We start from the raw sequence: 142,091 nt of genomic DNA, 5'->3' as shown, positions 1-142,091 counted from the left end.
GTCCCTTCTGTCAGCACCTCAAGCAGTATATAGTTCCCATCCTCAGAAGCCAGTAGCTCCGAGTCTGAATCCTGAAAAGTTATAATTATGTTCCCGCACTCAGACACTTGCAATGCTCCCTGCTGCTATGGAAACTGTCTTTGTGTGATCTGACTATTTCAATCCATAGACTGATGAGCTAGCAATGCACAGACACTACCACAAGAAACATTCACCAGCCTGCATATAAGGATATTCTTGCTCCATCATAGAATCATAGGACTGGAAGGGACCTCGAGAGGTCATCTAGTCTTGTCCCCTGCACTCATGGCAGGACTAAGTAATATCTATAACATCTCTGACAGGTGTTTGTCTAACCTGCTCCTAAAAATCTTCCATGATGGAGATTCCACAGCCTCTCTAAGCAATTTATTCCAGTGCTTAGTGACCCTGACAGAAAGTTTTTCCTAATGTCCAATCTAAACTGCCCTTGCTGCAGTTTAAGCCCATTGTTTCTCGTCCTGTCCTCAGAGGTTAAGGAGAATAATTTTTCTCCCTCCTCCTTCTAACAACCTTTATGTACTTGAAAACTGTTATCATGTCCCTGCTCAGTCTTCTCTTCTCCAGACTAAACAAACCCAATGTTTTCTAGAACTTTAATCATTTTTGTTGCTCTTCTATGGACTTCGTCCAATTTGTCCACATCTTTTCTAAAATGTGGCACCTAGAACTGGATAAAATACTCTAATTGAGGCCTAATCAGCATGGAGTAGATTGGAAGAATTTGTCTTAATTAAATTAGCCTCTTACAGTTGGTATGGGTACTTCAACGTTTTCATGTTCTCTGTATGTATAAATATCTTCTTACTGTATGTTCCATTCTATGCATCTGATGAAGTGGGCTGTAGCCCACGAGAGCTTATGCTCAGATAAATTGGTTAATCTCTAAGGTGCCACAAGTAGTCCTGTTCTTTTTGCTGATACAGACTAACACGGCTGCTACTCTGAAACCTATCCTAACTCTAATGATCAGGAATCCTAATTCTAGCTTTGGTATTACACATTTAATGACCAAATAGGTCATAAGATGACAGGCCACTTAAGAAGGCCTGTCATGACTCTGGGACTTATAATTTTAGGGAGTGGAGTGCATCTTCACTCCTATTAACTCAGAGGTAGGGCTTGTATTTTGAAAACATAACCATAGACAAGTTATATGCGTGAAGAATTTTTCCATTACCTTTCCAGCAGTGCCACCTCTGGAAGATGGACCATCTCCAAAGATCAACACAGCATAGTCGGTCAGTGGCTACATTGTTTGTGGCTGCAGGAAGAAGATAAATGTAGCTGTTAATTTTATTTCCCCCAGAAATCTCCCAACAGCTGTTGCTTTTTCAATAGGTTCAATACAGTTGCAACATCTATTAAAATTAGAAATGGCCATAGTGATGCTGGAGAGACAAATCCAACCTATTGTCTCCCTGTCCCTGTAACTGCAGGGTTTTATTGATGGCGGACCCTATTAGTGAGCAATAGCTAGTCATCTATCAGGAGTGATAGAAATGCAAGACATTGTGACTGTGTGCCTAAAACTATGCACATTCATATGCACATGCATTGCACTGCACACAAAGTATAATAATGATGATATTCAGGGCTGACAAGAAGATACAAAAGGGAGACAATTGTACCAGGGCCCTGAACTTAGGGCTCCCCATAAACACCAGTAACGTCCATGTAAATAAAGTGAAATGGGAGAGAAAGGGGCTCCAGCAAACGATGTACCAAGCTTCCAAATTTCTCTCAACGGGCCTGATGTTGCTCTTGGGCCTTGACAAGGTCCCTGTGTGGTCTCGAGCACTGCACAATTTGGGGCACCCTGATTTAAAGCCAGGCCCCACGCCAACTACCAGGTTCCAAAGATTAACAGAAACACTCTGTCCTTGTGAACTCACAAATTCAGACATTTCCCTCTCTGCGGGTACTAGAGCTTTCAGACACGAAAAATGCCTTATCTCCTACATCATGTCTGTATGTGCTTGTTAAATCTGCTCTGATCTGGAAAACCTATGAACTGTTTCCAAATCAAGACAAATCAAAGTAACTGAAAGACTAGTACAGACCAACCAGTGCGACAGATATCCTATGAATGGAGGCTTTCTGGCTATATTGCAAATTTCCATCTCTCCTCTCCCTATAATCACTAGATCTATCTAGCCCCCAGGTCACAGCACCATAGAGGAATATGTAGTTTGCATTTTTAATGGCAGTTGGTTCCTTACTCAGACATTAATTGGATTCCATTTGGCTTAAGATTGTAATCATTCCATTTATAAGGTGAGGCAAGAAATCACAAATTTCAATTATGGATGAAAAATTGTGGGCTGGCGAAAAGACATACAGGCTACAAAGAAAGGCCAGCTGCAGAGATCACTTTCCCTACATGCTTTGACTATACTATAAAGCCTGGTGGAAATAATCTCTAAACTGAATGACAGTAGCTGAAGAGGTATGTACTATTGTGTGGTGTCCTTAAACCCTCATGAGATTTTACCTTCAAAGCTAATTAAAGATCATTTAAATGTTAACATCACTAAGCATGGCTATTTAGGAAACAAACCACAACTGGAATTGACTTTGACTAGTTCAGTGCTGTTGGATTATCTTTGTATCTTGCCAGAAATTTTCAACAGAATGGCAATAAGCCCACTACATTGCTGCCTAACGCATCGGATACACTGGACTGCAAGCACTGCCTAGGCTAGTCCATGCACTGAAGAGTAAAAAGAATGCTATTCTGGGATAGCAACCTGCCTTTTATACAGCACCTGTCACCACTGAGGTGCACTCATATTTGAGGTGGAGCATGGCAACTAGACGTGGTCAAAAATTTCTAGAATTTGCAATTTCAGTGGAAAAATGGGTTGAAATTTAAAAAAAAAATGTTTGCAAAAATTCCATCCCAATTGTTTTCAACCAGATTTGGAGCCCACTTGAAATTTCTGATGAAGTATTTAATAGAAACTTAAATTAAAACAATAACACATACAAAATAAATAAAATGGTGTCATTGTTGTGAAAACTAGAAACTTGGATACCAAAGTTTGATGTTTAATTATAGCCCTCATTCTGCTCCTCTATAATTCTATGTGGAGAAGAGGATTGTCAGTGAATTCAAGGAAGCTGTCCTTACATGAAAGGAATTCCATTGACTTCAATGGGTTACTCACAAGTAAGGGTTGTATAACCAGGTCTTATATATTGAAGCCACTGGGACAAGTCACATGAATAAAGTTTGCAGGATCAGGCCAATTGTTTGTAATGTAAGACAGAAAGGTAAAGGGGAATAAAACCCAGAACCTTATGTCCTAGTCTTTCCTCATCACTCTCAGAAAAGGTGCTTTCCCTCCAGCCGCGTGTCTCCTACATTTAAGAACAGTGTAGTTTTGAGGAATTATGCTGATTATTATTGGTATTAAAGCAATACCTAGATTACAGAAGTGCCCAATGAGGATCAGGACTCCATTGTGCCAGACACTGTAAAGACACCAAAATGCCACCGTGAAGGAGCATCACCAAGAGGCATTGCTGCTGAAATCCCACTGAAATTTGGTGAGATTCCGGGGGTTGCGCTTCTTGACATTGCCAGTTCCTGTCAGCATTTCGGCCACTGCTTGTCCGGCAGCCAGTAGGTGGGCGCACATGAATGCTCTGGTGGGTGCATGCTACCCGCAGGCACCACGTTGGCGATCCCTGGTCGAAACCATCCCAGAGAGATGGCTATCCAGCCTCCTTTTGAAAACTTCCAGTGAAGGAGCTTCCACAACCTTCCCCTGCTGTGTGCCTATCAGTTGTCACCCTGCATTTAGAGACAGCTGCATTTTGGTGTTGTTGCTATTAGTAGCTTAATATTTCTTACTCTAAGTGCAGGAATCCAGCATGGTTACTGCAGATATGCAGGGAGGAAATGTTGAGTTTTTGCATCTCCCAGGTAGTCAGTGTGTTTGATTCTAATTGAAGTACTCTCTTTTCCCAGAAAGCTTGACATGCAGAAGTGGATTTACAATGAAACAAACCATGTGGTGGCACAAGGAACTCAACAATGGGGGGGTGGGGCGGGGCACAACATGCAGGACAAATATCTGACAACCTGCCCCTGAGTCCTGGCCAGCAGCGCAGCAGAGCTCAGGGAGGCAGGCTGCCTGCATGTCTTGGCCACTGGCCCCACGCCACTCCCTGAAGCAACTGGCTGCTGGCACATCTCTTCACGCCCCTGGCAGGGGAAGGCGACTCTGCATGCTGCCCCTGCTCCAGGCAGTGCACGGAGATCTGCTGCCCCCCTCGTCCCCAGGGGCACACAGGGACATGACAGCAGCATGGCTAAGTTGTCTCCCTGCCTCCCTCCCTCTGAGCTGCTTCGCTCCTAGCAGTGGCCAGCATGTCCCTGTGGCCCCTGGGGGTGAGGGAATGTCTCCGCATGCTGCCCCCGCCCTGAGCACCAACTCCGCAGCTTGGATTGGCCAGGAACTGCAGCCAATGGGAGCTGCAGGGGCACCGCCCATGGGCACTGGCACACAGAGACCCCCCTGCCCCCTCCCCTGCCTAGGAGCCCCTGCCAGAGGAGTGTGTGTGCCGGCTGCTTTGGGAGCCATGTTGCTCCAGGTAAGCGCCGCCTCCCTGCCCCAGTCCAGAGCCCGCACCCCACACCCAAACTTCAGCCTAGAGCCTGCACTCCTCACCATAACCTCCCGCCCCATTCAAGGTACTTCACTTTATTTTCATTTACTTCCCATTACTTATAATATAGGAGGAGGATGAAGAAAAAGAAGAATGAAAAACCAGGCAGTGGTGGTGGTGGGGGGGGGTTGGAATAAGAGAGAAAGTTCTTTTTCTTGGCTGCATCCTGAGGGGGCACCCCAAAATGAAGCTGCACACAGGCCCCCACTAACTCCTGCCACTGTTGACATGACTTGAAGGATCAGGTAGTATTTGCATTTATATGTTTATTAGCCTGAGGCCCTGTTCTCCTTCCACCACCCTGACCGTGTTGTATTCGTTCAGTAGATATTGCTACTGCTGCTGCAAATAAGAAAGGTAATTCTGTTCCCTAAGGGGGAAATCCTCCCCCCAACTCTCAGCCCATGTACCCTTATGCTAGCAATTTCCACTAAGGCAGGAGTGGGTAAAAAGGAATCTCAAGGCAAAGGCCACTACTCCAAGTCCAGCCTCAGGTCAGAAATGTTCTCTGCTGTCCTCAAAATCCCTCCTAAATTGGGTCAATACCCTCTGGCTCCAACCCCTGCCTGACCCATCCAAGAGAGCCGCTGCTGCCTGTGGACTCCTGAAATCCCTTTCCCCAGAGGAGTAGACCTGTATCAATTCCCCTGCAGGGAGGGCTCTCTGGAAGTGGAGCCTGGTCCAAAGCCCACTGAAGTCAAAAGGGATATTTCCATTGACTTTAGTTAACTTTGGACCATGCCCTTGGAGAGAAATGAAGGGTTCAAATTTGGGTCTTAGAGGCTGTTTCCTAAGCTCCACAACCTTGAATACCATAGTTAAGCTGAAATAACATTCTGTAGACATGGCTAGGTCGATGAAAGAATTCTTCCATCTACCTACCTACTGCCACTATGGGAGTGGATTGCCTACACCAGTGGTTCTCACCCAGGAATATGCTTACCCCTGGGGGTACTCCACGTCTACCAGGGAGTACATTAACTTATCCAGATCAGTATTTCTCAACCTAGGGGTCACAGGGCAGGTTTAAGGGTGTCACAAGTGCAGGACTGGCCTTAGGAGGTGGCAAGCAGTGCAACTGCCCGGGGCTCCACGCCACAGGATCCCCAGAAAAGCTAAATTATATACTGCAGCCCTGGGTGGCTGGGCTCAGGTTTCAGACTCCTGAAAGGGACACAGTAGTTGGGAAAGGTTGAGAACCATTGACCTACACTGACAGCAAAAACCCCTTTCTTTGTGTGGGAAGTGGCTACCCTAGGGTGCTGCTGCAGCACTGTAGCTGTGCCACTGTTGCACCTAGTGTAAACATGCCCTGAGTCTATCGACAGTTTAGCCCTTACCTTTACTGGCTGACTAATCACTTGTACATAAAAGGTTAGACCAGAATTCCATGAACTTTAAAATCCACAGTGAGGAAATGGAAACCCAATTCCCAGGCCTCCAAATTGTTCATCCAGTCATTTCTAATCCAAAAGTAACCAACTTTAGCCATGGAAATACAGCAATTAGTGCTACACCAAGGAGTACAATTCAGTGCTCATTAGTACTCCACATCATTGAAAGTACTTAGCTGAGAACTAATCAGAAGATATTAGTCATTTTAGCACATAAGACTGAAAGTGTAACCTGGGGCATCATAGTCAATATAACCAAAAAGAAATAAAGTTCAACTCACTTTTATTAGTGTTTACGCAGCTCCTCCAACAAGTAAATCACTTTCCTAAGTGGTTGGTCCTGCATGGCATGATATTCAGAGACGCACAGGTAGTTCTATTGACTACAATAGAGTGAAAGCTGATGATTCTGAACACCTGGGGATGGCACTGCTCCTGTGATCTAAGGCCTTGTCTGCAGTAGGGATTAGCCTTCATTTCAGCCATCAGTGTAACTGAAGCAATACAAATTGCAATTTTCCTGGACTAGGCTTGGAGCCTGCCCCAGGGTAGTTACACCACCAGGTAGAAGGAGGATTAATCCCCATCCTAAATACCTGAAATTGGCATGCAGGCTTTACTCACAGGAGCATTCTTTCCTTGTGGAACTCATGCCCTTTGGTTGAGTCTCCCTGGGCAAAAAAGTGTGTTCTTACCTTGAGGTAAAATCCTTGTGAATACAAGGCACTTTGTCATTTGTACATGAGTTAGTAACTCAAGGTAAATACTATGTGGGACCCTTGGGTTAAACTTGAGTTGCTGACTCCTGTAAAAATGGCATACTGCCTTGTCTTCACAAGGATTTCCCCTGGAGTTAAGAACTCACTTTTCCCCCCCAATGAAGACAAGACCTGGGGGAGGGGCAGCGTTAAGGGCTAAGTAAAGGTTACATCTGTGAGTAAGGGTTTACCAGATCAGACCTTCATTTTGTCAGCTCTTCAAGGCAGAGATTTTATAACTCTGCCTTTGTGTTAAGAAAATTTCACTCCTTAGATACCTTGAGTTTACATTTCTCACCTTTGCCTAACTCCAGCGTGGAACAACACTCAAGCTACACACAGTCCACTGGAGTTAAAAACATAACCGCATTCAAGTTCAGGGTTTACGAGGGTGGACAGAGCTCAAGTTAAGGGCAACACTCAAATTAACTCAGCAGTGAAGATGAGCCCAAAAGCACCAATGCACACCTACAGGTCAGCCTATGTGCAAACGCACAGGGGCAGGGAGAGCTCAAGGAACTCCCCACCCATTGTATCTTGCACAGAATATTGTTGGGAGCAAATTTCCTGATACCTCATTGATTGCTATCAATCTAAAGGCAATAGTAGAGTCTGACATTCACTTCCTCGCCACTTCTAAAGCAAGCTAACCACAGAGGAGGAGCATAATGCTGCCCCTCTTTCTAGGGGTGACAACTCCTGCTCTAGCATATGAACCCCATAAGCTTCCACCAGGAATTCTGCTGATCCAACAAGGACAGACCCTAGAAGCATCAGCCATGGTGCAGCACCAGTCACTCTTGCCCTTAAATGAATAGAAAACAAAAAACAACCCACAACACTCTCATAAGCACTGATTTATGCTGATTACCCTTTCAACGCCTCACTTTGCAATGGCTGTAACTTCATAGCTTAGCAGTAGTAGCTCCTTTAACTAATGAAGGCCTCCAACATATCCTTAGTTCAGAAAAGCAGAAGAGTTTCATATGTTCAACATACTAACTCAAAAGCAGAGCACATTGTGAGACAGCTATCAACAACCAGCAAAGAATCAGAACACTTCCAAGCAGCCCAGCTGTGCTTAACTCCTCATGATTAACAGTTGAAGAGCACACCTGATTGCAGATAGCTCGTTAAGGGGAGCTGTTTAAATGCAGGGGAGTTGAGAAAAGTCAGCAACATGAAATGACAGCAAAGTGCTATCATCTAGACACTAAAGAATAATTCCATGTTATACCTTTGGTGACAGACAGTGATTCAATAAAATATCCTTTCTATGGATACAATAGGTATATCTAAGTGAGCTCTTAAAATCAAAGCATGCTTCATTTTTGTTTGCAAACTAATATCTAAGCTCAATTCTTAAAAGCTCAAACTTTGAAGCTCTCGCTAAGTATTGATTTAAGCAAAACTCCCAGTAACTTCATTTGCAGGCTTTCTTGAATAAAACCCTTCAGGATAATTTTATGTTTTATTCTTACATTGTTGGAATTAAAGAATATATATGAATTGCCTATTTACTGAAGCCAGGGTATGTTTTCAGATTTCTGAGCAAAACATTTTTATAAAAAGCAAAGCAATGTATTTGAGACCATAGACATGATTATTAGAAAAACATTAGGGCATAAAGGCATCAACAGGATTGGGGCCTTATTGTGCTGGGCACTGTGTAAATGAAGGTAGTGTTTCCTGGAAATGGTTATGCTTGTGCATATGTAGACAGCTGCCTCTAGCTTCAATGGAGCTGTTTTCAGGCACAAAATTAAGCATGATTATACTTATGGGACGGATTTAAGGTCATAAAAATCAAAGTGTATCTCTGTTCCACTGAACTTATAGTAGGAAGACAATGTGCATGAACACAAATTCTTCTGGGCATGGAACATAGCACCAGTATTAGTACAGCATCCTGGATAATGGGATCTCATTACTGATTGGGATATCTTGCTGCTGCTAGAATATTTTAAAATAACTCATCTAACTAATGGGATAGATTTGTCCCAATGTGTTTTCTGCTGTGCCCTGCAGACCAGCAAACTTGCACTGCCAAGCCAAATGAAGTCTGTTCAACATATCCTACCCATTTTCAACTGAAAGAGAAATAGGCAACAATTCACATGCCCACATTTATGAGGCAAGCAGCATGGACTTGCAGTTAAAGCACAAGCCAGGTTTGCCTTCCTGGATCTGCCACAGAGCTCCTGTGTGACTAGGTTCTACTTTCAGAGTTGTGGAGTTCCCATAATCCCATTGTCTTTAAACAGAGTTGTGGGGTACCCAGCATTTCTGAGAAATCAGAGTTTCAACCTAAAATAGTATAGGAGCTCCCTGCCTCTAAGTAGTGTTATCACATGTAGATAAAAGTGCTTAGCAATTTTGAGCCATTTGATTTTTCAGTGCCCAACTTGAGACATTTTAAAGGCGGTTGATTTTCAAAGGGTGAGAGCTCAGCAGTTTCACATCCTCTAAAATGTCTCAAGTTGGGCATCTAAAAACCACTAGTTGTTTTTAAAAATGTTCACAGTAATTGATTTGCAAAGAGCTTTGGAATTCTTGACTGGAAAGCCCTATAGAAAGATAATATTATTATTTTTTGAGCAAGTGAGACAATATATATGGAAGGATGGGAAAGAGGTTTGGATAAAGCAAAGACTAACATGAACCTTTGGCCAGAACCTCCAGTTCAACATCTTGTTGAGGTCTAAAAAGTTTGGCTTTCCAATTTCTTTCCATTACCTTTTGTAATGTTTGCTGCCCCTCTGAAGTGTCTTCTTGTGTCCAGAGCTGAAGCAGAAGCAAGATGGGTTCTTCTTGCCTTATTTCCAACAGCAGTGGAAATGGATAGGTCCAGAAATTTCACATGCAAAAAATTACTACTTGCCTGACCTGCAGCCCAAATTTGCACAAGCCTCTAACCCCTCCACCCCACTCCACTATTCACCGAACTCATCTACCATAGCCACAGACAGACCAAAATGCAGGACTGCACTGTATATAAGAATGGAACTTCAGGTCAGCTTCTGGACCCATTGAAGATAATAAAAGACCTCCCCATTGACTCCAATGGGAAGATGATTTGGCATTTTACCAGTCACCTGATGAAAGATAACAAGGAATGTCCTGATCCAAAGCCCATCTTGATAATGAAAATACTGCAAATGATTGAGTTATTTATTTTTCCATTTGGGGAACTCAGGTCATCCAGAGTTTCTCAGTTCTATCCCTCTACCTAGCACCACATAGTCTCCATACCTCCCCAGCCACTAGTCTTGTAAAATTTCCTACACTAGAAAGAAGATGGCTTTTCAGTCCATATATCTGAGAAGCTACTAGAAAAACCACATTGTTCTGTTCATGCCAGCCTCTCCTGTGAAAGTTCTATCATGCCAGCTTGCCAGGACTAAAGCCCTGTGGAACTGCATTATAATATTCCAGACCAGGGACTGAGATGGGCCGATAACACCAGCCACCTTCTACTCTGATACCCCAAGGGTCTCAAAGTGACCTTATAGCAGGCCTCGGCCAACGTGCTCAGTTTGCTTTATTTAACACCTATTCCAAACTCATGATCTTGGAGCTGAAAGCAGAGCTAAATGCAGTCGGGGATGGGCAGCCTGTTACAACATAGAGAGAGCTACAGCAATAGTACAGGAACTGTTCTATTCAGTCACTAACGAGTCAGTTCCAAGCTGATCTTCTCTAGCTCAGAGGCTATGCCTGCCAGCCTTCCACAAACGCAGACACTCCATCCACAAATCTTTGCACTAACCCCTCCTCTGAAGCATCAATGCATCCTATGCAGATTCAAGGGCATATCTGGAAACCAGCAGGCCTGTTACAGATTACAGAGCAGAAACCGGGACAACGTCATCTGAAGGTAGCAAAGCAGCGAGATTCAGTTCTGCAAGTTTTGCATATGTATGATGCCCATTGGCTTCTCCGAATGAACTGTTTGCAGCATTAGGTCCAGATTCCAGGGATTAGGTAGGCGGAATGTACATCAGATCACAACCGTACCTATGTATTTAGGGCTGGCCCTGGCTGAAGGACAAGGGGAATACATTTGCAAATAAGAATTAAGCATTTAGATGAGCAATTTTTTATTTTCTACTCCCCAAAAGTCTCTCTCTCTCACTCTCACTGTGTGTACTGGGGCTTGTTCAGAGACCTATCTGAGACAAGTTTGGTGGGACTAAATCCCATTTGAATAGGTGCACATTGCAAAAAAACAAAACAAAATATAAAACACCATTGTAATTGACATTTACTGGCCCCTTTGGCCTCTCAGCAGAAATGGTACCAAGAATTTAACTGGGAGACAGGGCCAGGCCCACAGCCCATGGAAACATTCCCCTGGATCAGGTCTAGGCAAAGCAAAGGATGCTCTGACCTCTGACTCATTCCTAGGTCATGGTTGAGGCCACCTTGATGGAAGGAGCTTGTCTCGGCCACTACCATGGGTAAATGGAAAACTTTAGTCTCCTGGGCCACTTGAAAAAATCTGCTGGTACCAGCCTGTACCTGAGACAGGAGATGTGCTGGTACCAGCAGAGAAGGGAGGAGGGGTGGAACTGCCCGTGATGGATGGATTCATGGACAGATTGAGCCTTCTCTTCTCTGCTGGTACCAGCAGATTCTTCTGTCTTTATGCATCACACCCCCCTCCAGGCACTGACACCTCCTCTTTGGTCCCCTCCCTGTCACACAGGGCTGTTCATGCTGGGTCAGATGGGGTCAGGGCTCCAGCAGCACAAAATAACCACGCTCCTTTTGTTCTGGGGGAAGCCTTGAGTGCATAGGAGATGATAGGTGGATGAGAAATGAAACAAGGTAGCTGGGGTATGGAGAGGTAGGGAGGGGGAAAGAACAGAATTATCTTTATTTAACCCCCTTAAAAGCCTCACTTTTCCTACGAGGCCTCCACAAACTATACATATTTATTATCTATGTAAACTCCCTCCTATGGGTTCTCTACAGGCAAGCGGCAGTAAGACTCAGAGCCTGAGCTGACAGACTCTGGCTCGCACTACACTGCTACAAGCTGTGGGCTCGGGCTCTGATGCCCAGGGATGTGGGGTTGGCTTCAGAGTCCAACCCGCAACATCTACATGGCTGTTTACAGTGCCATAGCTCAAGCTCTATACACAGTCTGTCAGCCTGGGCTCTGAGACTCGCTGCCCCAGGCTGTGCACCACGTACTGCACTGTTCCTTGTTCTCCCTCAGGGCCTGGTTTCCAGAGGTGCTGGGCCCCTGATAACCCCCACTGACTTCCCTTGCAGTTCTGGGTTCTCATCCCTTCTGCCAATGAGGACCTCTCTCGCTTTCTCTGTTTGTGGCAGTAAGTTTTCTGGGTCAGGGACTGTCCTGATACATGCAAATTGAACAGGGCCTAGCATACTCAGAGTGCTTAACAACATACTAGCCAAGGTGAGAGAAAGAAATGGGGAAAGAGGAAAGAGCGTGGGAGAGAAAGGAGTGAAGTAGAGATAGTGGGAGGTAGACAAGGGAATGGAAGGCTGAGTGAGGAATGGCTGGAGCCTGAGACCAAGTAGAATGACATCAAAAGCTTTGCACATAAAACAAACTGAGTAAGTTGCAAAGAGCAGTTTTGCCAGCTATAAGCATCCAAAAATTGGGAGTCACAAAATCATGAAAGTGTCTTAAAATCACGAGAGTTAAAAAGATAATAGATATTGACTTCTCTTATTTGTTCTCTGCATTTAGGCTTCATGTTTTCTAGCTTTTCTCTGTTACCTGGAGGGTAGGAAACATTGCTTTTTTTAAAATGAAAGCTGAAATTCTCAGAATCATAATAAAATCACAAGAGCTGGCAACACTGCAAGAGTGTGAAAAATATCTGCCTGGCATAGGCCAATGAATTAGCCACAGAACAGAGCACAACTGATAAGAGAATCTGCCTTTCCATCTCCCAGAAACAAAAGTGGTGACAGAGAGTCGGTGGGAATAGGGTCAAAGTTCACAAACACCTCGTTGCACCTCTGGGTCTCCCTTTGATTATCTGCCCACTGGTCATGCTGGTCACATGGGGGAGGAAAGGGGAACCACGGACTTGGGAGTAAAGGAGAATCATGGACTTGTACTGAAGAGGAACAGACAAACTGCATAGCAAAGAACAGTTGTCTGTACAAATGCAAAAGTCAGAGCCAGGGCTGGTTTAGCTCTAGCTCTCATCTGAGCTCCTAAAGTGCAGGATTGGGGAAGTGTAGATAAATGGTTCTTATTTTGGGCCATTTTTTTTTAAAAAACAAACTACTGGCTCGATGCAGTTGTTCAAATGCAATAATGTAGACTCCTCAGCAGTTTTGGGGAGTCTTGGAGCCAGGGTTTTCATATGGGCTCATCTCTAAAACTTGACTTTGAATCTACATAAAATACACAGCTACCCCAATATAACATGACCCAATGTAAGACATGAATTTGGATATAAGGTGGTAAAGCAGCGCACTCCTGTGGATCAAAGCAAGTTCGATATAACACTGTTTTACCTATAAAGCGGTAAGGTTTTTCGGTTCCCGAGGACAGCGTTATATCGAGGTACAGGTGTAGCTCAGTGGAGGATGTCAAAGTGCTTTGCAGAGGGCACAAGTACTATTATCTCATGGTGCAGAGGAGGAACTCAGAAGCACAGCGAGGTTAAATGATTCGCCCAAAGTCACACAGCCAAGTCAGTGTCAGAGCCAGGAACAGACTGTACTCTCAACAGTAGAATAGTGTCCTGTGGATCCTCTTTGGGGTCAGATTATGGCAATATGAACTGAAGAAAGCTGAAATGGGTAACAGAGATAGCACAAAAGGGGCATGACTGTAACATTTAATAAAGAGACTCCAGTGGGTAATATACTGGATGGCACACTGTATATCCTGCTAATTGTCCTTTCTCTAGTTCGCTCACCTTTTGACCATCTATATTGTTTCCAGTAACTCTTCAGTATTCCCTCTCTTTCAAACCCTTCTCATTCTTCAAGGGAGTTTATTTCAAATACTCAAAACACGGAGTATAAAATCTAAACATGGCTGTCTACGGGGATCCTTTCACTTTTAATAATTAAATTTAATTTAAGTCAGTGACTTGATCTCTATTTCTCACTCTCTTCCTGATGCAAGAAGCTGATGTTCCAAAGGGCACTGAGAAGACTCAGCTGTCTGGTTCTGAAGGTTACCATCTTGTTGTGCAGATAAGACTTCATTGGCTCTGCTAGTGTGAAGACTGCAAACTACACCACCACATTGCATGTAGAGCCTTTCAGCTGATGAGATCAAAGCACATTACTCATAACACATGGGCCTGAAAAGTTGGAAAAGTAACTGCATCCAAAGTCCACAGCTAGGTCCCATCACTAAAAAATGGGCCAAATCAAAATCATAGATCTGAATGCTCTCAGTTTCTGCATCTGGATCCAGATTTTGCATCTTGAGGCCATGTCTACTCACTATACTCCTGTGAGGTAGGTATTTCATTTTATAGATGGAGAAGCTGAGGCACAACTGTTGAGCTACATGCCCAGAATCATGCAGCGAGTCAGTGCCAGAGCAAGGGACAGAACCCACCTGCCCTAACTTTCAGTCCCAAGCTCACATACACGACTTGCGAAGACAGGCATCCGCAAGTCAATTCAACAGCACACTGCAGTTCTTTTGAGTCTTCATTTCAGCATTCCCAGTGAAGTTGTTATGAGAAATAGTATGGTGGCTTTCTTACACAGTTCAGCATATCCTGGATTCCCTTCAGAGAGGATTTTTCAGTGATGAATTATTATTAATGTATAGGAGCCAAAGTCTTGGACACAGAGACACAGGAGAAAGTTGGTTCCTGCCCCAGAGAGCTAAGGTGTCATGGCTCATGTCTTGCATCTCTTCAGTCAAGCAATGGCTTTTCTTTCTGCTTTCACGGCACGGTTGTTCTGTAGGATATTAATATATTGTTGGCTCTAGCTATCTCTTGCTGCTATTCGGTGAAAGGGGGCTCATATTTTTAAGTGTATTTTTATCTCAATTTTCTTTTTACAGTGAAGTCTGTGGTGGCCAATATACCAGTCTATTAAGCTCCCAGGACACTGAAAACTTCTATTTATCGATTATGCAACGTGGGCAGCAGCAATGCATGACCCCTCCTGTGCTACCCAACCAATCCATGACATGAAAGGACCTATACTAGTCCCACACAAGACACAGTCAATCAGTGGAACTCAATGCCACAAGACATCATTGGAGGAAAGAACTTAGTAAAGAAAAACGGTATTGGACATTTATACAGATAGTAGATATATAGATAATGAGAATATCCAGAGTTATAATGGTAAGTATTAAAAATAAGAAAAAGTTTGGAGAGAGAAAAATGCTCATGCTTCAAGGCAGATGTTAACCTAGCAAGGGGTTAAGTGGTGCATAAATCTCGTGCTGGTCTTCTGCACAACATTGGGAAGCTCATACCCACTCTCTCTTTCAGTTGCAGAGGGAGGGCAGGCATTGATGGAATTCACTTCCTTCTCTCTTGTACATATTTTTCTACAAAGTGTTTTGTGAGCTTCTTTGTGAATCAGATCACATAAAATCTGCCATCAATGTAACTGTGATAACGGAGACAGAAGTATAAAGCAGAAAACTCCAGCAGAAGCCAGGACTGTCACAGACCTATTGCACCCCATACCAAATGTGTCTCATAATGAAGAGCTATAACAGCATTTCAGCAGGTCCAGTTCTTGTGCACAACACAAACTAATCATCATAACCCACCATCCTAGCTGGCATTCTTAGCAGGAAATCTGAAAAACATGAAGAGTGAGTTCCCATCTTTGGAAAATAGAAACTGCCAGACTGGGTCAGACCAGCATTTCACCTAGCCCAGTGTCCGGTCTCTGACAACAACCAGTACCAGCTGCTCCAGAGGACAGGATAAGAAGCACTGCAGTTATGGGATAACCTGTTTCCAGGAAAAGTTTTCTCCTAACCCTAATTACCCATTTAGCTTCAGTCCAAGGTCTCTGCCATGAAGTCTTAAATTCTTTCCCTGAACGATATCTAGGGTGCACATCAAAAAAACACAAAGGAGAATAAGTCCAAGTCAATATTTCCTTTCTGAACTTGAGCAAGAGATCAGGTTGTTATGCATGAATAGTTTTCTAGGTTGTGTTGGAGAAGTCAAAGTAACCAGTTTACAGCACAGCCTCAGTGTCTTCCTCATTCTTACATTTACCTTCAAGTGAGAAAGGATATGTAAATACAATAAAGGGAAACTGTGTAAGATAGTAAATCATTAACTGGGATTATTTGGTTACTTAAAGTACAAATAGCATCTAGAGTTTAAAACCAAACATCTAAAAATAATTTTGACCCCTGCCAGAAATCTGAGTACAAAGATCTGCTGAGCACCTGCAGGGGGAAGAGAATCAACAATTTCCTCTTGAGAATCAATAAAGAATCAACTCTGGATTTCTTGAAGACATAATACATCTCAGATTCAACTCTCAGCCAGGGAGCAAACTTTTTCAGTATTTCTCTGCAACCATGAAACTAGAAACATCCTTCTGGCCCCCAGTGGATCCTGAACTTCTGCTGTATTCACATGACTCCAGGGTTTTAAACAAATATGTCCAAAAATTTCAAGAGCTGGTAACACTGGAGTTTCCTCTGATCCCCCTGCAGCTTCAGGCCCTGCAGGTTTAGCCCTGGTCTACACAACCAAATTATGTCAGTATAACTATGTCACTCAGAGAGATGCAGTTATACCAACTGAACTCCCAGCCTTCTCCCATTGACATAGTTACCACATCTCGGGGAGGTCAAGTACCTAGGCCAACAAGAGAACCGCTCCTGTCGGTGTAGACAGCATCTTCACTAGGCGCTACAATGCTCTAAATGTAGACAAGCCCTTGGCCTTTGCTTTATACTCTCTGGGCCCAATTCATGGCTTTCCTGGGACCACTTTGCAGCAATTTGGGTGGCACAAAGTGGAAACAAAGCAGCCATCCTCTCCTACTACTGTCACCTTTTTCCAGTAGCCCAAGTAGGTGAAAGATCCTCCTCTATCCCACAGGAAGCATTCCATGACACATGGCTGGGAGATATTCCACTAGTAGGAAGCAGTGCAGCCAGGGCAGCCCTATGCCCAGACTATTCCCCAGTTAGTATGTGCTGCCCAAATGAGACCTAAATTCAAGGAGGGGAATATAAGCAACAAACTTTCATCTCTGCATTGGTGCAGTCACAAATTCCTTCCTTTGTAAGCATATAGAAAAGATACTATCTCTTCAGCAGGGTAGATAAAAAGCAATCTTTTTTAATTTAATTTTTAAAATTTAAATTAAATATGAGGTTTTTAAAATTTAAAATTAACATACATTGTTAATTTCAAAATTTAAGGCATAGGCTTATTATAATTGATTAAAAATCATTTAAATTAAGTACAGACAGTGCCATGTTTGCTGCCAAGGTTTAAACAAAGTCACCCCATTGAACTGCTAGAAGTCATTGGCAATTAGAAATTGTTGAAATGCTAAACCAGCTTTTGACAACAATAGAACATACAGATGTAGAGAGAAAATTTTATTCTTTTCAGTTTATGCAACCAGTTCAGTTCAATGATTAGTTCATTCAAAGTTAAGAAACCAGTTGGAAGTTGAAAAAGCAGGAACACTAATTTTCTTCTTTCAATCTATGAATAAAGACTAAGTGTGAGAATGAGATCTACTAGTTCTAAAATCTTGAAGGTGACCAGAAACAATCAGTTAAATTCACTAATTGCAGATAATACTTTCTCTGTTTAATAAAGTTGGTTTTAAATTCAAAGCATGTTTTGCTAAACATTTTTTCTTATGTATTCCCTACATTTAAGGCAGTTTTATTTAATAAAGTAATTAGAATGCTGTTTTTGTTTATTTTAATTGAATTTCAATTTTCATTCAAATAGAGCTGGACACAAATGAATAGGAAAAATTACTTATCTAGTAATTAAGAGATGTGTCATTCATAATTTTCTAACATAATAAAAAGTGTCACAAATTAAGAATCTGAATAAATGTAAGTGTAGCTATATAACTGCTTAAATAAATGTGTATGCATACAGTGTACTTTTCTAGTTAGCAAAAAAGCACAAAATTTAGTGTAATGGCTATATTTAGTTGCAAATCAAAATGGTTACCAACCAATGACTATCAGCCTCTCTTTAGGAAAAGAATTACAAAGTAGAAATGCAAAAGATGATGAAAATGGATATATTAACTAAACGTTTCCTGCCTGATAATTTAAATCAGGATTAAAATAGGTGATTTAAACTATCTATCCTGCTTCTTAGAGACTTCAACAACTCTTTAGCTCCAAAACTATCTAGAAAAGAAGATGGAAATGCCTGGGACATGTGTTGAGAATGAAGCCAGAACATCTACCATGGCAGGTGTACCATTGGGCAGCTGGAGGAACATAAAAAAGGGGCTGATTGAAAGACTCCCCCTGGAGAACACTAGTTAGAGAGAGAAAACTTGTGGGACTTAACAACTCAGAAGATGTACAAGCAGCAGCCCAGGGTAGACAGGGATTGCAGAACCTTGTTTGTGCCCTAAATGGCACTTGACAGCATGGGAAGGATTCAGCAAGGGACAAACATCCAACAATCCCAATTAGCTGAGATCCTCTCCCTTTCTGACAAAGCCCTTTCAAGTCCTGTATCTCAGTTCTTGGAGTTTGTTTTTTAACATTAACCCTCATATTACACAGAGAACACAGCGGTCTGGCATAGTTATGTTTAAGTTATGCAAAATTCTAGGAAGGCAGAGATAAGGAACAAGTATCCAAACTCTTTCATAACTAGCATAACAATGTAATATGTTTATATTACAAATATAATAACGTTAAACTAAATTTACACTGTCACTAATCCTACACTGCATGTTACTTCAGACTTGGCCTTGGAAAGCCTGGTTTCTATTTCAGACCCTACCACTGACCTGCTGTGTGACCGGGCAAGTCCCATCTAAAAAAAGATATATTAGGCTTGTAAAAAGTACAGAGAAGGGCAACAAAACGATTAAGGGTATGGATCAGCTTCCATATGGGGATGGGGAGAGTTTAGAGTCTGGGAATGTTCAGTTTATAAAGAGACAACTAAAGGGGGATGTGATAGAGGACTATAAAATCATGAATGGTGTAGAGAAAAAGTGCTATTTACCCCTTCACATAGCACAGGAACTGGAGAGTCACCCAATGAAATTAATAGGCAGCAGTTTTAAAACAAACGTACGGAAGTACTTCTTCACACAACACACAATCAACCTGTGGAACTAATTTCTGAGGGATGTTGTGAAGGCCAAAATTATAACTGAGTTCAGAAACAATTTAGATACGTTCACAGAGGATAGGTCCATCAATGGCTATTAGCCAAGGCAGTCAGAGATGCAATCCCATGATCTGGGTGTTCCTAAACCTTGGACTGTCAGAAGCTGCAGCTGGAAGACAGGGGATAGAAAACTCAATAATTGCCCTCTTCAGTTCATTTCCTCTGAAGTATCTGCTGCCAGACACTGTTGGAAGACAGGACACTGGGCTACACGGACCATTGGTCTGAACCTGTATGGCCATTCTTTTGTTCTCTTCAGCTACCTTCCCCATGTGCATAATGGGAATAATTTTGTTTATAAAGCACTTTGAAACTGACAGGTGGAAAGCAATAGGACTGTCATTTTGAGATGTCAGGAGTGTAACTTCAAAACAAGAGTTCCTACTAATTCCCATGAAATTCGACTCCAGGATATTGTCTGCATGCAGGAATTATTAAGAGACATTCTCTGACATGGGTTATGAATGAGGTAAAATGCAATGATCATTGTGATGAATTTGGAGCTGTTCTGTAATAAGTTATAAATACCGTGTATTGATTTGATTATTGGGGTGTTTCCTGTATGAATATAGTGGTTTAGCTCAATAGAGGCTGTGTGAAAAACGGGCAGGAAGGAAAAGAATGGCTCAATATGGTCACCTCTCTGCAAACACTTCAGAGTGGTTAAGGGAGAATGTCAGAACTGTTATTTATGTTTATTACTGTAGTGCCTAGGAGCCCAAGTCAAGGACCAGGCCCCACTATGCTAGGCACTGTACAGATCCAGACCAATTAACTTTGATGATTTTGTCTCCGCCCCAGCCAACATAGAAAACTGCTTGTGATCAGGACAGGAAAATGCCTGCCAAAACAAGAACAACAAAAGAACTGTGGGAGGATTAAAAAGGGACACTCTCAAGAGAGAGGCAATAGTCATTAAGGAGGAACCAGATGGAGACACAGGGGCCTGCTAAGGGTGTCTGAGAAGCTAGGCCTGCCTAGGCTGCCCCCAGGAAGCAGTAGAGCTCTGGGTCAGAAAGACATGTGTGTGAACTGTTTGTGATTTTGAGATCTTCTCTCTCTAAAAGTGTTGTTCCTATGGTTCAGATTAAAAATACGTTAGTTTTAAGAAGGCTGTCTAGTCTAGTCACTACATTCACCGCTGGTCGGGGGCTCTCCCTAAATCACATAACACATTAGGAGGTGGATCCTTAATTCTGAATGTTTGTTTCGGTGTTACAAGGGGCAGGTGAGTCCTGACAGTCACTAAAACATATTATGTAATTTAGGAACAGCCCACACCCCCGAGACTCCAGAAGGGAAGAACTGCAGGTGCCCGAATTCAGTCAGACTTGCAGGATAAGAATGCTTCAAACCCAGGATACTGTAGCCCAGGGAACCATCTAGGAGTGAGATAATTGCAAAATTTCCCCCTCTCTCCTGAGATAAATACAGGCATGAGCCTAAGACCGAACCAGTGGATTCCGAGAGGGGACACAGGTGCAGCAAGCCCTGTAACTGTGGCAATCACAATGGTCCCTTCTGGCCTTGAAATCTGTGAGTCAATGGCATTAGCATAGAGAATCATCAGACCTGGATATAGGTTTCAAGTTGTTCCTCTTTTTCATTAAACTGCTAGATTTGCCTTGCGTTTGACCTCTTTATCTTTTCTTTTATCCTGAAGCAATCTCACAGCTCCTTTGTCTCCTGTGAGCTCTCTGCTGTTTGGAAATCCCAGAATTCCTGCTCATGTTTCCAGAAGCAAAACATGCCCTTGTGAGTCTAAAACTATCCACGTCAGGCTGAGGGAAAGCTGACAAACAAGGAAGAACGAAAGCAACGTCCTCTGAGAGAAAGCACAGCAGATGCCTCCTCACTACAGGCTGCGCCAACTCTGTTAGCAAAATGGTAGCTGGACTCAGCACACATGGACACTCCTTAGAAACATAAAGGTGCAGGAGTCAGAAAACGGAAGACATCCCAGTTTCATAGGTACATAAACCACATTGGTTACGTGACTTGAATAAATGAATATCTGATTACTCAATATAACAACTTCTGGTGTATTTCTAGTTTTGGCTGGACTAGCTCTACCCTGTGCTTGTTGGCTATCTTAGCTCCACTCCACACTTGCCCCTCTTACCCTCTTCTGCTCCCATCCACTTCCTTTCACTTTTCTTTCCATTTAGTCATTAGTCACTCTGCTTGTGTGTTTTGCCCATTTCCCCTGCTGTCTGTTTTGTCTACATAGACTGTAAGCTCATTGGGGCAGGGACTGTCTTTTTGTCCGCTGTTTGTATAGAACCAGATTCCAGTCCCCTGCTCCAGTGTATATGTAATGATTTATACACATTGGAAAAGCTTCCTTGGGAGAGACAGAAAGCCCCACACTAGAATAGCCCATAGCCCAGTGCTTAGGACACTCATCAGGGACAGGGGAGGCCCAACTTCAAATACCGTCTCCTCATCAGGCAGAGGAGGCAACTGAAACCAGGGTCTTCCACATCCCAGCTGAATACTCTAATCACTGGGCTAAAAGTTACAAAGGTGGAAGTGGGCAGGCTGCTTCCTATGTTTTATGGAGATTTAGATGGGCTCAGAGCACACCTAATAGATCAACCCCAGGCCTCATTTGATGATCCCACTTCAGCTTCGGCCTGAAATAGGGTCCTGGGTGCCTAGATAGAGGGAGCTGTGCACATGCTCACTGGCAGAAACTGAGGCTTCTCAAGGACTTTAACCATGGAAGTTTAGACACCTAGAGAGTTGGGGGATTTGAGGATCTCAGTAGTGCTTGAATGTTGGCACCTACATTTAAAAAAAAGTATTTAGGCATTGAAATCAATGGGAGTTAGGCACCTCAATACCTGTCAAAATGTGGTCCTTTGCCTTTAGTCTTTCTGTTATTATCTGGTATATTACTTGTTTATCCATGTGCTGGAACCAGTAAAAGGTTTTACTAAAAGTAACTAAACATAATGACTTCATTTACTGTGTTTTTATTGGGGAAGAGAAGTTGTAATGAAGCCAAGGGCTAGGCGACAACTGGCTGTGGGTAAATCCTTTACTCTAAATTTGGTTCCCTCCTTTTTTCATAGAGGAAAAACTATGTTTTTATTGTTACCGCTTTGATTGTTTCATTGTGTTTTATGAGAGGTTGTTTCTGTTTGGATACAGAAAGACACCTTGAAGCAGCGAGTTCTACGTGATTATCTGAACCTTATCTACAAACGCCGATAAGCAGTTTTAATGGGCTTATACTATTCCCACTTTGGCTTCGCTAACTGGAAGACTTAACACCACACAAAGGGTCCTGGCCACGCAGAGGGTTAGGGGAGTTAATGTGGTGCAAGGCAAAGGTAAAAATGCTATAGAAATTCATTCAACAACACACCTTAGCACTGTTGGTAATGCAAGTACTGAGTTTAAAATGAACTAACAGTGGGGCTGATCATGCAAGCTGATACCTGTAAGCAGCTGCCACCCTGACAGCCAGTTTAAAGATGGGTCTCAGAGCGTCTAAGTTCCCTGCTCTGTGACAGGAGCCTGGTAGCCCACAGAGCTCTCAGGGCTTCTAAACTCTTGGGGCTGTGGTGTGGGACTCCCTGGGCTACTCCTGGCTCCAGAGACCTCCCCAGGCTGCTCCCTCTTACTTCCTGGGAACAATGCCTGGGAGTCAGGGGCAGCTGGCTGCTTTGTTTCATCTAGAAAAAAATACAACAGAAAGAATCCAATTTTCTCCTGAAATTGTGACGTTTCCTTTCCATGGGATTTTTTGAAATTTCTATGTTTTGTTCTGAACTGGCCCAAACCCTTTATTGAAATATCAAAATTTCCCACAGAATGGAAATGCCACATTTGGACCAGCTCTAGTTCTAAGATCCAAACAAACATAAGAACATAACAAAGGCCGTACTAGGTCAGACCAAAGGTCCAGCTAGCCCAGTATCCTGTCTACTGACAGCGGCCAATGCCAGGTGCCCCAGAGGGAGTGAACCTAACAGGCAATGATCAAGTGATCTCTCCTCTGCCATCCATCTCCATCCTCTGATGAACAGAGTCTAGGGACACCATTCCTTACCCATCCTGGCTAATAGCCATTTATAGTCTTAACCACCATGAATTTATCCAGTTCTCTTTTAAATGCTGTTATAGTCCCAGCCTTCACAACTTCCTCAGGTAAGGAGCTCCACAAGTTGACTGTGCGCTGGGTGAAGAAGAACTTCCGCAACCCTATTCAGAAAAGTCAATATACTTCTTATTCTAGCTGTCTCATTTATTCTGTGGAGACTTCCCTTATGTTTTAGTAAGAACGTGTTCTTGTCCATTGCTTCATTGTGCTATTTTGGAGACCTATCTAAAACATAGGGAGATTTGACTCTGTTGAGATGCTTATCAATAAGATTAGCATTTACATGACCTAGGATAGATTATTGAGTGAGGTTCTTTGGCCTGCCTTACACAAGAGGTCAGACTAGATAGTCATAATAGCCCTTCTGGCCTTTAAAAAACCTATGACTCAACAAAGGCTGCTAATTCCCACACTGAAGAACATAAGGGTGCTTACACATTAACGTGCTACCAGGGTTGAATGTGACTATTACATTAGGCCTCCTTCTACGCTAAAATATGTTTGCTTCACCCATGGATGGATCTAATTACAGTTGGGAAGTAGTTTTCTTCCCCCTACCCAAATATTTTTGTTGTTAAATTTTCAATCAATAGTTTCACTGAAAACCCAAAAGCCTGCGATGAAAGCAGAAATCGATTGTTGGGAAAAATTCTAGTGTGTTGAAAAAGCCACTTCATTTATTTATGCTTTGGGGAGAATATTTTGATTGTAATTTTTCAACCATCTCTTTCTCTTCTACATCTTGTGAAACAGGCTAAAGGGTCTGACTGGGCACCAACTATGGATACACAGGTGCAGGAGAAGCTTCTTTGAGAATCAAGGATGGGAGAAATATTCTCCTTATGGTGTTCTTGGGTGGGTGAATGACCACTTCCAAATTCACCTGCAGGCTGACTAATATGAGAATGTTGACTATCAAAGTTCCCTATAAACCTGGAGTGAAATCCTGGCCGCAAAGAAAACAATAGGAAAACCTCCCATTCCTTTCAAGAGGGGCAGAATTTCATCTCTGCTTCTTACTTGTATAATGCCAAAACAGTATGAGGTACTTGAAAGACAATAAAGAGAAAAGGCCCCTTTTATCCATATGAAGGATGGAATGCAAGAAAACACACCTATATTCAACAGTGAAGGATAGCACATCTTATTAGTTTATCGTATTAAAATCTCTTTTTAATTATGTCATCTTTTTGTTAATGTTTGCATACAGCTGAGGCACTAGTGTTTTTAGGCTACCTGGAAGAATGGTATTTTAAAAGGAGAGACTTAAAGGAGGGGGAAAAATGGCAATATCCTGGCTCAGGCCAGGATTTTCAGGTAATCATTAGCATGGTGTAGCACTTTTCACTTTCTAGGGGCTTTAGAATGGTGCATTAATTCAACCTCCCTACACCTTTGACACACAAATAATTGTTATTCTTATTTTACAGAGAGCGACACCAGGACATGTTAATGTTGTCAGAAACGTTCACTACTTTTGGGTCCAACTTGAGGCACCTGTAGTGAGAGAAGCTGACCCCAGAATTGTTTTAAGATCCTGTAATTGGTCTTATTTTTTAATTAAGGAAATTAGGATGCTGTGTATAGACATCACTCTGTTTTAAATATGAAATGCCTAGTCTACTGAAATATGTAAATATAGATGCTAGTCCTATTAAGTGAATGAGGATGGAGACGACAGGACATGTTTGTTTAAAAAAAAAAGTCAGTGGATACAGTTATTCAGTGCACAGGCAAGCAGGTCTTTTGGCAAGCAATGACCCAAAACAACCCTATTTGTACAAGAGATACAAAATAAGCACATGCAGTGACATAACCACCTCCCCTCCTCCCAAAACTCACTGTATGTATGTATTAAATTTGTGGTGAAATCTTGGCTGCACTGAAGGCAGTAGGGACAGGATTTCAACCTCGCTATATACACAGAAAATGGTCAACAAAACACCTTTCCACACACTACAAACAGTATCATTCCAGACATTTTCAAAATTACTCAGTCCCCATTTAAGGATCTAAGTATGTGGCATGCGTTTCCAGAAGCACTCAGTCTCCTATATCTGCCATTGCCATAGATTTAGGTACGTCTTAGTTACTGGATGCTGACCCCTGTTCGAAGTCTGGTCTCTAGCTGTTGAAGTCACACTAAACACAGAAGGCCTGATTTTCAGAAGTGCCAAGCATCCACCGCTTCCACTGACTTCACTCGTGTTCTTTGGAAGTTCCGCTCCTCTGAAGATCACGGCTATGTTGTGCAGACTCTGCCTATAGGTGAAGCCTCATTCCTTGATTCTCCTCTTGCAGCATGGCAGCCATCTGACAGCATCTGTGTTTCAGGGACTCCATTGTTATGCCTCAGATCACTAGGTGCTCATGCCTTTGCTAAGGTAGTTTCACCTTGACATCAGTCTCAGTCCATCTTGCCTCACTCACACTAAACCCAGGAACATTTTTTTTCAGAGGTGCTTTAACATTAGCGACAACGTGGTCTGGTGATCAGATTGCAGGAATAGGAGGGCTGCCTCTATTCTGCTACTGAGCTGCTCTGAAACCTTAGGTAAGTCACTTAACCTATCTGTGCAACCTAAGTCTCTTCATCTGGAAAATGGGGATAACATGCCACCTAAGCAACGTATTTGAGATCCTAGAATAAAAATCTACTATGACCATCTGGACTGGTCTAGTCTGGATTCAATACCAAGGTAAATGAGAACTGAATCTGATCCTTGATCCACACAGTAGAGGTTTGCTTGGGCCTAAACTGTTAGCCCAACCCAGACCTGAATTGGGCCCACACCCCATCCCAGCAGGCCAAGTAGTTTTCCCACCCAACCCTGACCTTTCCCCTAAACCAGAGTCAGCACAACTGCTGTCCTGGGGTTGGTGCAGCCACAGATGCATGAGCTAGTGGCTGCCTGTCCTGCTCTCATGCTGTGCGATGAGATACACTGCAACCCCTGGGCATGCTCACTGTTCAGCACAGTGGCAGCAGCTAGCAGGAGTAGGGCATGCAGGCACAGCCACCGACCTTATGGGCAGGAGGAGTAGAGCTGACCTGACCCAAGCCTCAGAGGATTGTGTACTTTTCCGACCAGACCCACCCCAAACATGATATTTGTAGCTGGGTCCTGGTGAGCTACAGGCTCTACCATGGAGCAACCTTCACAAGACTGAGGGACATGGGGCAGATTGTGTTGTTGGTTGCTCTGCTATAAAAGCAGAGTAACTCCAAAGAAACCTACTATTTCAATTCAGCAGCAGCTGTCTTAGTCTGTATTAGTATAATAAATAAATTTGTTAATCTCCAAGGTGCCACAAGTACTCCTGGTTTTTTCTACTATTTAATGTTTCTTTCTCTGTAAGGAAGACACGCATGAAAGCCCTTCAACATAAACAGCCCTAATGGTCCACTGACACACCAAGGGGTGAATTACATATCAAAGCAAAGGTTACATGAATCAGAAGGAGCAAAGTAGAATTCTGAATCACAGAGAAAGTAGCCCAGCAGCAAAAGAACCTCCAACTGGTACCCATAAAGCTGGTTACACATTAACCATGACATCAGTCCAAGTTGTATTTTATAGTTTACATCCAATAATCTAGTCATCTTATAGGGCCTGAACATGTGGTCCTTACTCAGGCTTGAGTGAATATTTTGCCTGCATAAACTCACCTGATCAGGTAGCTATAATCCTCCTAGAGTTTTCGCTTTTGCAGCAGTGCCAAGAAGGGCACCAGGCGAGGCTAATGTTCTGAGCCCTTCCATCTGAATCATCCACAGGAGGAGCCAAGGACCAAAGATACATGACTCAGGCCTTACAAAAGGAAGGTCAGCCAATTTCCATGCTAGCACTCTAGTATGTTTCACATAAAGTGATGTTTCAATGTAGTGAATTAACCATTACAATCTCTGTTCAGCAAGGTACGTAACCATGTGAATAATCCCGCTGAAGCAGTAGCTCAGTGAGATTAGTTACCAGCTAAAAAGAGTTTTAGCTGGACTGTAAATTCCTTGGGGTTTGGAGCTGTGACTTTAAATGGGTCTGTCAAGCACCACATGCACCTTTTCTGCTGAATTAACAGTAAATCAGTGGTCCAGTGTAGCAGGGCTCAATAAAGGGATCACAGCTCAGGAGGTCTCCCCTTTCTATGCCCATACTGAGATCATTATTTCATGGTACTCCCTCTGGAGATGCAGCTTTCATTTTTCTGTGAGCCATCACGAAGGAAGCAGTTCTCATTTCCTTTCAAATTGGCCAGCAGAGAATGGAAGTGTTTTTCCACAGTAAATCTGGGGTCATTCAGAATGAAAGGCAATACATGCAAGTAACATTCCTAGTGTTGCAGACTCCTGGACACAACCCATCCATAGATGCTTCACCAAGGAACTAGCCAGCAAACATGAAACATTATCAAATGGCAGCAGGAAAGGAGAGGTCCTCCAACAGCTCAGCACCAACCATCCCTTGGGATTTGCCACTATCAGGGTCTCCTGGATTCTTTCGGAGAGGAAACCATAGTTTTAGTCCTGTTGCCCTGGGGCGATGGACTCCTTTTGCCTGCAGCAGAAACACACAACGCTCATGGGTGGGTGCTGGAAATCTAAAGGGAACATAACAGGATTAAACCCTATTGTCTCTTCATTAGGTTTCAGAGACTCACCTTCTGCAGATGGAACCTCTAAGAGCACAGTTGGTTTTTTGCCAGCCTTTTTGGATTTCACTCTGGTAGAAGAGACCTTGGAATCTTCCCAGTTCCCCAGTTTAGCTTCATAGAGAGGAGAAAAGCATTCTGATTTGGAAAGGTCGGAAACTTCAACACTTGTATCTCCATGGCACTCGCTATTTGATTTCACCGACTGTAGCACTAATTCTTCTATTAATATCAGAAATAAAAAGTTCAAAAACCCCTCTAAAATTCAAAGATTAAGGAGCCTAGTATAGTTATTCTAAGAAGAGACCAGGAGTCAGGTCTCTTGGATTCTATTGCCAGCTCTGGAAACTTAGCTAAGTGATTACAGAAGGTGATGGTGCAACAAGAACTCCTGGGTTCTATTGCCAACTCTGCCACTGACTCACTGGGTGACTTTGTGCAAGTCATTTATCTGCTCTGCGCTTCAGTAAAGAGAGGATAATACTATTTACCAATCAGAAATACTGGGAGGAGAGTTGTGGCTCAATTACTTAACATTTGCAAAGTGCCTAGAGCTCTTCAGATAAAATATTCCATATAATAACAAAATATAATCAACTACTCAGGCTCTGAAGGTGAGTTTATGCAGAATAAATAAATCATCTCAGACACTGATTGACATTATAATGGATTATTATGTTGACTACCTCTCTTGATCTGATCCAGCCATTGGATCAAGAGCTCCATAGGGCCACAACACTACTGGGTAACTGGTTTAGGCCACTGCAAAACCCACATGGTCAATCAGTAAGATTGGTCCCCAGACAAGTTCTTCCTGCTCTTTGCAACCCTCTCTATGGGTTGTGATGCATTAGATAAAACATGTAACACTCCCAGGAAATGCTGGGCTAGTTTAACTGTAAACTAAAACAAAGAGCACACTCTTTCCCAGGATAGAGATGTGTCATCTGCAGCATGCAAGTCGGCTTCTGTCTAAAACACCAATATACCACCCCAAATGGAAGGAAATTCAGAGGCACTTTGGATATAAATACCTGTAGAAATGGCACCATTGCTTCCCAAGCACCCCCTTGAAGCTGAGCATGGATCTAGCAAAGACTCATCTACCCTAGGTCTCCAGGGTTTAGGAACCTCTTCTCTAAAATTCCCTGACTGGGATAGGTATGGAAACCCAGGCCCACCCACTCCCTGGGTTCCAGTTCAGGGCCTACATTTGAAAGGGCTAGAACCAGTCCTTCTCCATCCCTTGTCATCCTCTAAGGTATTTCCTCCCTCTCTAGCCTTTCTTTCCCAGCCTCCTAACCTGTTTCTCCCTCTTTGGGGTGTTGGTGTTTGTTTCTCACTAGTCTACTGGAAAGAGTCCATCTATACAATCCTTCAGTCTCACTGGCAGCAGCAGCTTTTCTGCTCAGAAGTTGCCTCTCTAATTGAGATCCTTAACCTTGTATCACACTCAGGTGCTTCCCTGCCTAATTGACTACCTCCCAGTTACTCAGTGAATTAACTCCTCCCAGGTGAATCTGAGCTGTCTCATCCCCACCAAGATAGGCCTGCTGCTCTCTCACAATGCCAATTTGGCTCCAAGAAACTGCAAAGAAATACTTCTGACTGCAAGTTTAAATCTTTCTCTCTTGGCTTGGGCTTTGATCCCTTCCCGAGCAATACAGCTGAGATGGTATCTTCTTTTATCTTGGAAATAAACCCAACATCCTAATAAGCTTCATGGATCAGTCTCATAAGACCATCTAGCTCAGTAGCACTACTTACCAAGGAATTTAGGGTTAATAATTCCTTCATCTTTCAGTAGTGGTGTAAATACTACCTCTGAAGAACCTTCACCACCTGCAAGAGACAAAGGAATTTTGCAAAGAGAGAAACATTTATCCTGAGGATGCACTATCTAGTGGCCAGAATTGGGGGACTAGGCACCAGGAAATCTTAATCTGACAGTTACTCACTGTGTCGCTTTGGCCTAGTCATTCAGGCCAAATTTTTCAGAAGTGGCCTCTGATTGGAGGTGCACAACTTTAGACACATTGGACTTGATATTCAGAAAGTGCTGAGCACCTGCAGCTCCCATTGACTTTGACTGCCGTTATAGGTGCTCAGCATCTCTGAGAACATAAGAACAGCTATAGTGGGTCAGACCAAAGGTCCATCTAGCCCAGTATCCTGTCTTCCAACAGTGGTCAATGCCAGGTGCCCCCAGAGGGAATGAACAGAACAAGTAATCATCAAGTGATCCATCCCCTGTCATTTATTCCCAGCCTCTGGTTAACGGAGGCTAGGGACATCATCCCTTCCCATCCTGGCTAATAGCCATTGATGAACCTATTCTCCATGAGTTTATCTAGTTCTTTTTTGAACCCTGTTATAGTCTTGGCCTTCACAACATCCCCTGGCAAGGAGTTCCACAGGTTGACTGTGCATTGTGTGAAGAAATGCATCCTTTTGTTTGTTTGAAACCTGATGCCTATTAAGAAATGCATAGCTTGGGTTGGGATACCCCCAGATTAATCCTTATTGAACATTTCAACCATAAGCTCTCCTTACCTCTGTTTCCCCATGTGAAAAAAGAGGAGAGATAATACCTGCTTTGCAAAGGGCTGTAAGATCTGCAGATGAAAGGTGCTGTATAACCTGAAACTGTAAAATCTTTTTTTCTTCTCTGAAGAGGCTACAGAAGGGACTGATCAGGATAAGTCACTTTGGTCTTGAACGGAAACCTCTCATAATGCTGGGGAATGTTCATGAACATGCTCGAAGCATAGACAGCACCTGTGAATAAGTCTGGGAAGTGCTCTGCAACTCCAGGACCCTTGTTGTAGGCTAGAGGTGTGACGGTGCCTATCCCAAAGGAGAATTGTCACCATGCCCTGTACCACATCTTGAGTGGCAAAGCATTAGAGGATTAGGGTGACTAGAGAGCAAATGTGAAAAATTGGGATGGAGTGGGGTGTAATAGGAGCCTATATAAGAAAAAGACCTCAAAATTGGGACTGTCTCTATAAAATCAGGATATCTGGTCACCCTATAGAGGATATAGGAGATCTCACCACTCCCATTTGGAATGCTAGGGAGAGCTGTCACCATGCCATCCAAGTGCTGCATTCCTTTACAAGCCCCTCATTTATTTTGCTAGTCATCAAAACGTCAGTGGCCAAAAGGCAGAGGCATTTTCTTCTCGCAGGACTGACAATGCTGTACCTACGTGTGACACTGAGGAGTACACAGGTCTCTCTCTCGCTCAGAAGTTCTGAGGCATAGCAATGTTGGTTCTGAAGCAAATTCTTCACCTGGCCACTCACGTCTGCCAGCTCGATTTCACCTGCAAAGCATGGCGCAGATAAGGGCTGAAGACCAGCGAGCAAATGAAGTCTCGGAGCAGGAGGAGTATGATCAGGCCCATCTCTAAAATGAAAATCTTTCTTGTTCTGAGCATAAAAATCGGCACAGGACCAGCTAGAATCCATAACCAGTAACTAGAAACATGCATCTTATTAGCTTATTTCATGTGATTTAACAAGCTCATGGGGCCTCCTTAGAGACATTGGCTTCCTGTTGTGTCACACTGAGACCATGGTAACTTGGAGCTTTTGTACGCAACTATACATGAGATCACATGCAAGAGCACCAGAGGTTGGTGCCTGTGGCCTGATTTGAACTGGAATATCAGCAGAGCCACATGGGACTTGATAGTTACAATCTGCAGGTAGTTAGCGTGAACATTCTCTCAGACTTCAACCATGTAAGGTTTGATGATGCCCCCACCCTGAAAGTGAAAGTCGACAGAAACCCCGTCTAGTGTCAAACTGCATGGTCAAGCACAGCTGTAACAAGACGGGGCCCCTGGAAAGGCACAGTGACTCACCCTACCTTCATTCTCATAGCCACAGCAGTGTTTGATGCTCTCCAGGAGAAGCTGGACTTTGCAGTGAATGTTAAAAAGGGTCTTTTCGTTTTCTGTTGAGAAAGACATAACTCATGGAGCAAAATTTAAACTAGTTAGGGCCGCTGGGAACAGGCTCATCAAGAGAAATATAGGGCTCTGGTACATCATGTTCACTGAGTCCCCACCCCTACCATTTTGCCCCCATTATACCCCAGTTACAGATATTAAGCTTGGAGCCTCAGTACAACTGTCTCCCTTTCCCTGCATCTTGTCAGCCTGGCTGGGAGCTTGGCACAAAAGCTAAAGCTTTCTCTCTAAGCTATTCCGGCTTAGCCTCTCCCAGCAGGAGTCACTTTAGGGGATGGTTGAATTCTGGATGAGGGGGGCAAAAGACAGTTACCTTTTCTGTAACTGGTGTTCTTCAAGATGTGTTGCTCATGTGCATTCCATATTAGGTGCGTGTGCTTGTCACATGCACCAGTGCCAGAAGTTTTTCCCTTCGCAGTATCTGTAGGCGCTGTGCCTCGACTCCAACCTATCCAATCAGGATGAGTTCCTCCCGCGGGACCCCGGGGATCTTTGGCATTTGGCGTATCTGTGTCAGTAGACCAGCGATCTATGACTCATGCTGCTTGACCTGTACCGGGATCTAGAGCAGGACCACAAGTTGGAGCAGGCCGGTTGTCGGTAGAATATCCCTGATAGAGGGGATTTGCATCTTGGTGACAGGTGCGTGCAGGCAGGTGACCGGTGACCCCATTCCTCTGATTGGTTGCAGGACTGGTGATGAGACATTGGAGATACAATGGGTCGGTCTCGACGCAAATGCCGGGGGCATGATACTCCACAGGTCTGCGTCAGGTTACTGGCGAGCCTCAAATCCCGCTGTCAGTGCCCAGGGTCCAGAAGCTGAAGAGGGCTTCTCTGAGCCTGCTCCCAAAGTCCAAGGCATGACGGCTCCATGCGGGCAAGTGCTGGTGGGATGCCCTCGCCTCCTCCCTCCCCTCCCCCCGCTGAGGTGAAGACGCTCGGAATGATCCCAAGGAGGGTTTACCCCTGGGCTTGGGTACCGCTGGAGCTGGTGTGGGTGGCACCAGTAACGTCAGAATCTCCTGCGCTGCCTGCAGGGCCTCGGGCGTCGACGGGACTTTAAGTTGACAGAGGCCCTCGTCAATGTCTGGTGTGGCAAGCTTAGTAAGGGAGGGGCTCGACCACTCAACATGAGTTGGGGCCCAACTCCCTGATGGAAGTGTTGAGCTGCCCATTATGGGTTTTGGCTCTCCTCTGCTTCTCTCCTTTCCCTTATGGGATGTGGGAGATCTTCCCCTTGCAGACATCTTGGGCTTCTTGGCCGGGGTCAGGGCTGCGGAGGGAAAGTGGTTCTGGCTAGTAGATGGCACCAGCGGGGCACTCTGTATTGATGCTGCACTGCTCAGGGCCGAGTCAGACCTGTGCTCTGGTGCCAGAGTCAGCAACGACTCCATCAGGAGTGCCCTGAGACAGATGTCTCCTTTTTCGTTCTGGGTTTGAATGACATACAGAAGCGACACTTGTCTACAGTGGGGATTAAACCAACCTAACAGCAGAGCACAGGGTGTGAATTTTTCACAGTTCTAGGGTGACCTATATTTTAGGTTATGACCAAGCTCCTTCAGGCCCTTAGGGCCAGATTTTTAAAGGTATTTAGGCACTGCAGCACTCAGCTTTGCAATGACTTACTGATTAAGGAGTCTAAATGTAATTTTAAAATGTGATTAAACACATAGGATCCTAAATCTCATCAACTCTCAAGGGGATTTTGGCTCTTAATGGCCTAAATACCTTTTAAAAATCTGGGCCTAAATCACTTTTGAAAATGCAATTTAGGCTCCCAAGTCACTTAGGCATTTTTGAAAATTTCACCCAGGAAACTGTTCACTTACCTTCTCCTAAAATTAGAGCTGGTAGGAAATTTTGAAAAAGAAAATCACTTTCTATGCAATATTTTATTTTTTTCCCTGCCAAAAGCAGTATACCAAGGGGGGACAGCAATGCTAGCTTTATTGCTTCTTTTGTCCTGAGTGACTAAGTTCCTTATGGACATGTAGGAGGCAACAGAAATCCAAGGCTGGCAAGTCACTTACCTCCATGAAGGACCGTTACAAACATTTCTACCAATAACCTAAAAAAAAAGAAGGCAAGAGACTAGTGACAACTCTCCCACTATCATACACTGACACAGAAAAGCAATCCCAGAGCTTGGCCTAAGTCCCTCCGACAACAGCTCTGAGTTAGGTGTTTGCTCTTAGCCAAGTTGTTCCATAGCCTCCTCCAGCCCTGTCCTTTGCTAGAAGCTCCTCCAGGGTGCTGATAAGTGGCTATGTTCCCCCAAGACAGAGCTGTAATGGTAACCAGACACCATGTTCCAAGTTTGCCTGTGCAGGCCAAGGAAAGTCAGAACCAACACAGAACGAGTGAGGGAAACAACATCTAAGAGGGGTAGGTACCTGAACAACATCCCCCAGGGGGAAGGACCCTGAAATTCCTTTACATCTGACCAGGCAGCCACCTCGTAAAAGCCAAACTGAGCACGTCCGTCCCGGCTGCCAGGTGCCAGCGTGCCCTGTTTCTCTCACTGATGACCACTTGTAGATATGCCATGCAGAAGTGCCCTGTAAACATTTGCTTGTGCTTAGGAACCTGCAGGGCTCAAAAGCCTCTTCCTGAGGCGACAACTGAATAAATATCGTTTCTATCAATTAAAGGGGCCTGGTTGAGGCTGCTCGAATCTACTAGCAGGCAACTGCCTGTGTGGGTTGCCAAGGTGTTATGCTGGCTCCCAGCCAGGCAGCTTTACCTTACTATACCTTACCTGGAAGAGATCTGAAGACACCTGGGCAGAAAGGGAGGGAGGAGGCTGCAGTCCACACTGCAGAAGTCAGACACATTTCTGCTTGAGTTAATGTTCTTAAGCTATTAAAATTCAGACCAGATAGGATGAAAGCACTTTTTTTTCCAGGAAAACAAATAACCTTAAGGGTGGAGCCTGCATGAGATGCACATAATTTATTTTGCTGAGGGGCAGGGATTTCCTACAATGTATGTGAGGAGTCTAATTTCCTACTCTCTTTTTGTCTTATTGATTGAGAGTGGTACATTCAGAACACCGATATAAGTTAAGAACATTGATATTTTCAACACTGCACAATTATGGATGATTAACAGTGAGTACGAATACATTTGAGTCTACGCCTTCACAGCTGTAAAGAGTATATATATGTAGGAACTACAGCATGCTTCTATCAGTGTACATGCGAACATCTATGTTCATGAACATATGTATTTGTATCAAACTGTATCCATTAGTGTCTTTGTTTCTGTGCATATATTTATCGCCAATATGTGCCCATATAACCCACATGATGCTACATAACCCACAGGTTGTGTAGCCTCACATATGTACCAGCATGTCACTGTGTGTATGTACATGTATGAATGTCCCATGGAAAATAGGCGCCTATGTTTTCACAGGTCTGTTCAACACAGCAATGATGGAACATCATCAGTTGGATGCTTTTAGCTTGTACGAAAGGATTGCTGGACTCCTTCAGGAGATGAGCTGGTGTCTGCTGTGGTTTGCAGAAGATGAAAGAGCTCAGATTCTGTGTCTTTAATTCTCTGAGCAACACAGCTCTTCTTAATTTCCAGCAACTGGGCCTGGTCTCTCTTTGCAGCCCAGGATTCCAGTTGCTCTGTGAAGTGTTGTGCTTCCTCCTCATGAATCCTGCCCAGCATCTGCCATAAAAATGTAAAATAAAACAGCACACTCCCATGGAGTCAGACAGCAGCAACTAGCAGCTACATCTTTCCTGAGGCAGCCTGGCTTAGGGCTAGAACGTAGCACTTAGAACCAGGAGACCTGGGTTCTAGTGATCTTGAGCAAGTGAAAAACTGTCAATCCCATGTCTGTACAATACCCACTTTTATAAAGCACAGCAAGATCAAGGGTTCAAAAATGCTATTGACTTTCAACTATTATCATCCTTCACTTATAGGGAATCAATCCTAAGACCCAGATTCGGTGGGTAAGTCTACAATTGCAATCAGAGGTGTGATTGCAGAATGTACATAGAAGTACCTGAGCTAGCTTTCACCTAGTTAGCATGGGCACTGATAGCAGTGAAGATGTGGCAGCACTGAAGTCTGTGCAGTTGCTTTTTGAGTTAATTGGATCAAAACTAGCTCAGATATGTCTATATGTCCTATATAAAACTGGTCATCATCTATTAAAGATTCACCACCATCTTCAGGAATATATTCCATGTAGAAGCCATTCCCCTTATATCCATATTTTTGTCCTTTCGTTTACTGAAAGGGACATATTTGCATAAAGAGAACCAGGATCTTCATTCTCCTGCTGGTTAATCCCCACTGCAAGTCACAAACATTGGTTGCTTCATAATCCATCTCCACAGCAACTATTTGTGATGATACAAACAGAAAGCTCTAACAGATGAGCTCTTAGGAAACAGAAATCCTGTATACATGCAACTGCTCACTGTGACAAGACATCAAGGAAAAGAACACCAAGAAATGAGAGACAGGAGTAGGACTAGTTCTCAACTGAATGTTTTCCCAAGTTTTCTACAGAGGGCTCTGGAAAGCTGCAATTTCATCTGGACTCTGCAGCTCCATGCAATGTTTGGACTGTAATTAATTATACCTTTTGATACTTCTATAGCAAAATAAAAGTGTGCAAAGTGTTTTTCATGTTCCAATGAATTAAATTTCACAACTGCTGTGAAAGTATCACTTATAGCCCATTTTATGGATGCAGAAACTGAGGGACAGAGAAGTAAAGTGATTTGTTCAAGATCATACATGGAACCAGGCAAAGATCTGGGAATAGAACTGAAGAGTCCTGGTGCTGTTCCCTGCTCTAACCACTAGTATACACAGCCTTACTGTTCTAGCAAAAGCTTATATTATGGAGACCCACATACATGTTACAAAGTTATCCAACTTCTAGATCACAGCATGCCCTGCTAGAGGCCTAGAGAAGCTTAGGTTCTGTTAACAACCACAAAGTTCAGTAAGTTTGCAGAATCCAAGACCAGCTTTCTTCTCCTTTTCCCTGTGTTTCAGAAGATATCTTGTTTGGCTGGATCTGCATAGGTAAATTTCTGACCTTCTGTTGCCACCTATATTCTGGGGCTAGATTTCTGGAGCACAGGGTTGTCAGCCTGCATGCCGCATGATGCTATGTCATTTGTGTCACAACAGAAGACTAAGTGATGGGAACACAACCATACAAGGCAACCTGCATGACAAAAGACTTTATACTGGAGGAAAATCTTTCCCCTTCTCTGATGAACTGAACTAATGATACTGGAGTTAATGGGTCTGCAGGAAAGGAGACAACTGGTTCAGGGATGTCTGAACTGTTCACTTAGCCTGGCTCTTCACCCTCATCATTTGCAACACAGGAGGCAAAATCATTAGGGGCTGCACCAAGTTGAAGGTGAGCTGTTGTGGACACCTCTGTGAAGTTTGGTAAATGCGCCAAGTCCATGAAAAGTGGTTCATACCGCAAATGATTCCTCCTGGATTCTGAGCTTCTGGTCCAGTAGTTCCTCCTCCTTCTGTATTGTCAAGGCCTGCACTGTGAGCTGGAAGAACTCCTCATTCAGACCATCCAGCATCTTCTCTAGCTTCGCAACCTTCCACAAGAAAATACAGGCTATTGAAACCCTTCAGTCAAAGAGCCCTCCAATGTGCAACCAAGTCAATTGACACTCAAAGGAACTGAATCCCTGATCCTTTCCACATGGAAATACACAGCGCTTGGATGCAGAGGTGGAATATATTTAAATAAATAGTGTTGGCGAGCTCACACTACCTAATTGCAGCCTTTCCCAGCAGGAGTCCCTGCTGGAGACAGAGGTGAAAGCCATGCAGGAGGTCACAGATGCTGTAATGCCATCAAGAAGAAAGAGTAACAGAGCAATGGCTGTGAGGAGAGTCCCCAGGCTCTCTTACCAAAAGTGACAATCGAGAGTGGTGAAGCAGTGGCACTGGGGGGGATCACCTATTCTCTTCTAAGAGTTGGCTGGTCTGTAAATCTGTCTGTCATACTAACAAAGCTTTTAAAATTTACTAGAAATTTTGGGTGCCCATCTTTCAAGGGGCCTGATTTCCAGAGTGCAGCTGCTTGGCACTTTCAGAATGTCACACCCTTTTAGGAGGTGTTAAACTGGGCACCTCAAAACTGAGGCACCCGAACGCCCTGGTGGCTATCAGTACGGTGGAAATGTTAAAATAAATGACTGAAAAATGAAGAGAAAATGTCATAAATTCAACTTCTATATATAAGGATCTAATTCTCCTCTCTCTTATGCTGCTGAAAAATCAGGAGTAATTCCACCTACACTGATGGAATAACATCAGGGAAGAACTGAATGAGCTGAAGTAGAATCAGATTGTCACACGTTGGCTAGAACCTGTGAATGAAGTAGGTACAGCCCTCTTGCACCACAATTGAAGCTACTGGTTTGGCCACTTAAGAGGCTGAGTAGCACCAGAGGCTATAAAAGGTCAGGGAAAGACCCAGTGAGTGTCATTTAAGAAAAGTCCTGAAACTGGAGGGGGGTCTCTGGGGAAAGCTGCAGAGAGCAGAATGTTCTCAGCATACCCTCTCTGGAAAGAGGGAGGAATTATCAGGGAGCCAGTGGAGGGTCTAGCCTGCTGTTCTTCCTGAACCTCAGACAATCAAGGCCAGAGAAGGCTGGAGGCTGAGAGCAGCAGAGGAAGATGTTTTCTGGCTCTTGGAACTAGAGAGCTGAAGCCAGCGGGCCAAAGAGGCTGCTCTGAAGAGCTGGGGCATGGTAAGGGATGCTGGAGCAGGGTCGGAAAGCCTGGTCATGGTGAGGGACACTGGGACTGGGCCTGAGAGCTGGGGCATGGCGAGGGACACCAAGACATGATGAGGGACACCAGGGCTGGGCCAGAGAACTGGGGCATGGAACACTGGAGCAATATTTGATGTATTGCCTGGATTACAGTGTTGGTATTTGTAATGTGCATGACTTTTTCTTCTGTAGTAAATTATCCCCACAAGGGCCATTTGTACTCAAGGACACTTTGGACTGTTTCTGAGGACTCTGAATGACAGAAAGTAAAATGGGTGGGCCTGTCATGTCACAGCTGCAGGACAGCATGCCACGTGGGGTCACCCTATGATACAGGCACACAGCCTATGAGCGACTGACCTGAATGCCAGAGGAATCTGCATTTCTCTTATCCCCCTCACCACTCCACTTCATTGCTCCTTTTCTCCTTGAACTTTCCATCATATCCTGAATCTCTGCCTGAAGCTGAAAATGTTGGTAATGTTGCAACCTAGACACAGAAAACACAACATGCACTTCTAGTATGACTCTTCTGATCACCCTCCAGAGTCTCCATTTTAATTCCTTCTTCACCTGCAATAGACGGGAAGGGAGTTGGGGAAACAGGATGAAAGAGTGAACTGATTCACTTGCAATCTCATAGCAAGCCTGGAAGCAAGTTTGGTAGGGTATGTCTACACAGCCGAGCTCTATAGATTTGAACTAGCAGGGCTTGGGCTAGTGCTGTAAAAACAGCTGTGTAGACAGTGCTTTGAAGTTGTGGCTCGGCCTCTGAATCCACCCCTAGGGTCCACATAGCTTCAGTAGAGCAAGGTCTGACTACTTCATAGTTTTCTTTGTCCAGAAAAAAATTACTACAACTAACAAAGTTACTCAATATCCTGCATGTTCCAACTCTCCCTTGACTCTGGGTGGGTTTGACATATTTTGGGCATCTTTTGCAGGTCCATGCAGCATATTTGTCCTATAGAGAACATTCATGTAGCATAAGGGGTGGAACCAAAAGCAAGCAAAGAGATTTTGCCATTTTTTTTTTTGAGAAGACAGTCTAATAATGCCAACTGTTGGGAATTTCCCCTTGCTATTCAGCTTAAATATTCCTTAGCTCAGTCTCATCTTTTTATTCTTTCAATGGTCCATCCTATCGCAATCCTCCTCCCCCCATTGCTATTAGAAGCTTCATGTACCTGTAGATAGTTGTCACGTCACCCTCAAGCTATGCTGCCCATTTTCAGTGGTAGCTCTTTTAATATATCATTGCAGAAAGCCTGCAGTGTTATTTGGCTCACAGAACTCTTCCTGGCAGACTGAAGAAGGAACTGCTACATCTTTCATTCTCATTACAACTTTAAAGTACATTACAAATATTAATTAAATACATCTCATAACCCCCGGTGTGAAATAAATAAGTCATATTAGTCCCATTTTTGCAAATGGGGAAAATGAGACTCAACTGGGGGAGGGTAAGTCACTGGCTTGATTATTAGAATCCTAGAGTGTGCAGACCACTAGACCACACCTTTCTCACTGCATACAAAGCATTCTCTAGGCTCGTTTCCAGGGCTCATAGTCAGAAACTCAGCTTAGATGCAATATCAGTGGCAACAGCTGCACCCATGGCTTTGATCTGTATCCAAATGTAACTTTGAAAGCAGAAGCAAAGTAGTCTAACACAAGAGTAGGAGGTATATATGCCATTTATCTATTTAGGCAAAAACTCACTATAGGAATGTACAGCAATTTTGCTCTGTAATTCCATATGGAGCAATTAATAGTTTCACAGATTCCAAGGCCAGAAGAGATCACTGCAATCATCTAGTCTGACCTCCGGTATAATACAGGCCAGAGAACTTCCTCAAAATAATTCCTAGAGCAGATCTTTTAGAGAAACACCCTATCTTGATGTAAAAATTGTCAGTGACAGAGAACCTTTGTTCCAATGATTAATTCTTCTCACTGTTAAAAATGTATGCCTGATTTCCAGTCTGAATTTGTCTAGCTTCAACTTCCAGCCATTGGATTCTGTTATTTCTTGCTCTGCTAGACCAAAGATTCCGTTATTAAATATTTATTTATAATATAGGTACTTCTATACTGTGATCTAGTCAGCAGTGCCACCCCTTAACCTTCTCTTTGCTAAACTAAGTAGAGTGAGCTCCTTGATTCTATTACTATAAGGCAGGTTTTCTAATCCTTTAATCATTCTTGTGGCTCTTCTCTGAACCCGCTCCAATTCATCAACTGCCTTCTTGAATTGTGGACACCACAGCAGGACACTCTATTCCAGCAGTGGTTGCACCAATGCCAAATACAGAGGTAAAATAACGTCTCTGCTCCTAATTGAGATTCTCCTGTGTATGACTCCAAGGATTACATTAGTCCTTATGGCCATAGTATTGCACTGGGAGCTCATGTTCTGCTAATTATCCACTACGACCCCCATATCTTTTTCAGAGTGTCTGCTTCCCAGCATAGAGTCCCCCATCTTGTAGGTATGGTCTATGTTCTTTGTTCCTAGAGGTATACATTTATGTTTAGCTATATTAAAATTCATATTGTTTGCTTGCAGCCAATTTACCAAGCGATCCAGATTGCTCTGTATCAATGATCTGCGTTCTACACTATTTACCACTGCCCAAATTTTGTGCCATCTGCAAACTTTATCAATGATATTCTTTCTTTTCTTCCAGGTCATTATAAATATTAAACAGAGTAGGGTCAAGAACAGGTCCCTGTGGGACACCATTAGAAACACCTGCTCAATGATCATTGCCCATTGAAAATTATACTTTGAGACCTATCATTTAGCTAGTTTAATCTGTTTGATGTGGGCCATATTAATTTTATATTGTTCTAGTTTTTTAAAATCAAGCTGTCATTTGGTACCAAGTCCAATGCCTTTCAGAAGTCTAAGTATGTTGCATCAACACTACAACGTTTTATCAACCAAACTTGTAATTTCATCAAAAAAGATATCAGGTTAGCTTGACAGGATCTATTTTCCATAAATCCATGTTGGCTGGCATTAAAATATTACCCTTCATTAATTCTTTATTAATTGAGTCTCTGATCAGCTACTCCATTATCTTGCCTGGGATCAGTGTCAGACTGTCAGGATTATAATTACCGGGCCATCTCATTTACCCTTTTTAAATAGTGGCACATTAGCTTTCTTCCAGTTTCTGGAACTTCCCCAGTGTCCCAAGAATTATTGAAAATCAACATTAATGTTGTCCACTGCCAGCTCTTTTAAAATTCTTGGATGCAACTTATCTTGACTGACTGATTTAAACATGTCTACCTTTAGTATCTCTAGTTTGACATCATCCTGAGATATTAGTGGAATGGAAAAAGTGTTATCATACAGTGAGATTACTTCCACTGTCTTTTCTCAAATACAGAACAGAAATATTTATTGAACAATTCTGCCTTTTCTGATTATTATTGATAATTCTAGTATTTCCATCTGATAATGGATCAATTCCACTGACAGGATTCTTTTTGTTCCTCATATACTTTAAAAAAACCACCCAAACCTCTTCATATTGTCCTTAGCTCTACTGGCCATAGATTTCTCCTTGTGTCCCTTTCCTTAATTTTTTTTTCTACAATTCCCAATTTCTGATTTATGTTCACTATTATAAGTTTTCCCTTTTTTCAATTATCTGTATCTATATCTAGCTAGCTAGCTGCCTTTACTTCCCCTCTAAACTAGGTTGGTTTTTAACCAATACAGCCTTCTTCCTTGACTGTGGAATTGTGTCTTTTGCGACATCTAGTAAAGTGTTCTTAAAGAGCTCCTGATTATCATCCACATTTTTCTGACTCAATTCTTCCTCCCAGTTGATATGGCTCATAATTGTTTTTAACTGTGTATTGATCTCCAGTACCTTTCATGTTGGGATTTCTCAAGGAATTGGGGATCTGGCGACATTCGGATGCTCAGAAGTTCTTCAAATATTGTCTGGGAGTCAAAGCAAGTAGATCGTTTATCTTCTGCAGGATCCTAAAATGAGCAACAAGAGAAAGGAAACAACCCATGAAGGTCACAATTCCAGAGGCTTATATCCAGAGATGCTGAATACCTGCACTCTTCCACTGATTTCAGCAGGAACTGTGGGTATTCAGCACATCTGAAAAAATCAGACACACAGACTCTCAATCAAGGTGTGAACACCAGAGGGTCAATCAAAAGAGCAACGTTTCCTCTCTGATCACACCGGATACTGCAAAAGTCCTGCAGGGAAATTAACTAATGAACCTGAGGAGGATTGGCTGCCTCTCACTGCAGAATTATTGCCATTCATGCTTCCTGGGCCATGTTTTACTTTTGGGTGTTAAAAGTGAAACTCATCAGTACCTCCAAGCTTGGTGCTGATACCATGTAAAGCTGCTAAAGTGTAATGACTTCAAGTCAAAACCATAAGTCAGCCCCAGGTATGCTTAGACGGTTCTTTAATGCATCAACAAACCTTGCATGAAGTCTGAATGTTCAACAAACCCAGTTAAACCAGGCAAATTTTGGGTGGATTGGAGCACATTTCACACTGCTCTAATCCACTGTCTCCTTGATCTGCATGTGTGATTGTCACTGCGGCTAATGGAAGTCACATAATCTCAACTACCTTCTCTACTGCTCCCCAGGAACACTGGAAAAAGGCATTGGCTAGAGCTGTGATGCCTTTGTTGAGTTCCACCTGAAAGCAAGAATGAGCAGTAGCAGCTGCTGTAGATCCTGGAGAAAGACAAAAGTAGTCAGAATCACACTCCATTCACACCACTCATCTTTAGCGATCACAGTCCTTTTAATACAATAGTATAACCTCTTTAGCCACTCCACTGAGCACACATGATAGCAGAAAAAAGAGTAGCAAAGGCAAAAGTAACCAAAGCATTTGTCCAGCAGAAATAGTTTTAGAAATAATGGAAGATGACAGTAAGAGACATAGGGTCTCGATACACACTAAGCAAGTTTCTCCAAACACTGCAGTTGGGTTTTACAACTAGTTTTCATGAACCAGGTTTAAAAGCAGTACACATTTTTAGAGACACATCCCCACAGTACACAGGCCAATCGTGTCAAAGGGATTGGGGCCAGCGGACAACTACAGCTAGAAACAATAACTCCTTTCTCCTTTACTAATGCTAATTAGAAAGAGATTAAACAGATAAAGAGAGAGTGAGAGAGATAAATAAACAAAAATCCACGCCTCATTGCAAACAGAGAATTACACATTGTAATGATATAGGATGAAGTTGGTTGATCTGACTGTATAATGTTCAAAATGCCACAGTAACATCATACATGTATGTAATACATTGTGTTCCTATGGAACTCAAAGTATGTCCTACACTCTATGGGTCTGATTTTCAGGGATGCTGAGCACCTGCAGTTGTGGTGGTAGGTACCCATCACCACTGAAAATCTAGCCCTATATGTGTAACTGCCTTCCAGTGATGCAAGGGAGTAATCAACAAACCGAAGACAAGCTGTAGTTGTGGGAGTACGATATTCACCAAGGACATTGAGGCAAACCCCTATTCTTACAAAAAGTGCCATGAGATCTTTAGGGCCTGCTTCTACTCTCACAAAAGAGAAGCAAGTCCTTGATGTCCACATCAGGAAGATGGGACCTTGTTTTTTTAAGGCAAACTCCATGTTGGTCAGAAGGATGAAGGGCTGAACTGAGCTTAATGGTATTTGAACCTATAGTTCCAGTCATTTCAAACCTGATACTCAGAGTCCCAAGACAACCCCTCTGGCTGGTATATAGAAACAACAACAACATGTTTCTTTATGGGGAATGTCCAACTTGGATTCATTTTGATGCTATCCTAAAGTTAATTAAAGGAATCAGCCTGGATACTCAGCAGCCTGCCAACCCAGCTAGCATATGTATGCTACCTTCACTATCCCTGGACATGTACAGCCCATCTAGCATACACTGGTCCTATTTTCTACATATATATATAGAGAGATATAATGTAAAGCTTAATTAAGTTCAGTGACCAGAGGAGGGGAATCTTGAAATTGGGGATGACCTAGGAGCTTTGGGATTCACCTCCATTGATTTCAGATCAGTAGCCCAACAGCAACATAGAGGCTGCTAATACTCATTAGCTGAAGTTACAGAAAGTGGTTCTGAAGCGTCACTGAATTCCAAAGCTCTGCATGTGATGGTCTGACATTTCCTTGATGTGTGATTTGCATGGTAAGTACAGGGTAGGTGCATGCTCTCTTTCTCTTGCCAATGATTCACTGTGAAGCACAAACACCACTAGCTGCTTTCTGCAGTGATGTAATGATAGTTAGCAGTTGGAGCAATGGAAAAAGTTGTGCAAACACCTTTAAAGAACAAACCAGTTCGCTTATCAGCTCTGAGGCTTGCAAAGGGATAGAAAATAAGAGTGAAATCCAGGCTAAATCCTCAGCTGGTGAAAATCAGCATAGCTCCATTGACTTCAAGATTTATTTAGATTGTAGGGTTTTGGGGGCTGGGACTATCATGTAGAATTTGTGCAGCACCTTGCACAGTGGGATTCTGGTCCATGACTGGGCACCATGTTAATACAAATTATAATAATAATTTTAACAGCTGGAGACCTGGCTCTCAAAGAATTCAAACATTCAATGAAAGCCTCCCTTGTATTGGCCTGTGATACTACTGCTGGAGGCAGTAGGCCCAGGGCCTTTGAAGTTTGAGCCTCAGTATCAGGGTCAGAAAGGGCTCGAAGCATCTGGGGAAGGGAATAATGTGAGTGGTGTCACGTAGAGCAGCCCTGCAGGACTCTAGATAGAGCTGTGTCCAGGAGAAAAGAAAACCAAACTTTGCCCAGACAGCAAACTCAAGCAACAAAGAAATTATTGGGGCTATGAAGACATCCCTATAAAAGAACCTGTTCCTCACTGCTGAGTCACAGATAGAATATAAATAGCAGACACCCTGCTCCCATCGATTGCTGCCACTCATACCTGCTTTGATCCATGCCATAGCATTCAGCAGGATGGATATAAATTCCCCAGCATTCTCCAGGCGTGCTGAACATATATACAGGAACCTGTTGGTGGCATCATAGTAGGAATCTCCAGGGCTTTGGAGACCCTCTTGGACGCCTTCTGGGCTTTGGTCTGGGACTGTCTGAGCCAACATGAGTACCACAGCCGGGTGGGAGCAGGCCCTGCTTAGCAGGCGAATCACAGTGCAGCCGAAGTGGTAAACCACAAACTGGCGAGGGGACAAGCTGGCCAGATCTGTGGTGACCAGTGAATTCCTGGTGGACCTCAGAGAACTGTCTCTCAAATATGCCTCTGGAAAAGAAAAGACATAGCAATTCAGGTAAGCAATCTAGCATCATTCCCTGCTCCTTGGAGCTGTCTTCTTCCCTCTGTCAACCAATACCATTTCCTGCTCCCTGGAGCAGTCTTCTTCCCTCTGTCAACCAATACCATTTCCTGCTCCCTGGGGATGTCCTCCACCTGTGAACTAGCACCATTCCCCTACTATCCACAGCTCTCCTCCTACCTCTGTGAAATTCTCCACAATAAGCTAAAATTCTGCAAGCTATTTCCTTCCCATTATCCCAGGCTTCCAGAAAGATACTTCCTAGGGATGCACAGAGCATAGGTGTAATGGCACCCTGCACAGAGGGTTATGCCATTATAAACTGCTGGGTTCTTTAAAGAAGGCTGGGGCAAATGAGTCCAGTGTCTGCTGCCAAGACACGCTTTTGTGGGCTCCATATACAAACTGTTACATGGTACTTCCCATTCCCACCCACCGAGCCATGACTGAAAGCTCCCTGTAGCTTCAGGTTTAGCAGCTTGCCTCAGACATGTCCAATCCCCAGAGGAGAGATATCCTCAATCTCCCCTAAGCACTGTTGCTCTTACTGTCATTTTCAAGAGGTGAATGGGCCCCAGAGACTGACTTTTCCTCTAATCTTTCCCGGCCAGGATTGAGGCACACTGCCAGGGAAGCTTGCCCTTTTAATACTTATGCTGTATCTGTGGATCAACAGAGGACTTCATTCTCCAGGGAGGTCAATCCACCAGCTATGACTCATGTTAAACTAGTTAATGAACTGCAGAGATATTTTATGTATAAGACTATGTAAGAGTCACTCATCTGGGTGCAAATGTAGAGTGGACTTTGTAATTAATTATTCTTCCTCCCGACAGCAATTGTGTATGTTTGCATTCTGCACCTCAAGGGGCACAGGCTTCAGGACACGCAAGAGGAATTTTGCTTCATTACCTGCAGCAGAAGCAATAGGACACTGCTGCTGCTTCTCCAAAGCCTGCCTGATCTCACGCAGGGTCCTGGCAAGGGGGGAAGTTGCCATCAGACTCTCCACCTCAAGCTCAGTCAGACAGGCCAGCATGGCCCTCCCAGGCTGAGGACCTAGACCTGGGAAACACAGACATGGCATGTCAGCTAGAGGAACACCTCCAGGCCTGGAGAAAGGAGGTGGCTTCATGAAGATGGCTGGACAGGTGGGTAATTACTGTGTAACACATTGCCACAAGCAAGAACTGTAGTGCCTAGAAAGAATGCTTCTCCTGAGCCCTAGGTGGTAAGAGAATCACGGATCTGATGCTCCTTCATATCTAGATGGTGTTTGGTTCTCCAGACAGCCTCCACCTAGTGACTGATCAATGGAGTGGCACCCAACATCTTTCACAGGAGGTGGTTGCTGAGTTAATGGCTGCAAAATGGCTAGGGCTCCTGTGGATTTCTCCCCACCACAATATCGTTGTATGCACTGGGAGCGAGGGTCCATGTGCTGTAGGGCCTTTCTTGGACTGGTGTACAATGAGAGCTTACTGGGCAATGCTCTTTCACTTTACCACCATTTTAAAAAGACCTCTCCGTAAATACTAATTATAAAATGTCCAAAGAAAATTTAAAAAAGAAAAAGTGTCGCTACCCATACACTCTGGTGATTATTTTAACCAAGTATCTATCTAAGCAGCCTCCACAGCACCTCCTGAATTGTTACCGTGTCCACAGCTGAACCATGGCTCTTACCTTGTTCTTCGCAGGTGACAAAGGGGCCTTTCTTATTGGAGCATCCGTAGTGCTGGAGCCCGCCAGGATCCTGTATGACAAACAAGGCCCAAGTATATAGACATGGACAGAGACACAAGCCATTGGGAATAATACAGAGGTCCATTTTGGGTAGGCTGTTCTTCACCTGCCCTCCCTCCGCTCCTGCTTTCCTTTGACTGGCCAGGCTGGATTCTGCCGTCCTATCCTGTCCCTGTATGTGCTGTGATGGCTCTTGCTTCACAATTGTCTTCTCATAATGGACTTTACCAAGTAGGATTTTCAGAGCTTTCATTAACTCTGTTGCCTCTCGCCACTCAGCACCTAATGAATTCAGCAACAGCAATAATCAAAGATTGTTCCACATATTTATAAAGCCCTGCTCATTCCCAAGTGCTTTAAAACCTATATGCAAGTCTCATTTATCCACCACTGACATGCAGCCAATGTGGTCTTGGTTTACAAGTGTATGGTATTTTAGGACAGGAAGCTAAGAATGCTGTACTTACACTACTGGGAGAACGTACAGAAGCTCTGCGGAGTTAATGGAGCTGGGATGTGACTGGGGCACTTAGATTGGGACTAACAATCTTAGTGGAGCCTCAGTTTTACATCTCATTTGAAAGGGAGCTCAGAAGGCAGCCCAGTTCCAGGCTTGACTCAAGCTTTATGAATTCAGACCACTGCTGACGGTAATAGGTTCATGGAGGATAGGTCCATCAATGGCTTTTAACCAAGATAGTCAGAGGTATGGATCACTCGCTAATTGCCCTGTTCTGTTCATTCCTGAAGTGTCTGGCACTGGTCACCATCAGAAGACAGGACACTGGGCTAGATGGACCTTTGCTCTGACCCAGTGCGGCCGTTCTTATGTACTTAATACCTGTCTGTAACACTGTGCAACCAGTGTATTTCATCTCCAGCCCTTGTGGAAGAGTCCTATAAATTAGAATTTAATAGGGTTAATATCTACAGGGCTCTCAAAATTAGAACTCTGTGGAATTGGATGGAGAATTATGACTTATCTTATGCCATTCCATAGAATTTAATAGAGAATTATAGGTCTGCTATGGAATCCTATAGGTTGGGTCCAATAAAGCCAATGGAAAAAGATGATAATGCCCTATTGAATTTCTTAAGGTTTACAGCAAGGTCTACAGATTTCACCCTGTTTGATAGGCCTCTTCCTCAAAGGAACTTACTTAAGGAGCTGCCATCAATTCCTATGGGAATTGTGACTTGCAGTGACATGGAAAACTGAGACATTGAGTTGTCTCTTCTCTCCATTTACATGAACCATGTCTTTCCTAACCATGCTGTGGATGGCTCATGGAGCACCTGCCATCTAATCCCTACTGCTCTCTTCCCTCCATTCTGGTTCTCTCACCTGTGTGGCCCATTGCTTGAAAGTCTCTGCTGGTCAATTCGTCATTTCGCCCAATGCCCATGGCCGCCTGGGTGCTCCCCTGGGTTCTATGCACTGAGATGCTTTGCCTGGAGAGGCCTTTCAGCCCTTCAGAGTCCAGAGTTTGCACCATGTCCTAGTTACAGAGAACAGCATCATCATGTTTTACCGCTCTTGTGTTCACTCCTCCCTTTCCCAGCCTCTCCAACTAAGCACACAGACACGATGGGCTAAATGCCACCTTCACATGCACGTCCCATGCTGGCATCCCAGGGCAGAATTTGACTCTAGATCACGTGCATTTGTAAGGACACTATAGTATCAGGTGAACTTTGTGTGGCTTAGAGTAAGAGTCTAAGAGTATTCTATATGCCAAATGACAGGTGCAGCAGTGGGTGTGAATCTCCTTAACACTGGGAAACTCCTGAAAGGATTCCAGGAGCCCCATGGCTCTGCCTAACTGCTCTGTAGAGCCCCCAGGGAGCAAATGCACTGCAGCCCCTTGCAAAACTAGAGCTGCCAGCCCATGCTTCTGTCTGTACAGTGCAAATAAATCCAGCACCTCTCTCCTGGACCAGGCAGTAGAATGAGACTCAGAGCAAGGAGCCATGCTTTCAGCAAAAATGTAGCCGGTACCAGGAACATTTGTGGCTATGGAAACCACACTAGGCATTTAAAATGAGTTGCACTTCTGGTACCTGTGACCCAGGGCAGCTGAGTTCCAAAGTGCTACTTGACAGGTCACTCCTGAAAGGAATGTTGCATTATGGGATTGCAGCCAGAGGACCACTTATACCAGTATAGTCATGTGTGCATCCATACTGCCATTGTGATAACAACTGTACTGGAGGAGGCTCATGTCTCTCCCCAAAAGGAGCGAAAATACCCCAAAAAGAAGAGGGTTTTGTTGTTCAGGGACAAAAGTAAGGGTGGATAATCATGAGGCCGTGCATGAGGTGATAAACTTTCTAGTGCAGACCAGGCCTAACACACATTGAAAATCTGGCTAATAGGCTAAGTACCAGGGATCCAGAGCCCACAGGTAGCAAAAACCTGGAGCAAAGAGTTTCATCCAATACTGCACTACTATATAGCCACGACCAGAGTCAGAGGTATTTCCACTGGGAGCAAATTCCAGAAGTGAAAACCGGGAAATGCCTTTTGGCTGGTTGTCATGCGTGTCACCCCGGGGACAAGGTGTAGAAGCACTCCAGCTACATGCAAGGGACTGGGCACTAGGGGAAGCTGTTGGCTGAGAGAGGTGGGCTCTGGCACTTCCAGGCTCTGTAGTGATTATCTCCCTGATCTTCACCCAGAAGTGGACTGGTAGCCAGTGAGGAATGATATGTTCCTGCTGGTCTGCCTTGCTCAGAGAGCGGACAACTGTATGCTGCACCTGCTAGCCTTTCAAGGGTAGCTCCAAGTAGAGTGTGCTGTTGTAGTCTAGCCTATATATATAGAGCTAATGAAGGCATTGCTAACCACAATGAGGTGAGAGTAGAAGGATGGAATCTCTTGCCTAGCTGCACATCTCTCTGGCCATTGCTGCTATTGGGAATCCTCAGGCACAGCAGCTATACTGAGTCAATTCCTACCCAGTAAACTATCTATGCTACAAGGTCCAAGGTTCCAAGATCCCCTTCCTTAAGCTCCTCTCCATACTGACCATCAGACCCTGGATCCTCTGGCTGATCGCCCTGTAAAAGGCCAACACATCCACCCTGTGTTTTGCCATCTGAGAAGCCAGGTGAAGGTTTTGGTCCTCCAGTTTATCATATAGGGTTCGGACGCTGAAATCTTCCAGGTCCCTCAGTGCGGGCTGCTCGCCTGAAACACAAAGTACCTCTCATTTCCCATTGCTGACTGGAAGGCCTGAAGATATTTCTCTCCTTGAGAGTCACCAGCTGAATCTCCAAATGGCTATGATCTCATGATACACCTTTTCATTCTGGACCTTTAATACCAATCTACATCCCAGCATGCTTCACAGAGTGCAATAAACGGTAATGGGAGAGAGAGATGTATGGTGTGAAGGAGGAAAGGAGAGTTGAGTCGATGAGACAGGAGATACAGGGAGGCTGTTGCACATGGCTGGAGCTGCAAGTGGCTGCAGAACAGAAGGCCTTTACCCAACAATGGCAAGATTGTGAGGGTCAGAACCAATGCTAGATACCTGGAGGGAATGGAATAGAGCAAGATAAAGCCCACCGTGACGGTAGCTGGATAAAGTGCTTTGAGGGTTCTAATAAATAAGAACTGTTCATAGATCTGTCTTCTGAAATGAAAAGGGAGACCCAATGGATCTGTGGATAAGGGTGATGTAGTCAGATATTTTTATATGTGAAAAGAGAGCTGTGGTGTTCCTATGAATTGCACAGTTATTTAAAAAAGCTCATTGGATTCAGCCCCACTGGCCTTTCCTTGTTTGGAGAACAGAAACCCAGTCTCAGCGGGAGTGCAGAAGGAATGCATAAAGGGCCAGCTACAGTATTTTCATAACTCAGCCCTACACTTCTTGTGTGTCCTTAAGTCACATCTCCTGCATGGGTCTTATTCTGCTGATCTCTCCCACAAGGAGAAAGAGACCAGCCTTTGTAATGTGCTTTGAGATCTGTGTCTGAAAAGTGCCAGTTAAGTGCTAAGTGTCATTCATTCTCTGATATTACCATTGGGGTTGTGTCGTTTACACCACAGCAGCTTTTGCATATTAGTATGTTCTGACTGTTGGTGCAGTGCCTAACTGGAATCACAATAACAATATATTTATTATTGTTTTTCTAGGAGATGCGAAAGAACAAACACCTGGATCCAAGGACCTGTCTGGCAGTGGAAATGAAAAAGCCATCCTGTCTCTCTTAGAGCAGGGGCCAGTAAAAAGACAGCCACAGAGCACAGATACCAAGTGCTGTTTTTTCAGAACTTCACGGAACTTTGCTGAACAGAGCAAAGAATCTTCTCCTTGGAAGTTCCAGGCCCCACAGCCCCAGCCCACTATGTCCAGTTCGGCTCTTAGGTTTAGCTTTTTACAGCACAGCAGTTCCCAAAGACACTAGATGGTGCCACCTGCTGGGTCCTGAATTTATTGCATTAGCATGAACCACACCTTGAGCCCATCACCTCTGAGATGTTGTCACTGAAGGAGGGGAAGACAGACTGTAGGTTGCTGAGCACTTAGAGAACATAAGAGCCAACAGCAGAATACAGGGCCCTCATTTTCCAGGAGGTTGGCTTTGCTCTTTAATGTTGTGCATCTCTCCCTCACCTCAGATATCCTGAGGGTGGTTACCCTCCTCACTACAAGGTGTGTATTCGGGAGGGACTCTTAAACCCATTACACAGCTGGCAGGCTCCTGTCCCACACTGAGGAAAGAGAAAGTGTTTGAATGGAAGGAGGAGCCTATCAGATGTTTGTGTCTCTGAGTGACATGGCAGCCTGAGTGAGTGTGTGACCACAAATGTATGGGCATCGGCATGAGTTTCCAAGTGTGCAGGCACTGGGATACTATGGTATAGGTGTGGTACATGAATGAGAACAGAACAGAGTTGGTGGGAATGAATCTGAGCAAGTCAAAAGGAGAAAGTCTAGCCTTTGACAAAGTGCTTTACCTGGACCATGGATAACTCCTTTCTCTCCAACATCAGCTCCTCTTCCAGAACCCCGGGGACCAAGGGCTTCATAGAACTGAAGGCTGGAGAGAGAAAAAGACAGTGTGATGCACATCCATGAGTGGAGCAGTACACGCATGCTCCATGCACCCACTCACAGGCCAGTGCAAGCTCCCAGCAGCAGCAGCAGCAGCTGCAGTGTAACCAGTCCAGTTCAGACACTAGATTAATATTTTCCTTGTTGATTCTGGAGTAAGAGGGGTAAGGAGCAGAGAACCAGGCAAAGTGATTCATGCAAAAAGAGTGAGATGATGGCACCATGCAGAGGATGCCGGTGGAGATGCGAATGGGAGGGCCCTGGAGTGCAACAGAGGAAACCATCACTCTGTGGGGAAGCAGAGAAGCTTCATCTCTGTGCAGTTGAGGACCCATCACACTGTGATGTTGGATAGGAGTGCAGTGCCAAAGGCCAACAGGGATCAGTACCCCACCTGGACTGTGCAGTAAGAAGCCCGTTTCCTTTATTGCTCTTGCACTCTATCCTGGAGGCCTCTATTTGTAAGCCCCAGAGCCAGCAGTGTCCCAGCATGCAGACAGACTCACCTGTCTTTAATGAGGATGTACTCAGGTGGGATGTGTGGCTCACCCAGGCTCCTCCACTGTGGCTTCCAGTTGTTCATGGGACTGGGGCTAAAAATGGGGGGCCTCAGCATGATAGCCAGGGTCATCAGCACAACCATCAAGAAGCCCAGGACAAAGAGCACTGCTAGAAAGACCAGGCGAGATGGCCAGGTGAGGGAGCTATGTGTCAACATCAGTGACTGAGTGCCGCCATGGTACCTGGGATGGTACCATGGTGCAGAATGGTTGGAGCCTGGGCTACCCTTTTATCTAGTGTATCATTAGGGGAATCATGGAAAGGATATCACCTAGTGATGGACTGGCCTTGCACATCCAACAAGAGAAACCCTAAAGGCCGCCTGCAAACGGAATCAACATCATCTCATTGACTTCCTCCATTGGTGCTGATGCCTCCAGCATCTAAAGCAGGAGGGGAACTCACCATTTCTGATGCAATCACCACTGACGTGCTTCAGAGGGGCACTGCCTTCTCCATACCCAATAACAGGGACATCTAGCAACCTCCATCACCTTGGCTAAGCACTCCCCTTCTCCTTAGCCCCAACCTAGCCCAAAGGAACATTTAGCCACCCCACCTTCACTAATCACACTCAGGTAAGGAGGGCTGTGGAATGGTCCCTGTAGGCCTGGCATGCGTGTGGATGGAAGGGAAGTTCAGCACTGATAGCTGAAGCCGGTGATGGAAGCTGGTGCTCTTGCTTGCAGGCTGCTCTTTCAGGCATATTTCTGCTCTCTCTCTTGACTAGTTGAAGGATAACGGAGCCAGGCATCTGAGAGCCCCCTCCAGAGCCGTGCTCCTGGAATCAGACCTTCCCAAATGTTTTTACAATAAATTTATTTCCTTCCAGTTTATCAGGAAACACTAACAACTGGCAGTCTGGTGCTGAGGAGAAGGTAGCCATTGATTACCTGCATTCATTCCATGAGAACTCGGGGGGGAAAGGCAGCCCCTTTAACTCCTGCCTCAGGCCTATTGCTAGCTAGGGACAACAGGAAGCCTTAGAAGGGTTGGCTCCAGGAGGGAAGGGTACTGATGAGAACAGGAAAAGGCCAGGGGCTTGATGCTATTTCCAGAGAGGCAGACTGGTTTAAGCATTTATAACTGTTGCCTGATGGGCTTAAGCACCCTCTGATGCATCTGAGGATGGACTGGGGAGTGAATGAGAAGGAAGACTCTGCCTTTGGCGCAAGAGGAAAGTTATGGGGACCCATTACTTAAAATATAAACAAGTTCCCCTGCATGGGCAGGGGCTTAGCACTGAAGGGCTATGAAGTGCATGGTGCCTTTCCATCCCTAGCACAGCCCCTTAATGGCCATAGTTCTATGAGCACCTCCTCACTGTCAATGAACTTCTGCCCCAGTGGGACCCAAAAGCCCCTATTGTGGCTGGTCCAGCTACAATTCGGGCCTTCTGGAAGCTTGTAGAATGTAGCTCACCATTCACACACACAGACGATATTAATCTAACAATGCGGCTGTCTCTCTGCAGGATGAGGGTACTGAGAGATGCTCCCCATGAATTACAGCAGCTGACCCTGCAGGCAGGGGCGGCTCTATGTACTTTGCCACCCAAAGCATGGCAGTCAGGTGGCTTTCAGCGGCATGCCTGGGGAGGTCCGCCAGTCCCATGCCTTTGGTGTACCCACTGCCGAATTGCTACCGAAGCCGTGGGATCGGCAGACCTCCTGCAGACATGCCACCAAGGGCAGCCTGACTGCTGCCCTCATGGCAACCAGCAGGCTGTCCCCCGTGGCTTGCCGCCCCAGGCACGTGCTTGCTGTGCTGGTGCCTGGAGCCGCTCCTGCCTGCAGGAGGGACATGAATAGATTGGGACAGCCAAATTAACCCTTGGAGCAAGCTCACTCATGTCAAGGGGTTTACACCAGGGATAGAATTGGCCCATCAGTGCATGATGCCTATAAAAGTGCTTCTTTCTGGTTAGTGGAAAGAGAATCCTATTAAAAGGGTATGTAACAAATGGGAGTTCATTCCTACACTACAAGGAAGGTCACCAACAAACTCCTTTGGTTTAATGTATCAATTTGCCTTGACTGCTGTACCTGAGATAGTTGCCCAGTCAGGAGCTAAATTTAGTGCATGATGTTTCAGAACGCCATGTCTGGCCAGCTGGTATGGAGAGGAGGGCTGGAAGGAAGCATTGACAGGGTCACAGCCCATGTTCTCCTCATTTACAGCCACAATCAAGATACGCTCCTGAACGGTGCTATCCCTGAAAACGTATCTCCCAGGATCTAGGAAAACATGGGCAAACCTGAAGGAGAGAAGGAGAAGATACAGACAGATCCAACTGCCTTTAGGGTTAGGATCTACAGCCATTAGCAGCCAGAAATCTAAATGCCTTATCTGGAAGAACCATTCTTGGGAGGACTCAATGTTCATATTCATTCAGGGCCTGATTCAAAGCTCTTTCCATGGACTTCAGTGCATCATACCCTCAGTCCAGGATTTTCACATGCTGCTCTTTGCCATAGACCTAGCCTTTCACCGAAGGAACCACCCTCCTCCAGGAAGAAGGGAAACATACAACTTATCTCATCATAACAACATCACTCAGTCTTGAGCTCCCTTCCCCATTAGCATTAGGAGTGACCTGGAGATGTTGAGGTGAGTCTCCCGAATAAGGTGGTCCAGTCTTCGGAAAGGACCAAAATCCCAGACAGGGTTGCTGTTGTACAGATGTTGTTTCTGATAGATGGGGTAGTGGCTGGAAGTGCGATCTGGGAACGAGCAGCACAGAGTTTGCATCCATCCTAACCAACTGGCTCAGAATTGCTATCAGGCTGCATCGCACTGAGCAATGCGTGGGACCAAAGTGGTGTTACACCATCTAATGATAACACTTTGCACATCACAGCACTAAGGGTCTCACAGTGTTTTACACACACACACACACACACACACACAGACACACACACGAAGCCTCACAATCAGGGAGTAGGTACTTTTATCCCCATTGTACTGATAGGAAAATTAAGACAACAGTTAAGTGACATATATATGGCCACTTAGTGAGCCAGTGGCAGATCCTATAATAGAACCCAGGAGTCCTCTGCAGTCAGGCGTGTCTAAAGGTAGAAAGGCAGGGGACATGTAGAAGAGATGCAGGCGTGCAGTACCAGCCCATAGTTTGATACACAGTCATATACGTGGTGGGTCTAGGCACATAGGATGATTAGACTGACTAGCAGACAGCATGTGAATCCACACAACAAGACTCACTGCGGGGATGGATGGTGAGCTGGAAAAGGATGGTATCTCCCACATTCAAACACACAATAGGGTTGGGGATGCAGGGTAAGGGATAGGTATCCTTGGAGGAGGCAGTCTGCTTGCCACGCCGAACTCTCTGCAATGGCAGATCCAGCCACAAATCTCCTGGGGAAGGCAATGGAGAAAAAGAGGACAGGAGTAGGAGCATTGCCAGAAGAACACATGCCAAAGAGGCAGCGTCAGACAACACCTACCCCATGACAATGTAAAGACACTTCCCTCCCATCTTTCTGCTCTGGGGACCCAACTCTGCTTTCACTGAGACCAGTGTCAAGCAGGAGTGACCTAACTGAAATCAATAGTCTAGTGGTGGGAGAGGAGCATCAGGCCCTTTCTTGTCAGTGCATTGATCTGCGAAGATACAGAATCCTCCACTAGTTTCTTGGAAGCCTGGAGTGATCTAATAATTATCAACTACTTAATTTCCAGGTGCCTGAGGGGTTTGAAAGTGCAGCCAATTAATGTCCCTCTGAATAGGGTCACATTCAAGATTTCCTGTAAAATGAGGACTCCCTAGTGTAATGTGGTGCATTTGAAAACAAATTCCCTTTGCTCCATGTAGCTCATAGCAAACTTAAGGCTATTTGCTGACTCGATGTCTTTACCGAGTTTTCGCGTCTCACCTGTGAGGAATGTATCCAGCATGTCTGTGCTGGAAATAATGAAACCAAATACCCCAGTGGAGCCAAACAGAACCAAATGCACCTGTTGGCTCTTCTGCACGTGTTCATCTGGGCCCAGAATGTTTGTCACCTCCTGAAAAACAGGGCAGAGCCTCAGGGGGACAGAGAATTACCAGTGATACTATTAATCTTGGAATCAGGCTACTTCCCATGTCCCAGCCCCACCTCTACCTTTAATTAATCTGCCCGTGACTGTCTTAGTGATTCTTCCCCACAACATTCAGTAACTACCATTCCATAGGGATTCACCATCCTCTCACCTTCTCCATATTCCACGTCCTCTGTACAGTACGGAGCCACTCCCTTCTTTCTGTGCACAGTCTGGCTCCTCCACATCGCACCAACACCCTACCTTCGAACCCAGCACAATCCTCTTATCTGGCTGCAATCTATTAGCTTTCTCCAGCCTCACACCACCTGGGGAGCAGGGCCCAGCCTGTCTCAACTCACTCTGTCCTCTCCTTCCCCAACACTCAGTAGGAGCTCTGAATGGATGCCAAGGCTCAGAGAGATCTTTGGGGTGTTCAGCAAGCACTCTCGGTCACACAGCTCTTCAGCGGAAATGTACTGCTCACAGTGACACCTTGCCAAAGAGAGAAAGGGTCTTGGTTACCTACAGTCCCTGAGCAAGCAGCTGCAAGATGCAGATGGTTAGACTAGCTCCATTATTCTATAATCTGTACAGTCAGGTGGTCAGTTCTATAAAAGTGGAAAACAGGGATTGCCAGAGTCGATCACATGCAAAGTCCATCTACTGCAGTATCTCAGACAGTGGTTAGTACCAGGTGCTTCATAGGAAGGTGTAGGAACCCCGCAGCAGGCAGATGTGGTATAAGCTGCCCTCTCACCTATGTTTCATCCTGGTCTCTCATAGATATTGGTTTAAGTCCTGAAGCATAAGGTTTGTATCCCTTCCAGACTTTTTGCTGAGAGCAAGGAGAGGTGAGATCAACATACATAGTGATTCAGTGCTCTCCTGCTATCTTTCTATGCATCTCTGTTTTTATTCTCTGGAGGAGTTTGAGGTACAGCAGTTCACCCACACAGAACAGGGTAATGTCCTGACTGACTTCTATATTCAAGAGCCTCTACCTGAAACCATGAAAGAGATTTAGACCAAAAATGAAGCATCTCCATTAAAAGGATGAATGAGGAATGAACTCTGAATTCATCATCAGTTTTGGTCTTAATTTCCCTAACTGACTAATGATTTTGAGAGACCAACTTAAGACAGCTCAAAGTGCTGTTCACTCGCCCCTGAAGATCAGGGCCCTTTCAGCGGTCTCTAGTTGGGCACCCGTACTATTAGTTACTTTTGAAAACGTGAGTGCCTTGTATTTATGCTTCTTCATTTAGCAGAGTGATGCCAGTGTTAGTGAATGGAGCTGGAGACCTAAGGCCAATACTTATCCACAGAAAGAGTCCAGCAAGGGGAAAGTTTTCATACCCATTCAGCCCTGCCCTGGAGAGATATGTCCCCATCTCACCCAGCCCCTCTAGGGTGGGACTGATACTCTGAGCTAGCCAGAGTTTTCATAATAGAAGTCTGGAGTGAGACTTACATGCCCAACTCTGCACTGAGTTCTCCGCCCAGCGCACCACAGAACGGAGAACAGTCATATAGTTCGGGAGAAACGCATTTGCGTGTGGATGCCAGACGGACTTCCCCAGGAGCACAGCGCTCCTCCACCTGCAACAGCAACATGAGCACACGCATGTGAGATAGGGACAAGCAATAACGTTGCACCACGGCCATGGCATCACTTGAACTGTCTCCCTCGCCCCATCCAATAGCTGAACTCCAGCATTCGGAGGGTAACCTCTTACCCAGTTAGCACTGTTACAAAAAGCAGTGGTCAGAACACAGGGAGGAAGAATAAGAACAATTTCACTTCCATTACAGTTCTCCAACCAGCTCTAAGTGAAATGTGCCACAATAACAACCCCAGAGACATAAGTCCCATAGATAAGGCCTCTATTACCATAGTACATAAGCACCTCACAACACCCTGGGGCGAGAGAGAAGTATTATCCCCATTTCACAGAGTGGGAAGTGAGGCAGAGAGACTTGTCCAGAGTCACAGAGGGAATTTGTGGCAGAGCAGGGAATTGATCCCAAACTCGAGTCCCACGTTTGTGTTCTAACCACTGCACCATCCCCTCATATGTTACATTACCCATCCCGTGAGCCATTCAGTTTCAGTGCGCACAAGGGTTGTTCTGCAGCAGTCTTACTTGAGGCTGGCAGTCTTGGTCACTGTTGGTGTCAGAATTTTTCTTGCCTCTCTCGTCATAGTAAACGTACCCTGCTTGGCAGATACAAGAGCCATCTGACTCCTGAAAAGCCCGGTTCAGCCCATGGCAGCTACAGCTGCTAGCCCCTTTGGAGACAACAGCAATAGTGCCATGGAATTAGGTGTGCGACTCAATGGAAGGGAGCATCTTTTGTGGAACAAACTGTGCCCACAAAAAGGGAACTCTTCCCATGTCATCTATTCCCCATGGTTCCATGGCGTATCTGCTGACTTTAGTGACACACCCAAGTGCACAGTCACTTTATCCTTGGAAGACTGATACAGCTATGTGGAGGGGGGTGGGGAGACCTTGATTCAGCCACCTTATGCAGTCACAACACCATTGTCACAGAAGTTCCTATGGCAGGATCCTTCGCACTGAGAGGCAGGAGGGGCCCAGCTGGGGGTTTTCAGAAGCGGTAGATAGACAAGCTCTCTTTTAACTTGTTCATTGAGCCATCTGGGTCAGCTGAGGGCTCTGTGGATCACTGATCCCAGCCCACTAGGGATGACTTAAAATGCTAGAGTTATGCAGCAAGGCAAACCCTGGCCTGTTATCTATTCTTCCCTCCTGCTTGTTCCCAGTGGGACTAAATCCCCTCAGCTACCATAGTTTGTGCGGGGCAGGAGGCAGGTTTGAAGGCCATGCACTCAGTCTTAGCTGGAGGACAGACCAGGGGCAGCCGGGGGTGGGAGGCAAACACAGAACATTACAGAGGCCCCAGTTGGCTGTCCTGTTCCTAGTTGAGGAAGTCATTCATAATGAGCACAGAGGCCAATGGTTTGGTGTTTTACCACTACTCTCTAATCAAGCAAGCCAGATTCCCCTACACAGGGTGTGACTCACCTGGCTGTGAGGAGGAAGAGCTCCCGCAGGGGAAGCACCCTGTCTGAGCATAGAGGTGGTTGAAGGAGCCAGCAGGGCAGGCATGGCATTCCTCAGGCTGCTTTGCCAGGCTGCTGTTTCCGTGGGTCCCTGGGGGGCAGGGCACAGGTGCAGGTGCCAGGGGAGGGCAGTAATACCCCCTGGGGCAGGGCTGTTGGAGATAACTTGCACTGCCTGGGGAAAGCAACGGGGGCATTTCAGACACACACTGCTGTCCCCTCCACTGGGGAAACACTGGACAGAATGGGAAGGACCCAGCCCAGTGCAATTCTGGAGACAGGCAAGGGGATGAAATTTTTCAATTGGGATGGAACCAGTGGCACCCAGTGTGGTGTATGTGTGAGGCTCTCCATGCCCTCCACAAGTAGCTAATGTGCACAGCATGCTTAACAAAGGATCCCAGTGGAAACCTGCCATCAACTGTTTGAAAGATTAGTCTTCCTCTCCTCTGAAAGACAACAGTGTCGCTTGGCAAGTCCTGAGTGCCCTCTAACACCCAGACTCACAGGAGGATCCCCTGTTATATACGAGCCTTCCCACAACCCAGACTGATAGCTATGTCCCCTATATTGCTCCAGCCTTCTATTCCATGGAGTCCCTGCTCAGTTACCTTGGGGGCAACTGAAGCCTGATGGGCAGGGCTGGCAGGACGGGCTGATGAGGGAGTCACTATGGTAGGTGCCCGGATCACAAATCCTGCAGCATTTCTCAAAGGAGTCCCTTGGGCCGGTCACATTCAGGGCTGCGTATCCTCCCTTGCAGAGCAGTGGATGGGCACTGCCTGGAGGGCAGTAATAGGGGAACACACACCTAAAGGGAGATACAAAGGCAGGAAGCAAGGTGAATGGGAAAAGCGCTTTGCTGCAATTCCTGGTGGCCAGACTGGAAGGGAACTAGTTTTCACAGCATCCTAGGATACAGGCAACGGAGAGGAGGAGATATACACCTGGGAAAGCAGCAGTTAAATGACTACCTGGGAGAAGATAATTGCTACATTTTAAGAAAAGTGATAGAATGGAACCTGCTTCAAATGGAGTGAATCGTCTTTATATAATCAGTGAAAGTCCATTCAAATGCAGTGAAGCTTCTCTCACTACACTATAAACAGAGTTTCACCACATCACAGTTCTCTGAAAGCAGGCTGCAATGCACTGACAGCTGTCTAAACCCCAGAACTACATGGAGAGTGATGCTTTGCACAAATATATTCAGAATGACCTTGAGCTGCACTAACAATACTGGACTGGATGTGAAAATAACACATCATACTAAATTTGCAAAAGCGCCATTTAAATCAGAACCCTTGGAAATGCTCACTCATTTCTAAGCACACAGTTCTGGATTACAAAGTCATGGCTCCTACACAAACTCTGTTTTGCATGTGTATGCAGATACCATGTGGACATGCAAATCTACATTTTACAACTTCCAAGAATGAATTACCAAAAACATGAAAATAAAAATTGAGAGGTTAGCTCAGTGCAAATTAATAGGGGGTCTCATCAGGCCAAATGCCTTCTCCCTTTCCCCATTCCCCACCCCAACCTCAGGAAGACTGCTACAAACTGAGGATCACCCTAACTGGCCGCAATAGTTGAAGTCCTACTATTTCAAAATCTGCGATTGTGATGGAAAATATTTTTGAAACATTTGCAAAATGCATGAAGGTTGTGACTAAAACCTTCTGATTTGACAGTAGGTGGATTTCAGAGTATACAGAGCTGCCAGGACCCTAGTTATGCCTTCACCAAGAATGCGCTATACTCACAGCTGCTCGGGGGTGTTGTACCTGGATGATCCTTCTGGACAATAATATCCACCTGGACACATGGAAGGGACCCCTGTGCGGAGCCCGCAATAGGAGCCACCCCTGCATATGGTTGGCATCACTGAACCTGATGGGGACATAAGAACTGGTGATACCATGACATTCCCAGGGAGCAGTGGAAGGAGATGGGGAGATATTTAAACCCTGTGATCATTCAGTGGGCAGGACATGTGGTTAGGAAGATGGAGGACAGATCAGCTAAGTGTCTCATGGAAGAACATCCTTATGGTGCCCAACCTCATGGACAGCCAAGGAATAGACGGAGGGATAACACTGAACAAGACGTAAGAGCTCCTAACATGAATTACCATCAATGGAAAAAATATGACCTTGAGAAGAGGTGGGGGGACATTGTGAGAGTGGCCAGGGACTTCTGTGGTCTACAGAGCCAGGGAGGAAAGTACCATCCCTATATGCCCCACCTTGTTCACTGATGGACACAGACTCATTTGCTGGAAGTCCATCTACTTGCCTATTAACTTAAACTTTAACACAGAAAGGGACTGGCTCATGTCTGGCTGCTGCAAGGCATCTGTTCTTCTCCAGTCCCAGCTCATTCTGCTTGGGTGTCACAATCACAGCAAAACTGAGGATGGGATTCCATGGGTGACAACCAGGTAGGGCCTCAAGATGATCAGCCTGCCTGCAATGTCACCTTAGGGTGAGCGGCCCTCATGAGGCTCACTGCAAGGAAGCGATCGCAGGGTCACCCCTGCCTGCTACAATCAAGAGCCATCATGCGCAGTGTTGTGCAGAAAAAGGATGAAAAACAAGGAATGTGGGCATCTCACCTGGTGGGCACTCGTAGCCGGATTGGCAAAGAGCTCCTTGGACATTGGGCAGCCCCGTCTCTGCTGGGTCTGGGCAATAATAGCCAGGAGAGCAGGGGTCACACTCTTCCAAAGATGCTGCACCAGGCTGGGTCCTGAAGGTACCAGGTGGGCATAAAAGCCTGCCCCCTTTACCTGGGCACCAGTATCCAGGGGGGCAGGGGTAGTCTTCAAAACTGGTAAGGCCTGGTAGAGAGAGAATGAAAAGAAGGGCAGTGGAGGGAACTAGTGGCAAGCTGCACAGGTTCTATTACCTCTGTGAACAAGAGTGGGTCATGCAGCAGACCCTGGAATTTCCACTCCCTCCTGTCTTAGGGATTGATCCTGCTGCAATGGGAGATTTGCACCTGACTTCAACAGCAGCAATATTTGTCCCTCAGCTGGCAGCTCACCTGGTGTTTGGCAGAGATAACCTGGGGGGCAAGGCTGGCAGTCCGCCAGGCTCTTTGCCCCTGGGGCTGTGCGGTAAGTGTGCTCAGGACATTGCTGAGGTGCCAAGAGAGTGATGGGCTCGGTAAGGTTCATGCTGCCACAGTAGTGTCCAGGGGGGCACGGATAGGTCACTGGATCCCCTGAACAAACAGAAAACAGGAGCGTCAGCAGAGGTACTCTCACTCTCCAGCCAGAACCTCCTTCCTCCAGCCTCCTCTTGGGCATCTCGCATTGGATCCTATTCAAACACCCACACGGACAGAATCCAGCCACAAACAGCACATCTGTCTGGAAGACTAGAACCACAGAGCACAGAGGAACTGGAGATTGAATTTGATTTGGCTCCCCAGTCTAGATCAGTGACTCTCAACTTGTTCAGATGATTGTGCCCCTTTCAGGAGTCTGATTTGTCTTGCGTACCCCCAAGTTACTCCTCACTTAAAAATTACTTGCTTACAAAATCAGACGTAAAAATACAAAAGACTCACAGCACATTATTGCTGAAAAAAATAGCTGATTTTCTCATTTTTACCATATCATTATAAGATAAATCACTTGGAATATATATATTCTACTTATGTTTCAGTGTATAGTATATAGAGCAGTATAAACAAGTCATTGTCTGTATGAAATTTTAGTTTGTACTGACTTCGCTAGAGCTTTTTCTGTAGCCTGATGTAAAACTAGGCAAATATCTAGATGAGTTGATGTACCCCCAGAAGACTTCTGTACCCCCAGAGGTATGTGTGCCCCTGGTTCAGAACCACTGCTCTAGATTATAAAGCCTTGCTTACATTTACAGAGCTTCATAAAATAATAAAAGTGAATACTAATAAAAAAGTATAAGGTGAATAAAGTGTGTATTTATTCTTTCCTCTGCAGTATCCAGGACTGGTCACTCACTGATGAAGACAGGGTACCATACTGGCCAGACCATGGATTTGTCCAAGCTTCCTGTGTTTCACATTCCAGACCCTACATCAGTACCAGCTTGACTGGCTCACTGATTCACACACACGCTTTCCTCTCTGACACATAATCAATTATTTCCACTATCTCCTGCGTCCTGACCTGCTTTACACCAGTGGCCTGGTGGACAGGGTAGGCAGTCTTCTCTCCGCCTTGCCCCTGGGATAGCTCCAATGGTGTTGGGGGGGCATGGCGTGGGCACCTCAGAGCCTTCCTGGCAGTAGAAACCTAACAGAGAAACAAAAAATGTCCCTTTTGATGGGCAAGGTGAGCCCGTGGCTATCTCTCTCTGATACAGCATTAGCAGCTGCAGGGCTGTGGGTTAGCTGCTCGCACGAAGAGAAAAAACAGTCACCTTCAGAGCTTGCCAGGCCAACAACCCAGCACTGTGAATTTGCACCAGCAGACGCTGGCATCATGATGTTCCACCAACCACCTCCTGACATTAACATCACCCGACAAGTCACAGAGGTAAAAATTGACTGTGAGTAGAGTCCAGAGCGCCAGGAGTCCCGCTCCAACATACAACTAAGGCTACAGGGACGTTTATCTCCCCTGGCAGCTGAGCCAGAAAAGCCCACACTCTGGGACCCTATCTCCAGCCCAGGGTGGATGGTTTGGGGGTGATAAAGCCAAAACCGACCATGCAAAACACTAATTCAATGTCTCCTTTTGACACCAAGGCATTCCAAGAAATAACCAAAGGGCAAAACATGATGGATTATCACATGGGAGATCAGAGCTTAGGACTCAAGGCTCTTGCCCTGAATTCAGCACAGAAGGGGGAACAGCATGCAGACAGCTTGCTCAGCCCCTTAGGACAGCACCTACCAGGACAAGAGGCATTGGAGCTAGACTGTGGCTGAGGCATAAAGTTTAGTCGGGCTCTGGCTTTGGACCCTGGGATTGCTTGGATCTGGGGTTTTTGGTCAGGCATGTCTTTGTTCAGAAATCAGGGAAATGGAAGGCGCTGATGAGGAGGCGCTAATGAATGCAGGACTTTCAATACCGATAAAGATCTCCTTTACTTACCCTAAACTGATGGGACCTTTAAAGCAGAGGTCAGCACAGGTCATGCAGAGATATCAGACACTTGCTTGTTCAAAGTCCCTGGCTGGTTAAAATCAGATATCTACTGTACACTTTACATACCACTGTGATTTTCACTCACCTGCTGGGCAGAGACCCGCACGCACCTGCCCCCAGCGGCATTCTGTCAGGGAGTTCCAGGGAAAATCATGGCCCAGGGCAGTAGACTCAGAACTCCTGGCCTGGCAGAAGTACCCAGCAGCACACTTCCCCTCCAGCCGCCCGCCCCTGGTGTAGAGAGAGAAGTGGGAATTTACATGGGAAGCTGCTGGAGATGTGCCGCATGCAAACACTAGCTCATGTGTTGGACCCTGCCTGCAATGTACTCATTGCTGGAAAACTGATAACTTTATAGCCCAAAAAGGCGCAGGTGGACTGAGGGACTGGGCCTCCATCTGATAAAGACAGAGATTAGAGGGGAGGTGGGCTTCTGCGCTGGAATGCTAACTCTGACACATGCCCTTTCCGTGACCTTGGACAAGACATTTCAGGTATAATTGACAAGGACGTTCAGTGAGCCCCAGGCTCCCAAGTGACAGTCACTTTTGAAAATGGGACTTAGGCTCCCAAGTCTCTCTGATGCCTTTGAAAACGTTACCCATCATCTCTCTCTGCCTTAGGCCTTGGCTACACTCACACTTTACAGCGCTGCAACTGGGGTGTGAAAAAACACCCCCCTGGGCGCTGCAAGATACAGCGCTGTAAAGCGTCAGTGTAATCAGGGCAGCAGCGCTGGGAGCGCGGCTCCCAGTGCTGCACGCTACACCCGTAAGGGATGTGGTTTACATGCAGCGCTGGGAGAGCTCTCTCCCAGCGCTGCTGCTCTGACTACACTCACACTTCAAAGCGCTGCCGGGGCAGCGCTTTGAAATTCCAGATGTAGCCATACCCTCAGTCATCTGTTCCCTCTGTACGGTAGGCTGACAATGCTTACTATCCTTGAGAGACGGGTCTGAACTCAAACACTGTAGTCCAACACTGCCAATGGTTTTCGAAGTTCACCTCTGTCTACAAAGTTTGTGCCTGGGGCCCATCTCAATAGACCCCACACCATGAGGCTATTGTGCACTAAATAGCTAATGTCTGTTAAGCTCTTTGTTCGTATAAAGAGCCAGTGAAGTGCTAAACAGAATTATTTTCACTTGCTTTCTGGGAGCATGAATAATCTGCAAGAAACTACTTTAAGCTCTCCTCCATACGCTGAGCAGGGGCAGCTCCAGGCACCAGCACAGCAGCGCGTGCCTGGGGTGGCAAGCCGGTGGGGGGGGGGGGGCGGTGTGCTGGTCGTCGCGAGGGAGGCAGTCAGGGAGCCTTCTGTGGGAGGTCTGCCGGTCCTACGGCTTTTGTGGCAATTTGGTGACAGGTACGCCAAAGGCGCAGGACCGGTAGATTACCCACAGAACCACCACCGAATCCGCGTGACCGGCGGACCTCCTGCAGAAATGCCGCCAAAGGTTCTCTGACTGCCATGCTTGGGGTGGCAAAAAACACAGAGCCGCCTCTGATGCTGAGGCTGAATAAAATAAGCAGCCTGTCCCAGCTGAGTCCTCAGTTTGCCCGAGGAAACTCTAAAGGGCGTTCCTGAATTTTGTGGTAATGTCTGTCATGACATGATAAATGTCTATAAAATAACAAATGGTTTACAGAAGGGAGACCTGGCTCTTATGCTCTCCCTCTCTCGTAGTACAAGAACAAGGAGAGTCTCAGGAAACTGGAGACAGTATCCAAAGCAGGACAGCACAGAGGCAAAGGTGGAGGGTTGCCTCCACGCAGCTCTCAGTGGCACAATCTGAGCTGGAGTAGAAGGTTTCAGTATGTATACTGGGGTCACTTCACTGACTACTGAAGTACAGCGACCTCTGGGGTGGAACAAAGCAGCTGCTCAACCACACACAACAATGCAGCCCAACTGTTTAGGGCAGGGAGGAGGAATACTAGCTCCAACTGAAACTACAGAGGCAACAGGCAGAAGAAGGACCTGCAGTAGTGACCAGGTGAACAGGCCAGGCATTCTCTCTCCTCCCTGAGGCCAGTCATGTCTGGAGGGGTGAACGTGCCATCAGGACATGGAGAAGGAACCAGTGTACCTAACACAGAAACATGAGAGTAAATATAAAGCCAGAGAGGGCCTGGAAATGCTTTACAGTGCTTCTCTCATGCAGGCAGCCCATTATTTGCAGTGACTATACTCTTGAATTGGGAAGTCCTGTCTCTTGTAGCTGCACAAGCATTGTTAGGGTGACAAAACCAGCCACGTCTCCAGCATGCTCTCACTCACAGGGCATACTTATTCACATGCTCTGTACTGACATGGAATTGCTCCAGGCTATCAGGGTCTGATCAGTGCAGAGGGCATTGCAGAGCCCTTAGGAGAAAATACCTGCACTCTGAACTCAAGAAGGGCTCTGCTTGGTGCCTACCTGTCTGTTCACCCCCCAGGGCCGTTCCCCCATGCCTGCTCTCGGCTTTTTGTCTCACACATACTTACACCACTTCTTCTCTCCCTCCCCCCCCCAGCTTGGAGGAAGATATGCACAAGGGGCCTGATTCTTGCCTGCCTGGCACCTGGTCATTCACACTACTGCAGAGGGTGTGCATTGTGATTGGATAATATTTTACATCCAGATCACACAGGTGTAAATGATTCCACCAGGTATAAGGAAAAGGTAAGTAGGGCCCATGGTTTGCTCTGCTTCTACACCCCCATTCCCCAGCCTTTAGAAGAATCCCTCCTTGCTTGTAATGAGATGCACGGACATAGGACCAATGGGAAGATATATACCCAGCAGGGAAGGGACAAGGAGTGGAAGGGGATGTAGCAGTGGCAGTGTGGCAGGGAAGGGCATGTCCTGGCACATGCTATACAGCCAGGCCAGGAGAGCAGTATGAGCCAGCGTGTGCTACTGTGCATGTGAAGGACTATCCCGTACGTACTTTCAGGACAGTAGGAGTGTGGAGGGCAGGGTTGGGGGTCTCCTGCAACTGCCTCTTTGCAGTAGAAGCCTGGTGGGCAAGGAATGCAGGACTCAGAACCCCTGTTTGGCTGGTACTCCCCGGTTGGGCAGGGGGCTGGATGGGCAGACCCAGAGGAACAGAAGTGACCCTAGGAATCAGAAACAAAAAGAAGAGAAATGCAGAGATCCAAACAAATTCAGGGTCTGTTTGTAGGGCCAACTACTGGAGCTGCTGAAGCCTGTAGCAAAATTCCTCTTGACTTAAGTGCGGTCAGGCCTGGGCTCAGGGCCTCTGCAGCTTCTCTCCACATGAAAGCTGGAAACTCTTTGCCTTAATGTTAACTGACACTGTTGGCTGTCACCAGTGGGCAAACCTGGCAGAAGTGGCAAAGACTGAATGGGTATGGAGACCCAACTCCTTCTCATCCCGGTCAGAGGACAGTACCTTGGGGCAGAGGAATGCAGTGGGGCTGAAGGAGCTGAAGTTTGCTGGGCAGTAGAATCCTGCAGCACAGGGTCCTGTAGGTGAGCTCAGACCGATGCTAGCGCAGAAGGATCCAGGATAGCATGACACACAGCTGTCCTGGGAGGAGCCACCTGGGTTGGAGGGTGGGAAGAGCTAGAGTTACAGGGGAATGGAAGATGGAGGAGGAAGAACTCATATGAACCACAGTAACATCAAAGTTGTATTTGCTACAATAATTATATTGCAATCAGCTGGCCAGGATGCACACCAGTGCCTCCAACTGGCTGTAAACAGAACTGTCCTACTCTGTGTTATGGGCACTATACTGCTGACCACTAAGGGAGAAGCTCCCTTAATTCAAGTGACAGAGGCCTGTGTTTTTGTAGCCAACAGGGCTGAGTTGCATCTTTGGTGTTGTCTTGGATTTTTCTAGCGGCCCTGGTGTCCAGCATTTTGACCACCATAATGATCCCAGGTAGCTACAGATTTGTTACCATATGCTGTGCAACCAGAAATTAGGCCCTGCTGCTCTGTGGATCCCAGGAGAAATTCATGAGGGCAGCCGCACTCACCTGTGGCATTATTCAGGGTGCCCACTGGGCAGGCGACTGGGAACTGAGTGCCCTCCGGACAGTAATGTCCAGGTGGACAGGGCCCATTGAATGGCAGCCTGGGTGTCCTGTGCGGAACGGCATCGGCAGCTCCTCCTGAGCAGTAATATCCAGCTGAACACAGACCTGCCATTGGGGAAAAAAAGGGTGCTCAGGGCTCAGCCCATGGCACTTTGTTCCAGCAGGATTGGGGGAAATACCTACCCCAGCCCCAGAACTAGGCAGCTGGGCCCTGGACCAAAGCAGCTTTCTACTGTCTCTACAGCATCCACCAGGGGCTCCCCTATGCCCCACCTCCATCTTCTGACTTCCTGGGCCCTTCTATTCTAAACTCATCTCCCATCCCCTAGTCTCTACATTCTCCCCTCAGCTAATCAGTCCTACTGACACCCAGGCCTTTCTTTCCTCTTCTAGTTCCCCTTGTGATTCTGTCCTCTGGAACGAGCTCAGTTTTTCCTCTCTTCCTTCATAACTAAAACCTTTGCATCTCGGCATCGTCTTAGTTGCTCTGTGCTAGAGAGAGAGACAGAGATGAGCTGAGGGGATGGCAGAGAAGGAGAGCACTGGGAGGTTAGAAAGAAAAGAGAGATGGGAGAAAGAGTAGGAACAGATTGAGAGCAGGAAGAAAGGAGAGAGAGAAAGGGGAGAAGAAAAGGAATTGGGAAGAGGAAGCTAAAGGACTCGAGATGACAGATCCAAATCCCTTTACACAAACTTGATTAACAGAATGACAGAGTGATGGAGTGAATGAGAGTAACAGGGTGTGTGTGTGTGTGTGTGTGTGTGTGTGTGTGTGTGTGTGTGTGTGTGTGTGTGTGTGTGTGTGTGTGTGTGTGTGTGTGTGTGTGTGTGTGTGTGTGTTGGGGGGGGGGTTCCTTTAACTCCCTTCTGCTGATCTTTTAGGAATCCCCACCACCTCCTGGCCTCATCCAGCTCAGAAAGCCCCAATCCCTGCACACCCTGCATGAAGCAGGTGTAAGCCTCAAGGACTTCCAGTGCCTGGTGGCTCTGGATCTACCAGGACAACTTACCATCTGGTTCCCAGTTAGCATCCCCTCTGCAGTACCTCCCCACTGGACACAGTTTGCATGCAGCTGGGGACAGTGCCCCCTCCTGGGTGTTCATGGTACCTTCAGGGCATGGCAGGGGCATTGCAGTCCGAGCTGGACAATAGTAACCTGTAAATACAAAGAGGTGAATTAGGCACTCCTCATCAGTCAAAGCACCTGCCTTGGAAACCTGGCTCCACTGATAGTTAATGACAAAACTCCCGTTGTCTTCAAAGCAGCCAGGATTCCACCCCATGAGTACTGGGGTCATTCGTAATATTTACTGCCCTTAAAAGAAAGGAATGCACTGCTGGGTCTGGAGAACAGGGTGGGTGAGCAGCAAAGGGGAGCTGTGTGCATTTCTATGGGCTCCCCCTCACACACTGCACCTTCCCATCGTGGGTTAAGGGTTCTGCTGTCCAGCTGGATTCCTTACCTCTGGGGCAGCTGACTGGCTCCACAGTGGCAGCATGTCTGCAGGTCATACCAGCCGGGCAAGGGAGGCAGGTGCTTGCTCCAGGCATAGGGCTGAAAGTGCCTGGCTCACACGGTATCTCCAGTCTGGTACCAGTGGGACAGTAGAAGCCACTGGGGCATTTGTAACCACGAATCCCATCGGAAGGGCAGGAAGCAGAATTTCCTTCATGGCAAACATACCTGTGAGCGGGAGGAGAGAATTCAAAGAGCTGAAAAATGGGCCTCCCAACACCGCTCTGATGGAGGAAAGGGAGTTGGGGGCTAGGCACGTTTGGGACTTTTTCCTTTCAGTGCAAATGACTGGTAAAACATCATCAATTTATTTCTGCTACTGCAACTGAGGGTATGGGTACGCTTGGAGCTGGAGGTATAAATTCCAGCTGGAGCAGACATACTCGCGCTAGCTCTGATCCAGATAATGTGCTAAAAATATGCCTCCAGCACTCAGTGTAGATGTACCTTAATGCCCACAACATGCTCCCAGTCTGGACAAACAGGGCTTTTCACTCTGACAGGTCTGGAAATTGCTTTTTTCAAAACTGAGGTTTTTACTTAAATGAACAGGGCTAAACTGCCCAGCTTCCCTTGTTTTCTGTCAGAATAAGGGTGCAGCCACTGAGAATCAGGTCACTTTCAATTAGGTGCCTAACTTTAATTATTTATTACTGAGTCACATTTCTGCTGCAGTGCTCGACAGAACACCAATTCCAAGCTTGGGCACCCCTAGCAATTTCTTTAAGCTATATCTGATACAGAAAAACAGACTCTAGTAATTACCTATGTATATCACTAAATACTTACACCTCTACCCTGATATAACGCAACCTGATATAATATGAATTTGGATATAATGCAGTAAAGCAGCACTCTAAGGAGGGAGCAGGGGGGGGGAGGGGTTACGCGCTCCAGTGAATCAAAGCAAGTTCGATATAACACAGTTTCACCTATAACACGGTAAGATTCTTTGGCTCCCAAGGACAGCATTATATTGGGGTAGAGGTTTACAAGCATTTAATAAGCCTGGACGATTAAATCCTCATTCCTCCACAACCTCCCCTATCTCCTTATGGGCCAAGGAGACCATATGGACCCTGCAGCATGCCCTAAAGGAGAACAACCTCAGGTCAAAGGGGGACTGACTTCTCAATCTCCCCCAGAGATGCTGTTCTGCCAGAAGCCGTCTCTCATACCAAATGGGGTCCAGGTTCTCTCCATGTAGGTGCTTGTCACCTGATCAAGTCACCTCTTAACTTTCTCTTCAATAAACTAAGTACACGGAATGTTTTTAGTCTCTCACTGTAAGGGATGTTTGTGAGATGGATGAGCAATGGCCTAACAGCATTTTTTTCATCTGCAGGCTCTTGGAGTGTGATGTTCCCTTTTCATTGATTAGTGCACCTTCTTGTGGAAGAAAAGTTTAATGCAGGAAGAGAAAAAAAATGTTCTGTGTTGACAAATTATACATTACTTGGACATCACAAAAGGCAAGATCTCTGGGCTAAATCATGAGTTTTGTAGTAAACCAAACATCTCTGTATTTAATTTAATGAGGGTAGAAGGCATAAGGTTGACAGCCATGGGGACTTAAAGCTTCTGTACCATCTACAGAACAGACAGACCAAGTGCAGGCTTCATAGCTGACCTGAAAGGACCAGCATCCCTCCAAGGGAGACAAGAGTAGGGTCTCTGGGGTTCAGTTAATCCTTGACATCTGTTTGGAGATTGTCAACAAGAGGACAATTGTGTCACTGGGCTGGACTTTCTGTGGCCCTGCATCTTGTGCAGTCACTTACACCAGTGCAAAGAAGGCTACAAAATTAATGAGGTGTTGTGTGGTTGCAAGTTACTCTCAGCTGGTATAAACAATTACACACAGGGTGCAGGACAACAGAGAGTCAGACCCAATGTCTTTCATGGTTTGAACTCCTATCCCAGCAGAACTGGACTGATATCACAAATGCGTTTTGCACAGGTCAGTGAGTAGCTACCTGATGGCAATAATATTTGATGAGTATCAGTTTGGGCTGGATTCTAACTGGTGACCTAGGAGGCAAAAGCTCTACATCCTATAACCAAACTACTAGGTCATCTCAGTCCTGTGCCCCTATTTGTCAATGATGAGGTATTATTGGGTGCCCCGATATTACTTCCAACAGAGGCCTGCAGGTCTCAGTTTGTCAATACAAAAAGGAGAATGACCACACCGCCACACCCTGCACTACACGGCGATGTCTGGGACAGATCAGACAATCCTGCCTGACTACAGTACTGTCCCGCTGGGCAGGGCTGGCACTGCTCCTCTGCTCCCAGGCCCAGGGAGGTGGAATAGGTTCCAGGAGGGCAGGGCACAGGATGGCTTGTGCCACTGGGGCAGAAATGCCCAGGAGGGCAGATATCATTTCCAGGCAGAGGTAGGCCAGCAGATTCCGCCTGTGAAACAAAAAATAGAGAGAAAGAGAGGAAGAGAAAATTGACACCCAGGAATCACAGGTTTCCCAGTTAGTGCTGCAGAAAGACTGGAAAGCATGGATGTGAGCTGAGCACTGCAGGTCTACTCCCACTGGAGCTCTCACTGCAGGGCTGGCCTGATTTAAAAGGGGATCCTGGAATGTTGGCTGGTCCAACGTTGGCCGTTTGTGCCACGAATTAGCTAGTGGGGTTTCTAGGCAGCACAGCACCAGTGTGAGAGATGCAGAAATGTAGACAAGGTAGGGACTGATTCCAAGGCATCATCATATCTCAGCAACCAGGCTACTCTTCTCAGAATTTATCAGGAGTGGAGCTGCCTCCCAATACCAAGGAGCTCACCCACAACATCTGAAACATCACACTACTCTTCTGGAACGATCCCAAACACTTCAACTTCCACTGGCCTTACTGGAGTCTTTGGGAGTGATTACTCTAGAACATTATAGTGTTGTTATTACTAATAGGCTAGAAGCCCTTATTCCCTAGTCCAAACCCAAGATCACTGCATTGCGGATCTCATGGTCAGCAGCCGAGCCTTAATCTGGCATTCACTCACCTTGTGTCTGATGGGAGCTGGGTGGATGGCTCCCTGGGTGCAGTAATACCCTGAGTGGCAAAGCCCCGATGGCTGGGACAGTGCTGTAGATGAGCAATATGTGCCTGAAATGAGCAGAAAAGAAATCCAAAGTGAGGGGGTCTCCAGGTCTCCTCTATGTCATATCTGCTGAGAAAGTCAGTGGGGATTAACTGAAGGCAGAATTTGACCTTTCATCTTTCCCCCAAGTCTTCCCTCAGATGCTCTATAGATAACTTGTGCCAGACCTTTACTGACCTGCTGGGCAGGGCTCACAGTCAGATTCACCAGTGGCACCAGTCTTGGGTCCAAATGTACCCCTTGGACATGGATGTTCTGTACCAAAGCTGGTACCAGGTGGACAGAAGTATCCTGTAGGGCACAGCCTGGGAGTCTGTGTCCCAGAACCTAGAACACAAAGAATGGCAACTTGCTCTGGAGATTTCATGATTGTTTCTCTTGTGACTAGGGAGTTTTTATGTGTTGACCCAAAACTCCTGCCAGAATATTAAGCCTTTCTTGACTCCCTGCTGGCTCAACTAAATACGGGATCTCTCAGTTCTACTCCTAAATTAACTGAGCATTGTATAGAGGCTGCCATCTTCCTCCCAAGACTGGGCAGAATCAGGGCAATGGGTGAAATGCTCATTGTAAGTAAATCATGCTGAGTGTTTTGAGTTCTCTGAATCGGAGATGCTACAGGAATGCCCATCATCATTATTACGTTGCTATGTTTGTCTGGATGCAAAGCTTCGTGGCTCGAGGGTGGCAGAAATGGTCTAGTGTTGTCCCAACCCTACTGGCCAGCTGCTTGACACTCTGACAGGTGTATTTCTCCCTCATCTAGTGGCAGAACTGACCTGCCACCCTTCCCCGCTATACCAATGCACGCAGTGCCCACCTGGCAGAGGCTTACTGAAATGAATAAGAACACTCTGAAGTCAATGGAAATTGCACCTGTGGGTCTCGGAGGAGAACTTTCCCCATTGTGCTTAACAGAAAGACACTGTTCTCAGTCTTTCCCCAGCCACAGACAATGTTCCACTACCTCAAAAAGCACAGCCCTCCCAGTACCCACTCACTTTTGCTGGATGGTTCACAGAAGAATCCTGCTGGGCAGATGTAGCATGATTCTTTCCCTTCCTGTGTCTGGTAGGTCCCCCTCTCACAGGCCATGGGAATGGCAGATCCTGCAGGGCAGTAGAACCCACGGGGACAGCGATGGGAGAGAGGAGTGGCTGAGGTCTGGCCTGGTGGGCAGTAGTAACCAGCAGAGCACAGTCCCTCTGCAGCAGTTTTTCCTAGCCCTGCAGTTATGGAGGCAGAAGACCCTTTTGGTTCCCATCCTCTCCCACAGGTGCATGGCCTCATCACACGCCCAGTTCAAATCAGGAAACAAATGTTCTCCACAGTGAAAATCCAGCCTCAGAAAGACAGACGCTTATTACTGCATCACCCAGGCAAGCCAGTCACTGCACCAATCAAAGCAGAGCTCTGCTATGCAGTAACTGTCCTGAGGAAGCATGGGGTTCGGGTACAGCTCTGAGTTGGGATCTAGGAGGTTTGAGTTTCATTTCCTGCTCTCCCACAAATTCCCTGTGTGAACTTGGGCAAGCCACTTCACCTCTGGTTCCTATCTGTGAAATGGGAACAGTAATCCTGCTCTATCTTGCAGGCCAGGTGCAGGAGGGTGAGTGAGTTAATGCTTGTGAGGTGCTCAGATATTACAGTGATAGGGGTCAAATAAATGCCTGGGTAGACAGACAGAAGCCACTTACCACCTGAACAGTAGCAGCTATCTCAGAGCAGTAATATGATCCTTCACTTACAGTAGATCATGGCTGCTAATCAGTGTCAAACACCTGCTCGCCAGGCTATTTCATGTCTCTGGAGTATGGGGAAGACATCTCTGGCATCAAGACCATACATTGCCTTTGTCTTTCTGTTGGGTCTTTATTTATGATATTAAGAAGTTCCTATGGTACCTCAATTTACTGAGGCACACCCACACATTTCATTCATGACTCTGGCACTGACCATGTGGGCAACGTGGTAACAAGTGTCAGCAGCTTTTTACGGGGTTTAAACCCCAAGGGGGCAGAGGAAGTGTGACTGGCCCAAGGTGGTAGAAAAGAGAAACTGGATGAAGCTGAGCCAAGGAAACCAATATTATACCAAGAAACCCTTCTGAATGGTGAAATGTCTGAGCCTGGAAGAGACACCCAAGGGAAGTGTTGGAAGACATATCACTTGAGACATGTCAAACTAGGTTGGACATATACCCTACAGAGAACCTTCCTACACTGGTCAAAGAAAATGGGCTAATGATCTAATGTGATTATTTGCAGTTATAACAGGATAGATCCTGGAATGTCTGTTAAGGCAAATCTACAGGAAATGAACCTGGGAAGAGCATCTACTCTCACTTGCCTGCTACTCCACCTCCTCTTCCCCAAACACCAAACAACACTGATGAAGACTCATACCACTGCAGAAATATCCGGCCGGGCAGGGCTGACAGTCTGTTGAGTGCCATTTCCCATCGTGTGGGTTGAGGCTTCCAGCAGCACATGGGATTGGGGACTCCGTGCCTTTGGGGCAGTATGATCCAGGTGGACAGCGTTTCTGGTCTGGCCGTGTGGATTTCATATCACAGTAATAGCCATCATGACAGGTTCCTGCAAAGCAGAGAATTTCAGGAGCAAGACTAAGAAACGTGAATCTCAGAACTGTCAGTGGGTTGGTGGCTTAGCTGGTCTTGTCTAGAGGGTTTTGGTCTAGAAATCCAGCTATTAAATTCACAAGGATTTTTGAGATTTCTGTCTCTTCCAGCTTTTAGTCTGTTTGGGGATCTTGCAAGTTTAGTTCCCATTTGATCCAAGCTGGAACAGGATTCAGAACTTCACTCTCCCCAGCATCTTGGTGCCCCACAAATTGTAATGGGCCAATGACAGCCAGACCCATCCCTAGGTTAGCTACCAATTGGTGATGCTGTGGAATAAAAACAATGGCATGAATCTCATACATACACATCCATGATGTGTACTACTCACCTGAAACGCTGGTCAACCCTTCTCCTTGGCAGAACTTTCCCCCAGGGCAGGGCAGACAAGCATTGTGGGATGCCATCCCAGATTGGGGTAGAAAGGTACCAGTGGGACATGGCACTGGGCTGCTGCTACCCAGTGGGCAGAAGTGTCCTGCTGGGCACAAGTCTCCAGTTTCATCTTTAACAGGATTAGGTACACGTGCCTTCAAAATGCAGTAATACCTGGGCAAACAAGGGCCACTCGGGGTCAAGAGACCTGGTGTAGAGGAGGATAAAAACAAAAAAAGCAGAGGCGTTATGTAGTTCACAAGCTCAGGGCTGCAAAAAATGGCCAAGCCATGGCATCTAGATTAATTCAGTGTCTAATGCCCCATGCAGCACTCTCCTGCTCCTACCCCACATGGTGATTTATCCACAGAGGCATTTAGAGATGGGGCTAACAAAGAACCTAACATCCACCTTATCAAGGAGAGAGAATACAGGATAAATTAATCCAAGATCCAAACCACCTCTGGTTCAGGATTTGTAATCCTTCACCAACTGGGTTTGGCCAATCCAAAACCATCTTTGTCTTTGCCCATCTCTGTCTAGCTTGCAGAGATGAAGGTTTTATAATGACATTGGGATCATCTATATCTAGAGCACTTTTCATCTCCAAAAATCTCCCAAAAGACTGTGCAGAGATGGCTTCACCCACTGCTGAAATGTGGCCACTTCTGGGGTGAAGAACAACAGTCATTTACCAGGACACAGCATCACAACACAACAGTGCAGGACAGTGACTAAAGAAGGGTAAGTATATTCAATGTGCAAACAGGTGTCCCAGTTCAAACGAGCTAATCAGGGGGTTAGTTTCTAAGGTCACATTCCCTGTTGAGGTTTCTCTCTCATGCATGAAATCAAGACCTACTGTCTTAGTTCCAATTCAATTGGACCTTCCAAGACAAAATGCAGGATCTTCCCAGCCTGAACAGGGAAGCTAATCTCCACCTGTCTGCTCCTTACCTGCATCTGCACAGAATTTTCCCCCAGGGCAAGGTCTGCAGTCCTTGGAATTGCTCAGCCCAGTCTGGTTACTGAAGGTGCCCTCGGGGCATGGGTACTGCTTGGCAGCTTTAGTTCCTGAGAGGCAGTAGTATCCAGCCGGGCAATCTGCTGGCTTGATCGTTCCATGTGAAAAGGTCTCCTTGTGATCTTGGATTTGGACTTCTGGGCCACAGAACCTACCAATAAAAGGCCAAATTGAAATTAACCTGTCACAGCCCACAATTCTGCCAGGATAAAGAAGGGCCATTCTCCATGCAACACTTGTAGTCTGTGACTGCAAGACAAGGCAATGTGGAATGCTCCTCAGGAAACAAATGATGGACTCAGATGAAACCTGTCTGGGGGAAGCTATTATCTTTGGGAGCATTTTGCACCTCTTTGGAGACATGTCTACAGGATGACAACTCTGTGATGAAGGGCTTACAATACAGAAATTGATATAATGAGAAGGAAGGAGATACAAGGACATGATCAAGAAGACCAGCCATGTATATCAAAGGATATAACAGAGAAGCCCAAGGCAAATCATCAAGAGGGGAATTCATATGCTAATTCCCAGTAGAAGAACCAGGATACTGGAGCAGGCTAAATGCATTCCACTTACCTTCCTGCTGGGCACGTCTTGCACAGGCTTTGACCAGTCTGGTCCTGGTATTTGCCAGAGGGACAGGGTTTGGGCTCTGGGCTGCCTGCTGGGCAATAGTGACCAACAGGACATATATAATCTATAAAGAAGAGAATGGATTGGATTAATGTTGAGACTGTGCATAACTCCTGAGTGCTGCTGTTTAGAGCTGTAATGGCCAGCTGTACTAAGGGACAGTGTCAAAGGGAAAGAACTCACAGATTTAATACCATGAATATTTCATAAGGAACTGAAGAAAAACTGGGGTATGTTAACAGCTTTATCAGATGCATCCAGCCAGGCTGGAGGCCTACAAGGGGCTCAGTAAGGAACAACTCCAGGGGCCATTGAAATTCCTCCTCTGACTTCACTGGGTGTGGAGTATACCTGAAAGCAGGGGTTCTTGAATTGGTGGTCAGGACCCCTCAGGGGGTCATGAAGTTATTACATGGGGGGTCACGAGCTGTTAGCCTCCACCCCAAACCCTGTTTTGCTGCCAGCATTTATAATGGTGTTAAATTAAAAAAACACTTTTTTAATATTTTTCTCGGGGTGGGGGAATCACACTCAGAGGCTTGCTATGTGAAAGAGGTCACCAGTAAAAAAGTTTGAGAGCCACTGCCCTAAAGCTCCCAAAGCCCGTCTTGACCCACAATGGGCCTTATGAAAAACTTGATATGGATTCTTCAGGGATTTCCTCTGTTTCATTTTTTCCAGTCCAAGAACACAAAGGGATAATATTTGCATAATTATAGCCATGGGTAGGGTAAGGTCTTTGAGGGGTCAGGACTGCCTCTTTGTTCTGGTTTGTCAGGCATCTAGCACAAAGGGGTCCTGGTCCACAACTGGGGCTGCAAAGTGCTACCACAATAGAAATAACAATGAACAAACTGGACAACCATACAGATTCACCTCCAGCTCAGCTCAATAACTGGTGATAGAACTTAGGTGGCTTTATCAGAACTGTTCACAGCTCCCCTGTTTGGCTAAGCTGGGTGCAGCTCTTAAAGGAACATACCTCATAGTAACTAGCAATTTGGGAACATTTCTGTTATTGCTACTTTCACTCATTTCTCTATGAGAAGGGTCATCCTAGAACTTTCCTACCTGGATTAAGGCCTGATACAGACCCCTCTGGGCAAAACCAGCCTTCCTTACATCTCCCCTCTGGTGTACTTTGACCTCGGTGGGAGCAGAACCATCCTGCTAAACAGGGCTGGCAATCTTGTGCTGATTGGCCACCCTGATGGGCCAAAAAAGAGCCTAGAAAAGAAAAAAAAATCCATACTAACTTTCTCCCAGCATCCTGGACATGCCTGGATATCCCTGTGGGAGGAGCGCTGAAAAGCTGGAAGGAGAGCTCTCAGCAAGTCTAGTCCCAGCCTCTCTGGCCAGGAGATGCTGAAGCGAATAGTGTATGAACACTGGCTGTGGTGGATCTCACAGATAGTGCAGTCCCAGTCTTCACTGTGATGTGATGGTTTGGGAGGTGGCATTTGAGAGCTAGTTGCTGGGTAGTTCATATCCATTCTGGTCCTACCTAAGGCAGAGTAGCTCTGGTTTACAGTATCTACATGCCAATACCAGGAAATTAGCAATCCAAAAAGTGTTCCTCTTTCCCCCTCCCTTTGCCATAATCCTTATGCATTTCAATGAAGATGTGAAAGACCAGTTCCCATCGTTTGTAGGGAACGGAACTGAAATGGAGGATTTTAAATGTTTCAACACCCCATTGCTCCTCATTTAACAGCCTCAGAGTGAAAGCTAAGATCCCGTGCTGACAGAAGCTGCCCCTTAGGCACTGTTGGGGTATGCTTCAGTGCCACACAGCAAGGGGCTTTAAAACAATGTCAGGAACTCATCCCATGAGGCATCAGGCAAAAGAAAGAAGGGCACCCAGCAGCTGCTGTCTGATCTACCTGGGGGACATGGAGATGGAGAAGAACTTCCTTGGGGACACACGTAGCCTGGAGGACAAATATTTCCCACTGCCCCATCTGTTGGGTTGGGGAGCGTGGACCCCCCAATGCAGTAAAAGCCAGCATCACAGGGACCAGATGGCGCAGCCAGCTCTGCAGATGCACAGTATGAGCCTAGAACAGGGAACAGAAGGGAGACCCTCATTCAGGCTCCATGTCTCTGTGCTTGTCCCACTAGAATCCCAAAGCATTTGAGCTGCAATGTCATTGCATACAGGCCATCGAAGCAACAATCAATGGGAGACAGTAGCAGTCTAGCAGTGACAGCACAAAACTGGGACAGTCAGCAGAGTTTGGCAGGGTGGGGAAGGGTTTGTGTCAAAAATTTTGTCTCTGGCAAAAAATAATATATCCTCTCCTACCTGGGGTACAGGGAATAGGAAGGGATGAACCACCAGGACAAAATGTTCCTGCTTGGCATAGCCTGAAGGACCCACGAGGTGAAACTTCTGACCCTGCTAATGGAAAGGACGGAACTTGAGAGAGGCAAAGGAACATACAGCAGCAGAAAGAGACTCACTGTCATGTCCCAACCTCTCCTTCTCGCTAGGTACTGACAGCACATGACCTTCACCACCACAGTATGTGAAATGCACCAGATGGGTGAAAATTCCTCCCTGTGCATGTCTTCCCACAACGGAAATACCCACCCAGCCTCTTCCCAGGGAAGTGATCTACTTCTGCCAAGATCACAGACCCATTGCAAACACACATCCCCACCACAAACAAGGGTTCTTGTTTCATTTAACGTTACTGCATGTGGCAGCATCTTTTCCTCTCTTCACTCTGTCTTTTACCAGCACTGCAAAAAGACACCTCGTGGGCCCTTTTCTTCAACTGTGACTTCTTGATGCTTCTGTAATATCACCACATCTAATAATAATAATAAAGTTCCACTGCTTCTTTCAGTGCCAGAGAGTGATTACCTAGGGATATTGGCTCGCTTGATGCCGATCCGGGTGGACAAAACCATCCAGGTGTGCATGGTCCATCAGGACTCGTCAAGCCTGATTTGGAGCAGACTTTTCCAGGGGGACACAGCTGGCACTTGGAGGCATCCCTCGTGTTTAACTGCTCACTGTAGGTTCCTGGTGGACAGGGATACTGTGTGGCAAACTCCGTATTCCTTGGGCAGTAATGTCCTAGGAAGGAGATAACAGTTTCCCTAACAGTTAAGAGATGCTTGCAATGTCTCAAATTGTTGGCAAGAGTGCTGAGGTGCCCTCTCCATCAGTTTCCCCAAAAGAACTGGTCCCAGGATATGTCAATCAGTCCATGGTGTGACTCATCAGTACTATACAGGACTTCCAGCCAAGGTGGAAGTATTCAGTGAAGCCAACAGCACTTTATCTTCGTGCTGAGCCTTACAAAGAGCTGCTAGTGCCCTTATGACACTGTTCCTCACATTCCCTATGACGTAACTGCAGCTGCACTTACCTGCAGGACAGTCTGTGTAATTGCTGGAACCAGCCTTACAGTAAAAGCCTTCTGGGCACTCCAAACACAGCACCATGCCCCAGAATGGGCTGTAGCTCCCTGCAGGGCATGGCTGTGCTCTGCTGCTCCCCACTGTGCAGTAGTGTCCTGGGGGACATGGCCCGCCACTGCTTGTGGTCTGTGAAGACAAAGTGCCATTGTTAAGAACATAAGAACATAAGAACGGCAGTACCGGGTCAGACCAAAGGTCCATCTAGCCCAGTATCTGTCTACCGACAGTGGCCAATGTCAGGTGCCCCAGAGGGAGTGAAGCTAACAGGCAATGATCAAGTGATCTCTCTCCTGCCATCCATCTCCATCCTCCGATGAACAGAGTCTAGGGACACCATTATTTACCCTTCCTGGCTAATAGCCATTTATGGACCTAGCCACCACGAATTTATCCAGTTCCCTTTTAAACATTGTTATGGTCCCACCCTTCCTAACCTCCTCAGGTAAGGAGTTCCACAAGTTGACTGTGCACTGCGTGAAGAAGAACTTCCTTTTATTTGTTTTAAACCTACTACCTATTAATCTCATTTGGTGACCCCTAGTTCTTGTATTATGGGAATAAGTAAATAACTTTTCCTTATCCACTTTCTCTACATCTGTTACAAAAGATGTTCCCACTAATCTCACTGTGGCCCAGAGATCCTCAAATGTCTTTAGTCTCCTAACTTCCACTGATTTCAATGGAAGTTAAGATACTAAATACCTGTGTGGATCTGGGCCTATCTGCAACTTCAGAAGAAATGTATCTTGCAGCAAGAACACATCAAATCCTAATGGGGAGGACTGACAAAGTGATGGAAAATGCTTTGTTCATCATTCACCTCTGGCCAATCCCTCCTGCTGTAATCCCGTCATAGCTCAGTGGTTTGCACAGTGGCCTGCTAAACCCAGGGTTGTGAATTCAATCCTTGAGGGGCCATTTAGGGATCTGGGGCAAAAATCTATCTGGGGATTGGTCTTGCTCTGAGTAGGAGGTTGGACTAGATGACCTCCTGAGGTCCCTTCCAACCCTGATATTCTATTAAAAATGGGCAGGGGAGCTGCTTGAGAGGCTGCCAAGGAAAACCCAGGTTTGCTGTAAGAAGTGTTGCTGTTAATTTGGTAGGTAGTCCTCCCTGTCTTTCAGAGTCAGCCTGGTGCTGCGCTGCTGGGGTAGGGGAAAGGTACTGAGACATGAAAACAAGATTCTGAGCCCCTGCAGTTTTTAAGTTCACAAGGCATTTTGTGTAAGAGCCATGTCAATAGATGCAGTGTCCTGGACACATTCACGTTCTGTGGACCTCTGTAATGCCAGTTGGAAATGGCATTCTTTTTCACTTCTCACGTTGTGTAGTGCTGCTGTGTGCTGGTAAGAGGATCATGAATTCCACCCCAGAGGAGGATATATGTCAGCTTTGGGTGTATAACTGCTGTTCATAGTTTGCAATGTTCTAGGATTCTTGGGAATGAAAGGTAATTTTTTTATTCACTCATCTCTGTCCACATATCATAAGAGGACGAATGGGAATGAGGTAGCATGGATATGAAAAGTCTGAACTATTATGGACATGTTTTACACCTAGAATAGAGAAGAGGTTTGGTATGTTTGGTGTCTCTAGACTCCTTCAGCCTTAACAAACAAGATGCATATGTCAGGGAAAGGAAATTATGCAAACAGTCTCAGAAATACAGAGACAAATTTGTCTGACATAGAATTCTTCCCATCACACAGTAGCTTTTGGACATGGTACTGATGTTAGGGCTGACGGAACAAGCAGTCAATGTCAAGAACAAATCAAGGGGAGAGGGTTTCATGTCTGAATTGCAAATATGGATGCCTAATGCCCCCAGCAGGCAATGGGTGATGGGACTTGTATGTCAGGAAGAGAAGAACCATATAGACAGGGGTAGGCAACCTACGACACGCATGCTGAAGGTGGCATGCAAACTGATTTTCAGTGGCACTCACACTGCCCGGATCCTGGCCACAGGTCCAGGGGCTCTGCATTTTAATTTAATTTTAAATGAAGCTTCTTAAACATTTAAAAACTCTTATTTACTTTACATATAACAATAGTTTAGTTATATATTATAGACTTATAGAAAGAAACCTTCTAAAAACATTAAAATGTATTACTGGCAAGCAAAATCTTAAATTAGAGTGAATAAATGAAGACTCGACACACCACTTCTGAGAGGTTTCCGACCCCTGACATAGACATTTGGTTCTCTACATCCACAAATTCTGGGTTTCACAACGTTTATAACCCAGACACAGCTTACTATGGAAGGTCTAGGAGAAACAGCTCCTCTGGTGCAATAGAACCCAGCTTCACAGACACCAGCAGGAGATATGAGTCCAGTTCCATTGCAGAAATACCCTGAAAGAGAGAGGAGGCATGAAAGCATGTCTATGGTGTTGGGCTGACAGACTGATGGATAGCAGCAGGTGAAAACCGAAGAGTAAATGATAAAAACCAAGAGGTCTGGCTATACCCACATACATATTAAAGGAGATGTTTCCTTTCAGAATAGCTCTAACACAGAACATACCTCACATGCCTAGAGAGATAGCATGTATTGCACTACCAACACACTCCAACCCAAACCATTCTGTGGGGGAAAGAGAGAGTCAGCCTCTGACACTGCAAAACACCAGAAAGACCTTCTCCTGGGGTGAGAAGTGGGAGACTTTATCCTCTCTGTGCTCCTTTTTACCTACGTATCCCTGAAAGAGCAGTCACCCACTGTTACATGCTTTAATGCCGCCCAGTTTCTCAGAGGGCTTCATGAATGCAATAGTCTGGTTAGAACCTCCTTGCTCCATCTCCCATTACTGTACCTGCATCACAGAGGAGGCAGTCTCCCATCTCAGTATTCCGGGTAGAATTGCTATAATAACCAAGAGGGCACGGATGTGGAAGAGCAGATCCCTTAGGGCAGTAATTTCCCACCGGGCATATGTTCCCCACCAGACCCCTGGTAGGTGTTGGGGTGGCAATCCCTGCACTGCAGTAATACCCAGCTGAACAAGGTCCTGTGACATGTGACTGTCCTGCGAATGCACAGTAATGACCTGAAAGAGCAGTGCATTGGAATCAGTATTAGCAAATGGTAACAGGGGGTATTTAAAAGAAAGTGTTGGATATTTATACAAATAAGAAAAGCAACCGCATTAAAGTGAGGTTCAAAAGCTTTAAGGGATATCAGCCTTCATGACTCAGGCCATAAGTCAGTCAGCAGATGAGGTCTAGTGATCAGACTAACTAAATTGTAAATTCCCTTTGTCATTTTCTAGGCATGTAAAGCACCAGGCACATATATGCTTCTGTGTAAATGGATTATAAATTAATGACAAAGTTCCCCCTTCCATATATTAGCATTGTACATAAAGGTCCACTATTGGGCAAAAAGGTAATGCCTCCCTCTGAAGTATTTGGCATTGGTCACTACTGGAGACAGGACATCCGAGTAAATGGGTCTTTCCTAGGCTGGTCATTTTTAAGGGTGTGGCTTCCTCACATTCAGTCCAGTTCTCCATGCAGCTGAGCGTGGCTCTGTCTCAAACTTCAACAAGTGACCTAATGGCAAAGAGCTTCATAACCCATTATCAATCCCCTGAGCCACTCAAACCACGGCTGAAGTTCAAGCATTTTTGAAACTCACTTGCACACATTGTTCCAATGCCATTCAGGGTGATGTTGATTAGGATCCTACCTGGATCACAAGGGATACAGTGAGAAACATGACTGCTGCCGATCTGTGGGTTGTAAGTCCCCCTGGGGCATGGGTATTGAGTCGCTGAAGCTGTACCAGGGGGGCAGTAATGGCCAGCTGGACATTCACTCCCAGCAAGAGAAGAGGAATTCTTAGGACAGAAGAACCTGCACCCATAAGAGGAAAGAACAGAGGAGGAAAGTTAAAACTCTTAGGCCAACACTTCATCCATACGCACACTGATGACTCTGTGAAGTGAATGGCTTGTCCTTGTGCATGTGCACTGTACTGAATGGGTAATATAGCAGACCTGCTCATGAATATAAATACCTTCTCTTAAGTGTTTCCTCATCCTGAATGCATGAAGTGTACTGACTACAATGGCATAATTGCCAAAGGCATAGGAACATAATAGTCTTCGCTTCAGCCATACTACACTAGGGCTGTGATTTCATCAGGTCCGAAATGTTAAGCAAGGCCAAACCTGGTCATTACTTGGATGGGAGTCCTCCAAGGACAAGCCAGGTGCAGCAAGAAGTGGTATGGGTGGCACCCTGGGACAGGAATAGACCAATATCTCAGCATGGTGCTAGCAGACATTGTTTATTGGAAGAAACATGAAAGTGAAGTCCTTCATCACCTAGGGCCATGGACTTTTCAATTATTTTTTTTGTTGGCGCAACCATTGGTGGTACTGGTGGTTTTCTGGCCAGCAGCCAGTTTCAGTTACCTTCTGCTCTAAATCCTACCACTCTACAGGAAATTAGCTCACCTAATTTCCACTGCTAATCATTTGTGTAGTGTTGCTAGGCAGCTGTTACAGTTGCTGTGCTCCTTTTCAGAGATGGGTGCACTTCAGTGGGAGGGCAAGTCATTCTGGTCTGCCACATATTGTACTGCTGAAAGGTTGCTGGGAACCCATAATTACGGCAATGGTCCTTTATTTATATTGCACACAGTAATGAGCACTCTCTCATTCTTACCCTCTAGCACAGAGAAGGCAGCTGGCTTGCCTTTGTAGAGGGTTATATGACCCTGCTGGACAAGCCAATGGAATGGATGTGCCCCTGGGGCAAAAATGTCCTGAAAAAGAAGGAATAAGGCAGAATCGGCAAACTCTTTCAAGGTCAGAACTAGGGGGCAAATTCTACCCGTGACTTACCATATACTGAAACAGGCAATGCACAAAACCCTCAGGTTTTGAGAAACTCTAAGAATAGTGATGTCTCAGAGCTCCTTGCAGCCTGCTAGGAGTTCTCTTCTTGATCTGCTGAACTCCCAGAGTCTCCTGTGGAATTTGCTTGGATAATTCTTACTCAACAAGTTAGTTACTATTCACCAGTTAGCTTGATGTGAACCAAGAGCTGCAAACAATCTACCTGTGGGACAGGGGCCTCCGGTCTTGTCCAGGATGGGAACATTGGCAACGGTGGACCCCAGTGTGCAGTAGAACCCTTCTCTGCATTGCCCTGTAGGGGTCTGGAGGCCAGTGGAGTTGCAGTAATGTCCAGGTAGACAGGGGGAGCACTGGGTCTGTGAGAAATCAATGGGAACATCCACATTCTCACTTCTGGAAGGAAGGAACACTGCATAAAGGGATCTGGGGGTCATAGTGGATCACCATCTAAATAGGAGTGTAACACTGCTGCAAAAAAAGCAAATATTCAGGAATGTATCACCAGGAGTGTTGTAAGCAAGACATGAGAAGTAATTCTTCCACTTTACTGCACACTGATTAGGCCTCAACTGGAGTATTGTGTCCAGCTCTGGGCACAACATTTCAGGAAAGACGTGGACAAACTGGAGAAAGTCCAGAGAAGAGCCAAAAAAGTGATTAAAGGTCTAGAAAAAATGACCTATGAGGGAAGATTGAAAAAAGCTGGGTTTGTTGTGTCTGGAGAAGAGAAGACTCAGAGTGGACATGATGACAGTTTTCAAGTACATAAAAGGTTGTTACTAGGAGGTGGGAGAAAAATTGTTCTCCTTAACCTCTGAGGATAGGACAAGAAGCAATGGGCTTAAATTGCAGCAAGGGCAGTTTAGGTTGAACTTTAGGAAAAGCTTCCTAACTGTCAGGGTGGTTAAGCACTGGAATAAATTGCCCAGGGAGGTTGTGGAATCTCCATCATTAGAGACTTTTAAGAGCAGGTTAAACAAACACCTGTCAGGGATGTTCTAGACAATACACAGTCCTGCGATGAGTGCAGGGTACTGGACTAGATGACCTTTCGAGGTCCCTTCTGGTCCTATGATTTATATGAATCCTGCCATTGCCACTGATTCACTGTGGGACCTCAGGCAAGTCATCTCATCTCGCTGAGCTTAAGTTCCTCATCTGTGGCAATGGCAGTAACTTTCCCATCTCATAGGGATGCTGAGAGGCTCAGTAAAGTGCTTTGATAGCCTCAGACTCCAACTCTGGGATATTACTTTTTCCGTGTTCTTCTAAGGAAGGATTCAGGGGATTATAAGCATTTAAACAGTCGTCATATGTCTTCTCAGGCAGAGAAGCACTAGGCGGAGTTCAGCTCTCTAAGTGCACAAGCACCATTGCTAGTTCACCCTGTGCGTTTTCCTACCTCTGAGCTCAATTTGATCCTTGTGCTGAAGGTTCCCACAGGACAATGCTTGGGGACAGCAGTGCCCTTTGGACAGTAGTGGCCCGGAGGACAAGGGCCAGCCTGACCTGCAATCCACAAGCGAGAAAGGCGTTCTGCTGATTAAAGGTTATGGATGGAAATGCATATAAAAGGCATTCATTGATCTTATAATAGCCATGGTCTATTCAAGCCAGCAGCAATTCATCTGTAGATTTTCCACAACTCCTTAATTCCCTCCCACTTGGGACAATGCTGAGCTACCACACAAGGTCATTTGGCCATTGTGGCCTCATATCTAGAAAATATGAGTGGGAATCTGAACTTTGCAGTTCTGTTGCTAACTCAGGGAGTGAGTGTGATCTAATGATGAGCAGGGGACTGAGAGGCAGGATATCTGTGCTCTATTCCTAAATCAGGTATAGAGTGTCTAGTCATTGGAACTGGGAAACAAGACTTGGAACCCAGGAGTCCTGACCTTCAGGCTCCTCTTCTAACTATTGCTCTCTGCTGCTGAGGACAGGCTAGTTCAGCTTCTGAGTCATTTACTCACAATTCATACATTTGGGGTTCAAACAGCAAAAGAGGCTTATGAATGGGGCCAGAAAGGGGAAATCTAAACAAGTGGCTGAACCATGAGCCTGACAAGAAGTAGGCCCAAGGGCTCGACTCTGAAGTGGGCATTACCACAGGGCCACTAGACAAAAATCAACGTTGTTTTAGCAAAGGAAAAAGACAGCACCTTGGAGCCTGGCCTCTGGGTTGGGCCTGTCTGATGCCTGTGCACAGTAGTAGCCTTCCCAGCACTCTCCAGTCACTTCTGTTGCATTACGGTACAGACAGTACTTCCCTCCATCACAAGCTCTGCACCCAGTGCTGCTCTCCAGCCCTTGCTCGGGGCTGTAGGTCCCTGGTGGGCAAGGCTGCCAGTCAAGACCTGTTTCTTTGGGACAGAAGAAGCCTGAAAGAAGAGCACGGTCATATTTATGGATGGGAGAGAGACCTAAAGACGACGAATCAGTAACTGAGATCTCAGCAATGGGATCCACATGGTTTTATAGACTCACTAGGGTCGCTTGGGCTGAAATTGTTGGACTGAGTATGAAGCTGAGGGAACAGAGACAGGACTCATGCCTTGGTTGATTTTCCATGGCTCAAGGTCTCTCTTGCATACAGGGGCTTAAAGAAAGTCTTTGGAAAGCATGGAACAAACTAGGCATTTAGTGAACGTACGACTCACCTTTAGGACAAAATTGTGGCTTCTGAGGAGGGACACAGTATTTACCCTCTGGGCAGGTGTAGCACTCTTCTCCATGTGTCTGTGGCATGTAAGTGCCAGGGGAGCACAGGATGGGATTCTTGGTTCCCAGGGGACAGGAGTGTCCCATGGGGCATGGAGCTCCTGAGAGGCCATCGGTGGGTGTCGGTGTTCTGGCCCCAGCAATGCAGTAAAACCTGAAGTTGCAAGAGCAGAAACAAGAGCCATCAAACACCAACAACCTCAAGTCAAAGAAACAATCCCCCTAAGGACACAGGTGGATAACTGACTGAGCAGTGAGTGTGAGGAATGTCGAGCGCTCAACACACAAGGCTGGGGGATCCTCTTTATACCTAGGGAGGGAGCATTTCTGCAGATCCCAGGCCCTGTGTTGACAACAAAGGCACACTGACTGCAGACAGCTGTTCCCATCCAGGGTCCAAGAGAGTGTGGTCCCTTCAAGTGAGGAGTTATGGTTAATTCATGTCAGACCTGAGAATCAGAATCCAGGACATCCTAGCTCACAGCCCTAAGCTCATTCCAAGAGATGGCTGCTGCTGTCCCTCATTATAGTTTCAGAAGGGAAAGGTGTGCTGTGCTGTACCTACCCTGGGCTGCAGTGTCCTGATGGTGCTACTAGTCCAGTGCTATTGCAGTAATGTCCTCCAGGACAAGGCTGGCATCCCCACAGATTCTTATTCCCTTCGTTGCTGGACCAGGTGCCATGTGGGCACAGAGATGGAGTGGGTGTTCCTGATTAGATAAAGTGCTTCAGACTCTACTCAGTATCAACATGGGGACAAGGCAGCAGACCACACAGATGGGCATTGAAGTCAGAGTGAACTGGTCATAGACATTCAATTGGCTACGCCTGATGCAGGAGCAGAGCAAGCCCAACACAGCTTTATCCAGCTGAAGTTTATGAAGTGACTATGGGATAGCATAAGAGTATAGGCTACAGAAAAGGTGAGAGGAAGCTGGGCCAGTTAGGGCGCTAGCCTGGGACTTGTGTTCAAGTCCCTGCTTTCCCTCAAAGCTCCTGTGTGACCTTAGGCAAGTCACTTAGGGTCAGACTGAAGAATTAGGTACCTAAACACCTTTAAAAATCTGGGATTTAGTCTCTCTCTGTCTCAGTTCCCCATTTGTAAAATGAGGATAATAGCACTGCCTTACCTTATAGGTGATGATAAATACAATAAAGATTATGAGACATTCCGGTACTCTGGTAATGGGGCCATACACATATTAAGATACTTAGACCTAGCAGCTACTGCAGTTCCAGACTCTCCGAGCCTAAGCCACTGTAGGGAGCAGTGCTGGGGGAGATGGACTTCCACTGTCTCTCTGCAGGGAACAAGGCAGGGAAATTCCAGTGCATGCTTCATAGGAGTTTAGAAGAATTATGCTTAATAAATCACTGTACCTGCAAGACAATAATGCCCAGGAGGACATGGGAGCCCTGTTACTCCATCCATTGGGTCTCTTACTCGGGCACCTCCCTTGCACCAGAATCCTTCAGCGCAGTCCCCTAGAAGGCAGGATACACATTTATACATATAAACGAAGCCAAATGAAAATAATGAGGATTTAAATATGAGTTCCAGGACACAGACACAAAGTGGAAGCTTGAGTTGAAGCAGTGATAACTTTCCCCACCCTGACTCCAAGGCGCATCTCTAGGAATGCAGTCACAGTGGTTTGTACCATCTTTAGCTGCTCTGCTGAGCCAGACAGCAAAGGATTTATTGTTACACAGACACCTGTCCAGTAGGGTAAGGAATGAAACTATAAACTAATTTCAACTAGGCTACCAAATGGCTATGATCTTGGGCAGCTACAAAGCCTGGAGATATTCAAACAGGTATCCTAGAAGTTAAAGCATCTGCATCTGAGTTCCATTCTCTCCAACCATTCACACTTGCAATTTTATTTAATGAAAGGAACCCTTCCTTCTTTTTAGAATAATCTGATCAGGAAGGGAAAGGATGAGCCACTTGTTCATTTCAGCCAGATATCCCAAGGCACTTTACAAGGTAGATCTTACCCAAATTTTACAGATGGGAAAAATGAGGCACCAATAGGGGAATAACTAGATCAAACTCACAAAGTAAATCCATGCCAGAGTAAGGAATAGAACCCAGGAGTCCTGACTCCTAATCCTTTGATCTAATCATCAGGCAACAACACCCCCCACTAGACACTCAGAAAATGCTCAGACTGCCCAAGGATGAATAGCAACATACCTGTTGGGGTGGAGAGACCAGGAAACTCACAGTATTTTCCAAGTGGGCATCTCTGACATTCCTGGATACTCTTCAGCTTCTGCCTGGGACCAAAAGTACCTGGGGGACAGCTGTATTGAGTGCCCTGGTGTGTTCCGGGTGGGCAGTAAAAGCCCTGAGGGCATGGGTAAAGGGTGAAATCACTGACTGGCCCTTGGCTGCTGTCACAGTAGTAACCTGAAGGGAAGGCAGAGGAAGAAAAAACAATTTAGTTACTGGGAGATATTAGCTACTAAATGTCTACTCATTTACAGATGAGAACTGCAACAGGCTCTCCGAGGAGTTCAAAAGCTTCCAATTGGTCATTCAAGGAAGAAATCCATTACTGATCTTTAATTATTATTGCTCTCAATTCCACCACTGCTGGAAAGATAGACAGTTTTCCAACCACTGCATATTCAAAAGGGATGTCAGAAGCCACTGGTCCCAGAGCGTGAGTCACTGGCTATCACAAGAGCATTTACTGATGTCCCCAAGGGAGTTAGCTGGTCACATGGTGCTGGTTTCTCCTCCTTGCTTCCAGCTGCTATATCCCATTAAAAAAAGGTGAAAATACTCTGCACCTCTCCCTAATGTCACTGTGTCATGAAAGTCAGGGTTGCCATTGCCACAGGAATGCTCATTGATTGCCAGTGGGAGGGGAAGTGGAGTGTGAATGGGGTGGAGAAGTGATGCATGACACAGATAATGTAGTGGGGCAGGAGGGGGACAGCACAAATGAATTGCAGTTTTAAGATGTGGCCCACACCGCAAAAGCCCATGTCATAATCTATAAATTGCTGGGCCATGTTGCAGTGTCGATCCTCCCACCATGAATATGAGAAAAACTGCCCCCTTCTGTATGGCATATCAAACCAGCTCAAGAACAGGATTATATCACACACTAGCAGCTAAATAATGTTACACAATCTACATTATCAATATCTCTCCAATATCTGTCAGTGTGCTGCTCTCGAGGTGCTGCAACATAAACTAACACTGCTACCTGAGGGGAATATCTTGGTTCATGGCTCCATGTTGTGACTCTAGACACCCCTGTAGTCACATCCTACATACTACAAAATATACTGTGTGAGGTATCATTTGAAAACTACCACCATACTGGTGGTGTGTGTTAATCTTATCTGTGAAGTTATGCATTCCCTCTATGTGATGTTACTAGAACATGTTTAAGGCCATACAGCCTAGCGTAGGTAAAGGTGATAATCTGGTCTGTCCTAGACAAATTATTGTGTGAGTTTACCTCAATGTATATATTAGAGCAAAAAAAAATGCATCAAGCTAATCTGGTGGGAGGTTATCCTGCTCCTGAATTTGAGAGACCAAAAATTGGCATGGCACTTGCAACACGGGAAACTGAATCCCCACAAGGCCTTCATGACTTGTAAAATGAAAACATTCCCTTTGGGGATATAAGGAACAGAGGGAGGATCCATTTTTATTCTTCACTTTAGGAGATAAAGGAACCAAGTGATTTAATCTCTGTGATGGATCCTAGCCAGTAAAAGCTGGAAGGAGACTGTGGGTGAAAGAAACTATCTTGAACAAAGACTGTAACTTGCTAGATTAAGTTGTTGTCTTTCAGATATACGTTTTCACTTTTATTTGCTTGTAACCATTTCTACCTGTATCCCTGTTGCTTGGTACCACTTAACATATGTCCTTTGTTAGTAAACTTGTTTTATTTTTACTATAAACCAATTCAGTGCTGCATTTGAAGGGAAGGGTGTATTTATTCCTATTAAATTAATAAAATGCAATACATTGACTATTAAAAGAGCAGCAAATTTAGTATCTTCTGTGAATGCACAGAGGTAGGGACTGTGCATTGCAGAGAAGTATCTCTGAGGAGCTTGGGGGCTGGAGTTCATGGATTTTTACCTTCTAGGTGAGGTATGGGAGGACTTCACTGGTGAGGAAGACAGGCTGATGTGACAGGGAGCTGACACACAGCCTAACCTCCAGCAAAGCTCATGCATGCTGAGGCATAGCGGTAACAGTGGCTCACAGCTCTGGATATCCCCAGCATTGTGTTACAATGTATCTAAAGTTTCAAAAGGACACAACAAAAAAAATCTGATTTGGAAACTGTGATCTGTGAGCATCTTTACTTGAAACAGCAGCAGAATCAAGCCATGTGTGGGGATCACCCCATAGGGATAGGGGAAATCAGTTTGGATAAAGCTGTAGTTTTTGCTCATATGCAGAATCAAACTTGAACCCAAATATTTTTTATATAGGCTTCAGAAATGTGCTGCTAACTTTACCACTTCTGGTTTCATTTCTGAAGTACCAGTAGAGAGGCCCCTTCTAGTAGTATTTCCATGTAGGACCAGATGTTGGCTACCCAGTGAAAGCAGGTTAGAGGTGGATCAGGCCTACCAGGCAGCCCCCTAAACAGAAACCCAGACACTGGAAGGTGGTGAGAGACCACAGGCCCTTCACCCACAAAGAGACTTGTGACCAGGTAAGGAACAGAGATCTCTTGGAGGTGGTACATTGCATGGGGGCCAAGAGATAAAGTCACACATACTAGGAAAAAGGGTGGACTAAGATTCCAAATTCTTGGATATTTGTCTGGACTGAAGCCGTTCTCTAAACCTCTTAGACTCATAGACTCATAGACTCTAGGACTGGAAGGGACCTCGAGAGGTCATCGAGTCCAGTCCCCTGCCCTCATGGCAGGACCAAATACTATCTAGACCATCCCTAATAGACATTTATCTAACCTACTCTTAAATATCTCCAGAGAGGGAGATTCCACAACTTCCCTAGGCAATTTATTCCAGTGTTTAACTACCCTGACAGTTAGGAACTTTTTCCTAATGTCCAACCTAAATCTCCCTTGCTGCAGTTTAAGCCCATTGCTTCTTGTTCTATCATTGGAGGCTAAGGTGAACAAGTTTTCTCCCTCCTCCTGATGACACCCTTTTAGATACCTGAAAACCTCCTGTCTATATCCCCCATCACTGAAAGGGAACCGCCTCTGGCTTTTCACCACTGACTTGGTGAGTAACACCTTTGCTTATGCCAAGTTCCTGGCCAGTTCACACATGCTTACTCTCTGTTCCCTCTTCCCTTTGGGCTCTCACCCATCTGTGCCCCTGGAATCACTCTCGCCCTGTACTGGATGCTGCGGTTTGCTCTGACATGCCTTACCTTCCCAGCACTCTCCACTGGGGTCACTGAGGCCAGAACCTTCACAATAAAATCCAGAGGGACAAAGCTGGCACTCAGAAGCCATGCTCTGCCCTAGCAGGTTGGAAAAGGTACCAGGTGGGCAGAGCCTGGGCATTGTTGACCCTGCAGCTGAGAGAAGAAAAACAAAACATAACAAACTGACTATGAAACAGTCTAAAGGCTGCTGCTCTCAGGAAACAAGGACTGAAGGAGCCCAGACTGACACAGAAATAATAGTCAATCTTTTATAAAGCACTTTTCACCCATAGGTCTTGAAGTGCTTTACAAAGGCAGTTCAGGTTCACTAGCCTCATTTAACAGATCAGTAATCTGAGTCAGAAAGGAGAAGGGACTTGCTCAAGGCTACACAGCAGAAGAGCCAGGAATAGAAGCCAAGTCTCTGACTACTAGGCTGTGCTCTATCCACCAGTCCACTCTGCCTTCCACTATTTTGTTGCAAAATCACTGATCAGCAGGCTAAGCATTCTGTGGCTAGGCATTCCCACCCCGGGGTCAGGGCATTCCAGATACTCACTGCAGTAGGTGCCCAGGGGGCAGATATTCCCAGTAACACCATCAGTTGGTTTAGAGCTGGCTGCTCCTCCTGTGCAATAAAACCCAGCGGCACATTTCCCGCTGGGTTCAGACAGACCTGGGGGATGGAAAGGACAAAGGGGCTCAACCTGAGGCAAAACACTGTGACAGTGAGATGGAAGCAGGAGCACGTGGGTCAACAGCCTGCAAGGCAGTGGGCTCCAATCTTCCTAAAGGGGAAGCATCAGAAGAGATAGCTGAGCTCCATTCTCATACAAGAGATCTGACTGATCCCCAGGGCCCAACAAGTCATAAGCAGCTTTGTGCCCCTAAAAAGTATTAAGCTAATAACAGCTTATGTTAAACACACCAAAATGGTATTGAAAGAATAATAAAAACAGCAGGGAATAAATGAACCAAAGCCTGTATCTCCAGCCCCAGTGGAAGCAGAGAATGAAATGTGTCTGATGGGACACTCTGACCTCTTAGAGCCAAGAGGCTTGGACAATTGGGCTCAGCTTCAGGACACTTTCAAGTGCTTATCCAGACAAAATTTATGAGATTTGAACATTGCTGGCTATTACCACCGGGAGGCTCAGTGACTCACTCAAGGCCACAGAGTGACCTATGGCAGAGTCAGGAATAGATCGTAGGTCCCCGGGCTCCCTAACGGGAAGTCAGTGTAAGTACAGTGGCTGGAGGCATTGCTGAAATAGCAAACTCATTGGGAAACAGAGACAAATATTTGCACCAAAATTTTCTCCTTCAAACTGCCCCATGACACCTCAACTCCAATTTGCATGGCTATATCCTCACCTGATGCATGGCAGTAAAACCCTGGAGGGCAGAGAATGGGCTCAAGGCTGCCCTCAGGGCAGTAGAACCCAGCCATGCACTTCCCTCCGGTGGCAGTGGCTGGACACAGGCAGTTGGCATTGGTGTAATTATCCAGGTCGAAGGGCTGTGCGGTCCATGCAGCCGATACACAGAACCAGCCTGAGCAATGAACACACAAACAACATGGCTGAGAAAACAGCAGCAGCAGTGGAGCCCAAAGAGTTAGCATGGATAAACAAGGTGTATGGTACATTACCTTGGTATAATAGTGAATCCCACAGTGCACGCAACAGGCCAATGGTGCCAGGGTATAACATCACCATGGTATAATAGGGAATATGTTGTGCACGTGACAGGCTGATGGTGCAACAGCATAACACCAGCATGGTATAAAGATAAATACAACATGCATGTAACAGTGTAATGGTGCAACCATGTACCACCACCATGGCATATAATGATAAAATCTATAACAACCCCAAGATCAGTTCTTCATTGCCTGGACTAGCAGGGACTGGGAAGGCTGCAGAGAGAGTTGCTTTCAGTCTCCTGAGTGGGAAGGACCAATACCATCCAGCCACTTCAGGTGGCTTCACAGAGAGACTCTAGAAGGCACCACTTCTGGCCCATTTAGGCAAGGACCAGCCAAATAATCTTCAGGCCTTACTAAGAGGAGACCATTCTCCGTGCCCAGTATGCACACGGTGCTGCTCCTGCTGGGCTAAACTCCAAGGCTTGAATTCTCATTTGCATTGAAGATGGAGTGCTGTAAAGAGCCCTTCACATAAAGGAGGATCAGGTCTTTAAAGCCTACATGAGTTACAGTGCGAGTGCCCCTGTGTACAGAGACAGAAGAGCCATCTCAGGGCAAGAGCAATGTGTACACATGCTGGCACATTTGTTGCCATCTGTACATAAACACAGGGCATGGGGCTAGTTGGGAACCTCATAGGACCCCTCCACCCTTCAGATCATGAGGCCAAACTGACCTGGACTCACCTGCATCACACTTCCCTGACACGGCCGTTAAATTCTCCTTCCCACAGTAGTGCCCGGGGGGGCAGGGCAGGCAGCTATCCAGGCTCTGGGTCATGGGGTCAGGGTTATAATAACCCCGGGGGCAAGGAAACTCAGTGGCAAACCTTGTTGCTTAGAAATGAAGAGAGAGAGAGAGAGAGAACTTTTCCTGGTATTCATAGGACATAAATACAATTCGTGCTACAAGTTTTTACATTATAATTGAACACTGCCCCTGTTGGTGTATCTCAGCTCGCCCTGCATATGGGGTAGCTCAGACGGCAAGGCCCAGTCAGTTTCTGGACTCCGCTGAGGTTGCAGATAAGGGGGATTCAAGCTAGTTGTGTTCATGACTTGTGTGATCCAGATACTTGTTCACGAATAACTGGACTGAGACCAACTAGCTCATTTCTCAGAAGCCACTGTTGCATTTAGAACATGACTATTTTAATCTGCCCAATGGCATGTTTAGGACTACAACCCCATGTCCCAGGAGCAGGGCTTGTTTCTCACCTTTGGGGCAGTAGAAGCCAGGTGGGCAGGGGTAGGCATGGTAGCTGGTGGTGTTTTCAGGACAGTAGTAGCCAGCTGCACAAGGTGAACACGCAGCTTGCCTGGTCAGGTTGTTATAAGTTCCTGCAAGGCAGGGAAGGGGATAGCTGGTCCCTTCTGGACAGAAGTGGCTCACAGGGCAAGGGCCTCCTTTGTGCCATATGTCTGCGAGGAAGAAAGTGAAACACAGTGGAAACGAAGGCAAGAGATTGCAGCCAGACACTGGATGTTTCTCTCTTGTTGTGGCATTGATCTCATGAGGGAGATTGAGAGGATGCAGTGCCAGGTTAGAAAATTACCAGACACCATTCTCCAGGGTATCTGAGCTGTGGGAACGATCAATGCAGCAGGCACAGAGTCCTTCCTTACAATGTACTTCACAGGCAAGACTGAGCCAAGTCTTACCCAACATTTAGCCTCCCTACAATTTTCCATGAAAACGTTTTCATGCACTAGCCTCACTTGAACCAGCTTTGGAGAACATGGAAGGAGACGGAACAGCCATCGGGAGAATTGAGGTTCTAGGCCTCGGAAATTATTTCTCCTCAGATTGCATGGAGTATAAAGGCAAAGATAGGGGGAGAGTGGGATACCTCCAGTACTGGTGGAAGCCTGTAACTTAACTCTGCTGCAGTGCCCAACATACGCAGCTATTGGGATAGTGTAGACCAGCGGAATGTGACTTCCCATTTCACATGTGCATGTGTTGTTTCAAATACCCCTCCCTAGAGGGCAATGGGCATGGCTTATGTGAGGACCTGGCCAAAGTGAGATATATAAGGGCATTAAGTAGATAAGAGGAACAAGAATAGTTCATCTGCTAGTGGGAGGGATCCGGCAGCTGAGTAGGCTGCAGACAATAGACAATAGCTATTAGGGAGATGCAGAAAATGAGGTCAGCAAATGAGGGAGAGATTAAAGGGGTGGGGGAATCCTGGGAAATCAGGTCCTATTCCCCAAGGTATGTTTAGATCCAGTGTGGCCAGGTGGCAATGCTTTAGGCAAAGTCAAATGCCTGATAGTGAAAGCTGTAGGCAGGTGAAGGCACCACTTACAATGAATCACCCTGGCTTAAGGTTTATTGTACCTTCACCCAGTGACATCCTCACCTGCTGGGGATGAGGAGAAGGCTCCAGATAGGCAGTAGTAGCCGGCTGAGCAGGATCCTGAGGGAGCTGTGAGACCGGTTGAGCTGCAGTAATAGCCAGGTGGGCACACAGTGCAGCTTGACTCCAGCCAGAGGTAGAGTCTGGGGAGGCAATTGTGGCATAGCTGGGAACGAGGGCAGCTAAGGCCAATGTACCTCATTTGCCACCAATACCTAGCATCACGTGCTGTGATAAATATTCCTCTTTACAGGAGCCACTTTGCTCTATATATCAATCTAGGGACAAAAATCACACTTCTTCGATCCAGAAACCACAACATGATATAGCTCCACCTCTTCTGTACCACCGCCACAGTCCCACAACCTATCCTCCAATATCACAAATCACATCACTGCCCAGCGCTCAACATCCAGTACATTTGCCCATTCATTTTTTCATTCATGTGCTGTCCCAAGTGTGGTTCAGTCCTTTCCCTGTGTTTCATTCTGTATACTATCAATGTGCTGGCATCGGCGCTGCAAACAAGTCTCAACTCGTGGGGGACTGAAGGAAGCCTGAGGCTTACATAGTCAGTACAAAAGCACCTGCATGGTGAACCATACAGCACCACACTCTGCTGCTTAAAGAGTAAATATGAAAAACCACCTAGTGGAGAGACTACAGAAGCAGGTTAAAGAATGCACCTGCCCATGGGAACAGCAGGAGAAAGACAGAGCCTCTGTTTTCAAGCCAGCATGACCACAGCCAAAGAGTTCACCTGTTCGAGAATGTGCCCACTGGGCATGGAAATGGGATGCTGGTACCAGCTGGGCAAAAATGCCCAGGTGGGCATGGGCCTCCAGTGCTTGTATTTGTGGCTCCATCAGGGTTTGGGACACTGGCTCCTGTATTGAAACACAAAGGGAAAACAAATCCCAAGTGACAAACATTGCAACCCTTTGGCCACTTTCGCCCTTGTGGCCAGGGTGGCCAAACTGGCACTTCTACAGTGGAGATAGGGACTCCTGCCCTGTGGCGGGGTGGTGGGGCTAGGGGCTTCTGTCCAGAAGGGATGGAGTCTAGAGACTTCATCCTCACAGGAGGCGCCTGCCAGGACTTGGGGCTGAAGCCCTGAGCTCCACGACCCTGCTGCAGAACAGAAGCTCCAAGCATGTGCGCCTGGCTCTTGAACTTCTGAAGATTATTGAATGTGGCTCAGAGGATCAGTAAGTTTGGCCACTCCTGGCATAAACAAAGGTATGTACTGTGTTTAACATAAGCTCTCCTTGCATTAAGATGCCACCATCACAGATGGAGGCTTGTTTCTGAATATTCCATGTGGACTGGACTCCATCCAGAGGAAAATCTTAGACTTGGACTCAGTATCAATAAAATATTAATGAGAATCTCCCGAGAGAGAAAGCGCACGGGTAAAGATATTAATCTAAGGAGTGGCCAGGCCTAACAACCTCACACAGTAAAAAATTAGTTCACGCATTTAAAAACCATGAGAATTTTATTTTTTTTTAATTGGGTTGATTTGATTTGTTTCCATTGTACTTGGGTCACATTTCAGGCTTTGCTCTACAACCATGGGGACTAGAAACTTACTTTTTTTTCCCTAAATCAACACTGAAATTCTCATGAAATCACAGGAATCCAGGACCAGAGGGCTTTAAGAAAAACAGCAAATATTCTGGACATGGGCAGCACAAAGAAACCCATGTGGTTTGGTAAACAAAACCTTTGGAGTGTTTTGTATTATACAGAAGGACTGGCTCTGGCCAAAGCCCAGAGCTGCTGCTGCTCCCCTCTCATCTTGCAACCCCGTGGCTCTGAGAAATCTGAGTTCTGATTCTTTATGAGTGTCATCGCAAAAAGTCTGAGGCATCTGCTCATGCACCAGAATCAACCTCCCATACTTTGCAAATAATTTCTGTCACTTGCCAAGAGTTGATACATAGTTTCTAGCCCAAGCCTGCCAAGTAAGCACTCATAATCTAAGAGATTACACTGTTTGTCCTGCCAACCAACCATGCCAACACCATCATGCCAACCTCATGCTCCAAAGCCACTCTGCCATCACCTCATATTAATTCTACTGCACCAGCTTCCTATCAGAGTGCTAACATGCCAACCTCACACACCAGCCCACTTTGCCATCCTCTGTCCAAAGCTTCTATACCTACCTCATGCCTCAGTAATCTGATGGCAACCTCGCTTTCCAGAAGAAGGCAGGACGAATTAAACAGACAGAATAGAAGAGCTCAAGGAATATGGAGAAGATAAGGACCCCATTCTCTTTCTCCCTTTGCCCTCGGGAATGCTAAGTCAAGTACCTGCTGTGCAGAAGAATCCTGGCCAGCAGGGGCCACTCGGAGAGGATAATCCCCATTCTCCACAAAACATCCCTGGAGAAATACACAGGGGAGAGAGTATCATTTAACTGGAAAGAGCACTGGGAAAATCAGAGTACAGTGTGCACTTCTGAGCAGGGAGAGGGTGAATCAGTGAGAGAGCCCATCATAGCATCATCACAACTGGTAAAGCAGCTTTCCAATTTAAAATTTGCTCCTGTGAGACACCATGGATGTTAGAGCATCCTTATCTCCTCCAGGGCAGTATCAGATATTGGTTCACAAGGGTGACACTACAGATAGCTTTTAAGTATATTTTTATATCATTGTTTATTTTATATTTGTTTCCTGGAGGTAAAATGAATTCATTAGGGGTTTGGGACAGTGGCGCCAATTCAAACATTTCTTGGGAGGTGGGGGAATTCCAGTCCCTGCCCCTCCCAGCAGGAACCCTATTCCGGTTCTTGCTCATCCCCCCACCCTCTTCCTGCAGGGATCCCCACTGTCCCTCGGGTGTGGAGTTTCCCCTCTCTCTTACTAACATAATGCCTGAGCTGGTACCTTCAGCAGTGGAGTTCTCAGCAGACTCCCCTGCACTCTGCCGTACTGGAACAGACTCCCTGTGCACTAGATTGCAACACCATTTGGCCTGGCTGTGATGAAGGGGCAGACGGGTCAAATTTTAATGGCGCTGCAATCATGCAGCAGCAGTACAAGACTGCTGCTTAAAAATGGTCAGTCCATGCCCTTCCCCACCAGCGCCCCAGCCTATGTAATTGTGAGAAAGTGCAAAAATCTTGGGGTGAGGTGTTTCCCCCTCTGAACTCCCAGCTGGCAGCACTGGTTTGGGAAAAGAGGTGACACATGGAGTGATCTCTCTCTTACAGAGTGGTCTGCAGGATGCGAGAGATGAAGAACTACTGCTCTAAGAGATATCCTTACCTGCAGGGCATTGCTGGCACCTCTCGGCCTGGCTGATTCCATGATATGGGTTGTAACTCCCCGCTGGACAAGGGTAAAAGCTGGTTCCAGTCTCCTGGGGGCAGTAAAAGCCAGGTGGACAATGGTGCATTATGCCGTGCTGACAGTGAAACCCAGCTGGACATGGGAAGCATTTGTCTTGACCTGAGAGGGCAGTTCAGGAAGGGGAAGAAAAAGCACCACTGAATGGACTCACTTCTGTAGGACTCTTACTTGCCTGGTTCTAGGCTTGAAATAGAAGAACTGGAATGGTATTTTCTTTGCTTTCCTGTCTTCACTGGTCTTTATACACACTGGAAAGCTCATGAGGTAGTTTCTTTTAGCAAGCTTTCCAGCCCTGGTTTGCAGGTTGGGGAAGTTTGCAGAAGCATCTACATTTCTGGGTGCTTACCCAAAAGGCCAATGGCCACTGTAAGGGGATTTCTACTCACCTCCAGGTCTGCCCACTTGATGGACGCACAACAATGAGGAAATCTAGTTGAAAAGCTAACAGCTCTGTTATTGTAGAATGAGAGCTGCTTCTGTGCTTCTGGGATTTGGGCTGCTGTAGGAGTGACACATATGGAACATTGTCCTCTGGGACACATCATCCCAGGACACAGTGAAACAGTTGTCTCCCCGTCATGATGCAGTATTCTCATGGTATGACAGTGCAACAGCCCTGAAAATATTTGGGGCTGTATTTTCATGTCTTTCAGCCCAGCTTGCAGGACATGGGATTGACCCACTCCAATCAGAATAGGTGGAAACCTGCTTTGACTTGCAGGGTTATTTATAACCATGCTGTAAGGGTTAATGCTTGTCACACTGCTAACTCCTTGGCGGCACAGATTTACAGGACTTTAAATAGTGTTCCACACACTTATGCCAGCAAGTAATTTGTTCTGGTAGGCATATTGCACCATAATAGGGTAACAGGAGAATAACACTGGAGCCGTGGAGTACAAACTGGATTTCTAGTTCCATCCCAGTTAGATGGTAGCTTAAGCAAAGCAGCCCTCTCCCCAAACCCTGACCTGTTGCATTGCTGTATTCCCCATCTTGGCAGGGGGAGGGTGCTGCTGAGCCTGCAAGGCAGAAGTGTCCTTCAGGACAGAGATCCCCCGTCACAGCATCCACTGGCCTTGGGGTCCGTGCCCCTCCTGTGCAGTAATAGCCTGAAAGTAGAGAACACAGGGAATCACTCAGCCTGTCTTGCTGCAGAAGTGGGAGAGCACTCAGCAGAAAATAAGAACCATTATAGTGATGGTGTGAATGAATTGGCTGGTAGTTGGAAAAGTTGTTGACATGTCTCACCTGGTGCACAAAGCCCTGTAGGGGAAATCCGGCCTGCCACATTGCAGAAGAACCCAGGGGGACAGGGTAGACACCAGCTGGCATCCTGGGCTCCCCTCCTCTCGTTCCAGGTACCGGCAGGGCATGGCATCTCACTTGGGTGTTTTGTGCCAGCAGGGCAGTAATAGCCTGCTAGGCAAAGATCACCAAAAGGAAGTCCAACCTGAATCAAGGAAAACAAGGTGGATGTTGTACCTGATGCACTTCACAGTGTGTTAGAGGGTCAAGCTTCATCAGCCTATCCAATACTCACAGGTGAGGTGCTGTTGGACCCTTGGGCACAATAATATCCTGGCTGGCACAGTCCCTGAGGCATGGCCAGACCAGCTGTGCTGCAGTACATGCCTGCCATACAGGGTTTGCAGGATCCTGTCCCCATGGCACCGAGTACGTCCATGTAAGTACCCTGCACAGAGAAAGCTATTGAAGCCCTCAGAAGGCAAGAAATCTCCAAGGAAGAACTTCTAGATGGAAGGAAACACTCTTGGTTCTTACCACTGGACATGGGAGAGGCAGTATACTCCGAGCTGGGCAGTAATGCCCTTTGGGACAAGTTACAGGTTCAGCCAGGCCAGTCTGATTGCAAAACATCCCCTCTGGGCACTCTCTACACAGAGACTGACCAAGGACCTAGGGGAAGAACACAGCAGGAACTGAGTGTCAGAGCCTCCTTGTTCAGAATGAAAGTTGTGAGCAATGTGGAGGGTGTCACAGGCCCACGTGCTGTTGTGGATAACACCATGTGTCTGGATAGCAACAAAAGGCGTACGGTTTACAAAGCAATCTAAAGACGTCAGAGCAGATCCCCGTCCTGGACTGCAAGATATACTGTCCCTCTTCCACCCCACTCCAGACACAGTCAGAATTTAGTCTGTTGCAGCTGGGTGAGCATCAAGCTTGAGAGAAAACCTGAAGCCAACAGATTTTCACTAGTCTGGTGCTAACATCTCACATGTATCTGCCCCCCTGATTCAGATTCTGAAGGCTTCTATGGACCCAGAATAGTCAGTAGCTTAGTTCATTGCACTTACAGGCTGGAAACTCCCAAGAGGGCAGGGTTCTGGTCTGAAAGCTCCGGCCAGGGAATAATGCCCCTCCATGGCCACATGCTGAAGGGCAGTCTTGGCAGCTCCAGTACAGAAGTAGCCTGGTTTGCATGGTCCAGTGGGAGCTTGGCTGTTTGTCCCATCACAGTACAGCCTTGGTTTGGGAAAACACACATCGTAAGTAGAAACATTTCCTTTTGCCACAGGAAAGCATTGTCTTAAAACAGTAAATGCCCCACTAACTGGTTGGAATCACATAGGATTCACAGATCCCCTATGTTCTTGGATCTTGTAGGGATAATGCAGGAAAGGCCATCCTTCATCCAGAATTTAATTATTTTGATCAAGACAGTAAAGTCTTATATTTCACAGTTTGATACTGAGAAGAATAAAGCTTCCTTCCCCTTAGTAACTGTTGGGAAAATGTGAACCTAAACTTTTTAGTAGAGATCAGATAAGCTCACAAAAGTTCAGATGCTTCCCCCCACCGCCTCAACCCTCAAACTCCTAGCTCCACAAGCCTGGGTTGGAAAAGCACACAAGGGAGATATTCTCATGAGATTCCTGGTAGATTCCTGGATGGAACACAAATACTATCAGATACCTCTTTGTTATATTGGCCTGTATCTTACTGGCTGGAAACTGGGTGCACAGGAATGCAGTAATGGGAAAATACCAGGGTGGAGGGAAGGTTTGGATTCACTCTGAGCTTTGGGTTTTGGTGAGGGAGAGCTAATATTTTATTCAGACTTGTTGTCCCTTTCATAATAAATTATAAATAAAATTGCACGGGCCACCAAACACCAGATTTTACTGACAACATTTACTAGAATACAGAGATGCACCAATCCAAAGGTCAGATGCATCCGCCTTAAGTTTACATTCCTCACCACTGGCTGCTCTGTGTCACAGCCTGAAGATTCTCTATTTTATGTATGCTTACCCACTAATATCTGACAGCAGCTGTGTGTGTCCTAGAGGATGAAACCCTTATAGTTATTATTAGAGCCATACACTGTCCTTCATAATCATCCATGCAGCTTAACAGACTCTTAGACTCTAAGGCCAGAAGGGGGCCGTTGCAATCATTGAATCTGCCCTCCTATATAACACAGGCCAGAGAACTTGCTAAAATAATTCCTAGAGCAGAGCTTTGAGAAAAATATCCCATTTTGATTTAAAAATGGAGAATCTACCACAATCCTGGGTAAATGGTTCCAATGGCTAATTCCTCTCACTGATAAAGATGTGTGCTTTTTTCAGTCTGAATTTGTCTAGCTTCAGCTTCCAGCCATTGGAAACCATGGCTGTCAATGGGAATGCCACACACTGAACAAGGGGATGAATACCCTCACCCCGTCTAAACAACTAAGGGCATCCCCCTGACAAGGACTAGCATGAATTGGTTGGAGGGTCTCTAGGTCATGGCACCCTGCATTTAAGATTTAGCAAGCCTAACTTTAAGCATGTGATGAGCCAAGCATGTTCCTCACTGCAGGTCCCCCTGATGATCACATGGCCTGGTTTATGGCAACGGGAGAGCAACCACACTTCAGCCTTATAAAACTGAGCAATGTTCTTCTGCAGAATGGGAAACTTACCCAGGTGGGCAGTCCAAGCACTGCTTCAGGCTCCTCAACCCACTCACATTACTGTAGGTCCCCGGAGGACAGGGTGTAGGTGAGAGGGATCCAGGTGGGCAGTACGCTCCAGCAGGGCAGATATCACCTGTCACACCATCTGTGGGCAACTGAAATTGGAAAACAGATCCTTTAACAATTAATAGAGAAAGAAGTAACTGTATCATATGAGATGAGTATGTTAAAGGGCTGCACTGTTTTAGTCCCAAGTCTATACAGAACCTTACATCAATGGAAGTGTTTTCCTTTTTTTTTAAATTCCCACAACATCGTTTTTTGTTTGCATGTAAAGACTCCCTTACCATGTGTGCAACCTAAATATTGCAGCACTGTGCTAGTGCATGGGAGCTAGAAAGAGAAACTGACTATAAAGAAAGGTGATAATGATAAGTATCTCTCTGATGTCCAAGCTGAGAGCAATGCAGGAAACGGACAGAGACCATTACTGGTGAAAAGGAAAGTAGATCTGAAAATCTTGTCACTTTCAATGACAGATAGGCCCAGATTGGCACATGGGAGTCCAAAGCTCTGAACACTGGAGAAGTTCAGACCTGGGTGTAAATCTGAGGCCTAATTTTGCCTCTTGGGTTTCTCCACTAAATCAGAACCTAGAATTCAAACTTCTCAAAGTTTGTGGCTGTTTGGATCCATGTTCTAATCTGGATCCTACCTCTCCAGCTCAAGACCATATCTAGTTTTAATAATAGATAGCATTCATTAATAATAGAGAGAAGAAAATTCACTGTATTCATGGATTTTTTTTAATTGAATAGTTTTGCATGGGATGGTAACTTGAATGAAACTATGCCAATTTACACCTGCTGATGATATGGCTAGCCCTTGTTATTTAGCTTGTCCTTTCAGTTATAAGCGCTGAGACTGGGATAACAAGATCATGGGACTCGATCTTTTGTCCGTCTAAGTCACAGGCAAATTTCCCATTGACATCACTGGCAACAGAGACAGCCATGAGCACACAGCGGGGAGAATGCTCAGCACAAAGGGCTGCAGAGCTAAGGCTCCGGGGGTACGTCTCAACTGCATCTGGGAGCAAGCCTCCAAGGCCAGGTAGACAGACTCACTTTAACAGGGCTTGTGCTAGTGTGCTAAAAATAGCTGTGTCAACCTTGCAGCACTGGCAGCATGGGTTAACTTGAGCTTGGACCTGGGGGTAGGACAGGCTTCAGCTTGGGTACCTGGGCCCAGCCCTGACCAGTGCCACAACATCCACACAGCTATTTCTAGGGTGCAAGCTTGATCCCCCTAGTGCAAGTCTGTTTATACGGGCTGGGAAGCTTGATTCCAGCTGCAGTGTAGGCTTACTCTCGGAGTCTTTCCCTCCTGGGCCAATGAAGGAGATGGCAGAGGAGCCCAACTTTGAGTGAAGAAGAACTTAACATACAACTTACTGGTATCACTGCTCTGCCCCGGCAATGGAACCCAGCCTCGCAGAGGCCACTGGGGCCTGTCTGTCCTTGGCCAGCACAGTAGAACCCACCTCCACACGGGCTGCAGTCCAGTAGCGCAGCCAGCTCCTTTCTGCTACCATATGTGCCCTCCGGGCAGGGCTCAGGACGGGAGCTACCTCTGGCACAGTAAGAACCCTGCAAAACAAAGCCAGGTTCTCACAAGGCTAAAAGCTCTTACAATAAATCCAGACTTGGCCTATCTGCCTCCCCTTTTATTACAAAACCACTGCAGAACAACTTACAGCTGGGCAAGTTTTGGGCTGTGTCATGGCAGGAGAGTCACAATAGTACCCTGCAGGACACGGTTTGCAAGTATTTCTTCCTTCCACAGCAGAACTATCCCAGTAGAAGCCAGGCAGACAGGGAAAAGAGAAGGGGAATCCAGTCCCTGGGGGGCACGTGTATCCTGGGGGGCAGTCTCCAGTCTGGGAAACAAAAGACAAAAGGGATCGTCAGTCCTGGGGCTGTCCTTGTTGTTTCGAAATGGGATGGGTGAATCAGTTCAGCTACAATAAGGAGTGGCTTGAGCTTTGGCCAGAATTGGAAACTTCTATTATTATTGGAGTTGGACAGAAAAGGCAAAAGAAAAAGAAAATCCTATAACATTTTTTAAATTAAAATTTGCCCTGTTTTTTTTTTGGGGGGGGGAGAATTAGTCAAATTTTTGATGAAAAAAGTCAATAAAATCTCAAATTTTGAAAAACGTCCACCAGCTCTCTTTGTTTATTTATTCTTGTTCATTTTGTTGAGTGCTGACAATGTGCTCGGTGCTGTACAAAGCCCAGTTAGAAAAGAGAGTCCATATCTCACGATACAAGCTGTTAAAGGAAGAAGCGTGGGAGCTGAAAGAGAGCAGAAAGAGGTGTAGGAGATCATTGATGGAGGGGATGGGAGAAAAAAGGGGTGTGGTTGAGGTACAAAGAGAAGATGGCTTGATGGCTGGAAAGAGGGAGGTTGTTGCATGAGCAAAGGGCAAGGTGAATGAAGGTGCAAAGACAAGAGTGGATGCAATAGACAAGAGAACCTAACTGCAGAATATCAGCCTCATTTTGTCTCCTGATCTCAGGTTAAAGGACCCTCTGGCTCACTCCTGCTACAGTGTGGAATGACTGGGCCCTTGAGATGCCTACAGAGTTCTGGGGGCTGAGACTCTTCCCTCAGAGAACATCTACATTGTAGCTGGGAGCATGCTTTTCAGGCAGGTAGGCAGACATGCTAGCCCCCCGGGAGGTAGTATGGGCAGAGGCTTAGGTTAGCTGCCTGAGAATGAATCCAGGGACCTGGGTGGGTTTGTACTCAGGCGACTAGCCCAAGCTATTGCCCATGCTACTGCAGGCTACCCAATGATTTTTAATGAGCTAGCTCGAGCAGGTGGGAATCATGCTCCTAGCTACAGTATAGACTTACCCCCACTGAGCAGGGAAGGGTAACACGGCAATGACAAACTTCTCTCTCTCAGATGAAAGTTTGGCTCCCCTCATGCTGCTGAACCTCTAATCTAATTATTTTTATCACACATTTCTTCTTTAAATCTCTTATTGATGTGGGAGTCCCAGGTCTTTGGAGACAGGATTACCAAAATGACAGCTCCCAAAACCTGGGAGTACCTTTCATGGGCTGTATTTCATCAGAGCATCATAAGGCAGGAGCACTGGATAGACAAGCAACATGCTAACTATTACTGAGAAGGCTCCATCACCAGAGTCACTGTAGAAGGGCTCTTAGGTCTGAGAGCACTCACTGGATGGGGAATTCCTCGGGGCTCTCTCCATTCCCTGTAGCAGTACTTCCCTGCAGGACATAGCAAGCATTCTTCCACTCTGCCCAGACCCTTCTGCTCACTGTAGGTTCCATTAGGGCAAGGTCTAGCATGAGAGTCCTGGAAATGAAACACAGACGGCTCTTTAACATAGTATTATCACTACTGCATCCCACAATGCAAAACCTCCTACTGCAGAACACACAAAAGAGTCCCACTTGGGTCTGGGAACAAACATATGGGAAAGGATATTGGGAGCCAGATGTGGAGGCAGCAAAGATGATATTGGGGAGAGCAGAGGGAGGCATCAACATTTAGCAGCCACAGATCTACACTCAACTTTGTGATGATCTGTCAAGGTGCCTCCATTTATCATAGGTGCAGCTACACACTGTACCCAACTATGGGTTTAGATGCTTCACCAAGGGGATTGGTGCTCACATGCACAATCCAGTGGTTCAGAAAGTTATTTTCCTGCCCGTCCCCTCAGTTCCTAACAGACACTGTTAAGGCTCTTGGGAATCCTTTTGCCTTCTTCTGGAGCTGGGATTCTCCAATCTTTCCATTCTGCAGATTGTTTCGTAACAGAGGTGCTACGTGTTTCAAGAGCATTAATTCCATTTCTGGCTAACAGAAGGTACGGTGAAAGGCAACCACATAGACCTTGCTCTAGATTCTAGAATTCTTATCCAGACACATGCTCCTTGTAGCAGGAACCGTCTCTTTGTCTCTTTATTATTATTATTATTATTACATTAAAATTATCTAGTGGCAGCAGCACCCACAATGTGATGGGTTCTCTAGAGACATCTAAAAAAGAATAGTCCCTACCCTGAGTAGCTCCCAGGTAGATGGACAAGTAGACAGAGAAAGTTAAAAAGAAGGGAAACAACATATTTTTATTTTATAAAACATACATCTTAAATCAGTTCTCTGTAGGCAGCATGGTAGAAATGATAACTGTGGATGGGGTACGAATAACAGTAAGGAGGAAATGTGTATTAATTACATGTAGATAATATAAAAACCTTAATATAAACTGAATGCAATTTCCAACAAGAAAAACCAAACTACTAAAAACATCCTTAAAGATACAGCTGGGAAGGTAAGAAAGAAGTCAGAGAGAAAAGTAAAGAGGCCCAACGTTATGGCACAACTTTATACATGCAGCAAACAGCAAGCTCTCTGAACACCAGGAAATTATGGAAACCAGAGTAAAAAGATCAAACAGCCTAGACCTGGTAAGGACTCCAGCAGCAAGACAGACTCCATTCTAGCTTCCCAAAAGCAAAGCCCAGAAGATGAGAGAATGGTGGACAACAATAACCAAATTGATCCCCTTACAATGTCACCCCGGGGACAATAGTATCCTCTTGGGCAGGCATTTCCGTTGGCATCTGGAGCGACTGCCTGTCCTTCGGGGCACAACAGCCCTGCAGGGCAAACCATAGTAAGTAGCATGGCCTCCCTGCTGGTGATTTCATCAGCACAGTAATGTCCAACAAGACAGGACAAGCAGGAGGCAGAGCCTGGGTCCTACAGGATAGAGGACACATGATACAATTTACATTTTCACAGCACAAAGGGACCCCAAAGCATTTTGAAAGTTATGTCCAGCCCAGGCACAAAATACTTTGCATAGGAATGCAGCTAACTCTGGGGTGGAGTATTGCACATAGGTAAACAAATTGCCCCAAAACCACTGTAGCTGGGTGGAATCACTCAAGCCTCAGGACACTATGACAAAACCCTATTCTTACAGAAAGTATCATGGCATCTTTAATACTCGCAAAGAAAATAGAGGAACTCCAGTTTTAAGGTCTCACAAAACATACCTCTATAGACAAAAAACATGTAATTCAATTTATTAACTGTGGAAGCATGAAAGACTGAGCCTCTCAACTGGGAAGCTCCCCCTGCCATTGCCCACAGCTTATCTGTGGATAAAGGACTTTGCTCCCCAGCTCTGTCAATCCAACAGCTTTCATCAGTACAATAGGAAAAGAGAAGAACACGGGAATCCCCTGTTCCCCGCAGCCTCTCCATGTCACACTGGATTGGAAGGCACAACTGAGAGATAATCTGGGTCTATCTGTCATACATAAATCCCCATTCATCATTTATCTCCCCTCTGATCTTAATGAATAGTTCCAGCAATGATTACCAAATCTCTGCCGCAATAGAAAGTTGGCCCGGGTAGAGATAGTAGGGCAGTTTGATAGCGATGACATGCCGGTTTCCCATCAATATGGAAATTTGGTAATTATCACTAGAATTATTCATTACAGCTTAGTGACAGACAAATAAGGAATAGACCCAGCTTTGTTTGTCAGAACAGCTATCTCACCCATTGTCCCCTTCTGTGAATCTGACCCATTGTTTTACCTTCCACAGTCAAATGAACATTTGATTCCATTGCAATCCCCCAGGAGCTGGGGCTGAACAGAGGAGCCTGCTCCCATCATTCCTCTGCAGTAATTAGCTGACATTGAAGGGGAAAAAACCCATTCAAATTACAAACATCTATAAAACTGTGAGCAGCCAGCTGGGAGAAAACAAATGAAACCAGAACCTTTTAACACAATGGACATTTCCATGGCAATTGGATTGTGGTTACAGCTGTTCCTTTAACTTGCATTCATAATCATAGAAATTAGGGTTAGGACTGATCTGTGCAGAGACTCAGAACCGTGAACCTGCAGGATCATTTCCTATATTATACTCTCCAGGCCTTTCTTTGGGTCAGTTTTTAAAAGAACAACAACGGTGACAATGCTTCTCCATTGCTTTCCGTAAGAAACAACTCCACAGTCAAATAGACTCTACTGTGAGGTCTTGTCTGTATTTAACTTAACATTTCCCATCATTTCATTCCTACCAGTGCAGCTCCACTATTGATAGACAGGCCACAGGCATTTCTACCAACATATCATCTACACCAGCTCTCAGCATGCTTAGATGACAGAACAGTAGTACTGCCAGTGCCTTGTCTACACTAAGGCTCCCACTTCTGCTACTTCCACTGTCAATGCCAGGGTGAGAAAGTTAAGAAAAAGCTCATTGCAGACCCAGCCTTGGAACCCAAGGGGAAGGGACTATTTTGGTCCATGGTTTGAGCTTCCTTCCCTGCCACCCTTCAATTCTTGTGCTGCACAGCAATTAGCATGAAACAATTGCCACTTACTGAAAAGCTGCCAGCACCACACGGTTGGGGAGCCACAGTGCCAAGCTCAGGGCAGTGGTATCCTCCAGGGCAGGGGATGCAGTCTTCAGCCACCTTTCCTCCTTGCTCCTTGCGGTAAGTTCCTCTGAATAAGGATAGAGGGGAGGAGGCAGAGTCACCCATGGCAGGAAATTTGGTGCAGGCTGGGTGTCGCTCTTTCCTTGGATATAATACAGGGGAGATACCACAGGAGGAAACTAAGACAGAGCAAACTCACTGTGTCCAGAGCTGGTAAGAAACGTCCCACCCGTGATGGAGCTCACACAAGCCTGGACCTCCGGAAACATGCAAGTTAAGATGGAGCACTCCACTTGCACACTCTTATGATGTACACACATATTACTACACTGGGATAGGGACAAGTTCTGAGGTCCCACCTCAGTAACACTTTAGGCCCTGCTCAAATGGGTCAGCACGTTGGTCTCAAGGTCCCTTTTTCACAACACACAATATACTTACACTGGGCATAGAGTTGGCTTGGAGGTCCCATCTGTGCAGTAGGATCCCATGGGGCAGGCAGGGCAGTCTTCCACTTGGCCATTTCCCAGCCTGGTACTGTAGGTTCCAGCAGGACAGGGGAACTGGGTGCTTGTCCGTGTACCTTTCCCAAAGATGAGGAGGTGATGGAGATTCTAATACTAATCCTTCTCTCTAAGTGAGAGAGAATGGAAAGGTGCTTCCCCACCCACATCTAACGAACACTTCAGTGAACACCAGCAGGTATAACCACTCACATGGCAGATATTGCAGAAACTTTGCAAGCAGTTTTGAATTTGGAATCATGAGTATTTGCACCAGAAGCTTGATTCTAAATTTGATGCTGATGCAATCAAGGGATGGAAAATACCATGTGACCTATGTGCCAGTCCAAACAGCTTGAGTTTCAAATATCAAATACTCAGAGAGTACAGTTTGCTATCAACCTGCAGGCTGAAATATATTGGTGCAAAACACTGGCTGAGTAAACAATGAACAAATGTGGGGAAAAAAATGATGCTCTGTATGCTGATAGTTACTAAACACAAAAATGAGCTAAATTCCCCATACTCTGCTTAGTATCTACTTACCATCTGGGCAGTAATGTCCAGGGCTGCATCTCCCTGAAGGCACATGAGCTCCTGCCACACAAAACCAGCCTGCAGGACAGGGCAAACACTCCTCCTCTGATGCCAGGCTTGTCCTATTGCTCCAGGTACCTGGGGCACACTTGTATTGAGCTGGATATTTTGTGCCTGGGGGGCAGTAGTGACCAACTGGACATGGGACAGGGGGCTTCTGCTTCCCTCCTGTTCCTGCAAACACAAGGATGGCGATTAGGAAAGGCAGTGTGACACAGTGGATAAAGTGCTGGCCTGGGACTCAAGAGACCTTGGTTTTCTTTCTGGCTCTGCCATTGGCCTGCCGAGTGACCTTGAGTAAGTCACTCCATCTTAACATGCCTCAATTGCCCCTCTGTAAAATGGGGATAACATTATTGACCTCCTTTGTAAAGTGCTTTGCAATCTATGGATAAAAAGTGCTATGTAAGAGCTAGGGATTATAATTATGATATTGATCGGAGAGTGAGTCACTTTGCAGGCAACACTCTGAAGAGTCTTCCAGGGACTGATTCCAAGAAGAGTGTTCAAAGTGATGAGATTTGGGAACCTATGCCTGGCTGCTTGTGGGTCAGTTAATTCATGCTAGAGCAGCACCTGTTGGTTTAAATCAAGAAAAGCCTTAAATTCAAATTAAGATCTAACTTGACACAGGCACCAACTTAGTTACACTCGATGAAATCTTCCCAAGGCACTGAGCAGTTTGCACTGGCAATAACCCCATGGAAGGTACTCACTGCTACTGGCCATAGTGCAGGAATACTGGGACTAGACTGGAACCTACCAGTGTGCTCCATGCCATTGGGCATGTAGGAACATAGCTCTCCTCATTTGCCCAAGCCTCTGGGCTATCTCAGAAGGGGTAAAGAGAAGATACTCACGTCCCTTTACCCATGCCACTAGGCTACCCTCAGATGACATGTCTACACTGCAATGTAAACCCGAGTCTGTGGGAGCCTGTCTTTTGGACTCAGTGTTTCAAAGCCTGCACTTGAGGGTCCACACTGCATTGTAACCTAGGTTTACCATTGCTGGACCTGGTCTCACCGCCATGGTAACATGTCCATACTGCACTATACAGACCTTCTGATTCAGGTCTGTGGCTTGAGCTACATCCACACTGCAGAATGACAGGGTTGGACCAAAGTCGCAGCAGGGCTTGGGCTCTGACCCACCCCCCTAGCAGGGTCCTTCGACTTGGGGTCTGAGTACTTGCTGACTTGAATCAGTCTGATTTGTGTGTGGACAGAAGCAGGGCCTGGGTTCAAACTTGAGCAAGAGCCTGGACTGAAGAATGCTGGGTAGACAAACTCAAAGGGCCTGGAAAATACCTCCCTCCAATGACCCATAGCACTGGGTCATTCCCATAGAAGCACAAGGGTCCAAGGAGTAACACACCTCTCGTACAGACGAATCTGGCAGGACATGTTTCACACTGAGACTTATCAAAAAGATGGAGATGATTGCTGAATGTGCCTGGAGGGCAGGCGTTGCTGGGAGCATGAGGGCTGGAAGACCCCACTGGACACACATAACTAGAAAAACACAAGCAAGCTGGCTGGGTCCAAGGTTTAGATATGACATAGCCCCTCCTGCCCCTCCCCAAATATTGGGACCACTTGTCACATGGAGGGGCCTGTGGATGAATTCTGCGGCTAAGCAGATCAAGTGCTTGATAAGGGCTTGCAGCCTCTGCTGAGGTGGCAGGTAGGTTGAGCGACTGGTTTGGAGACAGGAAACTTGCCTAGGGAGTTGCAGGAAAGCCATAATGGTGGGAGCAGGGTCAGGACAATTCTCTGTCATGTGGGAGGAGAGTTGGGCAGCATCTGTGAATAGCCAGAAGTGGAACTATGGGGGTGGGGGGTGTAGGGGGAAGGAGAAGACCATCTTTTTATTCTGTTTGTACAGCTCCTAGCACAATGGAGTCCTGGTCCATAACTGGAGCTCCTAGGCAATATAAAAAATTAATACAACTTAGAATGTAAGGGTTTATCATTCTTTCTCATTCCAAAAGAAGGAGCTTTTATTATGCCCCTATATTTCCTTTACAACTTGACAATGCCTCTATCTTCACATTTCTTTTGTGCAGCGAGTATTTGTTTGTTCTACATTTTCAATAAATAAAGTTCAATTTTTCAACTAGTTCTAGATGTTAGGAATTGGGATGCTATGCATTATGAGGATGCTTACTGAAACCTCATGATTTTGTATTATTATTATTTGTATTATGGTAGCACTGACCTTGGAGCCCTGGTCACAGAGAGAGATATCATTGGTTAGGTGCTGTACAAATGCAGAAGAAAAGATGGTCCCGTCCTTAAAGCCCTTGCGGTCCTATTAAAGCTCTGATTTCCTGCTAGGCTGATGTTACCTGACTGACAGGTGGAAAGGTGACAACTCACTTCCCCCACACCCTCACGCACTAACAAAACAAAAGAGGCAGAACCAAAGATCACAGTCACAGAAAACAGTGCAATGAATAACTGACACTTACCCAGCCATGCACTCTGAGTCTGGCTGGGTCAAGCCAGCCTGGGTACAAACTCTACCTGCTGGGCAGGCTCTACAGTCTGTGGCATCATCCTGCCCCTGGAGAGGATTATATGTACCCGCCTGGCATGGGCGTGGATAACCGGCACCAGCAGGGCAAAAATACCCAGTGGGGCACTTGAGACACTGTCTGATTCCTAGGGAGAGAGAGAACACTGAAGGCCTCTACAAAGCATGAAATTGCAAAAAGGGTTTTAGCATACAAAATGTGGCTCCCTTTCTTTTACCATGATGAGTCCTACTGCAAGGAAATATGATGGAGGTGTGCTCCTAGACAGGGTGCTGAAACCACTGCAGCACCTGAGGGTGGTGCTGTTGGACTAGCTGAATGTTTCCTTAGTTGAGTCACTTTTAGATGCAATAAAACCATGTGGGATTGTGTTCTGAGCTGATAATATGAGGAATAGAAACATTAAAAACAAATAAACATATCAGCCTGCAAATACACATTGATGCAGGTTAGCCAGGGTCCCCTTATTTATGTATTTAATACCCCAATATCTGGACTCTGGTCTTGAGAAAGCCTGGTCTGTATAACAGTTGAGCTGTTTTCATGTTTGTATTCTGAATACGGCATGATGAATGGGTTTCATAGACTAGAGACATACTCAGCCCAAACACATAGATACCTGCTTGAATGACAAACATGGCAAACGTGAGTCTCTGAAATCCTGTGTGTTAAACAAAGCAAGGGGACTTAAGGGGACGCTGTTGAGATAAAAGAAAAACACACAATAAAAAAAATCATTCCTTTCCAGTGTTACTGCTCCTGTCCCAGGTTTATAGAGTGCATGCTTCTCCAAGGATCCCAAAGTGCTTTACATACTAAAGAAATACAAATTTAGTAGCCTCTTCTGGTTTGGAACACAGAAGCTTCTTAAACAGCACACAGCATGTATACCAATTTAGAAAAGGAAGGGAAGAATACCTTATCTCACTGAAATGACAGAGGGAATTTTAGGCAGGAAAAATGAAATTACTGAACTGGGATTTGTCTAGGATATCAGGATTAACATGAGAATTTAGAAAGACTAAAGTTGCTCAAAAATTTTAATCTAAACTCCTCTCTCCCTCCCCCGCCAATGAAAAAATGGCTTCTCAACCAAAATGAATATGTCCATTTTTATCAAAATTATCTTATTCAATAACAAACAACCTACCACTACCACAACTAAAATAACAAAATCTGAACATTTTTTTGGTACAAATATGCCAGTTTTGGTATCTTTTGGTTTGGTTATTCATAAACAAAATATTGAATTTTGGTTTCTAAAACCCAGAAATTTCTACAGGAAAATTTTACCCAAATTTTTTTTCTAAATCAAACATTTATCAGTTTTAGTTTTTCATTGAAAACACAAAAACTGTTGACCAGCTTTATTGAATAAATGACCGTGATTTGCCAGGACCTAAGCTTTAAACTCTGCAACACAGCAGTTTTAACATTTTGTAATCATGACCAATGCCATGTGAGTGGGGACAGGGAATAAAGATCAATCTCTTTCCTGAACTACAGCGTGTCACCCCTTTGGTACTGGAGTGTTCCACATTGATTTATAGGAAAGTGTCTCACCTTCTGACTCCTCCATACTGCTACTTCTGTTATTTAAGCATCTCCCATTCAAACACCAACAGAGCCACCTCTGCTTAGCAGAGTTGACAAGATCATCTGCAGGCTAACAGTTCAGATTATTAAACTGAAAGAGTTTTTAAAATCTAATTTACTTTGCACCATCTATGATGTTTGTTTAGATGCCGCTGGCCTTGTCTGTCTATTGAATTTTGTTGTCTGGCTGAGTTTTGAGACTTCTTCCTAGCTGCACTGTGAAAATTCACTTCTGATTTTAATTTCAGAAGAGGGAGGGAAGCAACGATTTCCTAGTCTTAGCCGGTGAGCAAAGAATCATTTAACAGTCAGGATGCTTTAGCAGCCGAATTGTCGACTAAGAAGAAATGATCAGATAGAAGAAAATATGTCTTAGTTTTAGGAATGTGTTAACTTGTTAATACATGTGCATCTGAGAGGCAGTGGCGCCTAGTCATCCTAGCAGGGGATTGGGAATCAGGACTCCTGTGTTCTGTCTCCAGTTATGACTTCGTTAGTGTGCAACCTTGGACAAATTATTTAGGGCCTAATCTGAAGTCAATGGAAACACTCTCATTAACTTCAGTGGACTTTGGTTCATTCCCTTAATCTTTCTGTGACTCACTTTTCCTATCTGAAAAAGAGTGTTAACCTAATTGTCTGGGGCATTGTAGGGCACTGTTAAAGTTTGTGAAGTGCTTTGTCAGATCAAGTCAGTATAAACACATAAGGTATCATGATTGCAGCAGAATGTTGGTAATCCACACCCATTATAATTCACAATGAAATGCAACAGACCTTACCTGTGCCTTGGCAAAGATTTTGTAGCAGAGGAGACTTTAGTGAAGCTGCCTATTAGTTAAGCATGATTATTTGCACCCAGATATATTACATTCCACTCACTAATACGCAATGAAAAATAAATAATTAAAAACAAATGACAATTATCGAAATAAATGAACCAAGTACAGTTTGGGATGCATCATTCTGGGATTTTTCTCTTTTTTTAATTGAGTTTGCCCAATTACTTGCTAATTTGCAAAATTCAGTCATTCTCAACAGGTTTCCTGACTTCACAATGTTCTACTGTAGGGAAAACAAAACAACAACAACAACACTGCAGAAGGCAAATGGAAAAAATAAGCCACAATTTTGTAGGAGTTGATTTCAAAACGCTAATTATTTGGGATTTTCCATATTTTTTTTTACACACATAAGAGCCATGCAAAAAAAAGACTTCTTATTAATTATAATTATTTGTACTGCAGTTGTGCCTAGGAGCCCCAGCCATAAACCAGGACCTCATTGCTCTAGGTGCTGTATGAACACAGAACAAAAAGAGGGTCCCCGCCCAAAGAGCTTACTGCTTAAGTACATTACTGTCTTGCTGTTCTTCTCATTAAAGGTTTGAAAATGAGGTTGGGTTAGAGTACGGCCTTGAGGAGATTGTTAACTAACAGGATGTTAAGCACAACATTGCAGTCACACAGCAGGCAGTGTCAGCTCTTGATTCATCCTATAGTTCACCGGCTGACATGAAGTTAGACACAATAGTGCCTGTCTGAAGTGACTGCTATGCCTTGTGAATCTGCCATTGGCCTGCTGCGTGACAGTGAGCAAGTTCATTGCTCTGTGCCTCAGTTTCCGCCATCTGCAAAATGGGGATCATAACATTTATCCTCCTTTGCATGGCGCTTTGATATCTACTGATGAAACAGATGAATGCTGTATGAGAATTGGGTGTGATGCTGATTATGTAACAGGATTCCTCAAGGTAACAAGATCTGGTTTTCTCTCAGAGACAAGTCTATTAGGGGCATCATTCCGCAAGCTGCTAAGGAATCCTGTCTTTTCTGGATGTTGAGGGCACTTAGCACCTTTCAAGATACATTCCAAAATAAAATAAAGCCAACCCAGGGGCTAGAGCTTACAAATCCTTACTCATGCGAGCAGCCCAATTGGTGTCATATACTGAAGGGCTATTCATTGGCCTGTAGTCAGAACACAGAACTTTGAACAGCTCAGCTTTGACACAGTCCAGGTTTTCTCAAGATATGTCTCAGGAATCCTGGGATTTAAATGCTTTACAGAGAGACAGACTAATCTGCATCAATGTTCTCACAGGGTGACACGCAGTGAGACTAGTAGCGAGTTTTCGGATCGGGCCCTGATTTTGTGCACTCGATGCATATTCATCAAGGTGCCCTCTGTTTCAGAGGAGGCCGCTCATGCAGTCTGTTCCATTAAAAACAGGTTTGTTTCACTTACAGGTGTCATACATTAGGACAAACGTCAAGACAGAGGCCAGTGGCCGAACCATTGATCTCCTGTCCTAATGGATGTCACATGTAAGTAAAATAAACCTGTTTTTAAATGGAATGGACTGTGTGAGTGACCTCATCTTTTCAAGAGCATGCCTGCAGGGATATGCATGCTGTGCTGAATGCAGTGGCACTGGACATTCAGATACCCACAGCAGACAGTAGCAGACCTCTCCCTCACATATTAGGAACAGGAAACACTTATCAGTGACTTGTGTGCTAGGTGCATAGGCTTTGCCATACCAGTTTAGATCAAACAAACCATACAGCATCTAATCATTGTGCAATGCTCTACAAAGGTAGAAATTTATTCCTGGCCCCTGCAAAGATCAGCTAGTGCGAAGTCACCCCTGTGCACAGGGCCAGCCTTAATTCCTATTTTGAGGGGGGCATACCTTTGTGCTATCTCTCTGAATCAGAGTGAATTGCACCCACAATGCCCTGAAACATAAGCTTTGACCCCTATCTGATTGTATATATATAGATGTTTTTATTGATCATAAAGTAATTCAGTTTTTTTTTAAACCATGAACACCTTATTTGAACCTCCTTTTCCCCACGCCACAACATTTCTTCTACATTCCCCTGGAATTGGCCATGAAACCAGTTTCCTTTTTGTCCCTCTCCAGGTGGACAGTCATGGCAGCTCTGTGTTCAATTATCTCATCAAGCAGCTTAAGCTAGTGATAAGCTGAGTAGCTGTGAATCTATGGCAGGAAGGCACCTGGGTGCTGGAATGACTTCAAATGTGTGGGCACCAAGCAACCAAAATGGGCCAGATTTGAGTGGTGTTGTGATCCTGTGCACCAGGCTGCAACACCAGTCACTCAGATTTGGCTTAGCCATCCCTCTGTCTTGCCAGTAGGATGATGCTCTGCTGTTAGGCCATCCAGTTCTGGTCAGGGGGGCTGGGCCCCCTGTTCCCTTCCCTACTTGCTGTTCCCCCACCGAATTCAGGTTTTCAAAAGTGGGGTCATGATCACTCTGTTTTAAAAGTGAGAGCAATGGCCCTTTGGTCCCCCAGAACCTATAGACAGGCAGGCAGGATGGGTCTGGGGAAGGAACTAGACAGAAACTCTGCAGTAAAACAGCTTGAAAGAGAGAAGTTTTAGGAATAGGTTTCCTTATTCCAATAAAATCCCCTGTTCAGTGTTGGAAGAAAGTAATTCCTCTTGTGAATCTTTTGCATGTCTCTGGCACAATTTTTGGGAAGGTCTGAGATGCTGAGCATTGACAGCTGAAGTCAACAGAAGTTGCAGGTATTAAGCTGCTCTAAAAATCATGTCCCCAAAGTCTTTCAGATGTGTGTTCTCCTGATAAATTTATCAGAAAATGGCATAAATGCCCGTGTTTCAGTAACCTGAACGTTGGCCAGTCAATTTGTGTGGGTAGCTTCACTGCCTTGTACATATAGTGCTGTGAATATGACCCATGTCTATAGCAACTGACAATCATCAACATCATCCAATGTCTACTGGGAGGCTGGTCCCTTGAGGAAAAGATTGGCAGGAGTTCAGCGTGTTGGAGAAGCTTGTGCAGGACCCTTGCAAAATGTGTTTGCATCCCCCTCTAATGGGTGATCTGCTATCAGAGCACAACCTACTACTGAAGGCAGCTAATGGAACTACTCCTTTAGTTCAAGTGGCAGAGTTCTGTGCTGCAGATCTGAGGCTCTAGGTTCAAATACTACTGACTTCCTATTAGTCTGCCACTGTCCACATCTTACATATCAAGAGGTTCAGCATAAGGCTTTGATCTCTGGAACTGTTAATCTTGTTCCTTTCACCAGCCAAAAATTATTGGAAATCTCCTCTTCTATTGCATTTTAAATAACTTCCATTACAAATAATAATCCAATTTTATCTTATTTTAAGGTTCTAATAATTCCTAAACACGTCGCTGCACATCTGGAGGTGAGTAGGAGATTTCCTAGGTGTTCTCCTCTCTGTGCTCTACAATACCATCTCAGCCAGAGGGTAGTAAATAAGCACTATAACTGTCATACCCTGTATAAGCAACTAATTAGCAGGGTGATTTAGATCCAGAATTATTTTCCCCCATTGTGCAAAATGGAGATGAAATAAAACACAGACCTGGCAAGCATGAGGAGCCATTGCTGGGTTTGCAGAACTGCTCTCGGGGCTCAAAGCTCCCTGCTGGGCATGGAGGGGCTGTAAATCCATCAATGCAAAAGTGACCTGAGAGAAGAGACAATCAGAACAACATACATGGTTGGGAAACTGCATTCCATGCTGCTCAGCCTCCTGAGAGGCCACTTCAGAGAGGAGATAGTTCACTGCTAGGCTGTCCCACATGGAGCATCAAATGGAGACCATTCTGAGTCAGATGCATGGGTAAGTATGGGCAAATCTGAGGGAGTTGCAAGTCCCACTGTGTCATGCTCTGGGAGCTCAGCTTTAGAGTGTGTATGGGCTGCAGGACTGAGGAGAAGACAGCAGAGTGCTTACAGGTTTCGTACCAGTGGCCTACTGATCTGTCCTGCCCCTACCCAACAGTTGAGACTCAAAGCGCTGGCATTAGGACATCCTGAAGAGGACACTGTGATGTAAATATCATAATATCACAATGCAGGTTGAGTTTGTGGATTGATGGCTGATGCCTAGCCCCAGCGTGTTGGGGTTTGACAAAGCCTACATCGCACTGCAAAGCTCAATGTGTGAAACAAGCTTGGCAGGTGATTCACTCCTCAAGCACACCTTTCACTCTTCCGTTTGCAGAGTGATACATGCAAGGAGTGGGGGTGCATGTTTAACTGTATGGAGCACTGCTTGGAAAAAGGAATCCCAAATTCAGGTCTTCCGGGATCTGAACAAAAGCCCATTGAAGTCAATGGGGGTCATTCCACTGGGTTTTGGCTCACACTCTCTAAATGTCTGTTAGATGAGTGGATGTATGCAAGCACTAAAACACGTACAGCTCATCTGATGGGCATGGATGGCATTGCAGGCCTCCTGGTGATTCAACGGGGTTCATGGTCCTGTTGAATTGATCCATAGTATCCAAACAGCAGGAGCTTTCATTGCACCTTTGGCACTCACTCTGCCCAGGGGCATCAGTGCAGGAACCAGGTGGGCAAGGGAGAGGCTGGATGGTACGAATGTGAGGACAATAATGCCCTAAAATAAAACTAAACGGTGAGTGATGAGGCAACATGATAGAGCAGCACACAATCTCTCAGGGCCCGTGCATGCCTCATGCACTCAAAGAGAGCAGCTGAGGTGAGAATGGCCCCTGGTAATGGAGCAAGCTGGTATATTATTGATAGGAACAGTGCAGACCCTGTACAGGATGGCTGGCTTAGTAAGTGCACTGTCCTCCTTGAAGCTCTGATAACTTACACATTAAAAGAGTTTCAGAACTATTGGCCCTGAAATGCCAGAGTAACTTAAAGAAAGGCAAAGGAAAATATTGCAGTACTCAGAGCTCCAATAAAACCCCATACAGAGTGTGAATGAAAGTCAGGTGATACTGGAGGTCAAAACCAGACTCACATTACCTAGCTCCAACACCTGCCCCAGAAAAGTAATCAAATGAGCTGTAAAGCACTTTGATTTTCAAAGGCAGGTATATCCCACAGACCTAGACAAGCAATTTTACAGCATTTATAGTGAAAAAGACCAAAACTGAAGAATGGGAGAGAAATCCAGAGAGAAGGCTTCTATCAAAGCTCCAAACACTGTAATATTTGAAAAAAACAAAGAAGAAAAAGGGGAAAAAAAGAGAATCCTGCTCTTTTATTAAAATTTGGAAAGCTGAGAACACCCAAATGTTAAAATCTGAATAATGGCAACTACCTCTGTAGCTGGCTGAAAAACCAAGAAGAGGGAGGGATGTGAAATGTTGGTTGGAATGTTTTTTCGGTTGTTTTGAAATTTCAGTGAAAATTTTCATTGAGATTTTGAAACTCAAAAACATTTCAGCCAGCTCTAGTTTGTATAAGCCCGGAGAGCTGCAATTTACGGGACTGACTGTTCTTTTATCCAAGAGCATACTCATTTCTGAAATGCCAAATAATGCTGCCATGAAGAATATCAACTTCTTCTTTCTGAAGTATAAACAGAGACATACGGACACAGCAAATGGCACAGTCTCACTAAGTCACCCAATCCATCGTCTTCATGGAATCCAAGTACCAGAGCTAGTTAAAATCTACCAAATTTTGACAAAATTTCAAAATTATTAGAAAAAAAAAAGAAAAAGTCAGGAAAAAATTCCAGTGAAACACTCACCAAAAAATGTTTCTTGGTTTTGAACCAACCATAGAGCTGGTAAAAAGTGTTTGAACTTTGAAATTCCAACAAAATTTCATTTAATGAAATTTCAAATAAAAAAATGAAGATTTTTATTGTTAAATTTAATTCTTTCTCTTTTTTTACAATTACGTCTTTTCCTAGTTCATTAATGAAGGTGTTGCATGAGATCAGACCTAAACCAGTGAGTCCTGTTACTTCATCGGAGGTCCACTGATAACTCGATGCATCACCAAACATCTCTATACTTTATTTATGGACCTTCTGCCAGTTTTCATTTAGCAACAAAGTGCTCACATCCAAGCCAGTTTGAATTAATTTTTCCAAGTAAGATTTTGTGGGACTTGGTATCAAATGCTTTACTAAACTCCAGATGGTTATTTGAAGAATGAAAAAAATAAAAGGATTTAATTGTGGCATAAAAGTGCCATTGCTGTGCTGAAATATATCCCAATCTATCTGCATAGCAATGGCTTTTTATTCCCTCACGCATGATATTCAGTATACAGATTACACACAATTAAAGTCAGTCAAACAGTGGAAAAGAACATCATGAATTCTAGGGTTTCAATCCCCTTTGACCATATACAAACTCTTTAATATCCTTGAGCTTCAAAAAATGGTCTGTTTGATTCAATCAGATATATATCTGACGTAGAACACATGCATTCTACCCTTTAGAATACCAGGAAGACTAATATTAAAATCCAACATGGATACTTCCTAAATATTTCACCTGTCACCTACCTAAAGAGTCTCTCTTATTATGTGCATGTACAGCACCTAGCATAATGGGGGCCCAATCCTGGATGGATTTTTTGGTTGCTACCTCAATATGAATAATAAGAAAAGTAATAGTCTCATCACTGTAATATCTAAGATCTGGCCATAGCCTGCCATTTGTTCACTTGGTTAAATATTTGCAAGTATTCAACAGTTTTGCAAATAGCAGGGATGGTTTGCAAATCCTTCACAAAATCTAAAGAATCCAACATTTCCTGGATTTTGTTTGCAGCAAACATTACAACCCTCTATACAACATAGTAAATGATATGTAACATTACATCCCTAAGCCATTCTCCCCTCCCACATTTTACTCAGGTCTCCTAGGCGAGTGCTATTTTTCGTATATCCTTAGTCCCAGTAGCTGGAAGTTTGGTAACCTCAGCATGCGTTACTCTATTTCCTCAGTAGTGAATTACAGACAGCATTTGAATATGAACCTCTGGGGCCTTGATGCTATCCCACTCTCTCTAGCCACTCCATTTCTCCTTTTATCAGACAACAAGCAAGGCAAACAGAATACAAGAACACTTCATTATTTAATAAGAGGGATTCTAATTACTGACATGAGAATCAAGTTACTGGGTTCAGTGACTCTGCAGGAGACACCTGCAGCTGCTCATTAAATACTTCAGCTTCAGATGCAGTGATGTTGCTTAGAGGAAAGGAAAGCCTAGCATGACTGAAAATATGAACTGTGGCCCCAGTAATGGTATGAACCACTCACGTGCACAAATGCACAGCTATTACAGTTCCATGTTCTCCCAGGAAGAGGCAGTATTAGGAATCGATGGGGCTAGCAAAATATAGACAGTGCCAAAAGTCTACACAGACAAAGTCAATGCAAGGAGCAATGTAGATTGTCATGGTTATCCTGGAACTCACAGCTACTCCTGTCCCATTCCCAGCCTCTTTCAACTGGGGATATTGTAGGGAACAATATAGTACAGTGAAGCTAAGTTGGGTGACCTCACAGCTACTTCAGATCCTGTCTCTGACTGCACAAGAGGTGGCTTGAAGGAACTCATACCTGTGGCCCCACTAATGGTATCAACCACTCACGTGCACAAAGACAAGCTATTCCAGCTCCACCCTCTCTCAGCAGGAGGCACTCCATTCCCAGCCTTTCCCACAGCAAAGGTATGTCTTCACTTTAGAGTTCTTTGGGTGATCAGCATCTGGGTCTGAGCATCCAGCTTAGCCTAGCCAAGTTTTAGAAACCACATGTTAAAGCCCTCCCATAATTACTGGTATGGCACTTCCCTGTGTGTGTCACTAGATCTTCTGGGGGCATACTGTGCCAGAGTAGAGCAGAGCTGCTCTGTGATTTTTTCCCAGTGAATTATGGGAGAACTTGTCTGTCCTGGGCATACAGAGAGCACTGAAGTGATCTAGCCTGCATCATCACTGCAAAGGGCTACCAGCTCAAGTGAAGGCTGCACTGAAGCATTAGCCTACAGCCACAACCAGCCTGAGCTGAAAGCACCAAACACAAGTCAGAGGCTTGTGTGTGTGGATGGGAGAGGGGTTAGTGGCAACATCCAAGTCAAAGCCCCAGTTAACTCTGCAGTGAGGACATACATCAAGAGTAGAGGCTTGGGGACACTCACAGCTACTCCTGGCTTAGAACTATTCCCAAAATGAATTTAGGTCAATTTCAACTGAAATGTTTGTGGTGTGGAATATTTCTGAACAGCAAGTGCCTGTGAAATGGAACTAGGTTGCTTTCACCTGTTCCTCCTTCATTTTCTTTGCTGGTTCTGAGCTAATCAATCATCTGCATAATATTTTATGCTTTCATAATTTTCAAAGACAATTGTTTTAAAAAAAAAGTCAAGTCCCACCCGACCTATCTTCCTGCTGCACTTGATTCTGCACTAATATCATAATGATGAATGTGTGACACCCCTGTCATTCCCACAATGACACACTATGATGTCCTCAAGACAGGATTATTAGGAGTTCACTGGAAAAAAAAATGGAGAGAGGAAATGGACGGTAAAAGGGAGCAGCTCTTCAAATAGCAGCTCACAACACAGAAATGAAAATTCACTTAATTACGTGCATAGCAACCCCCTTGGCCAATCTATAAAGTAATAGTAATAAAACAGTGTTTGAGATATCATTGTTTAGTGTTTAGAGCGGGAGCCTGGGAGTCATGACTCCTAACTTTTATTACTGGTTTTGTCACAGGCTCACTGTTGCCTTGCCCAAGTCACATGAACACTCTGTGCCTCAATTTCCCCATCTCTATCATGGGAATATTAATACCCATTTTACATGGGTATGTTTGAGAGGTAATGAATGGAGGTGAAGCTCAACAAGATCCTCAAATAGAAAGTGCTATACTGAGTTTAAAGCAGTTATACAGGTGATCAGTTAAAATCAGAGTGAGAGCTGCTTTGTCATTGAGTAGTGTCAGAAAGTAACTGCCATATTGACTGAAGTGGACATAAAACTGCAAATTTTGGATCTGATTTCATATTCCCAAACTCCACCATCATGCCAAAACTGTGGGTGGTGGTGTAGATTTGGGGTTTCAATCCAGATCCATGACTATTCCTGATATGACATCGTCACGTGGAAACCTTGCCCTTTCTGCATCCTCTGCCACTGCTTCTCGGCTGTTAAGGAGATGGACAAGAGTGTTTTCCCTCTCCCCCTTATCTAGATGCAGGTCGAGCTCTTACCTACAGCATGCAAATGAGTTCCACACACTGTCAGATCCCATTTTCTCAGTTCCTTGGGATCTAGGCAGTGAGTGGAGCATTGGTCAGAGGTGGGGACCCCTCCCGCCATGCATTGCAATGTACAATATGAGAGCCACATGCGCTCCAAAACCCCAGGATGTGCAAAGCGTTGTTACTGAAGGGACTCCCTTAGACCACAGGTTTAAAGGCTAAGAAAGGGACTTGAGGATGCTGAATAGAGCTCTGCCTACCTGCTGGACAGGGCTGGCATCCCAGAGCTTCCTTGGTGGAGAAAGAGCCGAGAGTGCAGGTTACACAATGCGTGTGGCTGGGGTTTGGCTCCTGGCCAGCTGAACAATGCTAAGGGGAAAAAAACAGAGTTTGAATGTTGCGAAGGTTGATGTCTCCGTGATGTCAGAAAGGCCAAAACTGTGCCCCAGTCAGTACAAAGCCGAATAAAGCACCCTGCCCAGCACTGGACTATATTTTACAGCTGGCAAAAGGTGCTGGATTGACAGGACTGAAGGCCAAAGCTCTGTTTATGCATAGAGCTGAAGCGACCTTCCAGTGCTACTACCCCTTTAAAGTGCTCCAGCCCTGTTCTAGTGGCATGGTTCTCAAACTTTTGTACTGGTGACCCCTTTCACACAGCAAGCCTCTAAGTGCAATGCCCCTTATACACTAAAAACACTTTTCATATATTTCACACTGTTATAAATGCTGGAGGCAAAGCGGGGTTGAGGTGGAGGTCGACAGCTCACGACCCCTCATGTAATAACCTCGAGACCCCCTGAGGGGTCTCAACCCCCAGTATGAGAACCCCTGTTCTAGGGAGACCATCTTTGGATGCAAGAAGGTGCTCCAGACTCCATGGCTCTTTCAATCCACAGCCTCTTTCAAGCCATAGCTGAGAGGCTAGGGTTTTTTGTGACACGGACACAAATCTACTGGGTACTGGACTGAGACTCACCAAATTCATTTCACAGAGGCCATCTATAGAAAATCTGAGATTCACTGTGAACCTGAGCTGTATTTGAACAAGCTTCCTGACAACAAAAGGCTCCTTGCCCTATTACCACCCCACTGAGACATGCCCTCTCCTGATGGTACACCCACATCACCATCTTCAGGCCTTCTTTGTTTAGGATGAATGGGGATTTGTGCTCAGAGAGCATTGTGTTGCATACAGTACCTGTCTGTTTCGTCCATCAGGGCAGACGTATCCTTGGGGACACTCCCAACACTCCAGCTCTCCCTCAGGTGAGTACTGACCAGGATTGCAGCTCTTCTGCAAACCACTGTGTGGATCACACAAATAGCCATCTGGACACAAGCGACACCCCGCTCTGGTCTCTGAGCTGATATAGCCGTCTGGGCAAGCCTGTCGTGGGGGTTAGAAACATCAACAAGCAGATGACTGAGCACGTTAGTCCCACTTTTTGATGAGTGACAGAAACAGAGTCACCACCTGCAGAACAATCATCAGTAAATAAGCAGCTCCTCATGCACCCAGCCCAAGCACTGGCCTCTTCTTGATGCAAAATAAGGACCTCTTTAAATCCCTCTGAATCACAAGCTTTTGGTGAGCTGGTGAATAAATCTGGGAGTGTGGTAAGTGCAAGGAAGTAGATGGATGATCCCTCTCAATCTTCTTGCTGTTACTCTTCAAAGCCCTGGAAGGAAGGCCAACAGGCTACATGAAAGTATAGACTCATAGACTCATAGACTCTAGGACTGGAAGGGACCTCGAGAGGTCATCGAGTCCAGTCCCCTGCCCTCATGGCAGGACCAAATACTGTCTAGACCATCCCTAATAGACATTTATCCAACCTACTCTTAAATATCTCCAGAGATGGAGATTCCACAACTTCCCTAGGCAATCTATTCCAGTGTTTAACTACCCTGACAGTTAGGAACTTTTTCCTAATGTCCAACCTAAATCTCCCTTGCTGCAGTTTAAGCCCATTGCTTCTTGTTCTATCATTGGAGGCTAAGGTGAACAAGTTTTCTCCCTCCTCCTGATGACACCCTTTTAGATACCTGAAAACTGCTATCATGTCCCCTCTCAGTCTTCTCTTTTCCAAACTAAACAAACCCAATTCCTTCAGCCTTCCTTCATAGGTCATGTTCTCAAGACCTTTAATCATTCTTGTTGCTCTTCTCTGGACCCTCTCCAATTTCTCCACATCTTTCTTGAAATGCAGTGCCCAGAACTGGACACAATACTCCAGTTGAGGCCTAACCAGCGCAGAGTAAAGCGGAAGAATGACTTCTCGTGTCTTGTTTACAACACATCTGTTAATGCATCCCAGAATCACGTTTGCTTTTTTTGCAACAGTATCACACTGTTGACTCATATTAAGTTTGTGGTCTACTATGACCCCTAGATCTCTTTCTGCCATACTCCTTCCTAGACAGTCTCCTCCCATTCTGTATGTGTGAAACTGATTGTTCCTTCCTAAGTGGAGCACTTTGCATTTATCTTTATTGAACTTCATCCTGTTTACCTCAGACCATTTCTCCAATTTGTCCAGATCATTTTGAATTTTGACCCTGTCCTCCAAAGCAGTTGCAATCCCTCCCAGTTTGGTATCATCCGCAAACTTAATAAGCGTACTTTCTATGCCAACATCTAAATCGTTGATGAAGATATTGAACAGAACCGGTCCCAAAACAGACCCCTGCGGAACCCCACTTGTTAAACCTTTCCAGCAGGATTGGGAGCCATTAACAACTACTCTCTGAGTACGGTTATCCAGCCAGTTATGCACCCACCTTATAGTAGCCCCATCTAAATTGTACTCTCCTAGTTTATCTATAAGAATATCATGCGAGACCCTATCAAATGCCTTACTAAAATCTAGGTATATCACATCCACCGCTTCTCCCTTATCCACAAGGCTCGTTATCTTATCAAAGAACGCTATCAGATTAGTTTGACATGATTTGTTCTTTACAAATCCATGCTGGCTATTCCCTATCACCTTACCACCTTCCAAGTGTTTGCAGATGATTTCTTTGATTACCTGTCCATTATCTTCCCTGGCACAGAAGTTAAACTAACTGGTCTGTAGTTTCCTGGGTTGTTTTTATTTCCTTTTTTATAGATGGGCACTATATTTGCCCCCTTCCAGTCTTCTGGAATCTCCCCTGTCTCCCATGATTGATGCCTTGTAGGGGAATGGAGCAGGTGAGTCCCCTGAAATCAACCTGGGTATTTCTTGTGATGACAGTATGTGTTTTACACCACAATCAGAGAAGGGCCAGAATCTGAACTGCCCCCATACTAAGCTACGTGGTTTGGACAATTGGAACCTAGACAGAAACTAGCTCAGCTGACGAGATTTTGAAAACACGAATTAACTTGCAGTTTTGTCTGTCTCTATTGTATTACTGATGGCTGGAAAAAGCACTAATGTGTGGATGTGATGTTGCGAAGGATAACGCTAATAACACCTAGCTCTCATATAGTGCTTTTCATCAGTAGATCTCAAAGCGCTTTACAAAAGGAGTTAAGAATCATCATTCTCCCCACTTTACAGATAGGGAAACTGAAACATAGGGATGGGATGTGACTTGCACAAGGTCACACAGCAGCAGAACACAACAGACCCCAGGTCTCCTGAGTGCCAGTCCACTGCTCTCTCAACTATGCCAAACTGATTCATATAACAGTGAAGGCAGGTGTCGTTCCTCTGCTGAGACATGTAACAACTAAACAAAAGATGGTCACTCAGATACTGTGCGTGCTACTTACTGACATACGCTGCTTGGCCCAGCAAGCATTGTGTTCCAGTAGGAGTCCTAACACTGTACATCACACTGCCAGCAGTGTAAATATTGAACAGGGACATTGCATTGCTTTGTATCCCCCTGCAGAGCCCCACTGCTCTCTCTGCGGCAGACTGAGATATCCCTGGCAGATAAAGTGAGTGGATTTTGTGACAGAGTTTAAAACCACGCTGGAAAATCTGAGAAGGTAGGAGACAGATAAGTCACACTGTCTTTGTGTACAGATGGGGAGTGCCACTCCCATCCACCTCCTCACCTGGCAGGCTGTGATATCCACTTGAGCTGTGAGCCGATTGGCTGTTCCCACTGGGCATTTCCGAGGAGCTGCTCGACCTCCGGGACAGCTGGATTAAAAAACAAGGCCAGGTTAGTTTTAAATTAACCATTTCACTCCTGTGTCTTTTACTCCCCCCACTCCCTGCAAGTTTGTTGTCACTGTGAGTTTCCCTAGGGCAGTGCCCTAAATACAGGCTGCTCAAACACCCATTCGACCACTCTGAGTAGGTGTAGGACCACTCAGATCCAAAGCCTGCAGTAGTCTCCTTGTCAGAAACTCCAGACAGTAGGACCAGAAGCAGCCAAAGAAGGGATTGCTGTACTGGGAGGGAGGTGGTTATATGGCAACCCCAGCCCCTAGCAGCCCTCTGGACCCAGGACTGTGCAGGGGAGACCTTCCCTCCAACTCTGAGGGCACTAGGATCCAGATGGTGCCTCTGTTCCCCACTGTGTGGCCTTGGGGAAAAACTGCAGGGAGCAACCAGCCCGAGATTCCCGCCTTTGGAGCAGCCCAAGCAGGGATCTCTGGACATTCCACAGCAATCTAGAATGTTCTCTGACTGTCTCTGCACTGGGCTGTTGGCTACAACTCTCTCCCTCACTGTCTCTTCCCCTCAGTTTCACTCCATATCTGCCCCTCTCACCCTCACCTCTCTTCCTTTCCCTGTTTTTCCATTTAGTTGATCCCCCTCCTCAGGTAAACCCATCCCAAAAAGCCCCAGACCAAAACCAAACCAAAGAAATTGTGGAACATCGCACCGTCCACTCTACTTGTATGTTATACCCTTTCCCCGCACCCTGTTCTCTCTTGTCTGGTTAGACAATATTATCTCATACTGATTCCCCTGTGTGTTTATACCCAACTATTCTCTCTTGTCTTATACTTAGATTTAAGCTCTTTGGGGCAGAGGCCATCTTTTTGTTGTGTTTGTACAACACGCAAGGGGGCCCTGGTGTTACAGGAGCACTATTTATACAAATTATCAATAATTGGCAACTAGCTAGGCTTTTCTCTTGAGCAGCCCACACCCTCAGCTTCATTGCATAGAATACTGAGATACAGACTGTGGGAAGCATTTTCAGGAGGAGGCGCAGGAAAACATGTGGTTGGAGTACACCAAGGTCCAAGCAACCTGTCTTTCTAGATTGGGTTTGTGTTTGCCCTCACCTGAGTTTGGCTTTGAGCTTCTGAGCCTGAATGATCCCAAAAACTCAAAGGGCCAGATTCACCCACTCTCACTCAAGACGGGCAGTAGCTAGCTGTGGGAGTAGCTGTATTGTTTTCATCGCAAGGGTAGCAGAACCTGCTCCCTAGCGAATTGCAGATGACCCAGCAGAGTTTGGCATGGTTCCAGCTGGAAATAGGACTCAGCTGGGACTCGCTTGGAACTTAGCCCAGGCTGGTTGGCAGGTTTGTGTATCACAGATCAGCATCTTTTGGAAAACAGTGTCCAAGCCGCGGTCGTTCTCCTCACTGCTCTTTGTACCCAGACTCCAGCACTCCCAGGTTAACATTCCATGCCTAACTGTCACAACATTTCTCCACTAGCACGTCCACAAATAGGTGTCCAGAAAGCAGAATAGACTTGATAGCAGAGGATTCCTCTAACCAGTGGCCAGACGCATCATATGTGCATCCTGTATACTAAGAGAGCTGAGACTGAAATGCAGAACTTTGTGCTGCTGGTGCTAGTTTTACCTCTCTTTGGCTGAGTAGACTGGAGCTCTGTGAAGCTTGTCTCAGCTGGAACTTGGCCTTTGCCAAGCTTATACTCCTTGAAACACAGCACCAGTATCTCTTTGCAACCTGATGTGTTCCATCCTACTGGGAACTTGGTATTAGCATACTAAAGGCTGAGCACTTACATCACCCATTGACTTCCAGGGGAGTTGTGAGTGCTCAGCACTTCGAGAAATCCCTAGGTAGCATTACTAGGACAAAGAAAAAGATGCTTTCTTGGCTACAAGCAGAAGGTACATATATGTGGGACTAACACTCCCAAGATGTCTCCATCATATGTACTAATTCCATGTTAACAGCTGGGGTGGATTCCTCAGAGAGTGTCTCCATACTGGGTATTTCAAAGTTCTGGGCAGGGTTATGGGGAGGGGAGACCTTATGTACCCTCATTAATTGTCAGAAAAAGGCTACAAACATGAGGGACTCCATATCACCTTCTTGCACCCTAGCTGCTTGGCCAGTTTATAGATTGTGTCCTGGTGTTTTCTTGAGAGTGGAATGATTTCAAGTCTCTCACCTCCAAAACTCCCTAATGTTTTATTTTCCAAGTGGAGGGTGAGCAGCGAGAGGGGGAATATCAGAGAGAAAGATGACTTGCTTACTAAAATCCGACAGGGCACTCCAGGCAGTTGCCAGCTGTGTAGTAGTGACCCTTATTGCAGTCAATGAGGCAGCAGGTCTGGCAGTCCATGTTGCAGCCTGCAGATGTGGAGAAGGTCCCTGTAAGGAGCAGCAAGAAGGCAGATGAATGGGTAAGTTAACATTGCAAGGGGAGTACATCCAGGGCTCAAAGACCAGCTGCCAGACATTATGTGCCATGGAACAGCACAATGCTGGACACTCACCACTCATTCTTATTTCCTTATTAATAATAGTAATAATACTTTGCATTTATACAGCAGCATCTTTTATCTACAGAACACAATGCACGTTACCATGATTAATTCATTTCCCCAACATCTCTCTGAGGCAGCCTACATATGGCAGTGATGGGTGCATTCGAAATGTGTAGAGAAAGAAAAATATTTTACACTTATTTTGGAGCTGATGAAACTGAGGCACAGAGCAGTTAAGTGACTTACTCAAGGCAGTGGCAGAGCCAGGAATAAAATCCAAGTGCCCTGATTCCCAGACTTTTCTTTTCACCACTCAGCAACATTGTATCTCTTTTGGTGTCCAGACTCATTCTTCATTTACTATGGTCAACAATGAGAGAAGGCATCTCGTGAGTATTGAAGCCTGTTTTGGTGACATTTCCACCTGAATATCTTCAACAGAGTGCTCTAGAGAAACTCCAGTAAGCTTCAGATATACAGTCTAATTTTAGATGTTTATTGAAACCAAACTACTCCATAAGAACAATTATACTGTCTCAGACCAAAAGTCCATCTAGTCCAATATCCTGTCTTCCAATAGCGGCCAATGCCAGGTGCTTCAGAGGGAATGAACAGAACAGGTAATCATCAAGTGATCCATCCCCGGTCACCCATTCCCAGCTTCTGGAAGTGGATCCGTAACAGGAGTACATACATTCTACAAAAGGGCATATGTATATATGCCTGAATGCTGTGAATTCAATTTTCAAATAAGGTAAACAGCATTGTCTATTGGTGTGAGGAAGGGGCTGGACATCAAGAGACAGGTACTTGTGAGGGCTTGAGTAAGAAACAGCATTTCTCTGCCTCAGTTTACCAATTTATACATTAAGTTCACAATTTTACTAGCCCTCCTTTAGAAACCACTTTGAGATCTCTGTGTGAAAAGCCATATATAAATATAACACAGTAGTAGTTGGATGTTACACTTAACATGTAAATGCTCTTTATGTATCTCAACATTAGTTTGCAGGTCGAAAAGATTTAGATTCTAGGATTTAAATAGCCTAATAGGTGACTTGATTGAGAACAATAAGCTCCTCTGCAGCTGTTCCAACCCATCATTAGTAGTCCTTGTAAAATTCCTTATGGAAGAGTGTGTGCGCGTGTATTCATGTACGTAAGAGAAAAAGCGCATATAGGGTGGGGGGAAGGGAGAAGACTGCAGTTTTTATACTTCTATATAATAGTTCATTCAACTTCAATTTAACCTTTTTTTAAATTCTCAATGTGACTGTATCACACTGCAAACTAATTTATTATTATTTACACTTGTTATGAAAACATGTCCAAACTGTTTTTTCCCCCTTTTAAAAGGAAATGAAATTGACAGAGTTGAGAACGCATACTGCAAAGTACACTCTGAAAAATATTTTGTTTAGGGTGGATATGTAGCCACCATTGCTGGATTGTGACCAAGACTGCAGCTTTCTAGCTAAATACCTGTCATCTCTCAGTCTTTTGGGTTTCTGAAGGTAAAAATGCCAGCACAAATAAAGAGAAAGAGAGGAGTCAGTCCAAAGGAGGTAAAGTTTTCAACTCACCTGTTAAGAAGGTACTGAAGATATAGAGCAAAGTTAACCAGCTCAAAGCACTAGCCATCAGGACAACTGAAGGTCCAGATGGATCAGCTCTTTCAAAAAACCCAGGCTATGAAGAAACTGCAGGAGACCTGCTGCCCCAGCAACTGATGTTTTCCTTTGATGACGCCAAATGTAACCAAATCTCTCCCAGGTAATCACTTTCCAAAAGAGCCTGAAGTGAAATGAACACCAGGCAGCAGAAAGAGACAAGAACATAAATGTTCATTTCTTGAAAAATGTTTCAGGGGCATCCTCCTTCAAATCCTTCCTTAAAACTCTCCTTTGCCATGATACCTATAAAAAACATGACTGCAGTTTGGCTGCTGGTGTGCTGAGATGACTGACTATATTGAAATATTACTTCCTTGGGCTCCATTGATCTGTTACTATCCATCTGTTGTTTCTTGTTTTATACCTAGATTGTAAGCTCTTTGGGACAGGGACCATCTTTTTGTTTTGTGGTTATACAGCACCCAGCACAATGGGGTTCGAGTCCATAACTAGGGCTCCTTGATGCTGCTATGCTAGGACCCAATCCAGTGTGATGTGGAGCACCTGTGAAACAAGCTCACTTACCTGGGAGCTTGAGGGCAGGGCTGTTATCACCTTGCAGATCTGGCAGGCAGAGAGACAAATAAGCAACTGTATGTGAAGGACCTTGTAGGGTCAAATGTTTATTCTGTTTCTGCAGCTTCAAATAGTCTCAGTTTGCAGGTCATTTGCCCACCCTTGAATCTGAAATCCCAACTGCACTCTTTCCTCCTCTCCGATCTGTAATGTTCAAAAGCTCTGAGCTAAGTTTTCTGATTGTAGACTACTCCCTGGATAGTGCACCATGCTGCACTGGATGCAATACACTCTGCCACAGATGCAGAAGCTTTGGAGGGCAAACAGGAGTGGAAACTTGCCTGCAAGAGCAAAGCGAACAGATCCAAGGAGCAGATATACTGATAATATGGGACCATTTTCACAGAATCATAGAATATCAGGGTTGGAAGAGACCTCAGAAGGTCATCTAGTCCAATCCCCTGCTCAAAGCAGGACCAATTCCCAACTAAATCATCCCAGATAGGGACTAAATCATCCCAGCCAGGGATATACCATATACTGGTGCCATTCTGCAAAGCAAACCTGCACTAGCATTGGGCAAGAATGTTTTCTTATTTAATTTCCAAATGAGCGTTTCCAACCTTTAAGGGTAATATGAAAGGTTCAGAGCATTTGATCCTGCCTGAATAAAGATTGTAAGGAAATGTGATGCCCAATTGCCCTTCATTAGAATTGATACCATATCGTGGTTCCACTTCCTCTGTCACTCTCTGAACCAGCCAGGACTGAATGTTTGAGAAACAGAGCAGCCAACTGTTGGGTTGGGAAAAGAAAATTATCTTCCTTTGCAGGCAGACAATAGAAACCAGTTCAAAGCACAGGCATCCCTGAGAATGACCTCCAGAAAGGAGTTCTGTAGTGTAAATATTATGCTAAAAGGTTCCCAATTAATACTATGTTGTAAAAGACAAGAGTCCAATAAACACAACTTAGGCCTGGTCCACACTACGCTGTTAAACCGATTTTAACAGCGTTAAATCGATTTAACGCTGCACCCGTCCACACTACACTGCTCTTTATATCGATTTAAAGGGCTCTTTAAATCGATTTCTGTAGTCCTACAAAACGAGGAGTAATGCTAAAATCGATATTACTATATCGATTTAGGGTTAGTGTGGACACAAATGGACGTTATTGGTCTCATTCTTTTTACAGTAGCTACCCACAATGCACCGCTCCAGAAATCGACGCTAGCCTCGGACCACGGACGCACACCACCGAATTAATGTACCTAGTGTGGACGCGCACAATCGACTTTATAATATCTGTTTTATAAAATCGATTTTAGCTAATTTGATTTTATACTGTAGTGTAGACGTACCCTTAGTTTTCAGGTATAAACCTCTAGGTAGGTTACAGAAAAATCATTTAGTGGAGGACCACTAGGTGACACGTTGAATGATACAATCAAACTCTATTAAAAAGAAAAAAATGATTAGTTAAGCAAACAGGCATGCAAGTCCTACTTGCAAAAATGTTACAATTATAGTCACACTCAAAGATGCAATAGGGTATCAGTGAGTGAGCAGTACACTGACAATAGAGTGAAGTTAAACCTTATAATTCTGGAATCTAACAGTAACATTTGGATGTTAATTGGAGTTTGCTACAATTTAGCAAAACTACTTTTTCTTATACTCAATTATAATACTAATTAACATTAAAATGCCTTTTACCATAATGATATTTCTGACACCTTCTTATTGGCTTTTTAAGTTACACATTATTTAAATTACTATCTACACTAATGTCGTTCCCACATTATCAATATAGATAGCATTTTAATAAAACATTTACAATTCTCAAAAACACTAATTAAAAACCTTGCTCATAACAGTTATAACCAAAACATAACAGTTACGTAACCTGGGTCATGTCCTTGCTAACTCTTACTTTTCCATTACACTGTCACCAACTTATCTTTGACTAGCAACTTCAGTTTTCCATTCATCTCTACACTTAGGCCCTAAACCTAAATTCTTCTTATTTCCATCCTACAGGCTCCAGTATGCATGCTCCAAAGCTAATCTCATTCAGGTCTCAGCTGGTGGTGGGCATGACAAGAGATTCTTATGTGATAAGAGAATAGTTGGCTTGGAGTTTTGACTATATTTTGTCTCTGGCTTGAATCTGGCTTGGGCCAATAGTTGGCAAATATCATAATTCAATAGTTGATTGTTGGCTCACATAAAATTAGTTGGTGGCTTCAAGTCCAGTTTCTAGTGTACAGTTGTCCATGACAAGACACAAGTACTTCCTGCAGCTGGCAAGTTTGTCAGGGGTCTCAGCAAAGATGTCAAGTAGTGGAGATTCAACTGCCTTTTTACACCAAAAGATCCTTCCAGAAGAGCATTGAGACACATTGGCAGAAGACAGTGTGGGTGAAGGCAAAGATAGTTTTGATCTTGGTATACCAGATCTGCAGCTAGGAATATCAATCTCTAGGGATGTCCGCCTGTCCCCATCCCAAAAGGGATCCTTCAGGGTTGGATTAGGACATGAAAGGCTCATTATCCCTTGGGTAACACAAACCACTGAATGGAACTATGCCTCACAATGTGTAGGAGATCAGGTTTAATCAGTGGGGTGCAGAAGCATTATCAAGCAAAGGGACCTATGCCCATTTCACTATGTAATAAGGTGCCATCCGTTGTACTTTATAAAGTCTTTAATTAAACTCTTCCAGTAGAACTCAGATGCATCTATTTCCTTCTATTTTACAAACAATTCCTGGGATTTTCTGCAATTAGCTTATATTACAGACAAGAATTGCCAATTAAAACATAATTAACTCATTGTAGAGTGAGGCACCCGGCCAACTTTGTTGCTGCAGATTCTCTTCCAGTTACCAACCTGCAAGCATCTCGTACTTCAGCAAGCTCAGGAAGATGGAAGAATCAGAGGAGCAGGACTTAGACTAGTGAACAGTTTGTTTAATTTCATCTTATTTTTCTGTTCACTGGCAAATTGTGACATTCTCAGATTTATATGTGGGTCTCTTGGGTGTGAATTTCACCTCTGTGGAGAGGGCCAGCTTAAGGCTAACATAGCACATCAGCTCAACTTTGAGGGTTTATGTGGGCCATAAGTGCTGACCCTCTGCATGGGGATGCATTTCCACCTCCACAAACAACAGTGCCAGATGAGACGTAGGCACAGAGAGGGTTGAGTCACTTGCAAGAGGTCACACAGTGAGCTGGCAAGTGCGGAATAGAACCCAATTGTCTGGACTCCCCAGTTTTAGGCTCTAACCCATTCAGCACACTGATTCCCATCTGACTTGCACCAGTTTTACACTGGTCTATCTCCACTGACTTCAGCAGAGTTATTCCTGATGTGAGAGGAGAATCGGGCCCAGTGTACTTCATTTGAAGAGTAATGCTAAAGAAACAAACTGCTGTGAGAACACAACAACCTAGGACTCATTCCAGGACACGATGATTTATTTCCATACAGCAATAGCATCCTTCATGTGAAAGATCACAAAACAGTTTACTTGAAGAGTCAGTCACAACTCTGTATTGCTGGGTATAAAGAAAACACAGGCAGCTGCCATTTCAGTGTCTCTGGCAAGAAATAAATAGACACAGATTGAATTATAAAGGAAGGTGATGTACAGAAAGTGTAAGGAAGGTTAGGAAGACTCTACCAAGTGAATAAAGAGGTCTGTTCACTGCCCAGTTACAAGTCTATGGGAGCTGTCAACTACCAGCATATTTATTTCTATAGGATATATAACAATTGAACAGCTAGGTCTGGAAGGAGCCATTTTGCAGCATTCTAGACCATCCCACATCCTGGTGAACTCGTACTCTTCTTCCTGAGCACTGAGAATGCTGTTCTTTTCTTAGCTGGTCCCACTAAATTGTTCAACCCTGATAGCCTCCAGCATTCTAGAGATGGGCTCCTGGACCTTGAACTTTTTCCTTTTGGCCGCAGAGATAATCTGACGTAATCCTCCTGTTTATGCTCTGGGAATGCGGTTGATCCAAAGTTCATTGAAGTCAATGGGAGTCTATTTATTGACTTCAATAGGTTTGGATTAGGCCCTTAGTGGGCAGTCTTCTGTCTTCTTTAATGAACTCTTGACATCTGGATGTTGGTTTAGCAGACTTGAACACAGTTTAGGAAGGCTCATGCTTATTCTTAAACTATTTTGGCCAGCCCCAGACACAAAATATATGGGTAGTGGCCAGATAACCGGAAGGCCAGGTACTCCTTGATTATGACAAGAAGACACAGTTCTGTTCAATAGACACTACTGATAATGCGTTAATTGCTCTGCCCATTCTAGAATCAGATTTCACCAAGTGACCATGATGCCCTCCAGTGGTTGTTGCTCACCACTGATATCAGGCGAGCCATGTAATACTAGAGTAAAATACAACAGTTCATATTGAACTAAATCGCCATTTCATTTCAGGCAATTCTGTGCCCCTCAAATTTTGCTCGACCATGACATCTGACAAAATGGCCATTTTCTGAATGAAAACCATGCAAATATCCAAATTTGGTAGT

General features: G+C 45.3%; 6 protein-coding genes and 1 long non-coding RNA gene across 9 annotated transcripts; all 7 read right to left on the bottom strand.

Annotated features, from left to right (window-relative positions):
* Window positions 1-26,924: 26,924 nt before the first annotated feature.
* Window positions 26,925-34,468, bottom strand: LOC127033781 (uncharacterized protein CXorf65 homolog). Its single transcript, XM_050921972.1, has 7 exons — window positions 34,358-34,468; window positions 33,995-34,032; window positions 31,856-31,942; window positions 31,191-31,307; window positions 29,747-29,821; window positions 27,989-28,093; window positions 26,925-27,885 (listed from the first exon to the last, which is right to left on the bottom strand). Exons 1-7 carry the CDS (start codon window positions 34,366-34,368, stop codon window positions 27,809-27,811), a joined length of 510 nt encoding a protein of 169 aa, XP_050777929.1. The 5' UTR covers window positions 34,369-34,468; the 3' UTR covers window positions 26,925-27,808.
* Window positions 34,469-34,968: 500 nt separating this feature from the next.
* Window positions 34,969-56,933, bottom strand: LOC127033766 (uncharacterized). 3 transcript variants are annotated; one of them, XM_050921949.1, is made up of 16 exons: window positions 56,700-56,933; window positions 56,071-56,197; window positions 55,520-55,731; window positions 53,420-53,582; window positions 52,817-52,899; window positions 50,877-51,037; window positions 49,193-49,346; window positions 47,954-48,129; window positions 47,788-47,857; window positions 47,014-47,166; window positions 45,732-46,067; window positions 43,384-43,493; window positions 42,649-42,764; window positions 39,119-39,248; window positions 37,439-37,570; window positions 34,969-35,645 (listed from the first exon to the last, which is right to left on the bottom strand). In XM_050921949.1, the coding sequence occupies exons 1-16, from the start codon at window positions 56,896-56,898 to the stop codon at window positions 35,427-35,429; spliced, it is 2,541 nt and encodes an 846-aa protein (XP_050777906.1). In that variant the 5' UTR covers window positions 56,899-56,933; the 3' UTR covers window positions 34,969-35,426. The 3 variants fall into 3 exon arrangements, with proteins under 3 accessions (XP_050777906.1, XP_050777905.1, XP_050777907.1); XM_050921948.1 differs by having other exon boundaries at window positions 47,788-48,129; XM_050921950.1 differs by lacking the exon at window positions 56,071-56,197 and having other exon boundaries at window positions 47,788-48,129.
* A 385-nt stretch (window positions 56,934-57,318) lies between these two features.
* Window positions 57,319-70,906, bottom strand: LOC127033774 (scavenger receptor class F member 1-like). Its single transcript, XM_050921963.1, has 14 exons — window positions 70,824-70,906; window positions 69,754-69,918; window positions 69,161-69,312; window positions 68,696-68,864; window positions 67,740-67,848; window positions 65,844-65,989; window positions 64,775-64,900; window positions 63,664-63,843; window positions 63,233-63,457; window positions 62,382-62,508; window positions 61,224-61,423; window positions 58,996-59,123; window positions 57,884-58,016; window positions 57,319-57,506 (listed from the first exon to the last, which is right to left on the bottom strand). Exons 5-12 carry the CDS (start codon window positions 67,796-67,798, stop codon window positions 59,050-59,052), a joined length of 1,137 nt encoding a protein of 378 aa, XP_050777920.1. The 5' UTR covers window positions 67,799-67,848; window positions 68,696-68,864; window positions 69,161-69,312; window positions 69,754-69,918; window positions 70,824-70,906; the 3' UTR covers window positions 57,319-57,506; window positions 57,884-58,016; window positions 58,996-59,049.
* Window positions 70,907-77,006: 6,100 nt separating this feature from the next.
* Window positions 77,007-82,574, bottom strand: LOC127033572 (signal peptide, CUB and EGF-like domain-containing protein 3). The gene is made up of 7 exons (XM_050921498.1): window positions 82,499-82,574; window positions 81,002-81,175; window positions 80,190-80,345; window positions 79,062-79,182; window positions 78,416-78,633; window positions 77,608-77,666; window positions 77,007-77,039 (listed from the first exon to the last, which is right to left on the bottom strand). Exons 1-7 carry the CDS (start codon window positions 82,572-82,574, stop codon window positions 77,007-77,009), a joined length of 837 nt encoding a protein of 278 aa, XP_050777455.1.
* LOC127033571 (laminin subunit alpha-5-like) lies at window positions 82,566-96,173 on the bottom strand. Its single transcript, XM_050921497.1, has 12 exons — window positions 96,098-96,173; window positions 95,542-95,691; window positions 92,344-92,559; window positions 91,524-91,628; window positions 90,709-90,853; window positions 90,083-90,297; window positions 89,675-89,803; window positions 88,825-88,931; window positions 87,229-87,328; window positions 86,246-86,412; window positions 84,812-84,909; window positions 82,566-82,676 (listed from the first exon to the last, which is right to left on the bottom strand). Coding segments are annotated over exons 2-12 (1,419 nt in total). The 5' UTR covers window positions 95,678-95,691; window positions 96,098-96,173; the 3' UTR covers window positions 82,566-82,675.
* A 3,418-nt stretch (window positions 96,174-99,591) lies between these two features.
* LOC127033570 (neurogenic locus notch homolog protein 4-like) lies at window positions 99,592-113,405 on the bottom strand. The gene is made up of 12 exons (XM_050921496.1): window positions 113,362-113,405; window positions 111,522-111,713; window positions 110,160-110,297; window positions 108,661-108,843; window positions 108,359-108,553; window positions 104,517-104,669; window positions 104,225-104,426; window positions 103,945-104,085; window positions 102,890-103,072; window positions 101,930-102,001; window positions 100,369-100,495; window positions 99,592-99,751 (listed from the first exon to the last, which is right to left on the bottom strand). Exons 2-12 carry the CDS (start codon window positions 111,636-111,638, stop codon window positions 99,592-99,594), a joined length of 1,671 nt encoding a protein of 556 aa, XP_050777453.1. The 5' UTR covers window positions 111,639-111,713; window positions 113,362-113,405.
* A 9,662-nt stretch (window positions 113,406-123,067) lies between these two features.
* Window positions 123,068-129,957, bottom strand: LOC127033788 (uncharacterized). Its single transcript, XR_007769216.1, has 3 exons — window positions 129,890-129,957; window positions 128,949-129,057; window positions 123,068-123,151 (listed from the first exon to the last, which is right to left on the bottom strand). It is a non-coding gene; the product is annotated as an uncharacterized LOC127033788 (long non-coding RNA).
* Window positions 129,958-142,091: the final 12,134 nt, after the last annotated feature.

The sequence above is a fragment of the Gopherus flavomarginatus genome, chromosome 13, assembly GCF_025201925.1.
Source record: "Gopherus flavomarginatus isolate rGopFla2 chromosome 13, rGopFla2.mat.asm, whole genome shotgun sequence".
Taxonomy (NCBI): Eukaryota; Metazoa; Chordata; order Testudines; family Testudinidae; genus Gopherus; species Gopherus flavomarginatus.
This window is presented reverse-complemented; position numbering and strand designations above follow the sequence as displayed.

Excerpts from the sequence above, each read along its gene's own strand:
- LOC127033571 (XM_050921497.1), bottom strand. The coding sequence starts at position 95,677 with ATGCCCAGGCTCTGCCCACCTGGTACCTTTTCCAACCTGCTAGGGCAG. Across the intron at positions 91,629-92,343 it reads TGGTCTCTCCACCCCAACAG|GGGACTGCGCTGAAGGATTC; the intron begins GTATGTTGCTAT and ends CCTGCCTTCTAG. Across the intron at positions 87,329-88,824 it reads GGATCAAATTGAGCTCAGAG|GACATTTTTGCCCCAGGGGC; the intron begins GTAGGAAAACGC and ends CTTCTTTTTCAG.
- LOC127033766 (XM_050921948.1), bottom strand. The coding sequence starts at position 56,898 with ATGCTCCTACTCCTGTCCTCTTTTTCTCCATTGCCTTCCCCAGGAGAT. Across the intron at positions 53,583-55,519 it reads TGACTGGGCAACTATCTCAG|CAGTGCTCTTTGTCCTGGGC; the intron begins GTACAGCAGTCA and ends TGGTCTTTCTAG. Across the intron at positions 47,167-47,787 it reads TGTCACCTGCGAAGAACAAG|GTCTAGGTCCTCAGCCTGGG; the intron begins GTAAGAGCCATG and ends TGTGTTTCCCAG.
- LOC127033781 (XM_050921972.1), bottom strand. Across the intron at positions 29,822-31,190 it reads TGTACTCCTCAGTGTCACAC|GTGGTGAAGGTTCTTCAGAG; the intron begins GTAGGTACAGCA and ends TGTCTCTTGCAG. Across the intron at positions 27,886-27,988 it reads AGAGGTTCCATCTGCAGAAG|GCAAAAGGAGTCCATCGCCC; the intron begins GTGAGTCTCTGA and ends TTTCTGCTGCAG.
- LOC127033572 (XM_050921498.1), bottom strand. The coding sequence starts at position 82,574 with ATGGTGCTGTGTTTGGAGTGCCCAGAAGGCTTTTACTGTAAGGCTGGT. Across the intron at positions 80,346-81,001 it reads TCCATCTCCATGTCCCCCAG|GCTCTTTTTTGGCCCATCAG; the intron begins GTAGATCAGACA and ends TTTCTTTTCTAG. Across the intron at positions 77,667-78,415 it reads AAAATTCTGTGCAGATGCAG|GTCTCTTGACCCCGAGTGGC; the intron begins GTAAGGAGCAGA and ends CCTCTACACCAG.
- LOC127033774 (XM_050921963.1), bottom strand. The coding sequence starts at position 67,798 with ATGACTGGCCTCAGGGAGGAGAGAGAATGCCTGGCCTGTTCACCTGGT. Across the intron at positions 61,424-62,381 it reads TACAACACCCCCGAGCAGCT|GTGTGTGTTCCCCTATTACT; the intron begins GTGAGTATAGCG and ends ATCTCCCTTTAG. Across the intron at positions 59,124-61,223 it reads AGGCTTCAGTTGCCCCCAAG|GTGGAGGAGCGCTGTGCTCC; the intron begins GTAACTGAGCAG and ends TTGCTGTTGCAG.
- LOC127033570 (XM_050921496.1), bottom strand. The coding sequence starts at position 111,638 with ATGCTACTTACTATGGTTTGCCCTGCAGGGCTGTTGTGCCCCGAAGGA. Across the intron at positions 108,844-110,159 it reads CCCGAGGAATTCCCCATCCA|ACTGGAGACTGCCCCCCAGG; the intron begins GTGAGTGCTCTC and ends TTTGTTTCCCAG. Across the intron at positions 103,073-103,944 it reads GGAATACAGCAATGCAACAG|GTCAAGACAAATGCTTCCCA; the intron begins GTCAGGGTTTGG and ends CTGCCCTCTCAG.